The sequence below is a fragment of the Drosophila kikkawai genome, chromosome 3L (genome assembly GCF_030179895.1).
Source record: "Drosophila kikkawai strain 14028-0561.14 chromosome 3L, DkikHiC1v2, whole genome shotgun sequence".
In the NCBI taxonomy this organism is placed as follows: Eukaryota; Metazoa; Arthropoda; class Insecta; order Diptera; family Drosophilidae; genus Drosophila; species Drosophila kikkawai.
The window spans coordinates 14,368,417-14,492,733 of NC_091730.1; the positions used below are offsets into that span (position 1 = coordinate 14,368,417).

At 41.6% G+C, this 124,317-nt stretch overlaps 16 protein-coding genes and 4 non-coding genes across 30 annotated transcripts; 4 read left to right on the forward strand and 16 right to left on the reverse strand.

The window, feature by feature from the left end:
• The first annotated feature begins 34 nt into the window (after window positions 1-34).
• On the forward strand, window positions 35-1,256 carry LOC108075117 (oxaloacetate tautomerase FAHD2A, mitochondrial). The gene has a single exon (XM_017167400.3). It carries the CDS (start codon window positions 131-133, stop codon window positions 1,232-1,234), a length of 1,104 nt encoding a protein of 367 aa, XP_017022889.1. The 5' UTR covers window positions 35-130; the 3' UTR covers window positions 1,235-1,256.
• A 2,490-nt stretch (window positions 1,257-3,746) lies between these two features.
• LOC108075133 (translation machinery-associated protein 7 homolog) lies at window positions 3,747-4,378 on the reverse strand. The gene is made up of 2 exons (XM_017167416.3): window positions 4,003-4,378; window positions 3,747-3,946 (listed from the first exon to the last, which is right to left on the reverse strand). The coding sequence occupies exon 1, from the start codon at window positions 4,247-4,249 to the stop codon at window positions 4,055-4,057; it is 195 nt and encodes a 64-aa protein (XP_017022905.1). The 5' UTR covers window positions 4,250-4,378; the 3' UTR covers window positions 3,747-3,946; window positions 4,003-4,054.
• Window positions 4,379-27,525: 23,147 nt separating this feature from the next.
• On the reverse strand, window positions 27,526-28,427 carry LOC108074978 (uncharacterized). The gene is made up of 3 exons (XM_017167211.2): window positions 28,275-28,427; window positions 27,812-28,215; window positions 27,526-27,740 (listed from the first exon to the last, which is right to left on the reverse strand). Exons 1-3 carry the CDS (start codon window positions 28,425-28,427, stop codon window positions 27,560-27,562), a joined length of 738 nt encoding a protein of 245 aa, XP_017022700.1. The 3' UTR covers window positions 27,526-27,559.
• Window positions 28,428-28,801: 374 nt separating this feature from the next.
• On the reverse strand, window positions 28,802-29,690 carry LOC108075138 (uncharacterized). The gene is made up of 3 exons (XM_017167421.2): window positions 29,544-29,690; window positions 29,060-29,484; window positions 28,802-28,973 (listed from the first exon to the last, which is right to left on the reverse strand). The coding sequence occupies exons 1-3, from the start codon at window positions 29,688-29,690 to the stop codon at window positions 28,802-28,804; spliced, it is 744 nt and encodes a 247-aa protein (XP_017022910.1).
• Window positions 29,691-30,090: 400 nt separating this feature from the next.
• LOC108075146 (uncharacterized) lies at window positions 30,091-30,954 on the forward strand. Its single transcript, XM_017167427.2, has 4 exons — window positions 30,091-30,192; window positions 30,250-30,369; window positions 30,430-30,740; window positions 30,803-30,954. The coding sequence occupies exons 1-4, from the start codon at window positions 30,091-30,093 to the stop codon at window positions 30,948-30,950; spliced, it is 681 nt and encodes a 226-aa protein (XP_017022916.1). The 3' UTR covers window positions 30,951-30,954.
• Window positions 30,955-44,919: 13,965 nt separating this feature from the next.
• LOC108075309 (uncharacterized) lies at window positions 44,920-45,724 on the reverse strand. Its single transcript, XM_017167713.3, has 2 exons — window positions 45,548-45,724; window positions 44,920-45,487 (listed from the first exon to the last, which is right to left on the reverse strand). The coding sequence occupies exons 1-2, from the start codon at window positions 45,636-45,638 to the stop codon at window positions 45,270-45,272; spliced, it is 309 nt and encodes a 102-aa protein (XP_017023202.1). The 5' UTR covers window positions 45,639-45,724; the 3' UTR covers window positions 44,920-45,269.
• Window positions 45,725-46,099: 375 nt separating this feature from the next.
• On the reverse strand, window positions 46,100-47,974 carry Syx13 (syntaxin 13). 2 transcript variants are annotated; one of them, XM_017167712.2, is made up of 3 exons: window positions 47,840-47,974; window positions 46,780-47,521; window positions 46,100-46,518 (listed from the first exon to the last, which is right to left on the reverse strand). In XM_017167712.2, exons 2-3 carry the CDS (start codon window positions 47,483-47,485, stop codon window positions 46,340-46,342), a joined length of 885 nt encoding a protein of 294 aa, XP_017023201.1. In that variant the 5' UTR covers window positions 47,486-47,521; window positions 47,840-47,974; the 3' UTR covers window positions 46,100-46,339. The 2 variants fall into 2 exon arrangements, with proteins under 2 accessions (XP_017023201.1, XP_070141907.1); XM_070285806.1 differs by lacking the exon at window positions 47,840-47,974 and having other exon boundaries at window positions 46,780-47,802.
• A 1,132-nt stretch (window positions 47,975-49,106) lies between these two features.
• RpS4 (ribosomal protein S4) lies at window positions 49,107-51,265 on the reverse strand. Its single transcript, XM_017167715.3, has 6 exons — window positions 51,162-51,265; window positions 50,913-50,948; window positions 50,522-50,780; window positions 50,351-50,448; window positions 49,673-49,844; window positions 49,107-49,446 (listed from the first exon to the last, which is right to left on the reverse strand). Exons 2-6 carry the CDS (start codon window positions 50,913-50,915, stop codon window positions 49,193-49,195), a joined length of 786 nt encoding a protein of 261 aa, XP_017023204.1. The 5' UTR covers window positions 50,916-50,948; window positions 51,162-51,265; the 3' UTR covers window positions 49,107-49,192.
• Window positions 49,503-49,647, reverse strand: LOC121502303 (small nucleolar RNA psi28S-3327). The gene has a single exon (XR_005990927.1). It is a non-coding gene; the product is annotated as a small nucleolar RNA psi28S-3327 (small nucleolar RNA).
• Window positions 49,912-50,054, reverse strand: LOC121502301 (small nucleolar RNA psi28S-3327). Its single transcript, XR_005990925.1, has one exon. It is a non-coding gene; the product is annotated as a small nucleolar RNA psi28S-3327 (small nucleolar RNA).
• LOC121502302 (small nucleolar RNA psi28S-3327) lies at window positions 50,110-50,254 on the reverse strand. Its single transcript, XR_005990926.1, has one exon. It is a non-coding gene; the product is annotated as a small nucleolar RNA psi28S-3327 (small nucleolar RNA).
• A 465-nt stretch (window positions 51,266-51,730) lies between the features above and the next one.
• On the reverse strand, window positions 51,731-55,994 carry Srrm1 (Serine-arginine repetitive matrix 1). Of its 2 annotated transcripts, XM_017167629.3 has the most exons (4): window positions 55,573-55,994; window positions 54,138-55,405; window positions 53,441-54,069; window positions 51,731-53,374 (listed from the first exon to the last, which is right to left on the reverse strand). In XM_017167629.3, the coding sequence occupies exons 1-4, from the start codon at window positions 55,582-55,584 to the stop codon at window positions 52,305-52,307; spliced, it is 2,979 nt and encodes a 992-aa protein (XP_017023118.1). In that variant the 5' UTR covers window positions 55,585-55,994; the 3' UTR covers window positions 51,731-52,304. The 2 variants fall into 2 exon arrangements, with proteins under 2 accessions (XP_017023118.1, XP_070141268.1); XM_070285167.1 differs by lacking the exon at window positions 55,573-55,994 and having other exon boundaries at window positions 54,138-55,489.
• Window positions 55,995-56,482: 488 nt separating this feature from the next.
• Window positions 56,483-65,351, reverse strand: LOC108075106 (uncharacterized). Of its 2 annotated transcripts, none has more exons than XM_070285840.1 (5): window positions 58,067-58,095; window positions 57,568-57,761; window positions 57,319-57,476; window positions 57,036-57,219; window positions 56,483-56,968 (listed from the first exon to the last, which is right to left on the reverse strand). In XM_070285840.1, the coding sequence occupies exons 1-5, from the start codon at window positions 58,079-58,081 to the stop codon at window positions 56,785-56,787; spliced, it is 735 nt and encodes a 244-aa protein (XP_070141941.1). In that variant the 5' UTR covers window positions 58,082-58,095; the 3' UTR covers window positions 56,483-56,784. The 2 variants fall into 2 exon arrangements, with proteins under 2 accessions (XP_070141941.1, XP_017022877.1); XM_017167388.3 differs by lacking the exon at window positions 58,067-58,095 and adding an exon at window positions 63,901-65,351 and having other exon boundaries at window positions 56,485-56,968.
• A 1,253-nt stretch (window positions 65,352-66,604) lies between these two features.
• Window positions 66,605-70,046, forward strand: eIF2A (eukaryotic translation initiation factor 2A). Of its 3 annotated transcripts, none has more exons than XR_001770726.3 (5): window positions 66,605-66,881; window positions 66,998-67,139; window positions 67,326-68,490; window positions 68,553-69,103; window positions 69,163-69,199. XR_001770726.3 is itself a non-coding variant. In XM_070284874.1 (5 exons), the coding sequence occupies exons 2-5, from the start codon at window positions 67,100-67,102 to the stop codon at window positions 69,657-69,659; spliced, it is 1,977 nt and encodes a 658-aa protein (XP_070140975.1). In that variant the 5' UTR covers window positions 66,607-66,881; window positions 66,978-67,099; the 3' UTR covers window positions 69,660-70,046. The 3 variants fall into 3 exon arrangements, 2 of the variants coding, with proteins under 2 accessions (XP_070140975.1, XP_017023093.1); XM_070284874.1 differs by having other exon boundaries at window positions 66,607-66,881; window positions 66,978-67,139; window positions 68,553-68,827; window positions 69,163-70,046; XM_017167604.3 differs by having other exon boundaries at window positions 66,607-66,881; window positions 68,553-68,827; window positions 69,163-70,046.
• LOC108075248 (small integral membrane protein 8) lies at window positions 69,977-70,485 on the reverse strand. Its single transcript, XM_017167606.3, has 2 exons — window positions 70,290-70,485; window positions 69,977-70,233 (listed from the first exon to the last, which is right to left on the reverse strand). The coding sequence occupies exons 1-2, from the start codon at window positions 70,386-70,388 to the stop codon at window positions 70,075-70,077; spliced, it is 258 nt and encodes an 85-aa protein (XP_017023095.1). The 5' UTR covers window positions 70,389-70,485; the 3' UTR covers window positions 69,977-70,074.
• A 92-nt stretch (window positions 70,486-70,577) lies between these two features.
• On the reverse strand, window positions 70,578-72,284 carry LOC108075247 (uncharacterized). The gene is made up of 3 exons (XM_017167605.3): window positions 71,572-72,284; window positions 70,817-71,513; window positions 70,578-70,747 (listed from the first exon to the last, which is right to left on the reverse strand). Exons 1-3 carry the CDS (start codon window positions 72,126-72,128, stop codon window positions 70,625-70,627), a joined length of 1,377 nt encoding a protein of 458 aa, XP_017023094.1. The 5' UTR covers window positions 72,129-72,284; the 3' UTR covers window positions 70,578-70,624.
• Window positions 72,285-72,654: 370 nt separating this feature from the next.
• Nopp140 (nucleolar and coiled-body phosphoprotein 1) lies at window positions 72,655-76,465 on the forward strand. 3 transcript variants are annotated; one of them, XM_017167654.3, is made up of 4 exons: window positions 72,655-72,861; window positions 73,079-74,443; window positions 74,684-74,860; window positions 75,133-75,836. In XM_017167654.3, the coding sequence occupies exons 1-4, from the start codon at window positions 72,763-72,765 to the stop codon at window positions 75,589-75,591; spliced, it is 2,100 nt and encodes a 699-aa protein (XP_017023143.1). In that variant the 5' UTR covers window positions 72,655-72,762; the 3' UTR covers window positions 75,592-75,836. The 3 variants fall into 3 exon arrangements, with proteins under 3 accessions (XP_017023143.1, XP_017023142.1, XP_017023141.1); XM_017167653.3 differs by having other exon boundaries at window positions 72,658-72,861; window positions 75,701-76,465; XM_017167652.3 differs by lacking the exon at window positions 74,684-74,860 and having other exon boundaries at window positions 72,659-72,861.
• A 4,454-nt stretch (window positions 76,466-80,919) lies between these two features.
• Window positions 80,920-85,220, reverse strand: P5CDh1 (delta-1-Pyrroline-5-carboxylate dehydrogenase 1). Of its 4 annotated transcripts, none has more exons than XM_017167703.3 (8): window positions 85,064-85,220; window positions 83,423-83,601; window positions 82,873-83,346; window positions 82,643-82,814; window positions 82,383-82,570; window positions 82,109-82,331; window positions 81,677-82,044; window positions 80,920-81,619 (listed from the first exon to the last, which is right to left on the reverse strand). In XM_017167703.3, exons 2-8 carry the CDS (start codon window positions 83,485-83,487, stop codon window positions 81,385-81,387), a joined length of 1,725 nt encoding a protein of 574 aa, XP_017023192.1. In that variant the 5' UTR covers window positions 83,488-83,601; window positions 85,064-85,220; the 3' UTR covers window positions 80,920-81,384. The 4 variants fall into 4 exon arrangements, with proteins under 4 accessions (XP_017023192.1, XP_017023195.1, XP_017023193.1 ...); XM_017167706.3 differs by having other exon boundaries at window positions 83,423-83,597; window positions 85,064-85,185; XM_017167704.3 differs by lacking the exon at window positions 85,064-85,220 and adding an exon at window positions 83,830-83,957.
• Window positions 85,221-86,169: 949 nt separating this feature from the next.
• Window positions 86,170-86,747, reverse strand: LOC108075139 (keratin-associated protein 19-1). Its single transcript, XM_017167422.2, has 2 exons — window positions 86,432-86,747; window positions 86,170-86,345 (listed from the first exon to the last, which is right to left on the reverse strand). The coding sequence occupies exons 1-2, from the start codon at window positions 86,745-86,747 to the stop codon at window positions 86,275-86,277; spliced, it is 387 nt and encodes a 128-aa protein (XP_017022911.1). The 3' UTR covers window positions 86,170-86,274.
• Window positions 86,748-105,244: 18,497 nt separating this feature from the next.
• On the reverse strand, window positions 105,245-105,316 carry TRNAC-GCA (transfer RNA cysteine (anticodon GCA)). The gene has a single exon. It is a non-coding gene; the product is annotated as a tRNA-Cys (tRNA).
• Between the last annotated feature and the right edge of the window lie 19,001 nt (window positions 105,317-124,317).

The following is a 124,317-nucleotide window of genomic DNA, read 5'->3' on the forward strand; positions in this document are numbered from 1 at the left end:
CGTCTCTGCTTCCCTTTTTTTACAATCAGTTTTTAATCATTTTTTTTACACGTAAATATACCTCCCTCAATTTCTAAAATCAAGTTACACCCCCCTTTAATTAGGGACTCCCCCCGTGAAACACTTTTCAATGCAACTCCACAAGACTTGCCTGCTTGCAGCACAAAATTTAAGTAAGGTCAACCAGACGCCGCGGGGGATGAAGGCCTTCATGTCCATCCTTTGTAGCCGCGGCACCAAGTGGTGGTCCCCACTGATGGCGGATAAGGTGCAGCTAAGAAAACATCACCTGCCCCGTATCTTCCAAAGGATGAGGTCGAGCCAACTTCAAGCCACCCCCCAAACTCAAACTCCCGCGTACCGGGAGCAGCCCAAGTGCAGATTTATTCAGTACCGCCGCCCCAATGAGCATTCGAAGCGTCTGGGCATGGTCTCCGAGGATGGCAGCAAAATGGTAGAGCTGTCCAACGTCACCTGCGCCTCACCCAGCATGCTCGACTTCATTCGACAGCGGTACTGCATGAAGAGTCTCCTGCACAGCGTGCAGTACATGAAGGCCAGGGACGTGGATGCTGTGTGTCCAGAGCTGTTGCCGCCCCTTGAGGCGCCCGGGAAGATCGTAGGCGTGGACTGCAATTACAAGGATAACTGCGACGAGCAGAACATTCCGATACCGCGGGAGCCCGCCTTCTACGTGAAGTTTGCCACCTCGATCACGGGGGCATTGGACATCATCGCGCCACACTCTCCAGGCAAGAGGATCGACTATGGTTGCCAACTGGCCGTGGTCATGGGGAAGCGTTGCAGGCAGGTGTCGCCCAAGGAGGCGCTTAGTAACATCTTTGGCTACATGGTTGTCCAGGATATCGTGGCCCGTGACTGGAATTCCCTGCTTGGCGGTCGCAGTATGGACAACTTCCTGCCCCTCGGACCAGTCATCGTGCATCGCTGCCATGTCCCCGATGTAAACAATTTATGGATGAGGACGCTGGTCAATGGGGAGGAGCGCCAGTTTGGTCACACTAGCAATATGATATTCAAGGTAGACACTCTCATCCATCGCCTGTCCCACTATATGACCCTGTGTCCGGGCGACATCATACTCACGGGCACACCCGCTGGATCCGCTGCCTATTCGGACACGACCTCCTTCCTCCAGCCTGGCGACATGATTGAGACAGAAATTCAAAATTTAGGAAAAATGTACAATAAAATCATAGAAGCGTATAAGTAAAATTAATTTCAGAAAAAGGAAAGATTTTTATATATTCTTTATCTAAAATCCTATTCAAAAATACCCACTAATCATATTCCTTACAAATTCCATCATAACATATTCGACACCGAAATTCCTGTTGCCAATAAATTTACGTTGATGCCGAACCAGGCCAAGGAGGCACATAACCCAGCCAGAAGGAGGAGGCTTCTAATGCGCCTTTCAGGAGCGGGAGAATCATTTTGTAATATAATTTGTTTGGCTGGCACAGGAAAGGGGGAACCCGAGATTGGGGGCAGAGATGGCAGCGCTTTTATGAGACGACGCAGCAGCATAATCAACATTATCCTCGGAGAGTCACAAGCCGCAAACAAGGCGCCTACAAAGGGCGGGAACGCGGGACTTCCCGCTGCGAAAGCCACGCCGCATTATCATCTCATTGCACAGGACTTAATCCTGCGGCAAGTTATTAAAGCGTAACGCGTTTCGTCCTTGCTCCCAGCACCATCGCCAGCTCCTGGGATCCTGCGCTCCCTTTTTATTGTTCGCGCTGCGCTTAACTTGTTTCGCATTGAGCCAGAGCACAAGGGGGGGAAAGGAGATCGGGATTGGAACTGGGTTGGAAGGCGATGCCGCCTTAATGCTAAATGATCCAATATCCTGTTTCCTGCGTCGGCGGCAGCAGCAGCAGCAGCGTTAAAAGGTCCTTTGTGGCCTCCGCTCGCTATTATTTGCCCTGGCCAACTTAAAGATGTTTTCCCTCTGTGCCAACTTGTCCTTCTCCTTTCGCACAGGCTCTCCTGCTTCTCTCCTCCTCAATTATTTGCTCGGCGACGAGGAAGAAAAATCGTCGGCGAACATAATTTTGTATCTTTTCTTTGCGCACGGCAACTTAAATAGCAGAATGTAAAGTTTTTAATTATGCAACTCAACGCTGACGTTGTCGCATTGTATGCAAAGGACACTGGGAGAAATATTCAGGGAGTTTGATTAATAAATATAACAATTATAAGTGAGAAGAAAATATAGTTTAAGCCTTGGAAAATATTTTAAAGTAACACCTAAAGTAGCTTCAATAATAAAATAACAAAATTTACATATAAGAAATCCGAGACTCTGCTTAAAATATACTATCTTTTATAAAGCAAATTCTATCATAAAAATGTACCTCAACTTACGCCTTTATTTATTCATTTTATGTATAAATTTCCAAGTTTTTTTGAGTGTAGCTTCCTGTAACTCCCATCTTTCCCGTTAGCTAGCTAGCCAAAAAACTTAAAATACACATAATTAGCCATAGTACTGAGTTGCTGCCGCCTTTTTTTGGTAGTTTTATTTTCTGGCCGTTTGCTTAGCGACGAAATTTCGGCACTCCCAACCCTCCCCTCTTCTATTGTGCGGATTGTGTATCTTTCGGATATCTTTTGGGTTTAGTTTGCTTCCGCTCCAGTGCCAAAAACTAGGCCAGTTTCTTTCCAAAAGTTGATGTTTAGCTTGGCACAGAATTCAGCGTTGACAAAAGGCTGGGCTAATTAAATGAAAATATTAATTGCTGTAAAAATATATGATCTTTTTAAACAATAAAATATATACATATCATTTTTAAGGTGTCGTAAATGATATTCCAGCAATAAAAATTGTACAAAAATTGTATCAAACGTATTGCGTATTTTATTCCACTTCTCAGATGAAAGCCTTCTTGGCTAAGAGATGGGGACCAGGACACATAAAATGTAACATGTCGTAATATTCACCACAAGCAGCGCCAGAACCACGGCCAGGACCAGAAACCAACCAAAGTCAGGAACATGCCAGGGAACATGGCATTGAAAGCTGTTGCCAAACAAAATAAGGACCAGGAAGAGGCGGCCACAATGAACGCCAGAAAAAAAAAAGAAGTAACAATACTCCCCGCTCCTCTCTGGCACAGCATAATCTTTTTAACAATTTGTTTTTGGGAGCTGGCAGAAGGCGGTGGATATGACACATATCCCGGAGTAAAGTCAATGCCGAGATATGCTGAAATTTGTTTTGTTTCTCGGCTCCCCTTTGTTATACATAATCCTTGAGAGGTGTGACATTTGTGTGTATAAATTTCAACTTTGATCCGCCAGGGATAACCCTCGGGTGGCCAGAGCCAATTGCCAGGCACGAAATCTAAATAAACACTGTTGGAATGGGAAGAAGGAGACCCAAAGACCCAAATACCCAAGGAAAAATGTGGCCAAGAGAGCCAAGTCCTCGAGTTCCAGGGCTCCGACTCGGCACACACTTAAGTTGTCAAAATCAGCACAAAATTCCACCATGCCCGAGTGTGTGTGTGTGTGTTCAGATGTTTGTGTTTTTTTGTGGCAAAATGTTATTTTCCTTTCATTTAACTGTCATGTATTTTGCATACACCAAAGCCAGGCTCCTGTCGGTGCCAAATTGAATGCCCGAAAGAAATGCTGCCGCTTTGTTTGCTCCTCCGAATGCGTAGGTGTTGTGACATTTGACCGCCGCCGCTGCCGTCTGCTGAACATCAAAGGAATGTTCTCCTGTTTTTATTCGCCTTTTTTAGGGGACATTAATCACACCTTTTTGGGCATTCAACATGACACAATATGAAATTGAATTTTTGAAATGAACAAAGGGCCATGGTAAGTCCAGGAAAATATTAATTTGCAAAATGTCCCAGCCAGTGGTCATTTTGCCATTTCGTTTTTGACTTTGTAAAGATGAAAGTTGGGGCTAGAAAACATAAGATTTATTTTTTGCATTTGAGACAGAATTTAATTTGTAATTACTTATTTTTGTGAGATTTTTGTGGCAGCCTAAATCTTTCATTTTATTTTTAATTTACTTCTTGCCCGACTTCTTAATGCCACCGCCTACAAGAGGTCCTTTTTTGGAGGCATTCGCCTTGGCCGCATCTATTGCCTTCTGCTGCTCCTTTTGCTTCAGCTTGAAGGCCATATCATCTTCGTCCAGGTCCTTGGCATCCTTCTTGGGGGCTTTCAGAGGCTTTTTCTTACCGCCCTCCCGACTAGACATTTTTAATAGGCAATAATAACAATGAGTGACGGATTTTTGGGTCTTTAAAGAATATTTTTCAATTTTAAGAGAATTAAGAATTATGATATGTCAAGCTATGAGAATTCTGGTGACTTTTAGACATTGATTTCAAGTTTACTTTATCAACTAAATATAGAGGTGCCAATATATTTAAAAGAATATTATTATAATATTAAGGATTTAGGCAAATTTAAGTTTTAATTGAATGGAAAAGAAGCCTAATTTATTTATTTATGAAATGAAAAGAATACTTTAAATATTTAACTTAGCATTAGCATTATTTTTATCTATTGAAAATAACTTTCTCATCATATTTCCCATATCATTTCTTTGTGAAAAATTTATCAACTTGTATAATATTCAGCTTTTGCCTCTACAAACACACCTCTTTGACCCAGAAGTACTTTAAATTCCCAACTACAATATTTATTTAGAGTGTGACAGATCCCATCTTGATAGGGCTAACTTTTTGAAATGCCTAAATGATCTCTAATGGTTTTAAACACACGCAGTCTCCCTCTGTGACAGCCATTAAGCAAATAAAATAAAATTTCACATAGCGTGTGCCTTTTTTTCTAGCCCAAACCGAGAGTCCTGTGCTACTCTATGAAAATCCTCTAACGCCCGATAATTACGTTGAATATTTCCAACGATAATTGCTTGATTTGCACAGTGTGTGTTGATGTTTTCATAATGGATGCTTTCGGGGCATAAATTACGTTCCAAAAGGGGAAGGACTGCGACTCCCAGGCATGTGGTGAACAAATGTTGCATGCAGCCCCGGAGTCGAGAGGCAGATTGATAAAACTCTGGCATGGGATGGGATGCGGAGTCTGTTTCGGGGAGAATTAACACATTTGCGTTCGATCAGGATAATGACGACGACAAGGCGGCCGCCACAACCCTAAGTCGGGATCAGGAGCAGGAGCAGGATCAGGGTGGTTTCTCCCTTTCCCCTTTTTGGGAATTTCCTCGGGGTGTGTGCCAAACAGTGGCAGCTGCCGTTGCGCAGTTTTTCGGAAAACCCATTTAAACATTTTCCATTTCCACATTTTCCCTCAACGCATGCGTCAATCTTGATTTACGTTCTCGGCTGTGCAGTCTAATAATTTTCCACTCGCCATCGATGGTTATTATATCCTGGATAGTTTTCATTTTCAAGTGCATCAAGTATGCAATACATTGACCCTGTCAATTTTCAAGCATTTGCAATTATTTCATTGAAGGAATTTCCCGAAAACCGATCTCTATCTGTGACTTATGGGGGTGGACTGTCCTGCCATGTCAGCTGGACATCATTGGGCTCAATGAGCCAGCTCCATTTCGATTTGTCCAGCATTTCCTGTACATAAATTGGATCGGATCCGTCACATAATGTGTGCCAACGGGATTAGAGCCTTTATGGGTTGTAATAATCAAGGAAACTAATGGGCAGTCGGATCTTTGCTACTGCGGGAAAAATATATTGAAGGGAAAAGGAGGTATTTATGAATAGTTTAGAAGGAATAGTTGGAGTTTTAAATGTTTTGTTATATATAGAAACAGCAATTCCTTACAATATTGTAAATAAATAAAAATTCAAGAAACTTTTCAGCAAGAAATGCATTTATAAATATATTTAAAGTAAAAAAAAATTGTGTCATTTAATAGTATCAATAATAATTACTCTTAAATATTTAACTTGCAAACTTTAAATAACTAATTAAATACCCCCAATTCCCTGTATTTAATTCATAAAAACCCACAAAACCCTGTTGAAAGCAAATACTCGAAATAAAGTAGGAGCCATTGCAACCAGTTGAGTGCGACTAAGCCCTCTTAATCAGTAATTAGCTCCAGTCAACAAATCAAAGTAAAGCTCACCGAGTTATTTCAATTTTAATTGCCTTAACCCTTCAGCCAGAGAGCTGCGAGTGGAAAAAAAAAGGAGTATAACAATAGTGCTAAGACCTAAGCTTACTTAATGTGACCACTTTGAGCGGTGTCGACGGGCGCAGACATCGGGGATCTGGGGCGATCGGAGGAGTACTCAACCCGTAATCGGCTTAGGGCAATAAATTGTTCACGGCCCTCGTCTCCACGACAAAATGGCCAACAAAATGCAGCATTTTTGTCATCCTCTCCCTATATCCGCTTGCCTCCGATTTTGCTTTATTCTTATTTCTTTTTCACAATTTACCACAATGATTAATCACCGAAAAGGAGGCGTGCACATTCCCTTCCTCGCCGTCCGTGTGTTGGTAATATAATATTTGTCATAGTTCATAATTTAGATATTTTTTACGTACCCCGTGAGGGGTTGGCAACAAAAAAAAATAGTAACATTTTGCAGTCTGGTAAAAAACATCAACTACATATGCTGCACGCAGTTCAAGTGCAGTCGAGTGGGCTTCCGAGGGTGGCAAATATATATGTATATATAGTTGGTGGGTTGAGTTTGTTTGTACAGTTGAGGGGTGACCGGCATGATATGTCCCCGTGTGTATGTCTGCTCAGTATCACTATATCGATGTATCGGTCTGTTTTTTTGTTTGCTTTAGAGGGTGCAATGTTGCAGCACTGTGCAGGTCAGTGTTTGGTAGGTGTTTCCCGGCGAAATGTGGTTGCATTCAGCGCTCAGCGGTTAACCAGAAGGGTTGGGTTTTGTGCCAGTGCTAATGTCAGTGCCAACATCTGATGTAATCAGGAAAAGGGGACTTGAATAGCGGACATAAGGATAAGTAGTCCCGAGTTAAATGGAAGTCAAGATGGGCAGTATAAATAAGAGAAATGTAAACATTTGTTAGAGATTATCGCAGCTTTGATTTGATTATTTTTCAGTTTACACTTTGAATTTGTTAAGGGAATATTCAATTTTAAAAGGGACTTTTAATTCAGACATCAAATTTGCATTTAAACATAATAATAATCCTAATAAATAAATAATAAATATTTTATAATAAACATTTATAATTTTAAGTTCAGTTTTATTTCTGAGAATTAAGATAATGTTAAGATTTATAAATGTAATCTTTAATAATTTCCAAAGTCATTTCCCAAGACATCCCAGCAGCAAAGGTGATTTTCGCACCTGGAATTGGGGGGGAAATCGGAGAAGTCATCAAGGATGCAGGTTAGGTACGTTAACAAGCCACACACACAGCCAATTTCTGGGACAAAGGAGAAATTTGCTTTTGGCCAGGATAATAGGTGGATAATTTATTAGCCATCAGACCAGCACATCGAGTATCGGTGTGTGGATGTTGGATGACAACTGCAGAACTGCAGACCAGATTGCCCAGATAGTAGATGCAGGATCTCTCTCGTATGTGCGCAAGGATGCGGGCCGGGCATGGAATGGAATGGAATGGCTTATGTTGGGATGCACAAACAAACGGACAAAGGACGAGTGTTTAGGGTAAACACAAAGGCGACCATAATACAATCATAATTGCATTTTTACAACGGCCCGAGGAGAGAATGTGCCGGATTTTGTACACCCAACTTGGGTTATTGACAGTTCGCACCAAGGACATGCATTGAAAACACGCACGGTGGGCGAAATTAAATTTTTATCTAATACAAACTCGCAGCAGGCACCCGTCCCTTTTAGGTCCTTTATTATTATTATACTTTTTTTTTGCACTGCGATACGGGATTGGTGGCTCAAGGACATTCCAGGAAACGACACCACACACGCACGCCGTTAGTTTTCACACCAATTCCCGGAGGATGCCAATGTGTGTCCTTCGTTTGGAACATTAATTTGACTTATCCGGGGACAAGGACACGCACTCAGTTGGAAAGTGCAATTAATGCCAAACAATGGCGACTTTTGTCAGCTCTGGACACACACGCGAACGGGCCAAGGATACACAGACCATTAGCCGTCCAAGTCCAAGGACCTTGTGCATAATTAGCCGGCACTCCCGGCCCGAATGGGTTGTCCTCCGGATGTCCTTCGGAGTCAAGTCAAGGTCTAATTGCACAATGCACCGAGGACGCAGCAACCTTGAGTCATAATTGAGGTCCTGCGGGATAATGACTTGCTCGTGTTTATTCCTTTTGTTTTTTGGGCTCAACACGCGTCGCGCTTGCGCAGAATAGTATTCCAAAAGGCGAATTCCAGGCGTGCGCTGATAATAAAACCATTTTACGTGGGCCCCAAGGTCAACCGAAGGCCCTGACAGGTCCTTGAACATCCAATTGAGTCATAATGGGTTTTTCTCCCCTTAGGCTAAAAGCCTGCCGAGTTCTAGGATCCATTAAGAAGTATCTCTCAGATAAATATATCCATTGAGTGACTTTTGAAGGACATATCAGAATGAGATACATAGCCATTGCCACGGGTTTAAAGGGGAATTTTAATGGTAACAAGGATTGCCCACGTGCTATGGAAAGCGTTAAAAGTTTCCACGAAAATCATCAACACTTTATAGCTACGAGAAATGATTTTCATTGATATTTTACATTCTGAAAAGTGTTCACACGTTAAGTTTTAAGTGTCTTTTAAACCTTTAAATGTGTTATTACCTATAATATATGGTTTATTTTAATATTTTCCAAAACCTAAGGCTTCAAATTGATCAGGTATATTTTTAAGACTAAAGGTTTTAAATTTTGTAAATCGAAATTCTTGGAAATATGTCCTTAATTGCCTTGACTTTTTTGAATAACTGTAGTCGTGCTCCCCCTCAAAAAACTCCATCTTCCTCCTCAGTTTCTGCCCATATGAAGCTCTTCTGTCAATTACGAAGCCATCAGCCTTGTCCAAAGTCGTGAAATGCATCTTTGCTCTGTCCTCGCCGGCCGCCCACGGATCTCGAGGCTCGAACTTGAGCCGAGTGGTGCACTTATGTCAATGCAGCATTAAATAACTAAATCAAGCTCAAACACAGCTTCTCCTCGGTGGTATTGTGCCACCAAAGGAGTGGGTTCTGAGACGACAACGGGCCTTTCGGCGACAAACATCGGTGGCTGAGGCTGTGACGGTGATTGCGACGGCGACTGCGAGTTGCGGCTGCGGCGGTCCAAAGTGGATGCCAAATAACCATAATGGTGTTTATCCACAAGTTCATTTCGCTGTTTAAACATGCCTCCGAATTCAGCCCGGACACAATAAACAAGCCAACTGGATGCGATGCCATCGATGATGCCGCGGCGCCCCAAACATTTCGGTGTGTATTTTTTTATTCCATTTGCACTGAGAGACTCTGGACCTGGACCCTCTGGGGCATAGACATCGATGGCGATGTTTTTTATTGGAGATGGGTGCGTGAGACGGGTTTTATTTTAAACTAAATTTGACCTATTATATTTAATATATGATTATAACTGAAATAGGTTGGATATATTTAAAAGTCTTTAATTACCTTCTCTAAAACAAAAATTAAGCTTACAAAATTTCCGGAAAAAATATATTTCTTTATATATATACTATATTATAGAAATATATCTAAGCTAAGACTTTATATTCCCAATAAAACTATAATAATTCTCAATAACAGTACACAACACTGAAGTTTCAATCGTTAAAAACCCCCATCATGTTCGCATCTCTACTTTCAATGAATACGATGCCTTCGATGGCTTCGATGGATGGATGGCTGAATGGCTGGACGGCCCAAGGGGCTTGGATTGGACTCGACTCCACTCCACTCCATCTGATGCAACGCCAACTCCTATCCATGGCGAACGCGGTAGCCACTCACGAGCATCATCGAAGTGCATTGCGCTGTTATTTTAACGATTATGCTGATGAGCCGCGATGGCGACGCGGGCGATGATCCATCAGGGTTCTGGACATGGAAATGCAATTTGTGTAAGTTATGCCGATGCCCGGCGAACGCAACCCGATATGCGTACGATTAGCCAGCGATCCGCCAGATACAAAATGTTCGGCTATCGCAGATGCACAACCACTTGTCTCTTCGTCTGTCTGTCTGTCTGCCAGACTCCCGACGATCCCCGATGCTTTTGATTTATGATTTCAACAGCACCGAAATTAAAAGGCTTTCGGGTTTTAGTGTTTTTGACCTGCAGCAAATGTTGTCATCGGTAGAGATGACCAGGCCCATCTTGGCCAACCCATCATCAATTAATAAAACTCTTCTAGTTCTAAGTCCTCTCCCAGAAGACAGAACATCAATCAGCTTATCATATCACTCGGCCTGAGTAGACAGTTTAAATGTCAATTAGAAGGAAGGGCTAGTCCCGGCCTGGCATCATTAAATATAAATTATGAGGGTCTTGAACTGGTCGGCAGTGCTATAAGCCGGTAAGACGGTAGCTAGTTGGCCCAAAGGCCAAGACAATTCTCGGGTTAAGTCTCTGACAACGGGGAGAATCAATCAGAATTATCATAAGCAATCGGGTTGGGCTTACCTGCAGAGGAATCTGGTCTTTATGCACCATCGAAAGCCTATTTCCCACACGGGGGAAATTATCACAGAAATTGGTAATTAATGCTTGGGGAATTTATATTATAAAGTGGAAATTTAACGTAAAAAATATAACTTAAAAATATTTGTAGATGGTTCAATTCAATAAATGATCTTCGCTATAGTAAAATTGAATAAAACTTTGACCTGTACAATTTTTAAATTAACTTCATTTGACTTTTTCTCCCTCTGCACTCACATAACAAAATCCGTGAATTATCCTGCCATCGGAAAGCGGAATTTACTATTTGGCAATATTTTTGCTTTATGAGTGCATCAAGGATACACGCTATGCGAGCAGGAAGAAGGCAACCTTCGACTGAGTTGTGTTGACTCGGCGACAAATCGTTGCCAACTCGAGCGTCTCGGCCGGGCCAAAAGCAAATCAGAGCGGTGAAATCTCAACTGCATGAGGAGAAGACTGAGCGAAAAGGGCAGTGGCGGGCAATAGCATTTCATTGACGTTAATAAATGACCGGAAGGACATTGTATGGCATGCCATGGCGTGGCAATAAACAAACAAAAGCAAGAAAGGAACTCGGACCTCGGATCCCGGACCTGTCCTGGAGCCTGGCTCCTGGACCAGGTCCTGTTGCATTTTCAGCCAGCCGGAAGTTTACTGCAGCGTCTGGCACCCTTTTTCTCCGGCTGTTTGCTGTCCCTTCTTTTTGTTGCCTTTTGCCGCTGCAGAAAATTTCATTTCTTGGCGAATTTTTCACAGGATATTCAATGTTGCAGAGAGAGAGAGAGAAGGAAAAGCAGCTGCTTTCCAGGATGCTTGCTTAGGTGTGGGAACCAAAATCGCCTTTTCTTCGCTTGGCAAAAATCAATCGCAGTTAGTCGGAAGTACTTGCGCACTTTGCTCTCAGCATTTTACGCAATGATAAATTGCCCTCCTTGTTAGTGCTAGGATAACCAAGGAAAGGAAATGAAGAAGGACCAGGAAGGATCTGAAGGCAAGTGCGGTGTTTTTGGCATGGGAATTTGGCTCAAAAGGAGCTGCAGAAAATTAAATAAAATGTTTAAGGTCCAAGAATGGGGTTTTAAAGTATTTAGGGAAATTAGGGAATACATTTACCTCAGAAAATTTAATGGATTTTATGGCTAAAAAGAATATAATAGTAATTTATAAAGACTATACCACCTAAAAGAGTTTTTCGACAGTTTTTAAATGGAAAAACCATATTATACATAGCAAATTTAATTAGAATTTAAATGTTTTCAAAGCCAAAACTTAACTTAATCTTTTACTTATTAAGCCAAAATATATCCTCGATGCTATTACTATTTCCCAACCAGATATAGCCCCATAACTCGCTTACAATTATCCATTAAGACAATTTGTAAATCGTATAGCAAATTGTTGGCACAACCTACGCCACGCCAATCAAGTTTCAATCGGCCAGCAAGCGGAAGCTCCATAAATTCCGGCTGGTCCAATGTCAAGGCAGTTGACCATTGGAAGATCAGGAAGAGGATGAGCAGGCGGCGGGGACACCAGCACATCCTGTTAATGGCAACAAACTACGTAATAATAATTGTCAATTGCCAACACGTACGATGATTACACATGTTCCAAAACGGCCAGCTGCAGACGGCGGACGGCGGACTGCGGACTTCTGGCCGTTGGCTGCTGTAGGAGAAGCCATTTAACGTAATATGGGTAATATGTGAGACAGGCCCCTAAGTAGCCTTAAGGCAGGGGATAACACAGGGCATTACAGGACACAAGCGGATACGGATAGGGAGACACAGCGACCGAGACAGAGACACCGCTACCGATACCGAGCACAGGAGTTTCCTCTCCTGGGTAATCCCCAATTAAATTTTATTCTAAAGCAATTTGCCAAAATAGTTTTCCTTTTCGGCAGCAAGATAAGCAAACAGAGAGTAGCAGTAGGTTCCTTCCATTCAATATTTTTTCGCTCTTGGGTTATTGTATAACCAACACAAAAAAAATTGTCAGGGGCGCGCTGGCCATAAATAGCCTCGTAAACATGAGGATTAGCCTTTGTGCTGTTGAGTCCTGGCCAAAAGTGTCACTCACTCGAAAGACAAATATTGCCTTTGGCCCCGAAGGAAGCGGATATGTCGCAAGATTTGCCCATGCCCATGACAGCCCGATACAACAATGCATGGCATATCCTGGCTGTGTGGAATCCTTATGTGTCGCTCTGGCAATTGTATGCACGACATTGATGGTCCTTCTCCTTCGACTGAAATCCAATTGCACAGCTGCCACCGCCTTCTTCTCCTTCTCCCAGTAAATATGAAACAAATGCACAATTTCTGACTTCAGGTTCCCCCGGAGACATGGCTGCTGAAAAATTGTCGTGAAATTGGCCAACAATGAGCAACGAATGTCTGTCATTCTCCGACGATTCGAATTGTATTCCGATATATTCCGGTATCTATGTCGGAGAATGATTTTTATCACAGGTAGAGGTATCTTTGGTAGATTCCCATCCGGTGGCATTGTGTCACGGGTCTAATAGGCGCATCAAATGTTTTGCGGAAGACTTTTGTGGTCTAGGGAGAGGATGACACAGGAAGTTGGCCGAGACAAATCGCCAGGAAGCCCGGGAACTAGACCCCAAGGAATCGGCTAAGAATGGGTTGTCTTTTAGAAAAAGAAAATCAAAAGGTTCCGGGTTTGATTTATGGCCAAGCATAGCAGCTTCTGTTGCATTCTTGTCATTGGATTATCATTATATATATTTTTATAATACTCTGGCAATAACAAAATCTTACCTAAATTATTTATTTTGTTTTAATATTCCACAGATCTCAGTTAACATTTTCTATAATCTTTTTTAATCAAAACAAACCTACGATTTACCTTAAATCACCCAAACTCTTAAACTCGATGATGGCCTTGTTAATTATTTTTGATTTCATTAAACCTAGCTTACAAGTAACCACAATACTTAGGCCTTTACCCTCGAAGAAACCCTCTAATAGCACACAGTTAACAGCTAGGCAATCATCTTGATCATCTCCACTCATCAAAACGGGCAAAATGGTAACAATGAGTGGAAAAATCACTGCAATTATGCGGAACAATTTTCCAATGAGAGACCTGCCTTCTTACCACATATGAGAAACCTGTCTGAGAGTCATATTTTGCTTTAATTAATACATTCCCCTTGGCAAGACAAGGCCAAGACAATGCATCATGACGATGATGATGATGAGTAGGCGACAGGTAAGCGCAAGATCCAGATCCCCTCTACTCTGGCTACCTTTAAGGATAAGACACGCCTCGAAATCCCAAGTTGATGTCCGTTATTAAAAAAGAACTAAAAAAAAGTAGAGGTAAAACAGGTTTCAAAGCAGGTCCAGAGCACACGCAAGCGATTACAGAAATTATGGGGTCAGAGCCAGGACAATGCGTGAAGGCATTTCCTCCCGATCCCGATCCTTATCAAACCCTGACGTGTGCAGGTGCATTCCTCTGAATGGGAAAGTGTTTTTTCCTCCGCTCTCCCGCCTCTTCTTGATGTAATTAAAATTGCCAAAAAAAATAATAGAGCTCGATTCCAGCTCGGTAGCAAGCTGAAAAATATATAGTTCAAACCTTGAAGCTGATCGGTTGATAGCCAGGCTAAGGATTGCTGGACAATTGCCAAGTGGGATGCACTGGAAAAATATGGGGTTCTGTGGGAGTAATTGGTGGGGAAATAGTATTTATTTTCAAGTTTACTAAGAGTATTAATCTTGAAATAATTGAATATAATTCAGAAATAAAACGAATAATGGGAATAGATTTGAAATTGTGTCTATATATATACTCCACCTTCCACTCTTGGTCCAGAATCCAATTCAAAGTTTAAGTCCAAGTCCGAATCCCAGTCCAAGACACCGGCCATTCGGCTGATAACGCCATGAATAATGTGTCGGTGCATTACTGCATTTGTCTCTGCCAACAGCAGGCACTCGGCAGCAGCGGCAACGGCAACAGAATCAAAGTTTTGGCCTCTCTGGCTGCTGGCCAAGACACATGCGGGTCACTGGACCTGATATACCTACGACGGACTTTGTTTTGGGCTGCCTTGCCTTGCTTTTAATTAAAAGAAACTTTGGCTCAGATAAGGCCGCGTAGATAGGCCCCCAAAACCGAGGCTGAGTGCTATCGACATTCTTCTCTCGGGCGGCGGGGAATATTTAATAAGCGTTATCATTGAAATACGAGCAAGTCCCCCGATCGAAGAATACAGAAAAAAAAATCAAGTTTAATTTCCTGAGGCAGGAGAAGACATAATTAATGTGATTCTTGATAGTCCAAACAGGTTGTACTATCGCCCGCTAAACATGAGCTTTCCAAATTAAGTTTATGTCGATGGAAGAGGTAGCCCTAATATCCAAACAGTGAAAACATGTGCAGTTATAATTTCCCAGCTATTTATTTCGATATATAAATTTGGATCACTAGAAAGTCGGAGGAGTGTCAAGTGTGGGAGTTTGGCTATTAATTTGAAGATATTTTAGGGTTTTATGGAGGGAAATGAAGTTAAGGAAGTTTATTTTAAAGAATATATAACGCAGCCTTGCGAAATAATTATTTCTTGGTTTTTTATAAACGGTTTTTTGTATGTTATCCCTAACAAATTGTTACACCTCCACAAAAAACCCATTAGCCTTATTGAATTACTTCTAAAGGCCTGCTAATTACAACTTTCTTTTTTTCTACAGACAACGCCCCCAAAAAACCTTTGCGAAAATATAAAGAAAAACGTTAGAATAGAGTTTCACCTGCTGAGTACAAAGTGCAATTAAACTAATTGAAAGGCCCTGGCTGCATCTGAAAATTCAAATCACAAGAAACGCATCTTTCGGCAATCATTTTTGATGGATGATGATTCCTACAACGTCGTCGACGAACGGCTGCAATGTCAAAGGATATCCCAACGAGAGGCAGACTAATGCCTGCAAACATATATCAAAAAAACAAATATCGGCCGGTCGTCTGGGCTAACTGGGAGAGCCAGACAAAGGTATGGCCGGGCGAGCAGGCGAGGAAATCCAGGTGCATTTACAAATTTGACGCCGCCGGCTTTTCAGCTAAAACCAAAAACCAAGCCGAAGAATGGAAACAAAACACACACACACACACAGCACACAGGTCTCTGGACTCCCGGCAGAGAAGTGAAAAGAAGATGCACAATGCCAGATAAATGCCACGATGTGAGCGATGATGATGTTGGTCTGCGGCTGCGGTTCCATAATGCAGAATGCACCTTGCCAGAGAGCCCAGTCCAGAGAACCCAGTACCCAAAACCAGTCCAGGCCAGAGCCAGGCTAATGATTTCAAATGCTAATCGAGGCGGACGGACAGCAGAGAGTTTTATACCGGGCACGCGTTTTATACCTGCCTTGTACATGTATATCGAAAAGGTTGTCGAAGCCGCAAGATGTACCCTCTCAGATACCGATACAGTTGCCGGTTCGGTCGATTCCCTCGAAAGGATGCAGGTGGAAACTGATTTTCAAGAACACTGGAAAGAAAAGGGTCTTTTGTTTGTCTAAGGCGTGTGTGTGGTGTGGCTGCGAATTAAGGGCGCCTCTGGGCCTTACCATCATATATCGACTTCCCAAAGTCGAACCCCTATCAGAAATGGTTCGAACTTTGATGGCGAAAGGTAGATAAAAGTCAGGGGGTAGAAACCTACACATGTCCTGGAAGTGAACTCATATGAACTTTGTTTTAAAATTGGGAGGAAACATTACAGAAAGTATTTCTTAGGCTTAAATCACGGAAGACCAGGAAATATTTTGGCATATTTAAAATTCATTTACTTTATAAATATACAAAACCCCTAGTCCCTCTGACTTGACCTGAACTTTACCAGTTACTCATAGACAGTTTCCCAGAGCCCTTTTGGCCATTTTGATCGCTAATTGTCTCACACTCGAGGCTTTGGCTCAGCCTGCTGAAGTTGGCCTTTCAATTGCAGCTTTCTTTTGGCCATCTCGAATGTCGTTTGTGTGAATTTATGCATAAAATATGAATATGTCTCGGCGAAAAGTTTATTGAAAACGTGTCTCCGTCGCGGGTTTTTCCCTGCCACTGTTCCTGCTCCTGTTCCTCCTGAAGTCGCGTCGTCCTGCATGCGTTATAAATCACGCAAAGTTTCCCAGAAAGCGAACTTTACGCAGCACTAGCAGAAGTTTTATGTCATCAAGTTTGGCAGGCGGGGAGAATACTTTCCGCTTTCCACTTTCCACTTTAATTTTTTTTTTACTTTTTGGAGGCAAGGGAAGCGATCATAGTTCAATGAGCAAATTGCACGTTGATTTGTTAGACTTGAATGCTGGCGACGACTTCCTCCGGCGATATTTGCCTGAAAGAAAGTTCTCTCTTCCGAAGAGCCTTTGTGCCCTGTGATTAATGAGCTAAAACCACCGAAAAAGAACTGCAAAAAATTAAGTAAAATCCACCTTTAGCCAGAGCCAGAGCATAAAACGCAGCTCAGAAACTTTGAACTTTTCGCTCTTGGTTTTTGGGAGTTTTTTGCGGACCGCCGAAAGTTATTAAAATCAGTGAAGGAGAAAGACCTCGACGGCAGGGGGCACATCCTTGGACATATATAATTAAGCCCTCCTCGCAAGAAGTTCAATACCAAATCAAAGTTAATCGGCCTCGTCTGCACTCGAGTCGAAAGCCAGAAAGAAAAAGGTTCATGGCTTGCGTGACAAATGTCATTTGACTTTGGATTCCCCGCAAAATACCACCAAATCGAGTCTAAACTTTTGGATTTCGGTGCCCTAATGGGGGGCAGGGTATAATTTTCCAGCTCTCCAACACGCATCCCCCCGCCATTGCCGCCGAATAATCGACGGTGAGAAGTACACAGCCAACTGACAATTGTCGGTAATTATGGGTTGTGCACAAACAAGACGAAATAAACCAAATCAAATACCATTTCATGGCATTTAAATGTAATTGGAGTTGGATTCGCCGCACAAGAACAGTGATTAGCTGCTTGACTGCCTGTCTGAATGACTTGGCTTTGAAGAGAGAAGGAAAAAAATAATGCAGACCATTTAGACTGGCATGCAGAACAGTTAAGATATTGTCTAAGGTCTGTCATAATTCCAGGGGAATCCAAGGCCTCAGGGCTAAGACGGTTCTGTGGAAGAAGATGGCAAATTAGAGGTGATTTTATGTGGGCCTCACTTAGGGTAAGTTAATGAACATAATTAAATATAAAACAGTTATAGGAGCATTATTTTTCTTAAGGCTTTTTATAAATTTATAAAGCATTAGTCTAAGCACCAGAAAAAATTATTAAAATTAATTGCAGGGAGTTCCTGTAAAATTTATATATATAATTATATAAATATTATTATTATTGAATACCTATATATTGTATATAGCTTAGATAGGCATAGATACATTTTTCTAAACTCAATATGTAATCTTAGTTCTATCTAAAACTAAAAATCTTAAGTATTTTCCCTAAGATTTATTTTTCTGCCTTTTCTGGATCTCAAACAATAAATAAATGTGGTGTGACATTGAAATAAAGTTTGGAAACTTTAGCCTCAAACCTATGACTCATGATTTTAACCTTAAATAAATAACAAGATTTCTTCTAGTCCTTCCAAGAATATTCTTTAAAATCCCCTTGTAATCCAAGTATAAAAACCCCAAAGCTTCCTAGGAACCCAGCTTTCTTTCAGTAGACTTCCGATTAGATTTCAATTTAACGACTTTCCCCCACTCGCTCTTCAGAAAACCAATCTTTGGAGATCCAACAAATCAAATAAAAACCATTCAAAGTTTCGTATGAAACCCAAGCTGAGCCACAAATATTTTGATGGCCTGAAAGTGATCTTCGATTTTCCATAGCTCTTATCTATATGGGTTTTTCATCCGCTCCGAAAGCCGGAAACTATAGAGTGCACATTTGGAGGCAAGGTAACGTAATTTATGCGATTTTACGAAAGTAAACTCGAAGAATTCCGAGACAGAGTGGTGCCCCCCGCCTGCTTAGCATTTAAATGGTGGCCACATTTCCGCCTCCAGGGATCCGCCGAGTGCCAAAGAGTTGAACTTATTAACATTTAATTCGAAATCAAAGTAAGAATGACTTGGCCCCGGGCCAAACTCATTACGGATGCGTGTGCATTGCCTCAAGGAGAGTCCTGACCAGCTGGAATTTGAACTGGAGGCAAGAAGCCTTTGTCGGCCGGAGGTGACAAAAGTGTTGCCTTGCATTTGGCAGGTGACCAGGTAGCAGTTACCCGACTCCTTCATTAGCATTTCCAATGGATTTGGGGGCCTTTCGGTGCTCTTTCTTTCCTGCAGCTAATGAAATTTAAACAGCTCTGAGCCGGGGCTGAGCCCAAGTTTCTTCTACCAAGTTCAATAGGTCGTCTGAATGTCTGGGCCTGGGCTCCCGCTGATAGAATTCGTCTTTTTGGGTCTTATGCTAATGCCGCACGAGGGCCAACAAAGGAATTATTTAATTTACGCTCCGTAGCCGACTTCTCAGTCACTTTGCTTGATTCGCATTATAATTTACACGCATGTTAGGCGCTCGTCTTTTACCATTTTGTGGTTTTATTTTTCCTTCAACATAAACGACGACATAAATATGGTTCTTTGGTGGGGAACTCCTTTGTTTGTCCCCAACAAAGGGGGAAATTTGTTGGATGAGAAGTTGTGAAAAATTGTTATTGATTTTGGTAAGCTTTGTCTGAGTCCGAACTTTACGATCATCTTAGAAACTGAGAAACGTGCTTTAAGTAGCTTTAAAAATACTAACACCCCAAATGAAAGGGTTTTATTTAAGGAGTTAGAAATGTATTAAGACTTTTTTGAATTATTTTTAGAGGTTTTTAAAGCTAAAAAAATATAATATAATTCTTGAAGTCTGACCAATCAATTAAAAGTATTCCTTGATTTTCTAAATAAATTATAAGAAACCCTATTTCTATTTATTATTTTCTACATTTTCAAACTGTTTTAACTCTTCTTTTCCGTTCACTCTTATCATTAATGCCTTTGTTAAAACCCACAAAATGATCGTTTGAAATTTTCCCAGCTAAATATCTGCATTTCGCCCGAAATTTCATTTAAATGTTCAGCTGTTGGACTTCACACCGGGAACGGCAAACAAAAGTTGGCTTAAATGAGCTGGTTGGGGCTCCTCCGAGGACCTCCGGCTATCATCAGCTGCCTGATGTCGTCCTGTGACACATCAAAATAATCCTCGACAGCTTAATTATGTACGCTCCTCTATATCCCGGTGTGTGCCTGTGTGAGTGTGCCAAACAATAACCCACGAGCAAACACATCCTTTCTGCCATTATACCGTATATTCCACCGCTGAATTCCATTTTTTTGTGTCTGAACCCAACGGAATGAAAGGATTTATGCGCAAAATGCCACCCGCAAGTGGCCGGAACAGCCATTCAGTAACCAAAAAAAGAAAAAAAATAAAAGAATTCCCCGCCAGAGTGCTGGATATTATGAATTTTCACAACGCTCGGCTGAGTGGCTTAAACGTCCTGGTAATTATTTGCCGGCAGCGCCTGCTCCTCTCACATACACACATTCGAGTGGAGAACGACCCAAAAAAAAAAATGTTTTAAATGACAACAATTTTCACTGGCGGCCGCAACTTTTAATGAGAAAAATTACCGCGTAAAGAATGAGCCCAGACCAGCGACAAAAAGCAACAAAAAAAATATATAACAAAAAATGTAAATAATTCTTATCATTTTTGGACTGTCAAATATCACACCACGGCGGAGCCGCAAAGCAACCGCAGGCCCAAGGAACTAACACCTCGGCGCGCATCCTCTTATCTGGTAGAAACAAATTGTCGGGATCAGGACCAGGCCTAGCAGCATCCTTATCACAGGCGGGCCTCTTGCTTATAAATAAATATATTTAAGCCGGCAACATCTGCATACATCTTGTTTCATGTTTTGGAAACTGGATGTTCTACGTAGGTGTTGCTGGCAAATGTTTGCCGAAGATTTACGCCGCCGGGCGGAAGTTTTCCTTCCTTTTTGGAGTACACGCTAAACGCTCTTCCAGCTAATCCCAAGTGTGATAATTCTCGGTGTGTGACATTGACATTGTGGAGAGTGTGAGGAGAGATAAGTTTCCAGTAACATATGTCGGTAATGATTGCGCCCGAGCTGATGGATGTCGAGAGCTGAGGGAAGGCAACCCAAACCCAACCTCGGCAACGAGCTATGATAATGAGCTGGAGCAGTTGCCGCATCTCTAATGGAACTGGGTGTGTGGGTTACCTCACGTAATGCGACTTGATAGTTAAAGTTTCGTTCTGAGAGTCAAATTCCAGAGATTGCTGACTGAAACCTGCTCTGAATCAGCTATGAGCTCTGATATCCATGACAATCTGCTGGGATAAACGTCAAGGATGCGGAAAGGGAATAAGTTTCCATTTCAGAATCCTTGCTGATTTGCTTTGGCCTTAGGGAGTTGCTTAAAGCCTTTAAGAAAAATACATATATTTATCAGAAAATCTTGTTATTAATGATCAATAGAAATGGTTACTTTTCCAAAGCCAAAACGGAAGGAGTTAGCATATATATCTTTCCCAGGCCCAAATGCTAAAAAGACGTTAATAATCGACAAAGACCCATTATATCCTGATCCCATTCGTTATGCAGGCCTGGGAAGAAGCCTTCTCGATGGCGGCGTTATCACCTTTTAGGGACAAACAACCCAGGAGGTCCTGGGCCACAGGACTAGCCGGACTCGGGCTCGTTAAAATTTCATTCGTTTGCCCTTTCATTAGCGAAGCTGTGATAATTTTACCCCGAAGAAAGACGACGGCGAGTATCCATCCCAAAAGAATAGGAATCGGTGAACGGAAAAGAGTCGACGGCGGCGTATGGAACTGATCTCATCTGATCTGGTTTAAATATTACGGTGGCTGTCGGCAGTTCAAAGGACCCCGTCATCGGTCTGGGCGAGAGAGAGGCGCTGTCCTACAACACATTTTGATTAAGCATGAAGTCGTGTCTACGGGTCCATGCTTCTATGGTTCTCGGAGTCTATGGGACTATTTCCTTTGTTTTTTTCCGCATTAAAATTCTTAATTTATTTCAGTCAGCATCGGGCCCGATGATGAGCATCGGCTGAACTTGAGCAAACAGCACTCAAGTGCAGGCCGCGCATTAGGCACAGTCATTCCCACCGCCTCAGCCCTTCTTCAAATCTATCCATCGAAAACCATTCCCCGAATCATGCTCATACTGTCTGTTAGTCAAACTCCTTTTACACTGGGCAAAACATAATACAGAAAATGCTTTGGTAAAATATAAAGAATTGTAGAACATGGAAACATAAAATTAACCTTGTTTATTATATTTAAAAAGGTATTATTTGCTTTATTGTTTTAAAGTAGATTTTTTTTATGCAATGCATTTAAGCATAAACCTTTTTTATTTAAAAAGAAAAGTAAATTTCTATTTTAAAGGAAAACTACTTGGGAATTATAAGGCTTAAATAAGAATTCAAATAACCCCTTCCACGAATATGAAAAATCATTTAAAATGAACTTTAAACCTAAATAATCTCATTTTTATAAATTCCTTAATATCCATAGAAATTACTCTTTTTAAATCTATATCCCTTGAATTTTCTTCCAGTGCCCCAATAGCTCTATATTCTAAGAGTTGGGCGTAAACTGCGGCACATTCTCAGTTCAAAGGTGTGTGTGGGCCCGATGCGTGAAGTGGGCGTGGCGGCGCCCTCTTTGCAACTGCAGCACTTGATTGTGCAATAAAAATTGAGGGGCGGCAAGGGCATCGCGAATTGCTCGACTCCGAGAGAGAGACACAGCTGTGGGCCATTCGCCACGCTCTTCCACTTCGATTATTTATTTATGTTCATGTTCCTGTCGCGATGCGGTTTTTGGGAAGGTGCCAAGTCATCGAGGATCGCTCAATTTGCTAAGCATCTGAGGCCAGATGGCGCCACGGCCCAAGTTCCGCTCCTAATAAGACAATAACAGATTTCTTGTAAATTATGGCTGGCAGGGTGCTAGAGAGGGTGGAACAGACTGCATATGAAAAATGAGTTGTTAAGGTGGCAACACAACATAAGGTGCACGCAAGGGAAAGAGAAGGGGGTTCTTTTCCAAGAAAGTCTTTCGATTTAATTAAAAAGCACCCCGTATGCGAAGACTAAAGTAATATCAAAGGAAAGCACAGCCTGAATGCATAGCCATGAAAAGCTATAGACGGAAAAGCCCAGACAAATATTTGCCCTCGGCATGCACAGCGGGAAAGTCACATAATTCAGGTTTGAAACTTATTAAATATGAGAAATAATTAAAGGAATAAATTAAAAATCAATTTAAAAACTTAATATAAACCTAAAAATTAAATATAATTGACACATTTCATAAAATAAAATAAAATAAATAAGTTAAAATTTAATTTCCAAAGATTTGTTTAATTCTTCTCATCATCATCGCATTTTCCTATGGTTCTATAACTTTATCCTTTTCACTTAAACCTTACATACATCTAATCCCTTTTTCAACATAAATTCCCACTCATATTTTTCTCACAGTGCAGTAAAGTGCACAAGTGATGTATGTGGGGGCCACGGAGATGGAAAAGATGCGAAGCAAACTGAATGCCAATGACAAATTTATGTATAAACTTTAGCGCTAAAGTGCCACTAACTAACCTCTTCACACACACACTGAGACACACGCACACACCTGTCGCCCCTGGATAAAAGGTGAGTGCAATGGCACGGCGCTTTATGAAGGAAACCAAAGGATCTATGAATAGATGCACCTGAGTTAGAGGACGAGCGATGAGCACCCACAATAAGGACTCCCACGTTGATTACTATCAAAAGAGCGGCCTTCTGAAGGAGGGAGACCAGAGACTGGAAAAAGGGGTACCAAAATGGGATACAAAGGGGTCAAAAGGAGGTTACAAAAGGGGATCCATAAGGGAGTTCCAAAAGGGGTCCAAGAGGAGGTACAAATGGGGGGTCCAAAGGGTGGTCCAAAAGGTGCCATAAAAGGGGATCCTGCAAGTGGGTGCAAAGCCTCCTGACAATGTCAATGTGCTGCGGCTGCCGCGCAGCTTTTAATGATTTATTTGAGAAAATTTACACGTGAGCGCCGGAGAAAAAGGGGGCGTGGGGGCTGGGCGGGTCGGTGAAAACAAACACTAACACACAGACGCCGGCAAACAGAAGATGAATGGAAATGGGAGCCCGCATGGAAATGGAACTGGAACTGGAACAAGGCAGGGCCACGTCGAAACGGGGGAGTCGGAGTCCAAGAACATATGGCAGAAGGGGTGGGAAGGGCCATCCTGGTGAATTAAGTTGCCAGACCATGAAATGCTTTGGCACGTACGTAGCGCCAATTCCGCGAAGCTTTTTGCATAAACAAAAGACAGCGGCGTGGGCGCAGAAAAGGGGGGTTGAGGGTTGGAGAGTATTGGGCACAGGGCCAGGTGGGGTTCTTCCAGTTCTCGGCTCTGCCTTGCTATCTTCTCTCCTTCATCGCTCGTTCGCTTTTTGTGTGTGTTATTTCTGTTACAATTCGCGGTTATTTTTTTGTTCATATTTCTTTAACGATTTATCATGCGAAAATTGTCTGGGGCCAAAGCCAAGCTCACTTTGCATATGCCAAGCTGAAGCTATGCACAGTGGGACAAGACTTATCGATAAATGTTAAAATAAATGTAATAAAATTTTAACACTATCGTTGAAACAAGGATATACCAACGATAAAATATAATAATAATTTGTAAATAATATAAAAAGTGAATTATAGAAGTTTATTACTTAGGATGATGAATTCTTAACAGCTTAAAAAGTGATAAACTGTATACCTTAAGCTACGAACATTTTTTTTTTCTATTATAGATTTAAGGTTGATGTTAAATAAACTAAATATTTACTAAAATATATTTATTTTAAAAGCATAAAATCTCTAAATGTTTAATGTTTAAATTATTGTAGCTTCCTCTAAGCTAGTTAGTTTAAACTGCTACTAAGTATAATTAAATTAAACTACAGTTTATTATTAATATACTAATATTTTAAGAAGACAACTCCCATTTCTGTTCGCTATCAATTCCATCTCCAATAATATATGTTAATCTTAAACTCTTTACTCAATAAAATCTTGAATCGAAACCAAAAAACACACAGATTTCGCAGATTTAAATTGTATTTTCCGCATCCATTTATATTTTTGCGAATTTCCATATTGATGTTTTTCCACAACCGTGATTCAACCACCGTGCAAGCGTTTACTATTATTGTTTTACCACCTGCGGGTGTTTTTCTCTCCCAGTGCCGCCGCGCTCTCCTTTGGCACTACGTAAATTTAGTCACGTTGTTTAAATAATAAACTGCAGTTCACACACACGCCCCCACAGAAACACACACTCCACCCCGGGCGAAATTATGCAAAAGCTAAGAAAAGATATATCTGGGAGTCAGAATCAGAGACAATGGCCGGAGTTATGATGACAATGTGCATACGTCATGACGGCTGAGGTGAGGGAGTTACGGCAACGAAGGGCTCCCAACTCCCCAACCCACGGTTCGATTTGGTTTAGGGCGCCCGAAACCACCTGAAACTGATTCCCAGATACAACTCAATCAGGGAGCAGGTGGAGCAGGTGGAGCACTGGCCGGAATGGGAATAGAAATAAGCACAATTAATTATGGGTTATCGCTAAACAAATATCTCTGGGCCTTTTAATTAGCATGAAATATACGAATTCTCGGATAAGATCTATCTGTGTAATTTTATGGGCCAACTTGGGGAGTTTGGTAACCGTTAACGGTTGAACTCGGGTAGCGATATAGATCGAAAGTCGTTGTGAATTGAGCGATAAAGCCCTTAAAAACCCCAAGATGGGAAATTAATGGGTTGAAGTGGAGTTATGGCTTGAGTTAGAGCTAGTTAGTTAGGGTTCATCCTAAAGATGAGGTCGGAGAAATAATAAATTCATTATAAAATCTACGAAATTAAAGGCAATTTGATTTTATTTTGTAATTTATAATTAATAATATACAATTTTAAATATATATTATATATTTTAGAGAAAAACTCATTTAACAAACTGTATATTTAAAATTTAAATTTGTTTCATTTATCGATAACTTCCGATATTTGGTCGATATCTAGTTAAATCTATTTTTGACATATTAAAATGGTAAATTAATATTTTAAAATATTTTAAAATTTTATTTACATTACCATATAATATATATATAACATTTGATTGAATTCGATATTTTCTCGATATCTCCTATCGCTTTTATCTCTTCGATATACATCGCTAGTCCACCCCATTTTAGGGCAAAACTGACACAGCTGACATTTGCATACGCAACGGACTCCAGGTACGGAGCAGAACAATTTGTTACATTGTTTTTACCAACTTAGTTGTGGACCAAGACCAAGAATTATTACGCAGCATAAATTACGGAAGGAATGGGGGGCGAGTGCGACCCACTTACCCGGCCGCAGGCAACAAAAGGGTTACCAAAAATAGCAATCCCAGCCATATAAAGCGGGAGACAGAGTGCCAGCATCCTCGACCTCATCCACATCCTCCTTGTGGCACATAAGGCCATAAAATAGTTGTCGCTGGCTGCTGCCTGTTGGCTGCCGGCTCTCTGGCCTCGGATAAGCATCTGGCCCCCGCTCTTTGCAGTTGGCCTCTGATTACTTCGTTAAGTTGCATGTTCCTACAAATTGTTTCCAAAGAAAGGCAATGAAAACGAAAATATTTCCCCCATTTCAAATACAAAATACAGAAAAGAAAAAAGAAGCAGAGGGGGGCTCCATGGACCGTAAAGGGGTTAAAGGTAATCACAACAGAACACAACATGAAAATTGTGAAAGGTGCATCTCTCTCTTCTCTAGTTTATGCTTGGATCCCAGTGATCCCGATCTCTGGCCAGACGACTGCGCTGACTCCTGTCAAAATATATTCCAGCTCTTATCGGGGCTTTGTCATCGCAGACAAGTGCCTGTGTCTGGGAACTGGAGCTCTGGCCGGGGGAACTTCATTAGAGAAAGTCCCCCCAAAACATACTATCCCCGGAGAGATGAGACCCCGGACCCCTTGGCTACTAATTTTTAGTAGCTTTGTTTTGGTGTGTATATTTTGTCAAAGCTAATTAGTACGTTGAACCATTAACAATGCAGCTCCTCGCCAGTGATGAATATATGACTGAGCCCAAAACCCCAGGCGGAGTGTGAACTGCACATTTTCGTCTTCTTTCTTTCGGGTTTCCTCCAGTCATTATGACATTGGCATTAGCATAATACGCGTATTATGCGTATTAATTACAGCGCAGACATTTGCATTTAAACGCCTATTTGTTCCAGACCCAAGACGATCCCAAGACGGTGGTGGGTCCGAGTCCCGAATACCTCATAATACCCACACTCCCCGGTAGCCAAAGCTTGGGCTGTAATTATTGAATTAGAAGACAATAGAGCCTAAAGAGGCAGAAAGCGACAGAAGCCGCGAGATGCGTACGCTTTGATAGCCAAGAGAGACGAGGCAGGGAAAAGACCACCCGAGCGTGGAGGAATATCCAAAGATGATGATGAGCCCAGGACAGGAGAACAAAAAGAGTTATTATGTGGATATTTGCATAAATTTCACGCCCTTGCCGGTGAAATCAACCGGAGAGGAAGTGCCCTGGGCCACCGAGGTCGTTCTCTAAATTTAAACTGACATTCAAATTTGGGAAAATAAATAACACAATGTTCCATTATTTAACAAAACATAAGTATTTAAATTTAAACCTAAATATAAATATTATAAACCCAAAGTAAATATCAATATCACATATCTTTGTACACACTCAACAAATTTAACCCATCATGCTGAGAAATTCGCTGCCCAGATGATGTACATCGCTAAAGTGCTCCAGCAGGGACTTGGGACACCTTGGATACACCTGATTGCAATCGCTGCCAGCTGCTCCAAGTCGCTCGGCCTGCAGGTAATCGTTGTCCGAGTGCTCTGCCAGGGGATCCGCCGAACTGGAAGGTCTACAAAATTTAAAGAAGTGTGTTATAATCAACTCCTCGATATGGCAAGGATCCCACGATCGTAAACTCACGTAAGCAGGATGTGAAGGACTTCGCCCAGCAGGCCATTCCGATCGTCAAAGGGTGCGGCGGCACTCTCGCAGATGCTTTTCAGGACACAGACTCTACCATTGAGCTTCATGCGAATGGCCAGGGCGGTGAAGGCTTCGTACACCGACCAGCGATAGCTCCCTAGGGCTTGCAGATCCTCCTGCAGGATACTCGGATCCAGGCCCATCTGTTCCTCGGACTTCTGCAGGATCTTCTCAAAGATAGTGGCATTCTCGGGCAGTCGCCTGGCAGTGATTCCATGGACATCCTTGACTCTCAATTGCTTGGCGGAGTAAGGCAAGAAATAGTCAGCCTTCAAGACATAACCCGTGACCACATGTTCCACTTTGAGATCCTCCACGGGAATACCAAAGCCAGCAATCATCTGAAAAGGATTTGGCTTTATTCTCCTAAAATCTGAGCTTGGATTTATAATTTTCTCACCTGCAAACGTGTGGGATTGCCTCTGGGATAAATCAAGGGCAGCCATCGGGCTTTTCTCACTAAAATATCACTCTCACTGTGAATGCTTGAAGCCACCTTATACAAATTCATAAAACTAAATACCAAAATAAGTATTTTTATAAAGACACTCATGGTTTAGTCCTTGGAAAGTGCTTTAACTTCACAATAACTTCACAGCTCAAGAGCAGAATGATCACTAAATTAGCAAACTTCAATAAGATTTCACTTTAATAACGGACAACCGATCTAAACTGATGACTTTCTTCGATTAGAAAAAAACGAAAGTGTGATTAACTCCAGGCTATATAGCACACTTTAGTCACGATTGGAACTGGATCCAATATACCAGCCGACACTGTAAGCTTTCTGGCTCCACAATAACTTCACGTTCTCTCAATTAACACTCTTTCGAGGCAGACCGACTTTTGTTTGTTTCACCCGGCCCCGTTGCCACACAGAACACTGAGCGAAAGTTTTGGCTTAATGAATTCATTCGATTTATTGTCTCAAAACAAGACCTTGTCCAGGTTGTGATGCAGTTCGCTAAAGTGCTGGAGCAGACTGAGCCGGCACTCCTTGAAGACCCTATCGCAGCCAGCACCGGACTGACCCACCTTTTCCGCATAATAATACTCGTTATCCGAATGTGTCGATAGCTTGTCCACGGAGGAGGAGGGTCTGTGAAAAAATAAAAATGGAAAATATATATTTTCTAGCCTACCCTAAATCTTAAAATATTAAATCATAATTAAATTATTACTTACGTTAACAATATGTGCATAATATCCGCAAAAAGCCCATTGGCAAAGTGAAAGGGCTCCTCGGCCGCCTCGCAGATACTCTTTAGCACACAGATCCTTCCCTGGTAGCCCAGCCGATCCGCCAATCCCTCGAGTCCCTTGTATAGCGTCCAGCGATAGCTGCTTAGGACCTTGTTGGTCCTGGTCAGCAGCTTCCTGGTGTTCTTGCCCAGCTCATCCACGCCGACCAGAAAGTTCTCGAACATGGGTTTCCGCTGTCTTCTCGCTCCTGTGATACCTGGCGTGGCCACTTGGGTGAGGGGCAGAGCCGTGGGTGTCCTCAGTTCATCGGGAGTAGTGGGCAGCCAGTACTCCACCTTGAGGACATAACCAGTAGTCACCGCCTCGTAGTTGAGGTCCTCCATGGGAATACCAATGCCGCCAATGAACTGGAAGAGGAATCAAATTTGTTATGATTGAAATCGATGTGTATCCATTATCATCTTACCATGACACGAGTGGGCGAGGTGGTGGGATAAATCAGCCAGGGAATAGGCGCTCTTTTGCTCCTTTGATGCTTGGAAAGACTCCCTAAGGTGGCCATCACCTGGCAGAGCAGGCAACTGGCCAGTAGGACGGCTAAGCTTGACTTCATGTGTCTGTTTATAGAGCGAATATACCGAAGCGTGCTGATGCCAGCTCGTTCCCTGAGATACTAAACCACATTCTTGCTGTTCTTTTTTTCTGACACACGAATTTTCATTTTTGATTTCTCAATAAAAATGCCCAGATCAATCGTTCCCGGCGGCCAGAAGAAGACATCTACTTTCTCGCGCGAGAATGTTACACATTCTAGCAATTAGCACCTCCACTCCGCATGGAGACGGGGTCAAGTGGTAACCGTGTAAATCTTGCATATTCCGGTTTTCTTTTCTTGGCCACTTCTCACATATTCAGCGGAGTTGCTGCCAATTCCAACACCCATTAGAATAATGGCTGCTACAACCTGTTATTTTTGCAAAATGCATTTAGTTGCCGCAAATACTTTCTTCAAGATGGGTGCACTTAGTTGGGAGTTCCTCTGGGGATTGGTCTTGGTTTTAAGTTTGGAATTGGTTCAGTGCTTTCTGGTCTTTCCACGTCAGGGATCTTTTGGGGTAAGAAAATATCAAAGCATTCAAACCAAGTGGATTTCATTCTTCAGTTATTTTTAGTTGTTGGCTGCCGTGGCTGTTCCTTTGGATTTATCGCCCAAAACTGTGTACATGGCTTTCAATTTTGAGTCCAACTATGCACTGCCCTCCAATGATTCCTACAATCAGTGGATTGATAGGGTGAGTTACTAGGAAAGTCCTTTACAAAAAATATAAATAAAATGCAACTCCCTTTTTAAGTGGCAACTTTACGAACCCTTTATGGGCGTCCCGGGCAATGTAACCCCTATCAATGCCCGTCAACAAGCTAGCGAAGACTTGGTCACCCAGGAAGAAAACAAAGAAGAGGAAGGAGCCGAAGTAAGACGCCGCTCGGTGGGATCACCACCACCTTTCCGGCGACGCGACTTCTACCTTGGCATCATGAACTACCTGTCCCACTATGGGTTCAATGGCTCCGCCTGCCTGCTCCGCGTCATCTGCGAGGTCAGCGAGGCGCCTCTAGATGCCCACAATGGGCTGGTTGGCAGCCTCTTTCAGATTCTGTTCATGTGAGTGAGGAGGAGAGGCAAGAGAGCATTTCCTTTACTAATTATGATATCTTTTGCCGCAGGCCGACGACGAGTGCCGCGGAAGAGGAACTGCAGCACGTGGACGCGCTGTACGAGGCCACCGATGCGGGCACGCGTGGCCTGGGCTGCTCCGATTACGTGGCCAACTGCGGACACAGTGCCCTGGACCTGATAAGCGTGGTGCTCTGAATAATATCTGCCAAAAAAGATATAAGAAAATAAGACTTTAAATGAAATTAAATTTGGAGAGGTGGTGTTCATTAGGTAGAGGCTTTAAGTGAGGTTTTTTGATGGTTCTTAAACACTTCTTCGACTTAGAAATTTCTTAAAATAAAAAAATTTAATTACAAAATATAAAATCGATATGTCTCAATCACAATATTTATTCTTTTTAGATATAGCCTTCTTCTTTTGCGTTTTAAAATTGATTTAAAGGACTTAATCAATGTTTCTCCTGGAATTCCCGAGTCACCTCCTGCTGCGGCGTGAAATGTTTTAATTTCGCTTAAAGAGCTTAAGGACGACGACACAGTGTCGCGGCAACAAAGGAGATGAAGAGCTGCGGCCAAAAAACGTAGTCCTAAGCTGGCCGCAGGGATCTGGTTTTGGATTTTGGTTTGCTTAGGGGTTTTCAGCTGGGTTTACCTCACGTTTGGACATGTGTGATGTCTGCTTTATATTTTTTCCACTCTGTGTTCTTTCCCTTTGCTTTTTGTTGGCTCTCTGATCGCTTTTTCCGCTCCTTTTGTGAAGAATATATGTATGCTCCTGCTCCGTCTTTGTCCTTTGAGTGCGTTTTGCGGCCTGTCAACAATGCCCCAGAGGAGTCTCCTGTTCCGTTGTTCTTCGGTGTTTTTTTCTTTTTTATTTGTTTGTTTGCTATTTCTTTGATTCGATTTGCCGCCTTAAAGGACCCGGCCAGAGAGCCGAATGTTCCGGCAAATGGTGAGAGCGAATTACGCCTTCTTTGATTTTGCCAAACCATTGAAATCATAATTAGAAGACAAATTATTCCTCTTTTCTTCTCAAGATCCCCAGACAATGGCCAGGCATCGAAGCTGAAGTGCTTATGTACGCCACAGTTTGAGAAAGGTTCTCAAACAAAAATATATAAAAAAAACACACAGAGAAACTTGAGTATTAATAAGCTTAGAGGAAGGAGTTGGAGTTTGAGCACAACAACAAAAAAAGAAATGGGATCGGGGTTAATGCAATCTTGGAAATATAATTGCCGAAAAGGTCTTTAGTTTGTATAAATATAAAATTCTTGGATTGTCTATTATATTTTGTATGTAATTGATTTTGTTTTTGGTTTTTATTGTTCGTAAATAATAAGGTTGTGGTAAAATTTTAAAGAAAATATTTTAGGCTTACTTAAATATATAAAACTGTAAACTTTAAGTATGTATTAAAATCTCTTAAAGGAATACGATTTTTTGAAACAATACCCATCCATTCTTATCTCCTTTTCTCATAGTAAAATATCTCTAAAAGATCCTACCCATTCCTGAAAAACCCTCCATAACCTAGGCCACCTTTTCCCATGACTAAGAATAACATCCATCAACTCATATCCATATCTTGCTCCTTGACTATCTCCACCTTAGCTATATCTGCATTTCATATATCTCACAGACCACTTCATCTTCTCTTATATCTCAATTGTGGGATCATAAATGCAAACCATCAAATGTGATCCATCTCCTTGGGACGCCAGTTCATTTTTATGAGTTTTTCTGCAGCTCATTTCATCACTTCAACGTGGAGAGATGTCAGAGGATGTGTCCCCACTGATTTACGGCCCAGCTAGAGATGTCAGTTTATTTTCGTGTTTCTCTGTTTTTAAAACTTCGCATTGACATTCGGCTATATAACATATACATTTTAATGGGGTGCGGGCAGGTGTTAAGGAGGTTATCCACGCGATCCACGCTTCCTGTTGCGGTTAGCCTGGGGCTGTGCCTTGTCTCTCCCTCTGGAATTCATTTGCCTTTTGGGGGCTGATACGAATTGATTTGTAATTAGTTGCAGTTGCAGTCAACAATGTGATTATGCCGAAGTTTGAGAAAGGAGGAGCCTTCTGGGAGCACTGGGGGCGGAGTGCGATCTAGGGTTACACAGATGCGAGCAGACCGACCATGATCCCGAGAAGCGGATCCACTTGAGATCTTGAGGTTTAAGCATAAATTACACATTCTGAGTGGAGGAGCACGGGGTATTATCCTAGGAAATTGACAGCTCCCCTAAGTAGTCATCTATCCATGACATATGCGGAATGTCGACTCTCGGAGGGCGTTCTGGTGAGTTGTAAACGCATCTGTGGCCAGGGATTTGGTCCTGCCTTTGGGATACGGACAGGCGATCCCCGATCTCCATACCCACTCCCTTTCCCGTCGCCATGTGTCGGCAACTGTTCCGTATCCCATGGCCGTTGACAGTTCGGTGGTGTAAATCATTGTACGGCAACTGTCAACCGCTTTGAGGTTTCCATTTAATAAATTCAAGTACTTTGTGTGTGCGCACAGGCGGGTTATTAAATTAGAGTTTAATCCACTTCGGACACGCGTCTGCGAACATTAATTGAATTCATAAATGAGCAGTTTATATGATATTTATATATTAACTAATTACTGTTTCATTCGATTGTCGTTTCCCTGTGCAGCAATTTTTTTGTTCCATTTTTTGTTCCTTTTGGTTTCATCAACAATTGGATTAAATTCATAATGCAAAATGGCATTTAAAATGACGCTTTTAATAAAACCAAAGCGTGGTAAAGAAAAAAAATCATGGTAACGAAGTTGCAAAATTCCATTTGACTGGTTGGGGATTTTCGGTTTATTTTAATTAACTTAATGAAATGCATTTGGCGAGGTTTATAAATGTATATGCCGCAAGATTGTTAGTTCGGGTTAAGGGATTACGCAGGGGATTTGTTCATATTAAGTTTACTTAATATTGACTGAGACATTTTTAAATCATATAATAACAAATTAAAGGATTACCGGAAGTTCTACGTTGATTATCCGGCTCGAAAGACCAATATAAAAAAACATTTTCCAGCTTTCTTTTTTAAAAATACTAATTTACGTATAAAAAGAAATTAATTCACAAACAAAAACCAGAGATAATTATATAGAAATTGTAATAAACCTACGCCCAAATGATCTTTCGAGCATGGAATCTACCATTTTCTGGCTCTTATCAAACACCAATCTTAATGAAGAACTTCTTTGGATCTCTATCACAAGAAGTTCTCCCATGAATTTCCCGATTATATAGTTTCTAATGGCTGAACCTTGTCTGCCCACTAAAAACCATATCAAATTGTAAATGTAATAAAAACGGGAATCATTAACCAAGAAGCCGCAAGGTGTGGTGTTCCCACAACTTCTTCTTTATCGAGGCAAACATCAACACCTCAGCTCATCTAGGTTATCGGTCATATTCAGCGTCGGGTCATATGAATAATGTCAAATTATTTCATTGCACCAAGAACCCACCCTACCCGATGCATTTATATTTTGATCGATTGCCAGGAAGAAGGGAAACTAGTTTGACATTAATTGACTGCCAAATATGCACAAGCGCATGAAATTATGAAAAATCTTATTAAAGTCATCCCATCCTGGAACCCCCAAAGAAAAAAAAATCAACTCGGCCAAAAGTTCATAAATGCTAATGTGGCCCGGAGCCTGACGATGATTGATGGTCGCCACGGCGTAGTAAAAGTTCCGCAATGTGGGAAACCCCATTTCCCGCAGACTTGCGGCACCGGAAGACGGATCAATCCTTGGATGAAACTGTATACATTTCACCTTTGTGTGCTCCAGGTCGGTCCCCTTTTAAGCCAATTTAATCCCGAGCCGGCTTAGGGCATTACGATCTGGGATTAGGCCATGTTGCAGCATCTTTAACGTCGGCGCAGATTTTCTTGTTATATGCGTTGGCAAATATTTGTGAACGGGATTTGTTTGTAGGCGGTGTTCGCCTAATGATCTTTGCCAAAAAGGAAATCAGATTTTCCAGTTCCTGGGAAAGTAGGCGGCTCACCCAAATATCCTTTTGTCTGTCTAGTCCGCCATTCAGGCTCTTATCCAGCTGCATTTAGGTGTTTTTATTTGGCCAAAGGTCGGGCTTTTATTCTTTTCTCCCTGGACAGCCCAAAGCTAACAGGAACAGTGTTGGCTTTTTAGGGATAAATTTACATTTATTTTGTGAAAAAGAACTTCACTTAAAAGGTTAAAACTTACACAGAAATAAATGTAGAAAAATGAAACACATTATAAACACAAGTTTGAAATTGTTAAAGTTAAACTTTTGAAACAAAATAAATAAAAATAAATGAAGAGAAAAATCCAGAGCAGCTAGAATGACAGCTCTGGCGGCCAGGACCCTTTATTCCCCATCCCCCACATCCCTGGAACCCTTCATCCTTTTGACTCTCCATGTGTCTGCTTGGACTCCGCATCGCATAATTTTTCACTCGCTCGTTGTTTTGGTGCGTATATCCCTCGGCTGTCTGCTGCTTTTTTCCCCCCTTCATATTTTTTTCATGTGTTGATAAATTTGCTTAGATTATTATCCTGGATCCTGGCGTGGCGCTTGGAGCTCTGCTTTGCCGCTATCTCCCTGTCGTAATTAGTCTCGAGCTTGTTTGCCCAGCATTTACACAGAATACTTTACCAGGCGCCGCCGCCGCACGCACTCACGTACACGGACAGTGGTCGCTAGGACATGGCCTGGAGTCCTGGAGGCGGACAAACAAATGGGCTGGGCCTGGACTTACGTCTAGGCAAATTGCTGGAGGGGAATATGAATGAGTGAAATTCGTTTTTGCAGCACAAATACCTCATATTCTAATAGATAACCCGCCTTGGCGGCCCTAAATTGCGGGATATGTCAGGAAGAAAGCGCAGCTCTCTATCTATCTCCACTTCCCCCCCAAAAGTCAAACTGGCAACCTTTTAGCATAAATTTCTACACGGGCTCTGCGAGCACGACAGGAAGTCGTCGCCAAACGCCTCCGTCAACCGCAATTTCCATTAGCAGCTCAAGGCAAGGGAACTCCATTCACATGTGGAATATGTACACATATATAGAGTAGTATATGGATGACGGTCCCGGGGTACATTTGACATTTTAAGGAGCGCCAAGTGAGTTGCAGGTAGCTCAGGTGAGCTGCCAAAGGAAAAGGCCCCCAGACGACAGCCTCGCCCATGGAAATGTCAACTGTTTTTAGCACGCACAATTTGAGGGAAAGCCAAACAAACACGAAAAAAAATAAAATAAACGAAGCCGGGGAAAATCGCTCTCTACGGTAACATGAATATATAAACGATGGACTGACACTGCCTGGCTGGCAACCTGCTCCAATTCCAATTCCCCGGTCCCCGGTTCTCATCCCCACCTGTGGGCAGGGCTCGAATTACGCGAATGCAATGTTCAAATAGAAATTAAATGCCGGGGCAAACCGCATTTTAGACAAATGCCAAAAAGCGGGAACACACACTCCCGTATCGGCTTTCAGGACACGGGACCTTAGTCAGCATCCCTTGCCAGGAGCAGGAGCAGGTATCAGGACCGAATCAACCACAACATGTACACCTACTTCCTCCCTGACACCCGAGAAGTTTCGCCAAAACAAAAAATATACCACAATGCCAAGGAAGTTGCGGCCCAAAACAGGAATATTCGGAGAGGAAATGCGGCCAGATCGAACTGATAGATAGGAAGTAAGTGTAGTATGGTAAGTGCCCCTGGGTCTGGCGATGGTTTCATGATAAGTTCAAGCTGAAGATTCGAATACAAAGTGAAAATCGAAGGCACAAAGCGGCTAAACCGAAACGCCAAGTGGAGATTGATCTAAGCTCTCAAGAAAATCAACACTTTTGGCTAATACTCTTATCTCACAATCTAAAATGTATTAAAAGAAAATGTAATGAGGTTTAAAAAGCAAAAATAAAACAATGTATACTCTTATCTGACCTGATTTCTGAGTGAATCCCTTCCAGACCAACGATCTCTTCCGAGTATTGCCAATTCCCGTAAGGCGAAGAGCTCACAAATCAAACTCCGCTTGCGGTGGACACTGGACATTAATAACGCCTCAGTAGAGCGCCGACAATGGTCCTTGGGATGGGCTGCCATCGAAGGCTTTTCAATAAAAGTTGGCCCCGATTGGCGGCAGCCGACAAAGGGCCCCGATACCGAAACAATTGCCCAACAAAAGGTGGTCGAAATTACAGCGCACTTTCGATTGCAGCTCAGGCCAAAGCATTTCGCCAAACGGGGCCAAGAGTCGGTCGAACAATTAGTCCACGCCCCCGGAGAACTCTGGAGCTGTTCTTTACACCTGGTAATTGCTCCGCAAAAACTTCTTGTAATTTTTCTTTAACGAATCTCAAATGACTGGACCGACCTTTGTCCCTTTGTTGACCGCATCTCCGGCGGACTCCTGTGGTTCTGGTTTTCCAGCTGCCCCTGGCAAGTGTGAGAGGGATGCACCGTGGAAATCAGCTTGGCCCTATTAAAAGTGCAGCGACATTTATGGCCTTGATCTACACGCAGAGTTCTGGCTTTCTGATTGCCCCTGCAATTGGTCCTTGATGATTAATGTTCGGGTTCGCCTCCAACTGAAGAACTGAATGTTTTTCTGCAAAATTTCTTCAGTCCGAGCCAGCCAGAGCCTGTTTCTATTGAGGCATTGTCCTTGTGTAGGCGTTGGGCTCCTTTCTGATTCTTTGTCCTTGGGTCAGCACCTTTTCTTTGCACCTTTGAGGCGGCAAACTCTTTTTGGTATTTGGTAATTCTTTTACAATGACCCTCGGATGACTTTGGAATTGTTTGTTTGGCAGCAGCTGAAATTGGCTTGCCGGGATCCCCAAAAGAAAAGATCTGAAGACTTATTTTGATTGGACTATTCATGTGTCAAAGGTTCCTTTATAAGAAGGTTTTTTCTTCACACATTCTTTGAGAATATTCTTGATTCTTTGATATATGTTTTTATAACTCTAATGAAATTAGTTTTGAAATACTTAGGCAGAGAAAATATAACCTTTTCAAGCACTATTTTGAGTCTCAAGTCTTTAATATTTCTTTAAATTCATTTTTTAATATCCTATAAATATTAAAATAATTTCCAACATAAAAGAAAATAATCTAAGCACTTAACTATTCAATAAATAATGTATTTTGCAAGCTTTCTTTCATCTTGAAACATTTTAACATTTTTTACTTATGTATTTCCCACAGAAAATACACCCTATTTTCTCCTTATTAAACCCTAATCAAGACCGCTAAGTGTTTTCCTTACAACTTTCCTTTTTCTTAATGGATTTTCATGGATAATCCCTACCCCGAGCGGCATACACACATATTATATATTTGTTTTACAATATTGCACACTTTGTGGGTCAATGATGTCCCGGGCCCTGTAATAAGCAACTGTTTAAGCATTTACCCCCGAAAATCGTTGAAAAAGAGATTTAACATTTTGATGGATTTTCAATAAGCCCCATTTCAGCTGGGGAATCACTTTGGCCGTTGATGACATGCCTCATTATTCGCAGGGGATCCGCTTTCGCAAAGGGTCCAATTAGAGAGTACGGGGCTGGGTTTAAAATTGAATTTAAAATGCATCAGACTGTTTACCGTAATAATATCGACACATTTATGGGGATCTTCGCCCAGGTCGCCCAGCTTCACTCCTGTTGTTGCTGCTGACTCCCTCGGGGGCTCATCCGAAATGATCTTCGGTCCAGGTGCTACAGCTTAATGGGCTTTTGTCCTCTGATGACCAGGCCCGCGGCAGCTTCATCCTTTGTAGCTGTATCTGTAGCTGTAGCTGTAGCTGTGTTTGTATCTGTATCTGTCTTTGTATCTGTATCTTTTTCTCGCTTGCTGCATTTATGCCTCCTACTTTGCCAGCTGACTTAAATGCATTTTAAGCTGGCCGGATTTTATTTATTTTTTTTTTTTAACAGGGAGACAGATGTTTTTTTGGGAAATAATTAAATATTCAGCAGGCATTTAAATATTTTATGATATACGTAAAGCTTATTTTACGTTTCAGTTATAAAGAAATAAAGCCAAGCTCCTCAAGAATCCTTTATAAAGCACCTTTCTTTTTAACTCAGATACGGTTTAACCCTTTAATTAATAATGTCAATACAAACTTTGTAATATAAGATATAAACTTTGTTTTAAAAAATTAAAAAGAACAAATAAATATTGAATACCCTTTTCTCTAATTCACATTTATTTTTATTTAATTTGTATACTTATACATTATTTAATTTTTTTTATTAAAAATTCTGCAGCCTTTTCTTCCTTGTATCCTTGCATCTTTATCCTGCCTTCTGCCAACTTTAATAAATTTTAAACCTGTCGTGCTTTTTACTGGCTTCTTACAGAAAAAAAGAGGAACAGATGTTTCTGTTGGTTTGTGCTTTTTTTTCAGACGTTATGATTTTTTCTTTGGCATCCTCGGCTGCTGCCCTGAGTTAACTGATATTGTGGATGCTTTATTATTGTGTGCTGTACCTGCTGCAGTCGGTTCCTGCATCTGTTGTCCTGACAGCAGGACTCAGCCAGAGTCACCTCACCCGCACGCTGGGGAGGTAATCGATCTCATGTGGTTTATTTACATCCGTTATTGAAATTCACTTTTTCGCTCATGCTTTTGTTTTATGAATTGGCTTTGTGTACACCCGTGTATCCTTGCATCCCCGCCTCCCCGCCCTCCCGCACCAACGCATTGATGACAATTGCAGTTTCTGGCATGCAGCTGGGCGCATTTACATCCGCTTGTTGTTGCTGCTTTAACAACAGATTTTTTTCCGCCACTCTCTCTTCCTTTCTTCCTTTTTCCTTGGGCTTGTTTTCCAGGGCTTCATCGTTTTTTTTAAGGATAATATTCCTGTTTTATTTGCAGCAGGCGGAAGTGAAGTTCGTCCCGGGGGCTTTAATATTTCAGTTTGGCGAATAATGACCGGGCTCAATGATATGGGAAATGATAACTGAATGGCGGATTTGCTGTTGGGCTAGGTCGGTTTTGTATAAGCGGAGAGATTGGGTTAGGTCAATTTCAGTGAGATTGTATTATAATTCAATTGAAATTGTAGTTTGTTAGTGGTTAAGTTGAGTTTGGTGTATTTTTTATTAATTTGTTTTTTAAATTTAGTTCCTCCTTGCCGGAGTTTTGATTTTGAAAACTATTATGTAGCTGTAAAAATTATATAGATAAATGTAGACTTTAGTTACATCATTAAAATTTTTGATTTTGATAAAAAATTGAATTTTCAAAATTTTTAAATGAAGTATGCAGATTTATTAACTGTAGAAAATCTTGCACAGAACAGTTTTCCGATTTAAAATTAATGCTCTTTTGGCCGAGTTATGATATTTTTAATTTAAAAAAAATAAAGAAGTTTTTTAATATAAAAAATCAGATTTTATAACACAAAATAATATTTTTCTAAGTCAAGGAATCATTTCCGACCCCATAAACCATAGGTATATATTCTTGATCAGCATTAACATGCGAATCTTTCTAGACATGTCCGGAAGAAATCGATTTTTTTGCCATTTTTGCGAAATTTGATAAGGGGTTACATCATTAAAATTAGCAAAAATGGCCAAAAATTTTGATTTCTTAAAATTTTAAATTTGGTATGCAGTTTTTTTAAATTAATAAAAACTAACACAAAACTGCTTTCCGAATCGAAATTAATGCATTTTTGGCTTATTTATGATATATTTTAATCCTGCAAGGGTATACAAACTTTGGCTGGCCAAAGTTAGCTTTCTTTCTTGTTCTTATTTGTATTAACCGAATGCTTTTACCTTTATTTTATAGCTGAGTCTTGTCTAAAAACAGAATATAGCCCTAAAATACAACATTTTATTATGTTTTACTATGCCGGCTTTTTAGATTCGGTTCGTTAAGCAGGTCTTAGACTGTGTCAGCTTTATCTGAAATGTATTTCTTTTAATTATTTTAATGCAAAGTCATTCCTAGCATATTTATGACATACCTTCAAAATAAAAACTCTGAACATTTCCCCCTTAAGAACCATTTCAGATAGCCAAGGCTTACAGGGGTAATTCTGCCGAATTTTCAGTTATATTTACTAAGAAGTTCTCACAAAAGTCCCCCCTTTTGGATATGGAAATGTACGTCATTTGAGTCAGAAACCATTATGTAATCTTGGCGCGCTCATATGCTTTATGGAGCACATCGGCGAGGATATCAAATTGTATCTACAAGTCCAATTTAATTATAAGCCACGCAAGTGAGGCCCATCAAAGTTCCCCGATCCGTTGCAGGTGCAAATGCAGAACCTCCAGTGGATGACCAGTCGTCCCGGGCTCATTTTCGGTTCCACATTATTATTATCCACGCTCTCCTCGGAGCCGCGGATGTGTTGAGTCCGGTTTTGGGACCGGGAATGCCGCCGCTCTACAATTCATTTGCAAAGCGTATCCAAAAATGCTGATGGGATTATTATATGTTGTTGATCTGGAACTGGGGACTGAGGACTGAGGACTGGCGACTGCCACTGCCACTGCCTTTGCCACTGCGACGACTGCAGGTGGAATATCTCAATGCCCGGGCAGGTCTTTATCTTTTTAATGCTGTGGATTGCTTTGTGTTTTTCGGTTTCCTTTCCCTCCGCATTTCGGCTTAAAGCCTTAATTTATGTATTAAAAGTTAGAAATCCGTGTGGACAGGTGAATTTTCGTTGCCCTTCTCCACTCTCTTCCTTTAAAGGTATAATTTTCGTATAGGTATCGTGGCTCAAACATTGATCATTAACAGTGCAGGTGAATCGATCGGGGGAACTCAGGTTAATAGGTGGGGAATTTAGCAGAACGATAGAAGCGATATAGAAGATATAGCAATGGAGGAGAATCTGAATGAAATCACTTGCCGAAGCGAATCAGTTATGCTTAGCTATTAGTCGAGGATCTAGGGAGATTCTAAATATGAATTACTGAATTCTTAGAATTTTTCAAAGCTAAACAATTTTAAAATTTAAAAATGTGGGCTACATTTTTTATTGGTTTTGGTTTTTAATAACATTTTCTAACTTTTCTAATTTTGGTTTCAACACAATTTTGATTGATGTTTCCTACAGTCTGCTTTCCAAAAATTAATCCCCCTATGAAAGGTGTAAAAAAGAACCCCGAAAGCGGAAAACTTAATACCCAAAACATAGACAAAACCCTGCTCATTGTCATTCATCATATAAATCAGAATTCGCAGACAGAGCGGACAGGACATAGAATTCGAACCAGGAACCAAAGAAGCGTTCGATTGTATGCAAAAAAAACTGGAAAACAAAAAAGAAAATAATGAGAATGGTATTGGGATTGGGAGGCAGAATAAGAATGGAATCGAATGGCTTGGGTTTGGCATTGGGTTCGGTGTGTGGTGTGGAATGCCGCAGGTGGCCGCCAGCAGTGGTCCTCTTTCGCTCGCTTTTCAAGTGTTTGCCTTTGCAGTTGGACAAATTTACATGCTCGCCCCGCACACAATGAGACGGCGCAGCGGCTGGCCTGGACAGGTAAGCGAGGTAGCCATGCACATAGAAAAATAAGTACTAAATTAAATTTATAATAGTTATGAAAAGATATCAAAATATCTAAGGTTTGGATTTTAGGTCGCTAGTTCACACTTTTGAACTAATAATATTTAATTTATATAATTAAAAATAAGAGTATTTTTAATTATAATTTAAAAGACTTTAAATAATAATATATTTTCTGATAATTTACATAGAATATAATATACAAAAAAAATATATATTCAGGTTTAAATTACATTTTACTAGTAGCATTTAGTAACATTTACAGGAAGCAATTTTTATTTAATTTAAAATTTGTAAGAAATTGTTTTTATAAAATCTGGAATATATTTTTTTAGGCTTGACATTTTCTTAAATATTTTTTTTTCAAGTGCACAGACTGCTGCAGGCCTTATGCAGCAGCTACCTGGAATGTCCGGCAGTGGGACACACCATACATCGGTATTCAAATAGTTCGCCGACCGTCCAAAGGCAGCAGCCAGCAAATGCAAACGCAATGGCAAAGGCAGCGCAGCAAACACACAAACGCATCATTTAAATGATGGAAAATGCAAAAGGATGCTGGACCGTGTGATTTCCGCTCTGGACACGACCTTTTTATATCCTTTGTGTGTGAGAGTGCGTGAAAGGTGTCCGTCGCTCCTTTTGTTCGGAATATATTTTAATTAAATGGACTGAGTTAAGCTCCGTGGGCCTGGGTAATGGTCGGTTGGGATGGTCGGTTGGATGGATGAGTGGCTGGAATGGCAAATCAATCAATTCATGCCAAATGCGGTCAAAATGCAATGCTCAATTAAATAAGCCATACAATTAAAAAGCCCAAGAGGGGTCTCTTTGTAGTGGGAATAACACAGATTCCAGAGCAGGTTTAAACTGAAATGAGAAATGGTTGGGTTTTTTTCAAAAAGCATTTTGATTTGGCATCAATTTTCAAGTGTTTTCCACTGCAATCTGTTCTCTAATTGTAGAGTGCCTAACAGATTGACAGTTGATCAAGTGAAACGGCATGCTAAAAGCCCCCAAAAAAGCGTAGAAGGATTTAGAACAAAAAAAAAAGCGGAAATGATACTCTAAAATTCTAAAACAAGGCGGGTGCGGGACTAAAGTGTTTTAAATACTATATTTTCTTATAATTTTAATATATTTAAAAATCCAATACGAGATCATTTTTAATTTTGATATTAGTACTAAATAAAATATTTAATATTTTAGCTATTTGCATTTAAATAAAATATATATAGACCTGTAGTTAATATATAAAATTACAAGATGGCTTAGCCTATATTTTTATATATTTATTATTTTTACAACTTTGTTTACATTTACAAAATGTTATTAAATATTAAATAAACTCAGAAATGTCTGGTTTAATTATAAAACGATCTTTAAAGTGCGTCTAAAAGTATGCAATGAAATATTTCAAATGCTGAATTTGCCGGAAATGGCATTTCAAATATTTTATAGCATACTTAGAGCAGCATTTTAATTAATTTAAAATTATTACGTTTTTATTGTCACCTAATACAAGTATTGTCAACTAAGACAAGCTTGATAATAAAACTAAAACTCCCTCTCGATTTTAGGGTGTTTTTAAGAGTCCTCTTCGGTGCTAAAACTGCCAATCCATAAAGGTCTACCCCCGCACAATTGCAGGTTGAGTGCCAAAATGCATTTGCATGCTGAAAACACTTCAATTCTGGTGCTAAACTAAAAACGCAAAACGCTCGAAAAGCGACAAACGAGTGCACTCGGGACTTGGGCACGGATCCTGTGCCCACCACCTGTCGCCCTGCCGAGCGATGGGGAGGCTCATTTGCATGCGATTGAAAAGCGCGGCGGAATCAAAGTGCATGGAATGGATAAAAGAAAAAATAGGGAGAAAAACAACAGCAAGCAATTGGCCGTGGATTTTTGCCCGGCTGCATGTGAGTGAGTGCGGGATGCTGGCTAATTAAAAGCACATCAAAAGCGGGCAGAATTTGCATAGCAAACGAAACGAAACGTTGCGAAAATTAAATAGAAATTGTTAGTTGCACTTTTTCTTTATTTTTTATTACATTTCTTTTTTTCACTTCGTCAAAGCTGCCAATGCCAAAAAAGTTTGTCATGAATAGCTGTCGTTAGAGGAGCGGAACTGAGGAACTGTGGAACAGCGGAGCGGAGCAACTGCACCAGGAATCGTCCAATAAATGTCAGCGGAGCAAAGTTTGTTCGCCAACTATTTTTATAATTAAACAAACTGATTGTGATAAGTAGGAAAATGAATGCCAAAGTTATGCCAAGAGGGGGATACTAAAGGTCCGGCCATAAATTGGGCAAACGTCAAAGTTGCTGCGGGAGTGCTTGCTTGTTCAACAAGCCCTTGAGACAACGCAAGAGCAATTTTGTGAGCATTCAAAAAAGCTAATGGAAAGCCAAAAAAATACAAGGAAACTCAAGGATATTGGACTTTTTTCTAAAATTTAAAGAATATTTGGAGCCTTTGACGAACATATTGATGATTATTGTGTGGAATATGCGACAGAAAGCAACAAGAAAGCTTGGTAAATCCATGCATAAGAGTCGATATGTGCTATAGAACCTTTGATCTAGGTTGTCAATTATAATTTTATATTTTTAAACAAATTGTTTATAGTTTTAAAAGCAAAATTGGTTTAAAATGAATATTGTTCTTACAAATTTTATCCAATTTTGTAAGAAACAATACAAATTAAATCTGTTTAAAGTTAATATTGTACAAAATATTATTTAACTATTTAAAACAAGATGCTTGCTAAGAATTTCTATTAATTTTTAGACTAATGAAGGTCAAATTCCAACAAGGTCCTGCAATCTGCCTCCATAAATCCTCCTTTATACAATAAACATCTCTTTCAATTATCAACAGTGTATAAGAGTATATTTAAACCTAAAATGTAAACTATTCTACGGGTTTTGAGGTACTAGCCGCCGCTGCAGCCGCCGCCTGGGTGGCATGGTGCTTGGCCACCGCCTCCTGGGCCTTGCTCAGCTGGATGTAGCCCTCGTGGGCCCGGGAACGCAGCTCGCTCTCGACACTTTTGTTGACCGACTTGGAGATGACGGCCTTGATCTTCTGCGTTTCATTGAACTTGGCCTTCTTGGCCTGAATTGGAGCATCTAGTGAAAATAATTCAGATACAAAACAGAGTTCCACACAGCCAACTGGTTGCTACTCACTTGACCGGCGGGTAAAGGCAGCCTGCTTTTGCTTTTTCTGCTTCTGCATGGAGGCAGGCATCTTGGCCTTTTTGAATTTTCCCTGAGGCATTGTTAAAACGTAATTTTTTAAAAGAAAATAAAAGAAACAAATATTCAGCAGCACGTTGTTTTGGTTATCGGGTAGTGTGACCGTTGCTATCGATAGCCGGCCTATCGCTAAGAAGGCGCTGCCAACTTTTCCGATTGTTGCCACAGCTGCTTTTGGCGCACTTATTGAAGAATTCAAATTACTCATTTTTGTTCAGTTTATCTTTATTTTCGATTGCTGGCTCTCACTTAATGATAACTTGAATTATAATAATTATTTAACATATATTGGTTGCTTACTCGCTTGCTTTAAACTAAACACACAAAAAATTTCACATTCAATGCAAAACTTAAATTGTTCGCGGCAATCATCATTTGTTTTCAACAAGAAATCATTAATTAACATTTAAAAGCGCTGAATATTTTGTTGTTTATATGCAATTTAAGTGGGATTCTTTATCCTTATTTACGTATGTATATATATATATTTATGTGTATATATGTATATTTATAAATATTGTATTTCCGCCTTAGCTTTCCTCTACATTCTTGTTGTTCTTGCTCACATGGTGATTATTTTAAACAGAGTTTTTTTTCAACATTTCGAATCTTTCGTTTCTTATAAAAATCGGTTTACAAAAATGTATGTATGCCATGTGGGAGTGTGTGTGTGTTGTGTATGTTTTGCGTGTGAATAAATGAGTACAAAACAAAATAAAACAATTAACTGTTCAGTTTGGCAACAATAACGCCAGTTACAATTAAGCCTATTATCACAGCAATCACCAGGAGTATCAATATCTTGCGCCGGTAGCTCTGACGACTCCTGGCCGCCTTGGCCAACTCCGAGGTGCCATCCTCCACATTGGCGGCCGTCTGCTCAATACTGTTCTCGATGAAGTCTGTGAATTAATTAAGTTTGGGTTTAGTTTATGAGGGTTTTATTTTGAAATTAGCATTTTTTGGTAAATATTTAAGTCGCAAAAGTTACTCATTTCATAAATATGTCTTGGCAAATAGCTCTTATCAGCTTATCAGTCTTTAAGTTTGTTTACCAAATCTACACCTCGTCATCGATGTTCAAATATGTTTTATAAAATTCGGTTCAAGTTTATAATTTATAAAAAAAAAGAAGGCTTTTAAGTTACCCAAACTGGACTCACCCATCTGCTGACCCTGCTCGTGCACCATTCCACTCAGCCGCGTCATGATCTGGTTGACATCTATGATGTCAGACTCAATCTGCTCGACCTGGCGCCGGCGCTCGTCGAGCATATCGACCTCCTGCTGCAGTCCGGCCTGCTCCAGGCGCTGCTGCTGCAGCAGCTCGGCACGGGCCGTGGCCTCCACCTCGTGCTCGGCCAGATCCTGAGCCTGCTGCAGGGTCTGGCGCATCGCCGAGGAGATGCGCCGCTGCAGGTTCGAGTACTTCTCAACCACGCCATGAAACTCACGCGTCAGCTTCTCCAGCTGCAGCTTCTGCTGGCGATCTCCATGCCGGACCACGGCCTGCAGCCGCTGCAGATCCTGGCTGGTGGTCTGGACCCGGGCATTGGTCTTCGTGTTGATCGCATGCACCTTCTCGCGCAGCGCCGCGGTGTCGCGCGGCGTCCCGATCAGCTTGAGTTGCTTCTCCAGCTGCTTGGTGCTGCTTAGAACCGCGGTGATGTTGTGGCCAATGTCCTCGCTCAGCGACATGAACTCCGTGGGGCTGAAGCCGGATGAGCCGCCGGCTGCTGCGAAGCTCACCTCGGGCGTCGTTGTGGAAGCCGTATCCGCCGTTGAGCCATAGTCGCGATGCGGGCCACCACCTCCTCCTCCTCCGCCTCCTCCTCCTCCTCCGGCGGGGTTGTTCAAGGCCTGGGACATGATTGCTGCTCTCTGTGTGTGTGGTGGTGTGTGTGCCTGTGGGTTTAGTGGGGAGTTGGGGGCTTGAAAATGGGGCGACACCTAATACCGCGCACAAACAAACAAATCCCTACAAATGATTCACAAGCCAAGAGCTCGGCGCAGAGTGCTGGGCATTGTTTTTGTGCTCGACTTATCAACATATGATGCAGCTCTGTGTGCGTGTGCGCCTGTGTTGGTGTGTGTACAGTGGTGGCCCCTACTTGTTTCCCCCTCGCACACGATTCCGCCAGCAGGGGGGGACAGGGGACAGTTGGGGCACAACTCTTGTAGGGTTTCCGCCTGGCAGCGAACCTGGAACGACCTGGGACTTACTTCGAAGCGACTTCTTTTCCGCTGGAGCTCCAATGTCAGCGCACAAACAGTGTGACCACGGCGCGACCGTTACAGTATTACCATATGACTCGCGAAAATACGCCAAGTGAAAAGCGAACTGTGAATGTACCAGGGATGCCAACTGTTGGGAAGATACAGTGCGGGCCATAAGTATTGAACCTTAAATTAAAATTAATTAATTATTTAAATAAAATCGTAAAACTGCAGAGATATTTAAAGTTGGGCAGAATAGAGCTCGTCATTCATTTGGAAAATAAGAAGACAAAATTTATTTGTTTTTATAATACTTTTTTATAAATTTAAACCAAAGAATCCTAAATTAAATTATATAAAATAAATTAAATATATTGTTGAACAAAAAGCGTTTATTTTTTTAGAAATTTCCTATTTCAGGACTTGTAAATTGTTTCGGAAAATCAAAACCAACATTTTTTTGATTTTATTGTTTAAATTATTTTTAATATTAATTTGAACTTAAAAACCCCAAATTAAATTATGGAAAATAAATGAAGAATTATCCGTTCTTAAGGAGTTTTGCTAAAAAAATATATATATTACAAAAAAATGGTAATTTTTCTAAAAGAAATTTTGCTATTTGCCTTGGAAAATTTTAATTTTCAACAAAAAATGCAAGCGTAATGTATTATAAAATTTAAAAGACTGTTCTATAAAAAAAAATTGTTAGGTAGTGGAAATATCTACATTTTCAATATTGATAGATAGAGTGAATAAAATCTGATATATATGATTTAATAAATATATATTAAATAAATAATAAATTAATTAAATCAGTTCAGTGTCTCTTTGCATCCCTGGTAGATATGGCAAGCATATGACCCAAACAATGGGGGAACTTCGGTTAAGCGTGGTGGGAACAAAATATTTTAATTTATTTTAAATGATTATTAGTGATGAAAATCTTGTTCTTAACTCCTTTCTTCCTCCTAATAAAGCTCTCAGAAATTATCCTTTTGCAAAGTAAAATAAAAAATTAAATTACCGCAGTTTTTAAATTATAACCTAATACACAGAATATACACTTTCGTTCCCAAAGAATTAATATTCCGTACTCTCAAGTCATTTTTGGCGGGAAGTAAGCAAACAATTGATTATATTTTTTAACGCTTAAAACGAATGACTTTCATTCGTTGCCTTTTACTTAATTTGAAACTTGTTTCTTTAGCAATAAACGCAGGCTAAATAAATCATATACAAACAGCATTTTGTTAGATCCAAAGAAAACACATTTTCTACGTTCTTGGCTTGTAATTCCGTAGCTTAACGTACAGAGTTATGCTAAAAGGTAAAACTCCTTAAACTCCAGTCCTCTTCTTAGTGGGTCTTGGCGGCCAGACGCTTGTCGCGCTCCTCCGAGATGCTGAGCTTGACACCCTTGCCCTTGGGCAGGGAAATGTAGGGCTTGTTGCCCTTGCCAATGATGAACACGTTCGTCAAACGGGTGGCGAACACATGGCCCTGGGAATCCTTAATGTGCACAATGTCGAAGGATCCGGGGTGACGCTCGCGGTTGACAACGGTGCCGACACGTCCCAAATTCCTGCCTCCGGTGATCATGCAGAGGTTGCCTGTAGAGGAAAAAGCGTACGTTTAGTAAAATCAAAACAAGAAAATATTAGTTTGCGAGTGTAATTGCACGTAAAAGTTACTGCAACGGCTGTGGGATACCGAAGCAGAGACCGTCGTGACAAAAAATGCTTTTGGCTAAATGTATTTGAACCACGCAACTTGATTTGTTAACGTTTTGTGGTCTTCGAACCAGCCAAGAGGAGTTGCTATCAAACAAAATCTTACCGGAATCGAACTTGATGTAATCGGTGATCTTGCCAGAGGCAATATCGACCTGCACGGTGTCGTTGGCATGGATCAGGGGATCCGGGTAGCGGATGGTACGACCGTCGTGTGTGACCAGGAATGGAACACCCTTGGCGCCCAGCTGGGTCTTCTTGACCTTGCACAGCTTGTACTGCAAAAAGCGAGAAAAATAAATGCCAAAGTTAGTCACAATCGTTCAAAGGGGAAAACTCATTAAAAATTGTAATTGCACGTAAAAGTTACTGAAATGACTTTGGGTTGCCAAGTCAGAGACCGTCGTATCAAAAATTGCTTTGGGCTTCGATTTGAACCAATTAACGCATTGCAAAAGACGCAAATCGGTCTTCGACCAAGCCCGCACAAGAAGTTATATCTCACTATAGATGTTTATTACACTTGAATTTGCGTTTTTTGAATTTTGTAATTGCACGTAAAAGTTACTGAAATGACTGTGGAATATGCCAGACCAGAGACCGTCGTATCAAAAATTGCTTTGGGCTTCGTTTTGAACCAATTCACGCACTATTTGAAACACAAATCGGTCTTCGACAAAGCCCTTTTTCCCTTAAGTTCGATAGAAATAGTAAACTACAAAAACCCGGCACAATTTCATCTAAGAACCAACACAAACTGACTGAAGGTCCGGGTTAAACTCACCTTGGCTTCCTCGGCGGAGATGCGGTGGATGGTGAAGCGTCCCTTCACGTCGTAGACCAGACGGAAGAACTCACCGGTCTTCTCAAGGGTGATGACATCTACAAATCGGGCAAGAACAGAACTATAGTTTAACAAAAATCTCCATCAAACACTCCCCTGTGCACAACTCACCCATATAGCCAGCGGGGTAGGTGGGGTCGGTGCGGACCTTGCCGTCAACCTTGACCAGGCGCTGCATGACAATCTTGGTCACCTCGGCGCCGTTGAGGGCGTACTTGAGGCGATTCCTCAGGAAAATCAGCAGGGGCAGCGACTCACGCAGCTTGTGTGGGCCGGTCGAGGGGCGTGGGGCGAAGACGCCTCCCAGCTTGTCCAACATCCATGCCTTGGGCGCGGCTAAACGCTTCAAATGCTTCTTAGGGCCACGAGCCTGTAAGACAAATCGAAAGAGTTCAATTATCAGATTCCGGCGCCACAACAAATCCAAAGATTCTCCGGCGAAAAAGGCTCTCGTTCACCCGTTCCGCTGGAGACTCCTTTCTGATCATTAAACAAAACTCACCATGTTGTTTGATTCTCTATATTCAACGGGCGGTCACTGCAAAAAATAAGAACAATCGACTTTTTAGTTTGGTGTAAACATTCGGGCGACCCCACAAAAAGCGGCTTCAGTGACAGAAAATCCGTTGGCGCCGGGCTCCGCATACAAAAGCAGCCGTTTTTATAGGTCCCTCGGTTGCCCATTTCGAATGCCGGCTCACAATAACAAAGGCCGATGGCCGAAATATAAACGAATTAAAAATACACGTACCGTCCGTCTTGCAATACAAAAGGAAAAGGAAGTTGATGCTAGGGTTGTTGATAATATATCAATATATCGATATTTTTTGGTTCGTGAAAAATCGATATTGCGATAATTTTGTTTTGATATTTTTCCTTTTATATATGATACAGATTTTATAAAACAAGAAGAAACTCATCCAACTTGCCTTATTATATAGGGATTATTTTTTCTGAATGCCAGCTAATAAAATAAGTCCTAGCCAGTCAGAGGTGACAAGCTATCGATGGCACAAAAAATAGTGTTGATAAACACAAAAATTCGGAGCGCAAAACAAAAACACGACCGACGATTGATTGATCTATTGAAAATTTCAAATATATTGAAGTACGTAAACTTTCAGCATTAATCTGGGTATTCCTTTGACTTCTGAATTACTGAAAATATATGCAAGCTATGGCCTGAATCACAAAAAATATCGGCAGCTGAGATGTGTGCTATTCGTGAGTCAATCGATACTCCGATAGATTTTGGCATCACCTGGTCCCACCTAAAAATTTCGATTAACCGCTTGGGCACACCGATAAGACGACTGGCAGTTATTTTTTTTTTTTAATTTTACAATTGTTTACTTTTTATTTTCTCATTATTAGTTAATGCCCCTCAAACACACAATCAGCGTTTCAGGCATTATTAATTACAATCTGTAAAACCTACTTATAAATTAAACTGCGGCAACAATACAATTTGCCAAACGGATTTACGCTTGCCTATGTATGTGTCTGTGAAATTGATGCATTTAAAACCACTCTTGGGGCTAAATAGTTATAAATGGTTAATTGGTTTTCCCTTCATTATTCTTTGCTTTAGTTTTTGTACATAATACAAACTGTATTCATTCGCTCGCTAGTTTAGACGCTACGGTTTCTCGTTTAGGCGAAAGAACTTAATTTTATATGAAATACATTTTTAAGAATTACAATGTATGCAGTTAATGAATGTATAGTTTTTGCTTTAAATGTATAAATCTATTTTAATGGCTACGTACGTCTGTCTGTGTGTGAGTGTGGGGAGGGCGGGGGTGAGTGTGTGCGGCATGAGTGAATGTGTGTCTCCATGTCAATGAGTGGCGTAGAGAGGGCAGGGCCAATTTTCTCGCACTTAGTCTGTCGTTCAGTCCAGCTTTTTCATCGATTTGAGTGCCCGCTCCCGTAGCTGCTTCTCCAGGTCCTCATTAATGATCCCCGGCCCCGATCCGCCCGCTAGCAGTAGCGGCAGCTTGCCTGTGCCATTCCGTTTGGCGGTCGACTGCTGCTCCTCCTCGTCACTGCTGCCTGCGGAGCTGCTGTCCGCCCGCGATTTGCCGGCACTGCTCTTCCGCTTGTGCTTCTTATGCTTCTTGCTCTTCTTGCTGTGCTTCTTGTGTTTCTTATGCTTATGCTTTCGCCTTGAGGAGGCCTCGGAGTCGCTGTCGCTCGATTCCGCCGCCTTTTTGGCCTTCTTGCGCTTGCTCTTCTTTGCCACTGCCTCGTCTTCGGAGTCACTGTTGGCGTCTTCACCAGCCTCGTCTCTTCGCGGCTTCTTGTGGCTGCGTTTGCGTTGGCTGCTGCCCAAGGACTCATCCTCATCCCCGCTGGATGTAACAGCTCGCTTGGACTTCTTTTCCGATCGTCGCTTATCCTTCTCCTTTTCCTTCTCGCGCTCCTTTCCCTTAAGGACCGCTGCCGCTACTGCCGCCTCCTTCTCCTTTTCCTTCTGCATTTGCTGCTTCTTCTTCTTTTGGCGCTCATCGCCGCTGGAGTTATCCTCGTCATCGCTCTGATCACTGCTGCTGGAGCTGTCCGAGCTGCGTCGCGCCTTCTCCTTGGCTTTGCCTTTGACTGCAGTCTCGGCTGCTGCCGGCGGCGGTTGCTTTTTGCGGCGCGGCTGCTGCTGTTGCTGTTCATCGCTATCGCTGTCTGCGCTGCTGTCCGAGCTGCTGCTTTGGCTCTGGTCGCGGGATTTCTTTGGTGCCGCCTTGGCAGCGAGGCGCTCATGGGGCTTAAGGAACGGAGAAGGCGTGCGGGACAGGCTGGCGTAGCTGTTGCGCTTGGCGAGAGCCGGAGCTGGAGCTGGAGCCGGGGCAGGAGCCGGAGAAGGTTCCACCACAATGACTGCATCTGGCTTGGATTTACGCTGCTGCTCTTCGCGGCAGAGATCGATGGTGTTTAGCGCCGGCCCAGCGAACTCCACCGATGATCGTCCTAAACGGTTTAAGACTTGGTTAATTTCCAGATCGAAAGGAATCCCCTTTTCCCTGCTGCACTTACCCACGGGACTTTCACGCTTGCGGCTGGGTCGCGGACTGGAACGACTGCGGCTCCTCTGACGGCTATGGCTTCGACTGCGACTACGACTGCGGCTACGCCCCCGCCTCTCTGGCGGACTCGGACTGCGCTGTCGCTGCTGAGGCGGGCGACCACCTGCTCGCTCAACGGAGCTAGCCGATGAGGAGCGCCTTTGCCTGGCTGGCGGCGGATTATCCCAGCGATTCATATGCCCACCACCGCCCGGAGAACTGCGCCTCTCCCGGGAGTTGGGGCGGCGATCGCGCGAGTTTCGCCTCTGCTGGGGGGAGGAAAAGCGTCGTCCAGGACCCGAGGGTGGCGAGAACTGTTTGCGGAACTGCTGGTGACCCTGATGCATGGGGGACTGTCGGTGGTCGCGCTGGTTGAAACGGTTTTGCTGCGGCGACTGGCGTCTGTCGAAGCGTCCCATTCCGCCTCCTCCCCGGCCACCGCCAGGACTTTGCCTGGCCTGCCAATGGATGCGGCCACCACCTCGGAAATTGGGTGAGCCACCACGATGTTGCCACATCTGGCGATGCTGGCCGCCACGGCCACCGCGTCCACCACCCCTAAAGTTCATCATGGGCGAGCGGCGACGATTGTTGTTGAAGCTGAAAAGCGAGAGTTCCCCCAGAATTTGTCAATTAAAGGTAATTACGTGAATTATTATCCAACTCACCGTCTTGGGGAGCGCGAGTAGCGCATGGGTGATCGTGATAGTCGCCGGGATCGGGATCGACGGCGAGAATTGGAGCGCTGGAAACGGTTTCCACCATTATCCTGACGCATGGGGCTGCGGCCGCGCGGTGAAAAGCGCCTGCCGCCGCCGCCTCGTCGATTGCCTCCTCCAAATTGCCTGCCTCGATCGTTGCCGCGCTCCATGGAGCTGGCCGAGTCGCCGCGATTGTTGCGGTACTGCCGCTTGTTCTGCACACTGTTCTTGTTGCGCCGATGCTCAAACTGATCCTGATTGCGCTCTGGCGACAAGGAGATGCTGCTGGAGCGTCCTCGGCGTCGACTGCGACGCGAGGAGCTGCGTGAGCGGGAACGCTTGGCACTGCCCGAGCGAGAGCGGCTGCGCGGTGATCGGGATCGGGAACCAGATCGTGATCGCGACTTGGCCTTGCCCTTGGCAGACGGCAGCGCCGGCGACTTGTCCGTCGAGTGGCGGCCATTTACAGTCTTGGCGGGTGCGGGCTCCGTGGAGCCAGTCTTCTTCGCAGAGCCTCGCGATCCAGAGCGTGACCTCTGGCGGGAGTGGCGCGGCGAGCGTGAACGCGGCCTACGGCTGGAACGTCGCTCCCTGGAGGAAGGGCGGGCGGTCGGGGAGCCGCGCTTACGGATGCGTGCTGCCGCATTGGCCGCCGCCTCGCGGGCTGCACTGGGTACTGAACCGTTGTTAGCCGGCTTGGTGGAACGGGAGCGTGAGCGGGACTTTGACTTGCCGCCGTTGGGCGAGCGGTCCCGTTGCCTATCCCGGCGAGAGCTGGCACGCTGCGAGCGAGATCGTGAACGAGAGCGGGAACGGGAGCGAGAGCGATCCCTCTGCCGCTGCTCCTCCTCGCGCTTGAGTATCTCGTCCTTCTTCTGCTGTATAAACTCTGCGGGTATGCCCGAGTCGCTTTCCTGCGCGGAGAGCAGCAGTGCCCACAGCTCGCCCATAAACTGGCGGGCATTGCGACCGTTGAGGAAGCCAGTCATGTTGATCTGCATCTTCTTGGGGCACGGGTACTTCTCCTCCTCCAGCTGGTTGTAGACGAACTCCACCACAACATCGTCCTCAATGTGCAGGATGTCGGTGATCTTCTTGCTGATCCACGGCCGCAGTACGTCCAACTTCACCTTGGACATGTCCACCCGTTTATTTAGACAGTCGCCAAACTTCATCTGCTTCATCAGCTTCTTCTCCTTATCGCTGAACCTGGTGTCCTGCTGCTGGTTGGTGCCCTGTCGAGGATACATCAAATCGAAATTGGAAATGGTAAAGAAAACAAAAAATAAAATTGGAAAAATTGAAATCGAAGTGTAAAATGAACGGAAAGGCAACGACGAGGGTGGGGAAAAAAGCATTTATCGATTGCTGTGGACTGGGGCGGCGGGGGGCACGCGCTTACCGTGAACATCATCTTGGATGCGTTTCGCTGAGTCTCTATCGGGAGGGGATTTCGGTGCACTGCCGCCAAATCGTGTCCCCTCTAGGCCAGGCACATTTGTTTGCTCCTTCGATGGGGGAAAAATTCAATAAAAATATATGTAACCCGGCACCACGCAAGTCAATTGTCTACACGCACACACACACGCACAGCGTCTTTTCGCCACAGCCAGGGGCCGTGTGTATGTGTGAGGGCCGGAGATGCTCTGCGTTCTCGCGGCGAATTATGTAGCTGCGGATCGCTAGTAACGCACTCTCGGTGACGGGTGCTTAATCAGTTACACCTGTCGCGGTCATAAAAGTCTTTTCCGTCACTTATCGCTTTGCACTTTTTCCTCGCAAAATAAAAAATAGATTCGTGAAAACGGTCTGCAGACAGTGTGACCAGTGCGGCCGTTGAAAATATACCGAAACTAAGAACCGCGCACTGAATATACTAAAGATCTTAACCGGCAGTTAAATAAATCGAAATAATACCAAAACGAGAAATAATAACGGTTTTTATATTTAAATTTATTATTAAACTGGGCTAAAAATAAATGAAAACAATTACAAGTGCTCTATGGAAGCTTAAATAGCCTTAAGTAAAAAAAAAATGATTGAGAAATCAGATAAGATAAGTAGAATATTTCATATTAAATATTTTGGCATAATAGTGTTCTTTTTTAATTTTAGTTTTTGTCATTTAATTGAATGATTAAGAAATATCATGAATATAATTAAACATTAAATATATATATCCCAAAAATAAAACAATTACATTAACATTTCGAAACGAATGTTTTTATTTTGCATTTTCGAATGCCGTAATTAAGGGTTCTAATAAATACACACTACAAATGCACAAAGGCATTAATTCAATTTTGTTTAAATTTAGACTTAACATTAGGATTTGATTATTTTTCGAGCAAAATTCCATTTCAATTTTATACAGCTGAGAGGGGGGGATGAAAGGAGGAGAAAATGAGAAGATGGGGAAAACATTAAATAACATTGCAAAATTGATTTCGCTACAAAAAATAATTCCTCGTTTAAGTACACATTAATTTAGCCAGCCAGCCCAGCTCAGCTCCGCTCCGCTACGACCCAAAACTCGCTCAGTTCTTTTGGTTGCTGTTGTTGTTGTTGTTCCTGGTGGGGTGGATGGGGGTGTTTTTGTTGACCCCGCCCCCGCCTACGGTATCATGTTGGGCTCCTGGGCAGCGCCCGTCGAGTATTTTGGCTTGCACACACATCCGCTCTCCACCAGCACATAGTCCTGGCCAGTCAGAGTCACCGGGCCAAGGGGAATGACCAGGAACAAGTAAGGCACGTAGGTTTGCGTACACTCTCCCCGGACCACGTCGCACTCAGAGGACCTGGCAGAATAATAATTTAATAAAATAAATAAATACTATTAAGTTTTTCGATTTTCCATCTACTTACTCGCACACTTCAAAGACCACCTGCTGGAGAAGATCGGGGAACTTCTGGACTATGGTCACCGGCTGGCCGGAGGTGAGACTAACACCATACATGGGCGCCGTGGTGTTGTAGCGCGTTTTGCACAGTCGCGCCGGTGTCTCGCTCTTGCACTGCTGCTCCGGCGAGGCGTTCTTCAGCGATCGACCTGTGATCATATCACCCAATGATTAGCCAATCAATCAATCAATCAGCCAGTCAGTCAGTTAGCTATGTGGTGGAGGTGTGGACCAATTGGCTTACTTACCGTAGCGACTGCTTCCGACGGCCTCGTTATTCACCTCGTCGTAGGCCCGCAGCAGAGCACTGGTGGTTATGGCGGGGTCCAGCGTGCTGGGCAATTTGCTCTGGCGGCCACGTCGCGAGTTTCCGTTCCAGTTGGAGAAGGTGCGCGCCACGGCCGCGCTGGAAAGAGGAGATCCCAATTAGGGGGTTATGGTTATATACGTTAGAAAAGAAAGTTGGCTGACCGCCACCGATTGATTGACTCACTCACCTTGGATACGGCGCATTGTTGGGTCCCAGGCAGTCGGGCGAGTCCGTGAGCGCATCGCCGGACAGGTACTTCAGGCCACGCCCACCGGCACACCGGCTGAGGGGCGCGTCGTCATCGGTGCTGCTGTAACTCGGCCACAGTGCCGCGTTTGCGCAGGTGAGTGCGATGCTGATGACGCAGAGAGCCGTTAGGTGCTGCAACGATGAGATACGGATGCGGATATGGGTTACGAAACGGTCTGACTGAGATGGAGGCAATGGGATAATTCTATACAAGCTTTAATAGGGTAATTGGGGATATATTAATAAGCTATATTTTGTCAAATACTGATTACTTGGTCAAAAACTATGGGAAAATTGGATAAACTTGGGTCATATTGACACTATCCCTCTTTAGAAATGTGTTATTTTAATTAAATTCGTTTAAACTGGTACACAAAACAATACTTTCTCTGATTTGAAGAATAAATTAATATTAACATTCTTTAAATTTGTATTACTTTGTTCTCATTCATAAAATTTGAAAGTGATTTTACACTGTTTTAGAATCAGAAGAAATCAAATTTTGGAGTTCCATTAATAATAAGTCCCTGTTAACTTCTAGGAATTAATTAAATTTAATCAAGGATACTTTAATTAATTGCAGTTTAAAACCCCGGGTTTTGGGCCCGTGCGAATAACAGTAACTGATCTCTGGAAATGCTGCGTCACGCATTATGGCCAACTGGACTTGGCCAAAATCTCGTCTAGACCGCTGTTCCGTAAGTGTTGTAACGTGTTTTATGGCCTGTCGTTGAACCGCCTGACCCTGACCATGGCCCGGCTACAAGTACTAGAATGTCTAGCCAGGGGGACTTCTCTCCAGAGTTCTGGGAAAACGCACAAAAGTACGCCAATGACCAGTTACAAGGGCCTATCCCACAGACCTGAAGCCCATTCCGGGCCCCGCCAATGAAAAGTTTCTATTTTCACATACTTGACCCGCTTAGCCCCGAAATCCATAAACAAATTAATTAAGCTCATAAATAACAATCTCGTGAGCCATCATCCATCGTACGTGAAAGTAAAAACAAAGAAGAAATCCAGACTTGCCGAGAGCCGAGAAGAAATGTTAATACATACAACAATTTTTTTTCATTTTTTCAACGGCATGCAAAGCTGACTTCTAATATGGTCTGAACTTTTTATTGCCTCTTCTTGCGGTTTTTTATTTATCCGCGCGCGCGCGTTCATGTATTTTCTTTCACTTTCTCTGTGCAGATTTGGCTGCTGATCAAGTGCCAGAGCCGAGCCGAAAAACCAGTTTCGATTGAATTAAAATTGCAGCACAAAATTTGCTTTTGGCATTTATTTACCCTCTCAAAGTTGGCTTTCTGCTGAGAAAATCGCTGCACGTACATACGGACGACATGCGAAACGATAATCGTAGCGTTTCTGGCAGCCTTTGTGTCCGATTCCGAGGACTGTTAATGGCGGAATACCGTAAATATTTCTTAATTGATATAAATATTTTTGTTTTGTTTGCCAGTCAAGTCTATTTTTTTCCTCCAACTTTCTTTTAGTTAGGCATTTGACAAAAACGAAATGATTCAAGAGAGTGTGGGGCCCCGTAATGGTCATTGCGTGTGGTTTGGTGGGAAAAACGAAAGCGAAATTCTATTATTTAATTCTTTTCACATTCATTACACGGCTTTAATGATCGCAGAGAAGCGGGAAAAGGGGCGCTTGCACACGTGCAGACTGCCCCCCGCGTGAGTCTGGCGGTGCAGCGATGGACACGACACTCTCACCACCGAGTTCCGACAGTTCGTAACTGCCTTTTGTCAAATTCTGTGGCTCATTAAACGCGCTTTTCTTGGCATTGTGTGTCGTTTCGTTGGTCCGACTTTCCGTTTTTATGACTCTTCAGCAATTTCGTTTAATAAATGCTCTTCGTCGTCGTCGTCGTTCCCTCTTAATTCGACATTAAAAGACAGGTACGGGACCCCTGGGACCCGGAGAAGCCATTGCCATTTGAACCTGTCACCAGAAAGAGAGACGTATTTTTACCTGGTAATTGCCATCTTGATTGGGTCTCTCTCTTGGCACCTAATGAGGCGACTTTCTTAGGTCCGCGAGGGTTCATTGTTGGCGCGGACATGACTGTACCAAATCACCAACGATAGCCGCCAGAGAAATGCAAATAGTATCTGTACATAATTGGGCATTATTGCTTTGCTTTTGAAATCAGCAAATCACGCATTAATCAAAAACCCATTGACGAACCGTTGACAATTTCAAACAGCTCCCGTCATTAGGCTTACATAACAACAACAACAAGGCGCACCAAATGTTTTTGCCTTTTTGCTTTGCCAGCGAAAGAGCAAAAGAGAGGGCGCAACAAAGCCAGGCTAGAAAGAACCAAAGTGAGAGATATACACAAACAACAACAAGAACGGCAAAAAGAGACAAAGCGACGAGCAAAACTGTCAAGAGCAGCGGCTTCGTTCGTGTATCAGGTGCCGTTATAACGAGGTTAACGACCCACATCGCCATCTCCCTCTAGCGCTTCGATCTCCAACTCTCGGCTTAAAGCTCGCATAAACAAACATTGGCGCTTAATAACAAATGAAATTAAATTCTAACACATTGGAACAGCAAACAGATCAGGCGGGCTGCACGAGTGAAAATTGGTTTCGGGAAAGCATGGCAATGTCGACAGATTATTGACAGCTTACAAATAGCCACAGGTGACGTTGCCCGAGACTGTGACTTTGACTGTGACAGTGAGACAGCGGCTGCGACTGCGACTGCGACCGTTGCACGCAATGGGGGCTTGGAGAACTGGAACTGGTTTATTGATAAGCGTAGCCCATAGCTGGGGGCCATGTGGTGCCATCTCTGTCTCGCCTTCTGTCTCCGGCGAGTTCCACATTCTCAATGGATGTCAGTGATAATGCATTGTGATTGAAACGAATTGAGAATTGAGAGAGAATTGTGCTCGCTTGACTGACACAATTTCCCAAAGGCTTTTGTCCGTCGATTGTGGAGCAGTTGGTCAGGAAAAGCCAGCTAGCCAGCCAGTCGAGTCCGATGAAAAGCAAAGGCCAATTGTCTTGGAGCTGCTGTCAACATGGCGAGAGCCACAAATAGAATATGTTCCGAAATAGACCTTGGAGCTCGAAAAAATAAAGATTAATCATTCAACTCTAATCACTGATTGACAGTTTATGAAAAAAGACTAATATATGTGATTTAAAGATTTATAAAAATAATAATGATTTCGACGAAAGAAGTCATATTCTTGAAGATGGGATTTCAATAATTGAACTTTGCTCTTAAATTGACCATAGATTCCCAAAAAACTCTGGAATCAAATTTTGGGAAGGATATAGAAGGTTACGATCATCTAAAACAATTAAATGTCAAATTCTACTACTTGCCTTATAAAAGGTCTTTTGTGATTTGGATTACTCTTATATTTTTTCAAAAGGGGTGTCTAAATTAAAGGAACATTTTAAATCCAGATATGAATTTAAAGTTTATTCTAATTCCAGAAACCAGTAATTTCAATTATTTCAACCTATAATCGCTATATACGTTTAACGATCAATAATATCGATACGGGGAACCAAAACCAACGGTTCGTATGTGCAACGCAACTGTGCAAATGTTTTTTCTTGCCGGTTCTCAGCACCGTTGCGCATTAGACCGTTGTTTTTTGTTAGAGTTTTTTAATTTTTTTTCGTTCCGCGACAGACAACAAAGCTCGATGCCGTGATAACCCCGAAGCGACAAAACTTTCAATGGTTTTTTCTCCAGAAGAAGCAGCAGCCTTAACGGCCACTATGCAGATCACGTTTTCCCAGACCACAGAGGGGAATGGGGAGCAAGGTGAGGCAGAGAGAGCGAGACAAGTGCATGGACTCTGACTTCTTTAGCCGCCCGTTTCACTCCCCCGCACAGTGACGTATGAAGATTTTTCAACAAAGGGGGGTTCTCCAAAGATACTATTTGCTTAAGGGATTTTCAAGGTCTCAAAAGGAACACAACCAAGGAATTTCTAAGCTTAAGGTATTTGTATAACTTGTACTAGAATATCTTGTTTTAAAATTTCTCATGAGGGCATAGGTAACGCCCCATAACTCGCCTACGCCACTGCCCCCGCAGGTTGACGACAGCGGCGCTTTCATTTTTGGACTGTGACTGCGACTGCCCATTGTCCAGATGGTGGGATCCAAATCCGAGGAATCCGTGGAAACGGGGCTATGAAAACCCTTTTGGCTGCCGCACTGACCGCCACTAGAATCGAGGTATTTTAATGACAATAGAGAGCTGAACTGAGGGGGGGGACGTGCCAGATCCGAATTGCCTGCAGCAACACTTTTACTCATTACGCTCTCGTTTTTGATGCTTTGGATCTGAGCAGAAGTTTCACTGCATAATTCGCATCATTATCATTTACTGGATGGTCAGGTAGGCACATCACAGGTACTGTTACCTTTTGGCGCTACATTAAAGCTGGCAATTAACACAGATTTATGACAATATTCTCGAGTGTTGCCTGCCAATCAGAATGCGAATGAAGAGATGTCCGGGAATCTTTGACCCAGAACGCCGTTGTGGTTAACAGTTTATAATTCCGCTTTTGCAAATAGTTTACGCACCTTGGTGTTGTTGTTGTTGTTGTTAGTTTTCCTCAAGGTTTCTTTGAGGTTCGTCGGCCAACAACAAGAACGGGAGAAGTTGAGACGCTTGAATGAGAATGAGAATCTTCTTCTACCTGTAAACCAGAAATCGGAGAGACGGAGACGGCAAGCAACCCATAAAAATCAAAGTATGAATATATTTAGCCTACTTTTTATAAAATTTTTATTTCGCTTTTGCCAACGACACGGCTCAGCTTGGCATTCGAGCATTTAGGCGACGCTTTAAGAATCCACTTTGATTCATCGCCTGCACTGAGAGAAATTCTGTGTATTGAATTGTATTTAATTTTGAAGAAAGGTCAAGCCATAATTAATATAAAAATATTAATAATTATAAGTATTATATTAATTAAAACATCTTAAGAGAAATACAACTTGAAACATTTTCGAATAGAATTTAAAACTTTATTTTTTTGTTAAGAAAAGTATGCTATTCGTAAAGTATATATAAAGATTCCTAAATTGTTTTTATTGTTTTAATAATTTTTAGTCCCAATTTTTTTCTGTGTTTTCCGGCTAGCAAACAAATCGATCAAATTTCTTAAAAATTGCTGAGGACCGAATGAATCGTATTGGGGCAAGAAATCAACAATTCAATTCAAGGGAAATCGTTGATGAAGCTTTTAGGCGTGGGCGTGATTTTGCTTTCTACCGACTTTGTTAGCCTCTTGATTAGCATTTTGGTGGTTTTTAAGTCGGTCAAGTTCACTAAAAAGAGCAGGTAGATTTTAGGGTTCTCAGACGTGAAGATCTACAAAGGTATTTCTACTATTTCTTAGCTTTGAAGAGAGCTTAAACCCTGCTACTTTATGGTTCTCTCTCTCTGCGTGGAATTTAGGGGCATGCAACCTTTGGCTTTTAAAGTCAAGTAATTCCCGCAGGAATGCAGCTGGGCTCTGCTGTTCCACCAATCGCTGGGTCGAATCTCCTGGCCATATATCACTGGCAACAACGGACCAGCACTCTTTCCTGTTGCCAATTCCTAGAGTGCCAGCCAGGGCCTAGACGTGAGCCGACTGACAAACATTTAGCCACGAGTATGTGTGGTGTGGATACACACACGTATTTGGGAAACACGCAGCCTAGTAAAAGTTATTTGGCCAAAGCAAATTCATTATAAATTCTTCAAGACCAGGCAAAAAGAAAGTCCCAAGAAAGGTGCTAATTCATGCCATCGGTCGATCGAGCGGACCGGAGAAATGGGTCGAGGTGGGCGACGGAGATGGAGTCAGAGACGGAGCCCAGCTCCGATCCGTTCCGAACCTAACCGAACCCAGAACCCAACCCATGCCATTCCACGCCAGGCCAGGCACTTAGTGGACCACCACCGAAGGTGTTGCCTGCCTGCTGTGGGCTGCAATGTGTGTGCATATATATCGCCGCACATATAGCCACATATAATATGTGTTCTTTATGCCATACTGGTTTCCGAAAGGAAGAGACGAGACAAGAACAATGCCAAGTTCAGCAAAATACAACAAAAAAAAGAGCGTATAAGACGACGTGTAAAAAGGTGCCGAGGTGCGAGGAGAGAGAAGTGTAAGAGATCTTGCAGCTGCCTCTCCATCACCATCTCCATCCTCCTTGTGGGCGCTCCGGCAACGGCTTTGGTGTCTTTATTTTTTGTGCTTATTGGGGTCACTTACTTTGACAGAACTTCTACTTAAGCACCGGTATTCCATTTTGTAGCAGTGTGTGTTGATGGTCGATGGTTTCTTGTTGGGTTATTGGCTGTACTTGGGGCGTACTGGGTACTTGGGTACTTGGTACTGAAGCACTCGAGGCACTCTCGTTCTTATATCGTTTCTGGGGTCCGAATTGGCTTTTCACTTCACACTTCACGACCGATGATGGATTTAAAGCTAGGCACACGGGTAGTATCGTATCCACTGGAAGAGCCCTCTGATCTCTGTGATCCGTGATCTCTGGCAATGGCAATGGTAACGCGAACCGACCAACTCGAGCGCTCAACCTGAACTGACGGAGCAGGTAAGGTTTACCATTCCTTAAGCACTTGGTGCTGCCTCGTCTGCGCATGCGTCGCCGCTTCTGCCTCTGCCTCTGCTACTGCTACTGCTACACTGCCACTGCTGAGATCTTCGGGCACATCGTCGCACTCGTAACCTGTTGCTGTCGTGTCGCCAAGTGTTGCCGCTGCAGATCGGGCCTGGGACCTCCTCCCGCTGGTATTGTGGGTGCCGCCGATCTGGATACATGTGCAGGCAGCAGCAGGACAGGAAAACGAACTTACGAACCACATATAGTCGAGCAGTACCGCAAGGATTATCGCCAGCAGGAAATTCATTCTAATTTAGAGCTCGCTTTGACAAGTGCTGAAAAGTTTAGAGATTCCAGGTGTAGAATTAATCGACCGTTAGATGCGTGAAGAGGGGAAATCTCATTATAAATGGTTTTATTTTAGTTGATAAATTTCAAATGCAAACGCATGATTCAAGTTCAGGGTATGCTATGGTAAGAACACTTCAAAAATAGCAAAGCTTTTAATAAAGGCATACAACAAATATGTAAGTTAATTCAGTCCTTCCTCCATATCAACCACTGCAGTCAGGGCGTGGGGTGGTGCTAAAGATGTCGTTGACATTATTATGCTTTGTTTTGGTGGTTGTGGTCGCTGTTGTTGTGGTTGTTGTTCATCCTCGGGCTCGGGTTCTGGAGGCATCAAATGAACGGCACGCAAAAGCATCACCAAGCAGCCACAGCAAATGCAGGCAATACAGCAGACACAACAGCAAACTAATATGATTGGCACAAGGATGAACCAAAGCATTTGCTGTGCCACAGCCATTTTTGTGCTGGAGGTTTATAGAGTAAAGCCTTTTTAGTAGGAGTCGTCGTTTTTACAGCTGAAGCAGCAGTAATATCCAATGCAGCAGAGAAGTGCTATTAGCACCGCCAGGAGGGCAAGCAAGATGGCAAAGGTTGGTCCAGGACCGATCTTGCTGAAGAGATCGGAGGGAGTCTCGAGATCACTGGATGTCATATCCGTACATTGTTATATGTATTTAGTAAGTGTATAAGTAATAAGGGTATATATTGTAGAAACAAATATGTTTGTTAAGGAACCCATAACAAAAAGGCACATCTGATCATAAAAATTTGAAACTAAACCTAGCTATTTCTCATTTATCAAGTATAAATATCTTGTATTAGCTAAAAATAACCAAAATTACCATTACCAAACTCCAAATTGGAAAATTTTATGGGAAAATATGAATCTTTTACCGTTAGTGGTTTCACCTTCAAACGAATCTGAAAGCATTGCAAACTGACTTATCTACTTGCATGGCGGCTTGTTAATTGGTTATCGATTAATAACATTACATAATTGAATATTCTGTAGATGCTACGCTTGGCTCCTCTCCCATTTTGCTCTTCTCTGTCTGTCTGACAATTAAAAGGCGCTTTTCATTTTCTTTTGGGAAAGTTACCGAGCTATATTAGTTACAATTCGCTTTGGTTATTATCGAAAAATGAAGAAAACGCCGAAAGGCCACAAAACAAAACTTTCATAGTGGTTGTAACTTTTCCCCTCGTGACATTTCAAGTCAATTGTCGAGTGGCGGCGCGACGTGCAGAAAAAGTGTTTGCCGTCGGGTGTAAATAAATAAAATAAAATAAAATTAACGGTAACAATTGAAACAAACGCAGCGGCGGACCAGCTCGAAGCCAAGTGACACGACACGCATGCGCAGTGTCAGCGCAACGCAGCTTTTCAGCGAAAGTGACTGAACGAGTTCCAATTGTCCCAACGCCTTTATCAGAGCCTAACAATTAACTGGCGTAATAGTGGCAAAAAAAAAAAAAATACAGTACAAAAATGAAAAGCCCGCAGAAGTTACTGGCCTCAGGCTTGTCGTCGACAAAAGACCACATTTCTTTTCTAATGGTTTGTAATAATTACTAATGCGTCTAGACACTATTTATAACCAAATGGGATAATATGAGAATAACTATCTTAACTCCTGTAAGAAAAGCTCTAGCAAAAACCAAGATTTCATCAGGAAAATATTGAAAAATAACATTTAAATATCCCAGGAAAAACCAAATGAGAATTGGTTCGATAACAAGCCGAAATTTATTAACAATGCGAATGAAGAAAATATATAAGTAATTCTTAATCTCTAACTTGGAAAGTAGTATTTTAAATATATAAATAACTTAATAAAATTGTATTGAAATCTTTTCAATTAAAAGCCTAGTTTAAACTGTAAAGTTACCAATAACTTAACGAATTAAAAAGATAATAAATCAATTTGTTAAGTAAAAAATCGATAATCAACCTGTCTTTGGATGGGGCCCTTCTGACGTTCTGATGTCTGAACCCTGAAATTGTCAGTACTAAAATGTTTTTAAATTCACGTAGAGCAGAAATTTTGTTGCAGTTCTAAATACGTTTGGTTTGGTTCGGTTGATTGTTAAACGTGTCGTTGTCGCGCCAATGCATATTGACCATCGCCCATTGACACACCGAGTGCGCGGCAACCCTGTCCCTACCATACATATCTGTTAACCAACACTGAACGTCTGCAGCAGAACACGGCAGACAGCAACAATTGCCATATAACAGCATCAATTGACAGCGTGGGAGTCTGCAAGAGCTGCAATAGTGAGTAATTTAAATATTATGGCTGTAGATTATAAACAAAATCCACAATATTCAAATATTAAATGTTAACCCTTGAGTTATCGATGGTATCGATAGTAAAATCGATGTGCTTGCAGCTCTAAACAACAACAATTGACATTTAACAACAACAATACCGACGGCCAACGTGAGCGTGTGCGTTCCCCTGGGTGTGTGCGTGCGTGTGAGATTGGAAGACAATGGCTGCAGCTGCGGATCTGGTTGTTCCTACCCTTGCCAGTGAGTATTATCCTTGGGATTCATCTCCAAATTGACGCCAAAAGGCAGCCCTGACTCCGGGCCATCGAAGGCGGCCGCCTCCGCCGCGGGGAACGGCGGGAAAGGCTAAAAGTCGAACGACCTCGTGTTCGTTCTCCATCGGCCGCTCGTGCTAACCTCTCCCCTCTCTATTCCTTCTGTCCACAGTTCGCTCTAGCGTGGCCGTGGAGTTGTGGTCGTCGGCGGGCTCCAAGCAGCCGTACGAGCACAAGGCCCACTTGCCGCGCGAGGAGACGAAGAGCTCCCGCTCGATCTGCTTCAGCCCCGACGGCCGGTACTTTGCGTACTCCAACGGTCAGGCGGTCAAGGTGCTCGAGGCGAGCAGGGATAGCGCTGCCAGCTGGCCAGTGGTTGCCACGCTGCCCCGGCCGAAGGCCTTCTACCTCAACTTCTCGCCACGTGGCCGATATCTGTGCACCTGGGAGAACTATACCATCACCAAGGACCGGCCGGAGGGATCGCCCAATCTGTTAGTCTACGAGGTTGCCACCGGCGAAGAAGTCTTTGCCGTAGTACAGAAGAACCAGACTGACTGGCAGCCGTCATGGTCATCGGACGAGTCCATCTTTGCCCTGGTTGTTGGCGGCGAGGCGCTGTTCTACGATCTGGGAGAGGGAGCAGAGAAGGGATTCGCAGGCACCTCGCGTAAAATCGGTGGCAGTCGCGGCGGTATGCTTTCACTGGGACCCGGCAGCTGTCCACCCTTTCTGGCCTTCTACACCCCGGGCGCCAAGGGTGCTCCGTCCATGTGCAAGCTGTACAAATACCCGGCTCTGGGCCAGAACCAGACGGTTGCGTGCAAGAGCTTCTTCCAGGCCGACCGAGTCGAGATGCTGTGGAACAAGCGGGGAAGCGGTCTTCTGCTGCTGACCAGCACGGAGGTGGATAAGAGCGGAGCCTCCTATTACGGCAACCAGGCGGTGCATTTTATGGCCACCAAGGGCGACACTTGCTCCGTGCCCCTCTCCAAGGAGGGCCCGGTGCATTGTGTCAAGTGGAGTCCCAAGGCAAATGAGTTTGTGGTCGTCTACGGGTTCATGCCCTCCAAGGCGGCCCTCTACAATCTCAAGTGCGATGTGGTCTTCGATTTCGGCGAGGGACCGCGCAACTGCGCCTACTTCAATCCGTTTGGCACTCTCATAGTCCTGGCCGGCTTTGGTAATCTTCCAGGAGCCGTCGAGGTTTGGGATGTGGCCAAACGCGAGAAGTTGGCGAATCTCAAGTGCGCCGACACCACGGTCTTTGAGTGGCATCCCAATGGCGAGTGGTTCATCACTGCCACCACGGCGCCCAGACTACGGATCAGTAATGGGTGAGTAAACGTCTTGCAACAAATTAATTGAGAATGTAATGTCAAACTTTGTTTTTATTTAGATTCAAAGTTTATCACTACTCTGGAGCTCTTCTTCACGAGACCATGTGGCCGCAGGGCCAGGAGCTGTTGGGCATCGAGTGGCAGCAATTCCCAGACAAGACCTTTAGCGAGCCAAAGATCACCAAGGCCAAGCACGAGGGCATCAAGTCCAGCCAACCAGAGGCCAGCAAGAAGGCCTACACACCGCCCCATCTGCGGCTGCTGAAGGAGGGAAAGAATCCGGAACAGTATCTGCCCCAACCGAGCGTTCCCGGACTGGCTCCATCAGCAGCAGGTAATACTCCGCGGCAATTTTGGCACAGGCAATACGATCTGGACAATCCAATCATGCGACGTGGCGAGCAGGGCCAGGTTCAAGTCCAGGTGGTGGCCGGCGGACGTGAGGGTCAGCCGGCGACGGGGACCTCAAACAATCGTCCCTTTCGGCGCTATCGGCCCTACCAGCATAGACGCTACTAGGTTCCACAGCTAATCAGCCATTCCTCTTCACTCCTTGCTCACACTTTCCGTATTAGCCATGCCAATTAGGATTAGGGATTGACGCGCGGTCGTAAGTAGGCTCGGCCATGTGTTTGCTAATTGCTGTTTGCATTTCTCCTCCGCCTGCAGGTGGTGCCAACAATAAAAGGAACAACAAGAACAAGCCCCGGGGCCCCAAAAAGGATGTCGTCAATGTGGTGAATGGCGGTGATGCGGACTCTACACCTGCAGAGGTAGCGCCAGCAGGTGCTGCTGTGCCGCCAGGTGGTGGTGTCCAGCAAACGCCGCCAGTAACAGTGCCAGAGGCTGGGGAGGAGCAGCAACAGCAGCAGCAGCGTAAGCATCAGTCGCAGCACAACACTCCCCGACCGAGATACCAGCCCCAGGAGAACGCGGCTGATCAGCCACGAAACCAGGGCCAACAGTATCCCCAGGGACAGGCTAATGGCCAGAATATCAGCGAGAAGGAACGAAAGATTCGCAGCGTTGCCAAGAAGCTGTCGGACATCAAGAAGCTGAAGCTGCGCCGCAACCAGGGCGAGAACCTGGAGCTGAACCAACTAAACAAGATTAAGATGGAAGCACGGTACCTGGACGAGCTCAAGGCTCTCAAGTTGTCTGCCTAGGGGGGACGGGAGACACAATGTTAACCAAAAGCATAGCGATAACGAAGACGACTACGACGAAGATGACGATGGCGATGGCGGCGAAGAGAAGAGAGCGAGAGAGGAGAGTAATTCCTCTTGTAATTGTGATACACACCACCTCTTCTCTGCTCCACTCTACAACTTCACCACCTCTGTCCCCGTCCCCTTTTCTGCTGTCTTACGCTCATTTTTTGCGGTGCCCAAATTTGCCGCAAAACAAACATGGTTCTAGTTAAAAACATTTTTCTACTATTTGTGATTTCTTTACATACATTTTGGCAAAAACAAACAACATCTTCCCAAACAAACAACAAATTTATGTACCAAATTGTGCTACCAAGTAAATAAAAGGTGTTTCCAAAAAGAGGTCTCTTTCAGTCTCTTGTCTAGATGGCTAGCTCTCCCAGTTGGACTTCTTTTTGATGAATTCTTCGCGTCCGTCGTCCTTGACGGCCACATAGTAGCCCAGGCTTTCGTACTTGTACCTCATGTAGGCGATGTAGCCAAAGACTCCGGTAATGGCAGTCAGTCCCAGGCCCATGATGATGGCGTTCTGTGAAAGGCAAGGTATAGAAATTGTATCTCAACATCTCTGGTTAAAAATCTTACCGGCTTTGCGTACAACTCAAAGTTGATTAGACGGAACACTCCGGTGGAGCGCATGGAGCGGATGCCATCGCCCGGCTTCTGATCCTTTCCCTCACTCATTATGATTTTTAAGAATATTTAAATAAGATCCTGCTCCTCAAGAGATTGCACAATTCACTTGTAAATAAAAACATGTGTGAGGAAGAAGAATGGAGCATTGGGAGGTAGTGTGACCGTAAGTGCGGAAAATACCGCGGTTTTAAAAAATTTTAATATACGACTAAAAAAGTATGTGGTTTTAGTTCAACATTATTTTAAATAATAAATATATTTCTATGTATTCTCTTTTTACATATTCAGGGACAGTCAAATTCAAACTGATAGCCGCGATCCACAAAACTAAGACCCCGCTCCGAGTCGATGGGAAAGTCGGCTGTGAACACAATATAATCCCGATAGTCCGGCGAGCTTTTGAGATTCTAATAAATGAAAAAAAATATAAAGATTAGCCACAATAAGTAACCCCCAATAATCCATGTCATAGTTACCGCTTTCTCCACAAAATCCTCAAATCCACTGAGTTCGTAGTACAGCAGGAGGGGTGGTGATCGCCCAAAGCCAGGCTTATGCTTGTGGGGCTCTCGCTGTTTAAGGACACTCAATGCGCGGGTCAGGAATTTGGGGGTTAGCTCGCGGCAGTAGGACACGTCCAGGTGTTCCAGGCGCGGACACAGCTCCACAAACTTGAGCAATATGTCGTCGCTCAGGTCGTTCCAATTTCGCAGGCACAGTAGCCGCAGGTCTGTCATGCAGGTGTAGCGCTCCAGATAGTCGGCCGGATGGGTCCAACTGCAGATGGCCAGCCGCTGTAGCCGTCGATGCGTCCAAATGGGCAATTTTTCATCCCAGCCGGGCTCTAAAGGCATATAGTAGCCGTCCACGGCGAAACCCAAAATGTTCTCTGCCTTGCGCTCCATTATCTCGTAAAACTCACTGACCTCGCGGATCTTGTGGTCATAGCTATCGGGACTGACCAGTGGCGGGATGTGCCATTCGTTGTCCAGCAGAACCACCAGTTGCCTCAGAGCGGGCAGCTCCAGGACAGCCGGCAGAACGGGCTTTAGCGTGGCGAGGTTCAGCTTAAGAACGGTTAGGTTCCTGAGACTTGGCACACAGTTGGTCAGCTGCAGTTTGCTTATCACGTCGTAGGTTCGTATGTCCAGTACCCGGAGGTCGTGTAGCTTGCTGTGAAACAAACCGAAGAGTGAGTGCCACACATCTGAAGGAACCAAACTCTACTTACTGGCACACTTCCTCCAGATACTCTTGCTGCAGCTCGTAGGCCTTGTGCCAATCCTCATACAGATGCAGCTCCTGCAGGTGCTGGAACTGGGACAAGTATCGGCCGTCAATGGGAGTGGTTAGACGCAGTTTGCGCAGTCCCGGCAGCAGACCGGCTAGCTTGCGAATGCTCCGATTCGACGGATAGCAGTCCACGTCCTCGGGATCGTAGTAGAAACTGGCCACCGCGGGCAGCTCTGAAATGTGCATCTCGTCCAGATCCTTGAGCAGGGCGCACAAGCAGCTGCTAACGCACATCTCCTTGATGTGCGGCCGCATCTGGGAGAGGAAATATATGAGATCCTCGTAGTTGGGCAGCAGCTCCCGCCACTTGTCCAGGTCTAGCTGCTCGTAGGCGCGACTGGTACGCCATTTGGACTGGCAGATGTGCTGGAAGCGTTGGCAGGTTCTCGCGAAGGCCACCTCGGACGGCAGGTCCTGGAGTCGATCGAAAATCTCCTCCAGACAATCGTCATTGAGGCCAAGAATCCCAGTAAATGGCTCTGTAGCCATGGCCATATGGAATCACTGATCTTATGCGGATCCGAAGGGTCTGTAGGTCCAATGAAACATGCGAATTAACACCGACTTGGAGGTATTTTTCTATTTTGCGTTGCGTTGTTCAATTGAATAACAAACAAAAATACATTGCTCTGAGGCAGTGTGACCGCATGTGTTCTGTCCAAAAACACGAAAAATATATTTGAAAATAAAAATAAATGAAAAAACAAATAATTAATAACTATTAACATTTTATAATTGTAAATAAGCTGTTTTACTAATTTGTTTTTATTGAGTTGTTGTTAAATTTACAATAATAATAATTATAAAAAATAATATTAGTAAAAAGTTTAAAACGGAATTCGTGATGGTGTTTAATTTAGTGGTATTAAATTTATCTTGTGTTTTTCTAATTAAAATGCTTACCAAAATAAGAAATAAATTATTTTTAGGGAGTGTCTACTGTATGACTAGTGTTGCACAATGACGACATGTGCGGCAGGCTTGCCAGACCGCCCCGCTGATTAAAAGGGGCTGCCAGAGTTTTGAAAAAGACAAAACACGTGTGTGTGCGCATTCTTTTTGGTGTGAAACGAGCGTGCGGCTAGAACTTTATTGCGGACCGAAAATATAGAGAATCAGAGAAACAAACATGACGGAGGAAGTAAAATTGACCCATGGAGTCGTCCTGCAGCACCTGCTGTCCGTGGACAAGAACCTGGCCAAGGTCTATCAGCAAAAGACGAAAGCGGTAAGTTCGCCTGCAAAGCGGCAGCAAGTGCAACGGATTTGGATGCACCCAAAGCTAGCAATTGTGTGGGTGCCCACATCGGCAGGGCAGGCAGTTACAGTAAGATGGATTTCTCTCTGGAAAAGTCCTCCAGTGGCAGTCTCCCCTCCCGCTTAGGCCCGCCCCCGACCACGTGTTGTTCACTAACCACACAACTTGTGCGTCTTTTTATCCGCAGCCCACTCTTGGCAAGAACGCGCCTGTGGTAGTCGAGCTCATCAAGTTCTTCCAGGCAAACAGCCCCGTAAAATTCCCGGCCATCAAGGCGGCCGCGGCAGGCAGCAGCAGTGATGACAGCGACTCGGACTCCGATGCAGCTCCAGCGCCCGCTAAGAAGCCGGCAGCGGCTCCAGTGACAAATGGCAAGGCCGCCAAGGCGGCTGCCTCCTCCAGCAGCGAGGACAGCAGCTCTGAGGAGGAACAGAAGAAGCCAGTGGCCAAGGCCACCCCAGCTAAGGCAGCACCCGCCAAGAAGGCCGACTCCTCGAGCGAGGACAGCTCCTCGGAAGATGAGGCACCAAAGAAGGCAGCGCCAGTCAAGGCTGCACCCGCCAAGGCTACACCGGCCAAGAAGGCCGCCGCCTCTTCAAGCGAGGATAGTGACAGTTCTGAGGAGGAGAAGAAACCTGTGGCAAAGGCCACCCCGGCTAAGGCAGCTCCTGCCAAGAAGGCAGAGTCCAGCAGCGAAGACAGCAGCTCAGAGGAGGAGGCAAAGCCCGCCGCCAAGGCTCCGGTCAAGGCAGCGGCGGCCAAGAAGGCCAAATCTTCAAGCGAGGACAGTGATTCCGATGAGGAGCCAGCCGCCAAGAAGGCTGCACCTGCTAAGCCTGCCGCTAAAAAGGCAGCCTCTTCCAGCAGCGAAGACAGCGACTCTGAGGATGAGAAGCCTGCAGCAAAGGCCCCAGTTAAGCCGGCTGCAGCCAAGAAGGCAGCCTCTTCCAGTGAGGACAGTTCTTCCGAAGATGAGGCACCCAAGAAGGCGGCCGCTCCAGCAAAGGCTGCTCCAGCCAAGAAGGCCGATACATCCAGCGAGGAGAGCGACTCAGATGAAGAGGAAGCTCCCAAGAAGCCAGCTGCCAAGGCTGCTCCGGCCAAGGCTACTCCTGCTAAGAAGGCGGAGTCCGAGGACTCCTCCGACGACAGCGACAGTTCGGAAGATGAAAAGCCCAAGGCCAAGGCTGCTGCTGCCACCAAAGCTCCGGCTAAGCCTGCCGCCTCGAGCAGCGAGGACTCCAGTGACGATGAAGCGCCAGCTGCTGTAAAGCCAGCAGTCAAGAAGACCGCGGCACCTGCCAAAAAGGATGATACCTCCTCGGAAGAGGACTCCTCGGAGGATGAGGCCCCAGCGGCCAAGAAGCCAGTGCCAGCAAAAAAGAAGGCCGAGAGCAGCAGCGACAGCAGCGAGTCTGAAGAAGAGCCCGGCGAGGCCAAGCCCCAGCCAGTGGCCAATGGTGGTCAAAAGCGCAAGTTCAGTGGCGGCGATGCCGATGAGGCCACTCCTAATAAGAAGTATAATAACTTTGTGAAGTCAGGAGAGCAACAGGTGAGTTGGGGGATCATAATTTATAAAATTACTGAAAATATTTTAGGAAAACTAAATTTTTTAACGTGAAAATTCCTAGTTAAAAATATCATTATTACCAATGTTTATAGTTGGAAACATTAGTTGGTCAGTTGATCATCCTGATAAATGTTTTCTTTGTCTGATTCCAATCAAAACCCGTAACTTTTGTCACCCAGTCCGTGTCCAAAACAGTTGATAATAATCGCTTGCCATTCGCAGAAGAATGACTTTACATCGACGCCCAACAATAACCACCACAATAACAGTTGGAATAACAAACAGTTGAACGGCAGCAATGGGGGTGGAAGTGGCCGGAGACGGTCTCCCTTCCGGCGGGTTCGCACCGAAGAGGTGCTGGTGGATTCACGTGTCCAGGACATGTCCTTTGAGGCCAAGGTGAGTGCCGCAAATGCATTTGAGTCGCGCGTGCCTTTGGGTGTGTGTGTGTTTGGTTTGTTTTGTTTTGTCGAGGAGCAGGCCGCGGGGATTCGAGGTGCTGAGTAGCGGAGGGGGCTGACACACAAATTAGCAACAGATGCGCACGCCGCTTGAAGAAAACTCAAATCATTTGTGGCACTTTCCTTACCCATTTTGAAATTGCATTTACAAAAAAAAATCTTTGCTAATTTGTGGTTTGCCCTCTTTGGCATTCTCTACTCCCCTTTCAGGACGGCGGCTTCAAGAAGCACAACAATGGACGTGGAGGCCGTGGAGGCTCCGGGTTCGCCGGTCGTCCGGATCGCAGCAACTGGGAGAGCAACAAGCAGAACGGCGGCGAGGATGGCGGCGATGGTGGCGGCTTCAAGAAGATTGGTGATCGCCGATCCTTTGGAGGCTTTGACAACAAAGACGGCGGCGGACGTGGTGGGCGCGGAGGCGGTGGCCGTGGAGGCGGTTTCGGTGGTCGCGGAGGCGGCGGTGGTTTCGGCGGACGTGGAGGAGGCGGTGGACGCGGTGGTGGCGGTGGACGCGGAGGCGGCGGCTTCGGTGGTGGCCGTGGAGGCGGTGGTGGTTTTGGAGGTCGCGGCGGCGGTGGCCGTGGAGGCGGACGTGGCGGTGGCTTTGGCAATAAATCATTCGACTCGTCGGCGCCAAAGCCTAACAAGAAGATCACCTTCGACAATTAGAGTTTAGTTTAGTTAGCAACACACACACACACACGCATAAGCACACACCACCCTAGATGCAGTTACGTTATGGAATTAACCTGTTTATATTATTTGTAAACCACCATAGAAAAACGCCGCCGGCTCTTGGGGCGAGCGAGCCAACAAGGACCTGAAACATACGCGCGGCAAATCCTTCAAGCACGAGAAGACCAAGAAGAAGCGCGGCAGCTACCGAGGTGGCCAAATTGACGTCGGGGTCAATTCTATAAAATTTGACTAGATTTATAAAAAAACATAAACGCAACCTATGGATTAATCAATTATGTAACAAATACGTTTAGTCAGTAAGCCAAGAAGCGGAGTAAGATAAGTTTCTTATATGCAATCGCTTTGCCCACTTGAAAAATTGTTTCCAACTTAACAAGGTCCTATAATTTTAGAATCGTGAACTGGCGGTCAATAAAAACCGCGACCAAGCTAATCAGCCATCTTATTTCTCTCTTTTTAAATGGGCTTCAATCATAATAATATTGTGGTTTCAAACTTTTGTTTTCTACGATTCGTTTTTGATGAAGATTTTCTTAATTTTTCAATACATCTTTTTTAGATTTCCTTCTATTGTATTTTATATATTTTCTTGAAAAAGATTTACTGAAAGATCGAGTCAGTTTCAATAGCGATTTGTTAGAAGCAAAAGTTGAATTATATCCATTATACATAAGTTTTATGGATATAATTTAAATAATATTCCATTATTTTATTATTGATAGCCCCTTATTTTGGATTCCGAGTCATAAGAACTTCAATAAGTACAAGTTGATACTATCATTTGTCAAAACAAACATAGTTTAACTTAAGAAAATATAGAAATACATGTATTTTCATAATTAAATGGGTATTTCTTTAGGAAATGGATGGGGAAAACATAAAAATAAGCTTTGATTTAATCTGCTTAGCTTATTAGGAAATAAATATACGGAGAGTCTTCAATCAACGCTCGCATATTTATATCGTTTCTAAGCGCATTTACGAACATTTTGCGATATTTTATTTCGAAGAATAAATAATAATCTTGTCTTTGGCAGGTCTATTGTTTTGAAATTTAAATATTTATTTATCTGAATTTGATGCTTACGGTATATGTGTATGTAACTAGGTTTCCATTTATATATCTTCATGATCTTTCACATTTAGTAATCGAAATGTATTGTCAAGTGTTTGCTTCCACATACATACATACGTATGTCGGCGAGTTGGTTGCTAAGTGCAAATTTGGAAAGCTTGTTGCTATGGCAACAGAGTTATTCGGCATGCTCAGGTATTGGTAGCCCTGTAGGTGTCGCTGGCGCGCAGGCGCAATGACAGTTGAGTCGGTAACAGGAGTGTTACTGAGTGAGGTCTGTTCGTCTGTCGCAACAATAGGAGAGAATGAGAGAGACAGCTTGAGATTGTCTAGGAATGACATCTGAGTGAAAAGTAAGAAAAGGTGAAAGGGCCACAGGAAAAGTGGCGTGATGACAGATTCGATTTGACTGCGCAGGCGAACAGAACTCGCTGGCTCGACTACGGTTAAATTAAATAACGGATATCTCCGACATCAGAAGTGGGATTCACCATAGCCTCGCGGGCATTCTGATAAAGTGATTTTCGGTCGATACTAAATTCAGTGGCGCATCGAAGGCTTGCGCAGCCGCGTGGTGCGAGACACCGGAGTCGTGATAGGCAGTCAAATGCACTGGTCGCGTGTTGAGCCGGACGGTTGCAAGTGTCATCAGTGTCGGCCAGAAAATTTGGGGAAGAATGGAAGACAACAACAACAGCACACTGGCGGAACTGCGGCTGAAGTGCGGAGAGCTGGAGTGACGCACTTCAGGCGTGAGAACGGTGGTCACATTGCATCTGTGTGCACGAGATGGGTATCAGCGGCTGCGAGCGGCAGCGGCAGCTGCATGTAGAAGCGAGTTGATTTGTGTGATTCAACAGTGACAGTATCGGGTGAGCCCTTTCCAATTATTCTTTGATTTGGGAGCTAAATTGGCTAAAATATGGGAATAGAGATGTGTTTGATTGCAGTGTTGTTTGCCCATCTGCCTTCCCATTGGCGAGCCCTGTGCTACGATAGGTTGTGCTTAGACTATCGGAAGCAATATTCGAAAATGGTTTCGGACAGTGGCCTTTGCCGCTTATGTCAGACCCTGTGAAGGAAAAATGTTTCTGTTGAAAAATAATTAATTAAAATTACGAGTTGCCGTCTGTTTGGTCTGCCGTGCCGTTTGGTTTGAAGAGTGCATCTTCTACCTTCATCATGCAATTGTTAAGGCGTTTGGAATTTATCATGATTATTTGCGATAGTTTACATAGATGACGTGTTAATCATGGCAAACTCGGAAGAAAAGGCTTTCCGAAGGCTGAAGGTTGTATTAAATGTGTTGACTGTACCAGGGTTGCCATTTAACGTTACCAAATGTGGGTTTCTTGAACCTACTACGCAGTATCTGAGCTATGAGGTGTGCGGTGGAGAAATCAAACCCAATTCCTAGAAAATCCTTACGTTAAAGGTCCGTCCTTTTAATCGGTGCAATTAAGAGACCGTCGTAAGACCATTTATTGAATTGGTGCCTTGTTTTCAAAAACGTGTGCCTCGATTTTCTCAGATCATGAGACAGATTCTTCGGCTTCAAGTATCTTTAAGTGAAATGACGATATTCAGAAATTGGAACGAACGTTTTTAATATTATTACAAATGAGCCTGTAATCGTTATTTGTTGGTTCGAAACATCTGATCAAATTTGAAACAGATATAAGCTCTTGTGGATATGGTCCAATGCTAATACACCTAATTAATGGAGACCCTTATGTTGGTGGATATATTGGTAGAACTATGTGTCTTGTGGAGTCCAAGTAGCCTTTGTATGAATTGGAAATATTGGTTGGCGTGCAATTATTCTGACATTTTTGGCATTGTTTGCTCAGATGAGAGTTTGTAGTCTATACTTATTGCAGATGTAATCATTTCTAAACAAAAAAAAAATTAACTGAAGTGCATCATAGAGTAGAGGAAGAGAAAGCGCAAGGCAATTGTGGAATTCTTTTTGTGTCCAGAATTCACATGACTGATTTAACTCCGATAAATAAAAATAAATTGACAGAAAAACGTCTGAACTTAGAATGGAAATCTCAAATGACCGACTGATCAACTTCAGGATTTATTGGTATAGTTTATAAACAACTACAAATAATTGAAATTAACTTGAGTTACGAAGAGGGATTTTAAAGAATACAGAGAGGTGTGAGGCAATGTTATCTGCCAGTAGTGTCCCTTAAATTTTGTTGGATAGTTATTAATCAAGGTTATAAATCCGTTATGTGTTTGGGTTGGAAAAAATAGACTCAGCAATATTTATCAGAATTGTTGGAAATGACTAAGTTTAAAGATTGTTGAAAATTGTATCATGTGTAAAGTTGTAAAGTAGTCATCTGGCTGGATACCAGGACCGCAGAGGTGATGGGAAGATGCTCTTGGCGGGGTGCAACTTGCGGCGAACTGCACAGTTAGTAGTGCAACCAATGCAAGCCCTTAAGAGATGCCAATCGGACCCACCCTTTGGGCTTGATACCACCACATGACACAGAGAAAAGTATAAAGAAAGAGAAATTTAAAGCTACGTTATGCTGGTTCGGAAAAGCACTAGTTTTGATAAGGCAAGATTAATTTAAAATGAAAAATGAAAATGGAAAATATGTTAAGAATGAGAGAGAAAGGAGAAAGAAATGAAGATGAAAAATGAAAATGAAGATCGGCACCAAACAGAGTTTATAGAAAAGCTTGATGGTGGCTGATATGTTTTGAGATATCTGTCAAGTAAGCGAACTTTTATAAGTATGCGCATGAGTTTTTGAGGGCATAGCCAAATAGACAAAATAAGCAATGACGTTGATTGATTAAAGATTAAAGTTGATTAAAGATTTAGACGACTCAAGTGGAGATGCGTCTGATTCCCATGTGGGGAATGATGATATGGATGGCACGGTTGATGCCTTGGAATCCCAAGAGGGGATATAATGACCGCACCATAACAGAAGGAATTGTTATGGCGGGGGTCAGTGGAGACCGCACCAAAACAGAAGGAATTGTTATGGCGGGGGTCAGTGGAGCCCGCACCATAACAGAAGGAATTGTTATGGCGGGGGTCAGTATGTGGGTGTAAAAGGAAATACACCAGTTGATAAAGCTATGTAATTAGAGAAGTCTGAATTGTAAATTGTGATTAAAATGAAGATGTAATTTGTTATGTTATCATGAAACCAAGATGCTTATTTTGTCTAAATTCCTCAATACTTATGTTTAGAAAATTAATGAAATGTTTGTTGACAATAAAATGTAACGAGTACCGAAATTTTAGAATACTGTGATTTAAAGTTAACACACGAGGACGTGTGATTTGTCAGGAAGGCCGTGTCGGATCACATGAAACGGGGCCTACTTTATTCCTATGGTCAGAATATGTGAAGCGGAGCCTTTTGAAATACGAAAAGAGCTTGTACTCTATGGTTTCGAAAGGTTATCCTGCCAAACTAACATTTGAAGACACTAGAAGTGTAAGCGAGAGATCGCCGACTGAGGCACTCGTTGGTGGAATCATTTATAAGGCTGTGAGGGTCCAGAGAGACCGTGACGCAAGAGGTGCGTGTGAGCGTTGCAAAGTGTGCAGCAAGAGCCTGTATAAATTGATGAAGAGATGTTGAGTAAGAGTTGTGGTACGAGCAGAGAAAGAAGATACAGATTTGGTACGAGAAGAGAATGAAGTGGCGAGAAGAAATAAAAGTAAAGCTTATTTGACATGAATAAAACAGATAAAATGAAATGTTAAGTTGAGACCAAAGAGAGAAAAAAGAGAGAATGATAAATGACAGTTATGTTTAGAGCTATTAGAAGACACGTCACGCGAGGACGCGTGAATTGTCAGGATGGCCGTGTCGGCGAGTTGGTTGCTAAGTGCAAATTTGGAAAGCTTGTTGCTATGGCAACAGAGTTATTCGGCATGCTCAGGTATTGGTAGCCCTGTAGGTGTCGCTGGCGCGCAGGCGCAATGACAGTTGAGTCGGTAACAGGAGTGTTACTGAGTGAGGTCTGTTCGTCTGTCGCAACAATAGGAGAGAATGAGAGAGACAGCTTGAGATTGTCTAGGAATGACATCTGAGTGAAAAGTAAGAAAAGGTGAAAGGGCCACAGGAAAAGTGGCGTGATGACAGATTCGATTTGACTGCGCAGGCGAACAGAACTCGCTGGCTCGACTACGGTTAAATTAAATAACGGATATCTCCGACACGTACATACATAAAGTATTATGTGTATACATATATCTTTATATTTTACAACAACAAAATACAAATAATAACATCGAGGTTGGTGACTTTAAAACAAAAGACGGGCCATGTAATTATAAATCATATAATTAATAATAATCACATTTGTGTATAAATGTATGTAAATAATAGTTTACATAGTATTCGTTTTCTATATGTATTCAGAGTTGCGTTGTGTGTGGGTTCGAGAGATAATATCAGCATATCAATTTACAACGATTTCGAGGCTTTCTCGTGGGTTGGTAATTTCCGAGATTCTTAGTTGAAGGTGTTACGCGGTGAGGAGGGCTTATTGGGGGGGGGGGGTGCTTTTGTTTAAAAATAGTTCAACAAAATACATTTATATATATAGTTATATATGTAGTTAGTAGTTATATGAGATTCCTGTCGGTTTTTAGCTTCTTCTCCCTATACTGCCTCTCCCACTGTCCCTCCTCCGGCAGCTTATTCGCTCATGTACGGATAGTTGACATCGCGCAGCGGCACAAACGTCTCCTTGATGGACTGCGGTGATGTCCAGCGGAGTATATAATGAGGTCCACCGGCCTTGTCGTTGGTACCGGACATCCTTCCGCCGCCGAATGGCTGCTGGCCCACCACAGATCCAGTGGACTTGTCGTTGATATAAAAGTTGCCAGCGGCCATTTTGAACTCTTGGAGGGCGCACTTAACCCATTCCCTAAAAATAAATAATAAATTAATATATTTTATAAAGAAATCGATTAGGAAACCCTACTCATCCTGGCCGAATACTGCTCCGGTTAAAGCAAACTTTGTTGAGGTGTGCACCAGCTTCATGGTGTCAAACAGATCTGCCTCCTTGTACACATAGATCGTTAGCACGGGGCCAAAGATCTCCTCGGTCATGATTCGGTCCTTGGGATCCTTGCTAACCACAATCGTGGGATCCACAAAGTAGCCCTTGCTGTCCGAGTAGGTGCCGCCGGCAATTATCTCCAGATTCGGTGACTTTTTGGCATGCTCAATGTAGCCGGTAATGCGTTTAAATGCTTTGTCATCGATCACAGCTGATGTGAAGCTGCTAAAGTCTTGAACGTCGCCGATTTTCAGCTTCTGTGCCTCGGACAGCAGGCCGGCCTTGATCTGTGGGTGAGGGTTTAGCAAAGGTTAGCACTGCGTAAACATCACAATCAGTGACACCATTCACCTTTGGCCATAGCGACTCCGGCACATACATGCGCGAGCAGGCGGAACACTTCTGCCCGCAATACTCAAAGGCCGAGCGTATCGTTGATGTGACCACCGACTCAACGTCGGCGGACTTGTGCACAAAGTGGAAGTTCTTGCCGCCACACTCGCCAATCAAGCGCGGAAAGTTGACGTAGTTGTCAATGTTGTTGCCCACCTGCTTCCACAGTCGATTGAAGGTTCTGTGGGAACGGGGTTGGGATCAGAAAATCAATAGACCGACAATTACTTACGGCACCGAGCCGGTGAAATTGATGCCCGCCAGGTGGGGGCTGGCGGTAATGGTGTCACCGAACACGGGCCCATCGGCAGGCACAAAGTTAACGACGCCATCGGGCACACCCGCTTCGCGCATAATTTTAAAAATAACCCAGTTGGAGAGCATGGCCGTGTCCGATGGCTTCCACAGGACACCGTTACCCTTGGCAAAGGAAAGGAAAAAGTAAGTTGATTGGAAATTTAAGGACTAACTGAAAGGCTGGTTTTTCTTTACCATCAGAGCTGGCGTGTAGGACAAGTTGCCGCCGATGGCCGTAAAGTTAAATGGACTGACAGCGGCGATGAAGCCGTCAATGCCACGATATCGCATGGAGTTCTTTGTGACCTTAATGTTCTCGCTGATGGGCTGATATTTGGCGCATTCCTTCAGAAAGTAGGCATTCATTCTGCAAGATTAAGAATATTAATAAATATATATAAAGCAAGTCTGTGGCTTAAACTCACCTTATAAAGTCAATCAACTCCGCTGCCGAATCGATTTCCGCTTGGATAGCCGTCTTAGACTGACCCAGCATGGTGGCCGCATTCAATTCCTGGCGATATGTGGTCGCCATTAGATCGGCCGCCCTCTCCCAAATCTTCAAGCGATCCGCAAGCGGCACTTGATCCCACATGGGCTGCGTCTTTACGGCAGTCTTAATGGCCTTCTCTACAAGCTTCTTATCCGCATAGTAGAATCTGGCCAGCTTGTGCTGATGATCGTGTGGCATGACCTGATAACGCACCTCCGATGTTGTGTACTCCTTGCCGCCGATCACAATGGGAATTTCTGCGCATTCCGAGGCCGTCTTCTTGAGAGCCTGCACCAAGTCCTTGCGCTCTGTTGAATCCTTGCGATAGGTCAGAATCGGTTCATTAACAATGGGGAAATCCTTCAGTTTCAGATCAGGCAAAACTGAGCCCAGGCTGCGAGTGGAGCTGTGAAAATGTTAAATTTATTAAATGAATAAAAGTATTATTAGTCATGGAAAGGCTCATCTTGGCCTTTACTTACTTCTTCAACACGCCCAGCTGCAGGCTGGCGCATATGAGGGATGAATTATGCAGCATTCGCAACATCTTGTGGGGATTTGAGGGCCTGTCTCCTTCGCTGCCGGATTATATAAGGTGCCTTGTGTCTCACTCTCTGGATTCCTCGACTTCAATGGCACGTTCCACCTAGAACTCAGCTATCTGGGCGATAAGCCAGCAAGGTAGACACAGCGACAGCGCGGGGCGAAACGAAATATAAAACATTTGATTAGTTCTTATTTATCAGCGACCTTGGCAATTCGTTGGGGGTCCGCGGCTAGTCGCGTGATTCCGATTTTGATAAGCGGCCAAACGTGAAGCCACCGCCACACACGCCCCCTGCTGAACGCTGATAAGACAACACACACTGCCTCGCGTAATATTACCAACTTTTTCTACTTTCGGGCACTGCGATCTGATATATTCTGAACTTTGGGAGCAAAAAGGTTGTGCAAGTTTACTTGTTTTTATCGATATCCAAGTTCCCTCCTCGCTCACCAACACACGCTCACGTGCACGTTTGTATGTATGTATGTATGTGAATTTGACAAGCATCAGCTGTTTGTGTCTACGTACGCGCACAGTGGAATGAAAGCACGGGTGTGTTGTTAAAAATTATTAAACTTTGGACTTGCTAAAATATATATGTTCTAGTGAATTTGGAAAAAAAATTTCGGAAAAATTGTATAATATAGTAAAAGTTTTAAAAATATTTTTCAGTTGTTATTATTATTAAGTCAATTTAAAAAATATATAAAATCTAGTTAAAAGACTTTTATGTCCTTTTTAATAATATTAAATGTACAAATATATACTTTTAAAATCGATTTACTTTGAAATCCGAGTTTTTAATTTACCGAAAACCTTGAAAACGCTTGTAGCAAATAATTTGATCGCACTTAAAGCCAAGAAACCGGGCCAATGAACTCTTTGATTCTTTTAATGGCTTTTTAATGTTCTTTTTAATATCTTTTATCCACTGTACGCTGGCTACGGAAATTTCCCATTGTCGAAAGTAGAAGGGGGATGTGTAGGGGACTTGACAAGAGCTAGTAGTTCTTGTTGTTTTTTAACTGACGCTGCCTTGATTTATGAAATTAAGCGTCGTGAACAAAGGCCGGCGCGAAGGGGGATGCAAGAGCGGTGCAAAACACCCCACGGTGCGCGCGAGCGGGAAAGAGAGATGTCGAGAGTGAGGGAGAAGTCTAGCAAAAATGTGGAGCAAGCACTTTTTTCTCTGCATTGTTCGTCAAGTGCTTAATATTAAACTTCACTGATTGATTTTTACCAGAGAAACGTATGTCACAAGTGGCTTTTTTTGAGGGCAAGTAATAAAATTCATTAAATTTGCTACTCAGTTGCAGATACACACACACACACACACACAGCACGGCGCACACACAGGCGCATTAGAATGCAGCCAGTTCACTTGGTTTTAGCTTGTTTTGCTGCCGATTTTTGTTGTTGTTGCTGCTGGCCATGTAGCTGTTGTCCCCAATTACGCAATGCAATGTTTTTGTGTCCTCTCTCGGCCTTCCCCCATTTCGCTTTCAATTTATCCCATTTTCGACCTTTAATTTGATTTCTTTTTTGATGGTGTTCGCTTTTATTTTTTTTCGCTTACTTTTGTTAGTTTCAGCGACGGCGGGCGGCGGATTTTGGGGAGAGCAGCGCGACGTCCGTGTTTTTGTTGCGATTTCTGTGTTTTGAGACTGGTCGAAATAATTTTGACTATTGGCCCAACGGCCGATAACGATAGGTTTTATGTCTGGGGCTCAGATATACTAATATACACTTTTTAACCTTTGAAATTCACCACGCATTTACCATTTCAACCACTGTATTGTTAATTGGGCCTTATTATTATTTTCAAGTTAATAAAACGCAACATTTACTTAAAAATCACTGTAGCGAACAGGCGGGTTGCACCGATATCCGATATAAAGTCAGGGTGACCAGACCAATGGAAAAGCTGTTTACAAAACAATAAACAAGTCCGGCAACTCGGCGTAGCTATTTTTTTTATTGATGGTAGCTTTTTTTATCGATGGTTTTCATATACAACGTACAAGAAAACCATCGTGGAAAACAAACGATTAATTTTATTAAATATCGTTATATATATCGATAAATATCGCGCTTTAGAGGTGGAAAACATCGTTTTTTTTTTAATTTGTTGTTGGAAACATATACATTTTATTTAACAATAAAAATGTTAAACTTGACTAAATATAATTATAATTAATGATTTATACAGCAACATTTTCGGTGTATTTTCTAGAAAGTGTCATCTTGTACGTTGACTAGACTAGATAAACAATAACGATGTATGAATATGTATGAATATTTGCGCAATTAAATGAATTTGTGAAATCAAAATGGACCAACTCTTTAGGCCAGACGCGAGTTTAACAGTCTAATAATTCAGTGGCTTAGTAAGTCACAATAATTTTCTGAAATTACCTATGTATTTAAATTTAAATATATAAGAAACTTTATTAAAGCACAAGACAAGAGACACCATTATCATATTTTCTTTCAAGAAGAACACATGAAAACAATACTTTTTAATAGTTTTTTTCTTTTTAATTATTTACAAATTCAAGTACATTTTTTTAAGCATCATTTAATGTAAACATATCTAACATATCTACCTAATGTTTTTAGAAATATAATATGATATGAACACTTGTTAAGACCCTGATGAAATACTTTGTGTATTTATTACAGGTAAAACACTAAACATAGTAGGAGAAAGACTTAACTAATATTTACAGCTAAACTAGGCTAGGGTGCTTGGAGCACATCACTGATCTCTGGTCACTGGACACTGTATCAGCCGTAGTATCCGCCGTTGCCCGCACTGGCCGTGGCAAATCCTCCGCTGCTGCTGGCGTAGGCCGTGCCTAGAGGAGGAAACAGGTCCAGAACACTTGTAGATTATGCGGGTGAAGGAATTGGGGCTGTGTTTAGGAATTCACGGAATACTTACTCATGCCGTTGCCCCCGTAGGGATATCCGCCAAACGAGGGATACCCATACTGCCCGTATCCGCCGTACATCGAGTACGGGTTGTAGCCGTAGCTGGGGTACGTCGAGTAGTATGGATATCCGCCATAGCCGTAGGGGTATCCTCCGTACGCGCCGTTGCCATAAATGTTTCCGTACGCAGAGCCCGCTCCGGCTCCCGCCCCCACACCACCGCCGTAATAGGGATATCCGTAGTACTGGCACTCGGAGGAGTGTAAAAACATGGCCAGCAGGATCAGAGTTAACCAGAGGCAACTGCTAGTCTGTTTCGCCGACATGGTTTCGCTGTGTGTAATCCTCGAACGTTGACTGAATGCCAAAACTCCCGGCATTAACTGTTTTTATATGGAGCTGCAGGCCAGCGAACGTTGGCGATTTATAAAGCATAAAACGCTTTTTTAATGGAGCTTAATCGGCCGCCCATCAGTGGCCGCTCGGTTTGTTCGTTCGTGCATGACCCAAGCGGCGTATACGCAATTTTTCGGCGAATCGAAAATCCCGAATGTATTTAAACAAAACAAAACAAAACATAAACAAAACTATTTATGCCCTTATGGGCTAATCGGCTCAGATTACTCATCCCCCAGATTCTGATAGCCGTTTTGCTTTCAATTTGAATTAGTTAGGCGCTTTTTTCGTTAGGGGTTCACCTTTTATTTTGGCGTAAACACAGTCATTAGTCTTACAAAAAAACAATTGGTTCATGGTGGGCTTAGTCATGTGCGTTCCCAGCTGCGGCCGGTGGTTTCCACTCTTTGAGGTTCATTGCCTCGTGGTCAATGCTCATCAATGCCCTTCGGATGAGGTCAACCATAATGGCACGGATATGATTATACCACCAGGTATTGGATTTTCCACAGCGATTAGCTTGGCTGCTGGCCGAGAGTTCATTGTGAAGGACTCTCGATGCCGAATTTTCACCAGCGATGCATGACGCTGGCGGAAATATTTGGCGAATCTACTAATCTCAGAGGGGTGGAGTCTGGCTTTTCCCTTGTTACCTCACGTTTGGGACATTTACAAATTTTAAGGCCCTATTTTGGGGAAATATTTTCATGTCCCCACAAAAGTAGAAAGCGATTACACATAGAAAAATTTTAAAAGAGGAGATTTTGTAAGGTATTCCCTACTGTAAGCCATTTGAAATCACATAAAAATCAGTTAAAAAGTATGCAATAAAATAAAATGAATCGTTTTTAAAGTGCGAAAGATTAAATGTTTACATATTTAAAACTTTAGTGTGCTAGAAACACTTTGTAAACAGTTAAAAAAATTTTAAAATATTTTGTTGCCTTATTTTCGACTCATTTACAATTGATTTAAAAACCGCAGAAAATTTCGTAACCCCTCCTAATATAAAAGTACAAAGATTTCTAATCACAAAAAACAATACTAAATATTATAATAAATTCTGAATATAAATACCATTTTTAAATATTTAAAGACTTGAAATCACTATTGATGTTTCAGAAGTGATCTAGACTATTTTTACAGTGCATGCTTCTGCATTTGTGCCCGAAAAGTATACACAATTTCATTCATAAATGTTTTAGAACCTTTTCCCTGTACTGTACTCACACACATGTAGGTGTGTTTCATTACACTGGCCAACAATGGCGACTGTCGCACAATTGTGCCAAAGTTCCTGCCGCTGGATTCTCATGCAGCTGACGTTTGTTTTCCGTCCGCTGGCGTTCTCTCTTACCCCTTGTTTGGGGTTCTCTCTCTCTGTTTTTCTCTCTTTGTTTGCCGCATTACTTCAGGTTGTCCAGGTGTGTTTTTGTGCCGCGTAGGTGTTGCATTGTTGTTGCACCCCCCTTGAGTGAGTTTTTCGCCAGCTATATTTGGCGCATGCTCAAACCAGGAAGTGCACGGATTTGCAAGGCACCCTGTTTGAGTTTGAGTGGGATCTTAAGACTCGCAATCGGCCTTGCAGTTTGTTTTTGAATCGCTTTCAAACTTATTTAATTTATTTCATAGTTTATGTGAGTTTTTATATTTTTATTGTAATTTCTTTTAGGATTGTTAGTATGGATGGAGTTAAGGCAAACAGAATTGGGTCGAAACTTTTGAAATTTAATAAAAATGCCTTAAGGGGGTTTCCTGAATTAGGAGGCAAAAAAAATCGATTTTTTTTTTTATTGCTTAAATCGATAGATAAACTATTTAAGAATATACCACAAAAATTTCAGAAGCCAATTCGAAGTATTTTCGAAGATACAGAGATGAAAGCAAAGGAGCGCTGGGTAGGTTTGCAGGCGCTTGGCGAACTTTGAGGCCCGTTTTCTCACTTTTAATTTTTACGATTCTTTCGAATTGGCGGGAAAGATAACAAAAAAACTTATTGACCGATTGAAACGAATAAAGGCTTATTCTCTTTAGAATTGAATTCTCTTCTATTTGAACTAAAACGGTTGTTGAAAACCGCTTTTTATATTTTTTACAGCATGTTAAAGTCAATATTTCATTTTTCGGGATAAAATATTGACTTTAACATGCTGTAAAAAATATAAAAAGCGGTTTTCAACAACCGTTTTAGTTCAAATAGAAGAGAATTCAATTCTAAAGAGAATAAGCCTTTATTCGTTTCAATCGGTCAATAAGTTTTTTTGTTATCTTTCCCGCCAATTCGAAAGAATCGTAAAAATTAAAAGTGAGAAAACGGGCCTCAAAGTTCGCCAAGCGCCTGCAAACCTACCCGGCGCTCCTTTGCTTTCATCTCTGTATCTTCGAAAATACTTCGAATTGGCTTCTGAAATTTTTGTGGTATATTCTTAGATAGTTTATCTATCGATTTAAGCAATAAAAAAAAAATCGATTTTTTTTGCCTCCTAATTCAGGAAACCCCCTTAAAGTAATGGTTTCATTAGTTTTAGTTTCTCTCTACAAAAATGTATAAAAATCTTTAATAATTGTTGAAAATATATATGGAATATTTACTTACATACATACATATGTATGGAAATCTACTCAAACGCTTTAATTCGTCACAACAAGCTAAATTACTTATTCAGTTCTCACAATTAGCTTACAAAGCGTAACAAATATAAATAGTTTACAATGACAAATAAGGCCGTCGGATAGATTAGTTAATAAAGAATTAAATTTTTATACAGATGCTTGTTGTTTATCAATGACAAATTTTTATTATAACTATATATTATTTTTTCTACATTATGTAAATGATACCATTGTGTAAAGTATTATTGTATAATTATAAAATATATTATATTATATTACTTAGGAAAAGTCAGGCACTTTAAAGTAAAATGTTTTCTCTAAATATTATATATGTACATATATGTACTTTAAGGAAATTATTACAAAATATGTTATAAAAGTAGGGCTCCATAAATGAAAGACAATTTTCCTGGATAAATTACGTCAAAGGTAAAAAGAAAACATCCTTAAAGACCCCCCCATAATAGTATTCATTTGAGGAAATTCCATCAAAGTTAAATACGTATCCATTTACTTGCAAGACCTGAATCAATCGCAAGGCGAAAGGGTCCATTTCCCCAGGCCCCAATCCAAGCACTTAATTTTCTCGACCCCAAACGAGCAATTTTCATATTAAAAAGTTTGCCTATACCTATATAGCCAAAGAACGGCTCTCCTTTCCACCCATCATAGCCTTAGATAAAAAATGAAAGCTATCCCTCAGAAAACTTGGACAAACTTTCTTTCCTTCTTTCACTTCGAGGGCTCTCGCGGCTCTCATTTACTTTTTGCATTATTTTTGGGACAGTGAAATGCTAATTGTTTGTCTAAAAGGGAAACGGAGAACGGATGGGGAAAGGGCCATCAATTTTTCAGCATTTTTACATGTAATTAATTAAAAATTTGATGCTGCAGCAGCAACTTTTGTTTGCTGTCAAAATTACGGCAGGAGCAAAAAGCTAATTAAAACTTACGATTTCGCAACGAGGAGATCGTCCCAACGAGAAACTAACTCACTCAGTCACAAACTCACTCAAGAAACTCACTCAGGTGGAATGCAGCAATGCAATTGCAAATGTTACGCATACGCAACGTGAGCCCGAGCGAGATGCCGGATGTCGGGCCGTCCTGCTTTCGCTCAGTCGCCTGCTCTCTCAGAGAGAAAGCTGAGAAAGAGTGGCTAACAAAATAAGGAAAAGAAAAAATCAATTAAAATGCACTCGACTGCACTCCGTCACTCATTTTTTTCGGGTTTTAGCTAAAATTTGTAAGAAATTTTTGAACGAAAAATAAGCAAGCCAAAATGCTCATCCTCTCTTTCCCCATCTCTTTCTCTTTCTGCGTGTGTATGTGTGTGTGTGTGGGAGGGAATATTTGAATTCAGTTATTTGTGCAATTTTCCTCAGTCAAGTTGTGTGTGTTTGTGCGCGTTTTGGCATCCATCAATCCATCAAAGGGTAATGCAGATAACCAGGAATTACGCAAAAATCGACAATCCTTCCCTTGCCGCGCACTGCGATTGCAATTTGCGAGCGTTAACAGCGGATCAAGTGCATTATCCAAAACGCCGCCAACCGCAATAAACATCCCATCCTTCAGTGTGCAGGGGAGTGAGAGAGACCGAATCAGCAGGAGTGAGAGCGAACGAGTAAGAGATAAAGAGAGAAGGGGAAATAACAGTTTCAACAGCTAATAACATTTGCTCTACGTGCGTATGTGTGTGTGTGTTAGGCCGCGCGCACACTACGAGCAGAAAGCGGAGCTGACGGCTGAGAGCTTATCCGCGGAAAGCTTATCAGCGATCGGAGCTTTTTGCAGCCGCGCACACTGCGAGCTGAAGCTGATGTTGATTTGTAATTGTTTTTCAAGCAATACGTTTAAAAAAAAACATATTTTAATTCTTTAATATTTTTAAAATATCGTTGTTAATGCGATGACATATTTATTTAGATCATCATGACATTTAAATTTTCGAAATCGGACCACCCAGTTCTCCAGAATATGGTTGACAAAGTACGTTTTTTTAGTGTACTTTGGCACCCTATATCTCGGAAAGTTGACAATATTTTTATTTTAATAAATATTAAAAAAATTCTTCATACTTTTCTATATAACTGGACAGAAATTTAAATTTCTGTTACTTAAGCGCTAATTAGGGCAATTTTTTAAAGAATAGTCTAAAAAATCAGCTCGCGTCAGCTGCTAACAAAATCAAACATGTTTGGTTGATCAAACAGAGCGGAGCGGAGCTGACCTTATCAGCTTTCAGCTCCGCTCTCAGTGTGCGCGCTCTCATACAAGTAGTGTGTTTGTTTCAGAGAGCTGATAAGCCGTCAGCCGTCAGCTCCGCTTTCAGCTCGTAGTGTGCGCGCGGCCTTAGTGACTGTACTTTTTGGCGCCCAAAAACATTCTCGCGAAACAACAACAATTACAAACAAACAGCAAGCAACAACGAAAACAACAAGCAAACAAAGGGCAAAACATTGAAACTAATTAACAACATTTTACCAAAGCGAAATTTAATGTAAACTCTGCGCCACGAAATTGACAGGTGAGTTCGTTGCTCGTACTGGTCTCCGAATACATCAAAAACATTTATTTATAAAGTATTATTGGGAAATTCGAGGAGTTTTTTTTTTGACACAAAAGCTGATTTATATTTATATTGTTAATGAATGTCTGATGAATGTTTAATATTAGATATATTTCCTATTAAAGTTATATATTATGGTAGGTTGATAGTACATTAATTTTCGGAATTCATGGAATCTGATCCTGGGAAATATAAAGCATATTCTTAAAGCTAACATTAATATGCTTTTATTATCAACTATTTACTTTATAAGCATTATTTTCATTTATTTATTTAGTACCTGTCTTGGCCAAGGATATGATTGCTATAGTAGCTTTATAAAATAAAAGAGTGTCGCCGAAAAGTATGCAACGCTTTGTACTATGATCATAAGGGTTAATTATGTGGTCGAGGCATCTACATAAGCATTATGCAGAGTACAACTTATTGAGGAATTCTCTTCCTCTGACAACGTACAGCTAAGGCACGGTTTCCTTCCCATCTCGTCATGTAATATTCAGTTCAGAGTCTCAACATGATATTACAAAGAAATTCTTGATGCTTAAATTGCTTTAACTGGCTTTGACTTAATTTCAAGAGGGACGAAAAAATGCAGTGCTTTATACCCACTTTCCTAAGAGGTAATTAGTTGCAGTTTTATGCTTGACTGCACTACGGATATTTCATCGACTCGTGGCTATTACCCAGCCATTCCCGACCAACTCCCTTCATCAATATGCTGTAAGAGGTCCCTTCTGGCTTCACCCATTTTACTGCTGGCTTGGCTATCCTTCTCACGGGACCCGAGTGATTCTGAAGCACTCTACTTTAAAATAATTCACCGAGCAAATCCCATAAAAATTTCAACAACTTTGGCTATTTTGTTGCGACGTCATAATGCATTTTGGTTCGGTTTGGATCGGGGCAAGACAATGGCCCAGACACAAGGACACCGGCGACACAAAGGATCTGCGGAGTGGCATGAGGACTAATTAAAACTCCGCTAGACGTCATAATTGGATGGGGGCGGTGGCGATGGTAGCGGTGGTGAAAGGATCTGAAACAGGACCAGGACTACAAGTACATTAACTAGACTGCAAAGACTATGAAGAGCTTCGTTGCTCTCCTCCCCGTTTTTCCTCCTGTGATGGAGAAATTTTCACTTAATAGCCATGGACCAAAAAATCCAGAAAACAGTGAAAACAGGGGGGGTGGGGTGGTCGTTGTGCAGAAACTAGGGGGAGAAGAAAGCGAATGGCAAGCACAAAGCAACATTCCGCACATTTGCACAGTGCAAAAGCAGCAACAAAATGGTGAAAAGAGAAAACTACGAAAGGCAGCCAGAGCAAGAAAAAAGACTGTACGTAATTATATTTATATATATATATATATATATATATTTTCACCGTGCACAGTAATGAAAGGCCTCGGGCATAAGTTTTAAATAAATATTTGTCCCTCTGTATGAGTGCATGTAATTCAACAAAAACAACTGCAAACACAAACAAAAATGTGCACGAAATGATAGAAGAAGCGGACGGAAAGCCAAAGAAATGGGGGCTGATACAAGGGGTGGCCACTTCGAAGTGGACAGAAACTACTGCATATCAAAATGACGAGAGCCCAACAAAAATACAAGTCGCACCAAAAAAGTTTAAGAGTTGTTAATACTCTAAGAGAACTAACTAAAAATGGGGACGGAATGCTAAACTAAACATTTTTTACAAGTAGTTTAGGATAAGAATTCGTTATTGATTTTAAAACAATTCAAAATATGTTTTAAAGTTTGCTGTAATTTATCAATTACCTCAGTAAAATTGATATATGTGCATCGTGTTTTTCTTAATTTTTTTGTAACTCCTTCATGTGACATTTTTAAATTTATTTTATTTATATAGATAGTAGATGTACAAAATCAATCAGCTTAGAAAATATTTAATAATTCATTGTTTTTTATTATGATAATAATTTAAAAGTATTCTTCATAGAAAATTGATATATGTGCAAAAATGAGTTATTGACAAAAATAGGATTATATACATTTGTAATATTCCTTAAATGTGTTTTTAATATGAAATAGTTTCTCCTTTTTGGTGCTCCAATAATTTCAACTGCCTCGGCTATGAATTAACCAAGTTTTGGAGGACGGTTATATCAATTTTTGCCCATTCCTTTACTATTGCCTCCTTTAAGTCCTTTAGGCTCTCAAATTGCCTCCCACCTCCGAAAACTTTATGTGAGAGGATGCCCCAAAGATCCTCAATCGGATTTAAGTCCGGACTTATAGCTGGCCACTGCGTCAAGGAAATTTTTGTTTGGATTCCAGAAACCGTGAATGTGTATGGGAGCGTTATCCTGTTGAAAAACAATATTCTCGGGATGGAACTCTTCCGAAAGGGGTGCCAACTCACTTTCCAAGAGATCCGAGCATAATTGCGCATTCATTAGAACGGGCACAAAGCATATGGGAGATTTACCAAAGAAGTTAAAAACAGCCCAAGCCATTAGAGATCCACCACCGTGGTTGCGTCTGTGGCAAGTTAGCTGGGGATGCCTAGGGTCTCGCCAATATTTTTGATTTACATCAGGCCCGTCTAAATTCAACTTTTTTTCATCACTAAAGATGAGATTACGAAATTAGCTGTCCCAAAATTAATATTTTTCATATAGTCAAGTCGAGCCATTTTATGGCGTCGCAAAAGCTTAGGTTTCAGCACGTTTGCTTCAAATCTGAGGTTCAAGTCCCTTCTGCAGACTTGTTGCACCCTTTGCCTAGTTATTGGCAACTTCAATTCTTTTTTAATTTGGGCGTAACTCATACTTTTTACAGTTGCCAAGCTCTAATGTGGCGCTTAGTCCTGCCATCAACCTTAGAAACTGCACCTTTGCGGTCGTTCTGAGCTTAATTTTGCGATGACTTTAGGAAATTTGTTATTGTATTCCGTTGCCTATTAATTGTTGTAGCAATAACACTCACTTTGACGCCATATTCGGCCATAGTTTTGCTCTAATCTGCTCTTCATCCGTTAATTCGGTTCTCCGTGGGATTTTAATCATGTAGTATCGTTTTTTTAACCCAGCTCTTTTAAAAATAGCCCAATATAAAATATAATTAATTTTTAGTGAATAAAATCACAAATTTAATCACTTTGTTCCATTAGAATATGACCGGGTCGCCCTCCAAACGTAAATGAAGCATATTGCACATTTATCAACTTTCTATTAAAAGCAGTTCTTCGTGTTCTTTTTTACGCTAATGGTACTACAAATTGGGAGCTAATAAAAACCCAATGTATGCAGCAATATTAGCATATATAAGGGAAAAATGGTGTGTACTTAAAAAAAAACTATCGCTATTAAAACGACAGTTATATAGAAAACAAAATTTGCACATATATCAATTTTACTGAGGTATATTTTTAAGGAATTTACTATATTTGAAGAACAGCATTTGGTTTTAATAAAACCCACCAGGATTTAGGAATACAAAAGACTTGCTGAAAACTTGTGGTAATCCCCTTTCGTGTTATTGTTTTCTAAGAAAACCTTAATTAGATATAACTATGCTATTTTAAAAAGAAATATTTAGTTTTTCTATGTTGCGTATTAGTAATTTTATACTATTCCTGTAGCAAAATATTTGGTTTTAGGCAATTCAAAATATCTAGAGCTTCTCTTTCTAACAATCCCATTATAGGCAGCTTTGCCTAAGTTGTTTTAATTCTTCCATAATAATTATAATATACCGCTTTCAAGAACATAAATCTTGTAACTAAAACAAACCCCTTTGGCTCAAATTACAATTTTAAATGAGATTTACACCGAACCAAGTTTGTGACAAGCCTGAAATCTTACATCATGTTTTACTAATTTTTCCACCCTTTAAAACTAAATACCATGTGGCCCGCTCATTTGTAGGGTATAATTATGAGGGGCGGCACATGATGAGGCTGCCCTGCGGGGGGGCGGCACGTTAGCAGGGGCAGGGACAGGGGCAGGGGCATGGGGTGGTGGCTAAAGGGGTCGCGGGGCTAGGTAAACATGGAGAACACAACAGCGGCAAGAAAACTGGCTGACTGACTGAGCCTCGTCCGCTCTTTCTTTGCCTCTCTCTCTCTCTCTGTTGACTTACTAAAAGGAGGCATAACTAGAGGGGGCGGCAATAACTAGGCGGAGGCGGAGGTGAGCGACGAGCAGCGTTTGCGGGTGAACAGGCACTATTAAAGTCTTAACGACAGCAACATAGAAACACTGTAAGAAATCTAGAAGAATCAAAGCGATATAAAGAAAAATATTATATTTTCCCTTAAAAACTATTTTAAGTCAGAAGTTTGCAACGCGTTGCAACGCAGAGAAGGTTCCAACCCTATAAAGTATATAATATAACTTCTGAAATATAGAATTTTTTGTTTCTAGTAAAAAAAGTAAAAGGTAACATTAGAAAGTATACAACTTTTCTAATTTAATTTAATATATATAATTTTTATAGAAACCAATATTTAAATTAAGCTGAATCCGTTTATGAAACACTAAAGAAAATGGTCCTTAATTTTTCTTTCTGTGTGGCAAGCAAAGGAACCGAAAGTAGGTTGAGGCAGCCACCGTTAGGCGCCGCGCCGCCATGTTTAGAATATGCACACAAAGCGTAAGGCCAACAAAAGGGGTAAGACACAGAAGGAGATCGTGAATGAGAATGAGGTGGGGAAAGTCGGGGAACAGGCGTTAGGGGGTGGGCCGTGGGGGGATGCATTGAGAGAAAGAGCCTGCTCAGAAGGCTTGTTGCTCTGTTAGACAGTGTAACAAAAGATTTGCTTAGCTTTCATGTAAAGCGTAAAATACAAACAATTATGCAGTTGGTAGGCGGAAGGCCACCCAACCTCCACCTTTTAACCCGGGTGTATTTTTTTTTGCACTGAAACAAAACCCATTTTATTATACTACTAAATTTCTCAGAAATATTTCAGTAATATTGATATCAGAAAAACCCGTAATTTATTGATTTATTTTTATCCAAAATTCTTTACATATTAATCAAATAAAAAATATTTGTTTTACTAAGTGCATTTTTAAGGTCACCCAATATTTTGAGTGGAATATGTGCCGCCCTCAACATTTCCTATTTAGTAGGCCGTCAAGCCACTTGAGTCCGAGACTTTGCTACTTGAAATTTTGGACAAAGCTGCGATGTCCTATCCTCCTTTTCCACTTCCTTCTACCCACTCGGCATATCCTGCCCCGTTTCTGGGCAAAGTGTAACGCTGTCTGACTTGAGGACACCGGAGGAGCAGGCGGTGGCGGAGGTGGAGGTGGAGGTGGAGGCCTACAAAATATGACAAATTACAAAATAATTGTGCGCACAGTCAAAATGTTGCCCTCGTTTGTTGCTGCTCCTGTTTGGTTGTTGTCCTTCTTTTGCATTCTCTTTTTTCTCTATTTCTCTCTCTGCTCCTCTTTTGCCTTAACCCCTGACCTGCCTCGTCGTCATAGTCGGCATACCTTGCAATATTAATGAACTCTTTTACATCGTCTGTCATTTCCATAGCATTCGGTGGCAGTGTAAACCGCAGTAGGCGTCCCACACCGACTCTTACTTCTCCTCCTCCTCCGGATGCGCTCCGGAGCCGAGAGTCCCCATGTCTACCCCTTTCCAATACTCAGTTGGCTCCTATTTGCATGGCTTTGCGGCGTAGGTCGGCCTTATAGAGCCGACTTCGACGGAGGCCCGACAAAGTGCTGTATTTACTTTGGGGGCAGGCCTAACGAAAAAGTCATAGGGTTATGCGGGGTTTATATAATAATTAAAAATTTGGAAAAAATATTTAGACAAGATAAGATGAATAAGGAATATGATAATATTGATTTAAACTTGTTTAAATAGTTTTTAAAAACTGATTAAATTGTATTTTACTTTAAAAACACAAGGATATCATGAAAATATTAATATCAATTTAGTATTTAATTTAATAAGAACTTCTATTACCCTCCTAGACACCCAAACTAAATTTTTGTAAATAAAAAAGATCATTATCTTTATTTTAATTTTCAAAATCGCGACGCATAAACATGCACTTTTTCATGCCATTATTGACTACCATCCATGGGGGTAAAGCTTATGCGCTGGCTGCCCTCAACTATTCACCCACAACTGTCCCCCAAAAACCTTCTGGCTACCATTTTTCCCCCCTTCAGTTTTCCATTCCCAGAGCCTCCCACTGGCCACCCACCCCTTTGGGAAGCAGGAGCAGGAACATCCGTGGTGCTCCCAAATGAACGCGTTCACAGTGTTTAAAGTTTGTTACTCGAAATGCATTTTATATGGCCCGTTAGCCGTTACAGTTGTGTTTGCATTGGCCCGCGGGTATTCATTAAAGTTGAGGGATCGGACTGGCGGCAGGGACCAAGGCTGGGATCGGGAGCAGCACGTGGCTGTGGCTGTGCACGTATAGCCGACTTTAAGCTGACAATATTCCGGACGGAAGACAGGCCGACAGACAGACGGATGGATGAAGAGAAGTTCGGTGTGGCATAGGCATGCCAGTGCACGCGGGAAAAAATGTCACGTAAATTAAAGGATATTAAAGTGAACTTGAACAAAATTACTTTAAATAATTAACCTTATAAAAATGTTATTTACAATTGATATGAATTTATATTTATTTATTTATATACCTATACATTTTTGATTTTGGAGGAAACTTACAGAAAGAAATTGTCCCAGTCAAGCAGCAGGCTAATATTTATATCTTTTTCGGGAGGGAATGCCATAATTCTTCATTAGAATTTGAATTTAGCACTCAACACCAGCTTTTATATATATCCTGTTGGGAATTATAACTTTCAATTGGCCCTAAAAATTCCATTTTAATATTAGTAAAAGTATTTATAAAGGGAAAGCTAGTTTTAAATTTAAAAATGTCTTCTTTTAAGTTAGATTTACATAGTTTAATATCATTTTTATCACATCATATCAAGTACACATTTTTTCTGAGTGTGTGAACATGGCAAGTTAGTTGGGCGTCTGACAAAAAACTAAAAAGGAAATTAAAGGAAAATGTTGCGTCGCTCTCCTGGTTTGAGTAATGGAAGTTTTGTCGGTTCAGGCTGTGGGTGTGAGATTGGGACTTGTGACTGGGACTAGAAATGTGACTGGGACTGAGACTGAGGCCTCAGACTGGGGCGACGAATGGATAGACAGTTCAGACGTTCGGAGTTGGCTTATTACATGGCCCAACTCCTCTGCGTGTGAGTGTGTGCTGGCCAAAAACTTATTAGACAGTCGGAAATTGAATATTGTTCCTGCAAAATTGTTAAATGTTTGTGCTGGTCTCCTCTCTGTCATGTTGATGTTTCCTGTTTCGGCTCTTGATTCCTGCTTAGAACAGATCCTTTGTACTCTGTGTGTGTGTGAATGTGAGTGTTCTCCTCCCATTTCACCCATCCAATCTGACTTTCAAATTGTTTTGTCATGCCTCTTGTTCTGGGGGCCAAGTAATTAGAGCAATGTTTGAATGTGCAGCCAAACTTTGCACTCGATGCTATGTTGATAAAGTTCATTCCTATCTCTGGGTAATGTGTGAAAAGTGCCAGGATTAGCACACACACACACACTTAGACAGGATGAGGGCGAATAAGAATGCAAGGAATCAGACATATGAGGACGAGGATAAGCCGGATCAAGCTATGGATCAGGATATGTAAGGGAAATACTTTTTCCTAATTTTGGCTGCTTCATTATGGCAGTAAAGGACTTTTCGGGCTTATCTCTAGACACAACTAGGCTAAGCGGGGCTTATGATTAAGTAGTGTCAGAAGGGCCTCAAGTACTTAGGGAAAAGCGAAAGCGTTTTAGATTAAATGTGGGCTTACTTAGCTCATTGATAATAGGTACTTTATCGAGAGGTTTACAAAACGTACTAGAATTTTTAAAGAACTTTAACATATAACGAAACTTATGTTAAATATTTGTAGTTAATTAATTCATCAACATTTTATTGCATACTTTTAGACACTTGTATTGGAGATTTCGAATATCTTTTTAATATATCTTTTTTCGATATATTAAAGGTATCCGAAAATACTTTGGTTTTTTAATCTTTTGCAATTTTTCCCATATTTTTTGAGTCACTCTGCTTGTTAATTCCTATAACTCCCTGGGTTGGCATGACACATAAGCCCCAGCCATCGGTGAATATAAACACACTCGAAAGCCGCGACAGTCACTTCATTGGTTACATTCTGGCCCTGATAAGCTCATTAGCGTAATGCAAGTAACAATGTTGTCATTTCGCTTCGCCTGCATGACGACCGAGGCGCTGCTGAGCGGGGAATATGTAAGCACAGTTGTGAGCGGAATAATAGGACTAGAAAATAGATAAAAATCTTAAAATAGGGATATTTTGTGGTAATTTTAAATTTAAATTAAAGAATAATTGAAATAAGGTTTTTAAAACTCTAGGTCTAAGGTCTTAATATATAAAATATCTTTTATGTGAATATGAAAATGTAAATTTGACAGAAATTAATTTGTAACTAGTCTTAAAATTTAATAAAATAGTAAATTAAAATAATAAAATAGTAACTAAAACTATTTTATTACCCTGTAAAAGACCAGAAATAATCACTAAGACAAATCCATCTTTTGTGTTTCTGTTCCAAACACAACTGTATATTGCGTATACGCGGCGTGTGCACTGCTGTGAGAGGTCTGGGAAATAGGGAAGTGGACTGGGACTTTAAGGAAACTGCTGCTTAAATTGTAAGTAAACAATAGAAACCAAAGTTTGCCCGCCAGTAGGGGTGGTGGGGAGTTTGCAGCTTCGGCACACTCACCTGGAGCTTATTAAAGCCCTTCCGCTGTAGACGCGCTCTCAAAGCGATTTTTGTTGGCCGCCCATCTCCCTTCTCCTTTTGCGGAGATCCGAAGCTATACGACTATATATCCATCTATCTTTCTTCTTGTCTGTGTCTCTGTCTTAATGCCCCTTGAGTGCTTCGCTTGGCTGGGCTTAAACTCTTTGCTGGCATTTCAACGCTGCAGCAGTTTGCAATTTCACCCCCAGCCACCTTCAATCCGGCCACTTGCCCCATGCAACTTTGCCACTTTGCATTCGTTTCGCCCACACACCCGAAAAAAAAAAAAAAAAACAAAAGCAAGAAAAAAAACTCTACTCAAAATTGAACTTCAATCTTCTCTTTTTCGTGCAACAGCAGCAGCAGCACAAAAACACAAACGCATGTAAATTGGCCAATTTCGTGTAGCCGCCTCCCTTAGTCCAGACACGCCTCAGCGCCCCCTTTTTTTTTGCCACCCCCTAAGCAGTTACTTTTGCTTGGCATCCGAGGAGAACACTGAGAAAATTTTAGGGGTTTTATTTGGACTTAAGGGGGGTTATTCTAAGAGACCTTGATTTAGATAAAATATTTATTTTAAAATATAATATAAAATATAATAAATGATATGGTATTTTGAAATACTAGTTTAATACTGTGCACTTAAAAATAAAATACATTTTTCATTAAGAGTTTTCTTATTTAGTTATCTTTAAGAAATCTTAAATATTTTTTCTTTTGTTTAAAAATAAAAATTAAAGGTTTTATAACAATTTCTTCTCTCTGCATCTCCTTTTACTTCTGCAGAAGCAGCGTAAAAATTGCACAAAAATCCTTTTCTTTTCGTTTTCGTTTTCTTTTGATTTGTAACTGGCGCACTTTTGTTGATTTCTCTCGGCCTCTGTCTCTGGTCTTGCCTCTGCCTGATGCTCCTCCTTCACAGCTTCAGCGCCCCTTGCATTTTATTTGTTATTTGCTTGACAGCCGCTGAGCCCGAGCTTCTATCTCTGCGTGTTTCTCTCCCAGGAAGTGCATTTTGCCAAAAAAAAGGAATAGTTTGGAATATGAAAATTGGCAATTGGAAAGCTGTTACATTTTTTTTTTAGACATACCAGCCGGAATGGGAATTGAAAAAGTTTATTAGCATTCCTAAGCTGACATTCTTGATGCTTGCGGCTAACAATTTGCTTTGCTGTGAATTATTAGGAGCCTAGTTTAAAGGGAAAAATAAACAGAATAGCAGAAGGAACATGGATTTTTAGTTAAATATTAATAAAAAGCAAAAACAAAGGTGAATTAGAAAGCGTAAGAAGATGAAATGAGTAATAATAGAAATATAAATGATTAGCTTTCAAGGTGGATAGATTAGTAGATAGTTTGCACCTTTAGTTTTTTATTTCTTTAGATTTTAATTTACCCTTTTATATACTCCCTAATTGGTTAGAGCTTTATACGTTTTAATTTCAGATTAAAGCTCGTTTAAGAAAATATGTTAAATGCATTTTTAATTCAAAGAATTTACTTCCAAGAGTTTTCACATGAAAGAGTGAAAACCGCCAGGCATATCCTTAATAGTATTTCCGCGAACTCATGATGGTACCATTCCCTTCGATACTTGTGTTTGTCTACTTGGAAGAACTCTTCGATATAATGACAGCTCTATCACTTAGGGAAACCAAATCGATTTCGATGCGCATTGCAATTACAAATCGCCTCGCATCTTGAGCCGTAATGAAAAGTTGCGGTTATCCCTTCTGTTTTCTATTTTCTCTTTCCAGTTTCCAGTGTCCCGTGTTCAGTTCTTAGTTTTGTGTTTTCCATTTTGTGTTTCAAAGCAGACCGCAACCAATGCGAAGCGTGGTGCGGCTAAAGTTTTAATGAAGCTGCCGCCGCTTCACCTGGAGTCACCTGGAACCGTTTTGTCGGTCGACGAAAGCCATCAATCGGGGAAATGGCGGCGGCGCTACTTGCAGCACTCCAATCCAAAGCTGTGGCAAATGCCTTTCCCGGCCTTTGCCGACGCTAATTAAATTAGAATGCCAAAGCTCTCGCCAAATATACCCAAATTTATTTCTGTATATAGAAAGCTGGCTGTTAAATTATGAGCCAGCTACTTGCTGCGGTCAACCGAAGTTTGACGAAGGCTTCGACTTCGTTTCGTCCTGGCTTTGGGCGGATGGTGTTGCTGATATTACTTTTCATTAATTATTTGCACCCTCGGCTCTGGCCCCGCCGACCCGACATAATATTTATTTAAAATTTTAATGAGGCGGTGCGAGTGAGTGGTCCCAGGAAAACAGTTTCCCCTCTTGCGGCTCCCAGCTTCTAGCTTCCAGCTCCTTCATTGCGGTTGCCTTGACAAATCTTGGCTAAGAAGGTGGAGGAGTGAGGCAGACTGGCAGCATATTTGTGCGGTTTCTCCAGGCCACAATAAATTCACAAATACACAGATAGAAAGCACATGAAGAAAAATATTTTAAATAAATTAGAAAATTAATATTGAGAAAGAAAATGATCCTTAACCTTTTCATGTGATGTTTATAAAGAAAAAGCCAAAATTATATCCCTCTTGAAGTATTTATCTTTAAACTTATATATTTTTATAAAGAAAAAATATGTATTATTCTTAATAAAATAAATATAATACATTTAAAAGAGAAATTATGCATTCATTTCCTTCTGTGTACGACAGAGTCAGTTACAGATAAGGATGCGGAGGCGGATGCGAATGCTTGAGTGCAAACATCGTTGCATACTTTTCGGTGCACTTGGACAAGGACACGGCACATGATTGATGTGACCGACAATGCCACTCGAGAAGCGACGGGAGCAAGGATACAAGGGGGGACGGCCAACATGCTCTTTACATGGCCATTAGATATATCATACGTATCTGTATGTTAGGTACAACTGGCCAGGAAATAACATTTCAAGCTGATTCTGTCTTCCACAGCCTTTTCTAAGGGGATTTGTGTGCGTAATATATCTAAACTGATTTCAGTTTGATGCTTGGCAGGGAATATAGTATTCTCTGCAGTATAAATAGCTGAGATATTGCAGTTTATGGCTTAAGGGTTTGGATGAGAAAGGATTTAAAGGAGGGAAACTAAAGTATTTTTAAATGATGGAATTTTTTCAAGAGAAGGGAAATTGTATAATAGAAATAATTAAGCTTTAAAGGCTGCTGGTTAATTATATTATAAACTATATAATCTTCTCCCTTAAACATTCTTTATCTTTTTTACCAAACTATTTTTATATTTACTTCTTATAATTTTTCTATTTCCATACCTAAATAAATCACCCATCTACCTTTCAATATGTCTAGAAAATAAAATAATTAGCAAATCATGCAATTTTCCACTTGTTTTTTTCCACCTGCCGAAACGTTGAAAAACTTTTCTCTTATTGGCTTGTCATGTTGCCACAGCCCAATTAGTGGATTTTTTCAGATTTTCATATTTTTGCAGATTCTGTAACTTCTGGCTATTTGTATAGTTTTTTGCTGAACGCGTTGCTTTCAATTAATTTAACAATAATTTTGTGTGCCCTAACAGAGAAAATCAAAAATAATTACACAAATAATTTTATTTGTTGTTGCCTGCAATTTCGCATATTTTTGCGTAGCCATGTAAATGGCAAAGGAAAATTGCTGAGAAAAGAAAGAAAACAAGCGAAAAAAAAATAGGAAAAATAAAAGCAGAGAAATCCTAGCTATAAATAAACGACGTCAGCGAACGGCGACAACGATGGCACTCCTAAGTGCCCCCCTCTTACTCCCCTCAATTCCATCTCTCCCCTTGGGCCGCCCATGAGCGGCACGGAGAACGGGGAAGCGGAAGGGATCAGCGGTCGGAGCGGACTGAGATTCTCCGCTCTATGCCAAATGCAGTGGCCTCAGTGCCACAATAACACTCGAGAGTCGTCGTCACAGGGCTGGGGGCAACAACTGGCGTCTTCAAGCCTCCCTCCGACGCCACCTCAGCACAGTGGGTAGGGTGAGCTTAGGAATTGGGAAATAAGGATAAGGATGTGGAATAATAATAAAATAAGTAAGAAATAGCCTCTGGTGAAGTGAAAACCTTCAGGCAACATGGCGTATACGTAATGTCTTAATCAGTTTCTTTTCTTTTTAAAACTATTTTACTTAATTTTTTATAATTTATATTTTTACAATGCCACTGTGCCATCTCGTCCTGTCTTCGAGTGGCTCTGTCGGTGGAAAATGTTTATGCAACTCGGTCCAAGCGAAGTGGTTTATGATGCCACGGCAATGGCAACATTTTAAGCTTCATTGGGCACCGAGTGGAATAGTTGTGGAGAACGTGAAGACGGTTCGTAGGAAAAGACTCGAGAGGAGATGCCACCAGAAGGATCCTCTAGTTGGCAGACAAGAAAAATAATAACGAGTATCTCTAAATTAAAAATGTAAATAGGGGGCACCCGGATTTGAACCAGGGACCTCTCGATCTGCAGTCGAATGCTCTGCCCCTGAGCTATGCCCCCGACTTAAATAAAAACTATACTTTTAGAAAGTTTAATAGCTATTTTAAACTTTATTTTATTAATTTAAAGATTGGGTTTCTCAACCAAATAGTGCAATGTAGTTTTCTAAGACCTACATAGTCAACATTCTTTGAAAATAAACAATATTAAATTAAGAAATTCCTAATCAAATTTAAAATAAAGTGTTTTCATACTTTTTTTAGATATATTTTTGCAAAATATTATAAATAAACTATAATTATTATAATTATTAATAAACTGTGTAACACATAATAGGATTTCGGCCCCTGATCTATTCTTTTAACTGAGAAATTGGATTTAATTTTGTAAATAATTCAAGACCATTATTTATTCTTAAAATATTTAATGAATATAAAATAAACAAAGATAATCTGATAGAATATCGTATCTAATTTAATTAGATTTTTTCTAAGACTCTGCTTAAAATAAAATATATACTAAAAACAATTATAAAGATAATTGCCCTGGGATTTCTTGGCATTCTTTCATATTTTTATACCCTTGCAGGGTATTATAATTTCAGTCAGAAGTTTGCAACGCAGTGAAGGAGACGTTTCCGACCCTATAAAGTATATATATTCTTGATCAGCATCAACAGCCGAGTCGATCTAGCCATGTCCGTCTGTCCGTCTGTCCGTCTGTCCATCTGTCCGTCTGTCCGTCTGTCCGTCTGTCCGTCTGTCTGTTTCTACGCAAACTAGTCCCTCAGTTTTAAAGCTATCTGAATGAAACTTTGCATAGAGTCTTCTATATACTCTCACTGCTATATATGTCGGAACGGGCCGGATCGGACGACTATATCATATAGCTCCCATACAAATGTTCGATAAATTTTTAGAAAAAAAATTATAACTTGGCTGTTTTTCAATATTTTTGCATCATTTTTGAGATATAGCCATTTTATATTATTACAGAATTTTGGTAAACATTTTATGAAAATCGGACGACTATATCTTATAGCTGCCATAGGAACGATCGGAAAAAGAATAGGAAAAAAATTATAACTTCGTTGTTTTTCAACATATTCTTATCTTATATAAGCTTCTTTTATTATTTCAGAATTTTGGTAAAATTTTTATGAAAATCGGACAACTATATCATATAGCTGTCATATAAACGATCTGTAAATGTGAAGAAAATGTAAAGCTGGGAATGTACAACTGTAACTGTCAAACTGTAAACATAATAAGTATAAGTAAAATGTAATGAAACTCTGTTTTGTGAGTGTTTTCAGCATTTAAATTTATAATATTAACATCAAAACCAATCTGCAAGGGTATACAAACTTCGGTGTGCCGAAGTTAGCTTCCTTTCTTGTTTCAAATACATTTGATTTGCTCTATTATTAAACCAAAAACCCAAGTAAAAAAAGTTAAAATAAACAAAAGTAATTAAAATATCATGTCACTCTTTTATTATATAAACTTTAATGGTTTCTTAAGTGCAATTGGATTAGTTATTGCTTGTCTTTTTTTTATAACCACAATTCCTAGAGTGCCTAAGAAATTTTCCCCATTTTCCCACTTTTATTGAGAATGCAGCCCTTGTGGATCTGGCTCTCTGTTGTGTCGGTATCCAAGCAGCATATACATACATATGTGTAAGTTGTCTATATATTATGTACTAAATCTGTCGTTTTCCTTCAATATGTCAACGTTGGCGAGGTACAGGCCCCCACTACTCCGGGTCTGGGTCTGTTCTGTTCTGTTCTGGTTGCGTTGTCGTCGTCGTTGCTGAAATTTAATTAATGTGAAAATTTGCACAGACTCGGGCTATTTATAAGTTGTTGTAAGTGCTCGCCATGGCATAGCCGACGACCCCTTCCATTTTACCCGCCCCTGCTGCCTCGTAATGCCACGGAGCCTCCGGTAAATGCCATGTGGAAATTGAAAATTGAAAATTCTCCCTGGAGAGCTGAAAGCTAAACTTGATGTTCCGCAGGCAAGAGGGGGGAATATTTTTTGTGGGGTTTTTGACTAATTTAAATATGCAAAATGTTGCATTGATTGATTTTCGCTTTTGTTTGCAGAAGCTTGCCCTCATTTCGTGATGCATTGGGGGGCTGCAGGGGGTGGAAAATGGCGAGTGGTAGGGTATGGAAAATGGAAAATGGGGCGTGTGTCAGTGGCACAATCAAACACTTCAAAGTGAGCCTGGGAAAGCCTCTGAACTCTGTGTCACTGCCAGGCTGCGCTCCTCTCGACACATTTTCGATGATGGAGCTGGCCTCCCTTTGCTGCTGCTGATGATTTCCAGGTGTGTTCAAGGTGTTTCAGGTGTATCAGGAGAGGGGGACAGGGGTGAGTTGCCACAATTCCTAAGAGCTTCGAAGTGTAATTGAATTTTGATTTAAAGTCCTTTGATATATCAGCAACAAAGTGAAGGCTCCGCCAACTCACTTACTACACGCCAACGCCAGAGATCAGAGCCTGGACCAACTTTGGGGGTCAGTGCCATTCCATTTTGATGGCCCAGCAGCCAAAATTAATCGATAAGCTACCCCCAGTCCTAAAATTCGGAAAATACGATATACCAAAATACGGAAAATCCCCAGAAAACACACATACAACATCCGAAACCAATAAAAATTCGTTGCAAGCAAAATGGATTGTGTGTGTGTGTGTGTGTGCGGGTGAAGTTGAAAAGTTGTTGCAATAATTGATTTGTTGCAGATGTTTTGGGGCTTTGCCGGTTTTGTCTGTATTTGCCAGGCATTTGCCAAATGGAATTCTTCTCCCAAAATCCCTCCATTTCTCCCCTTTGTCTTTGCCTTTGTCCCTGCCGGCTGCTCCTGGCTGAATTATTGCTATTCTTCAGTAATTACTTAGATTAAATGGCAAGCAATGCCTGTGGGTACTGTGCTGTGTGGGTCGTGGAGATTGCACATTTAATTATAATTAAATAGTTAGCAATCATTGAAATTGAAAATATCCATTTGCGAGTATGTATGTTTGTACCTTGAGTTTGTCAATCACAAAAGTGTTAATTTGGTAAAGGTTTCGGTTTCATTTTAGTTTATTTTGGGTGGAGTTTATAAGTAAACTAAGCAATTGGCTTAGGGTTAATATTTATATTGGATATGTTATGGTATCAAGAAAATGGAATTGAGTTCATAAATCAAAAGGAACTTGCAATCCTTTAAAAATGTGTGTAAAAGTATTCACTTTAAATGTTCAAAATCCAAATTCATTGTAAATTTGCTTAGTTTTCAATGTTGTTTTTGAGAATTTAAATATACTGGGGCTAAAAAAAATCACTAGAGATTAGAAATCTTTAAAAAGTGTATCCAAAAGTATGAAGAAAAATGTTTAAAGTACCAAATTTACCCTAAAAATTCTTTAGATATCAATGCTTTAGATTTTTAAGATTTCTGCAGCTCCTCGGATATATTTTATTAATTTTTTTCTGGCTAAGAAATTAATTTGAACTAGGAATTACCCTAAAGGTCCTCCATAGACCCTTGAACAGCATCCTTAAAAGGAGTTCTAACCCCAAACCGAACTCATTACGGGCTCATTAAAGCTGAACGCTCTAATTTTAATAAATTACTTGAATTTCCACCAACAAACCGAAACCCTTGAGAGTTGAGGGGCATTTTCTAATTGACATGCACCAGAACTGTGGCAACTCTGGCGGAAAATATTTTTGTAATTCAAAGCGGGGCGACAGGAGGCAAGAGAAACGAGACGAGAAACCAATCCCGAAGCCAGCAAACGCTTTGCCTTCTGCGGTGTCCCAGCCACCAAGGCCTCACCCCGTTTTTTGGTGATGCCTTTCTGGTCTGCCATTCCCTGTTCCCGGCTCCTGGTTCCCTTTTCCTGGTTCCCTATTCCTGCTAATAGGTCCGCCAAGCTTCGGGAATTCCACGCCCTCCTGCGGCTACGCCGAAATGTGTTTTTCGAAAAAGAGAGCCGAAAAAAATAAACGTGAAAATGAAAATAACGCAGGGAAAACCCCCAAAAAGCAGTGCACAGTTATTTTAATTAGAAACGAAGTAATTTGCATATTAAGCAGGAGATAAAATGTGGGAAGATGGCAGAGAATATTTAGATGGGGAAAAAGGGGAAAGAGGTATAAAAACAAGGGGGGGATAGATGCATGAGGAATTCATGTGAAATTGAGAAATTCATAATTTAATTGCAAAGAAGTCAGAGTCTCAATCAAGACTCAATTATTTCTATATTATTAGCTTAAATGTTCAATTTAATAGTGACCGAAATTCCGGAGATATTTGTGAATTTATTGTGATTTTAATTGGAAAGTTCATATGTCCTCAAATGGTTGTGCAATTTAGGCAGTTTAAGTAGCTTTATTTGGTAATGCGATAACTTTAAATACCTTTTGTTATTCTATGATATTTTCTCGCTTATATAATGGTCTTTAAGGCGGCCAGAAAATGGCAGAGAAAGCCCTGCCTTAAGCCCAGGAATTAGGGGGATGCCTTAGATTAAAATTGACACTTAACTGCGATAATCGTCAAAAAGCTTTTTAGCCGTCGGCCAACTAAAGCGAGCCACCGGCAGGCAGAAAGCCGATGACGAGGGACGAAGGACACAGGACATGCGAGGCAATCAGTCAATCACTCAGTCGTCCAGTCACTCATTCGTTCACTCTCGCAGTTAGTCAGACAGTCGTCAGTCCGTCACTCCGTCAGTTAGCCAGTCAAACGGGGACAAATCTGAAAGTCAGGAGTCGGCCTTAAATGCCCCCAAAAAGCTTCAAGTGTGCCTGTGCCTTTGTCCTGCTGTTTATCCTTGTTTAGGATGAACAACAACAACAACATCATAAAACATCAAAGTGTCCCAACCAAGGAAAATTCAATTTCAATTCCGTTTTATGCGCCAAAGGACATGCAAACTAAAACTGATTTCGAATGCAGCTCCTCAAACGGTAATCAAAACTCACCTGGATACTGGAAGGCATAAAGGAAGGAAGCAAGGAAGGCAGGACAACGCGGGCTATAAAATTTGAAGAAACCTGATGGCATGTAAACGGAGAAGTTAGCCCGAGCCAAGATGGGGACACTTCATCCTAAAGTGATTGGTTGGTGACCAACTTTAAGCAGGAATTCTGTTAGAGAGGCAAGAAAGCGATATCCCAGGAATTTATCGATGAGACTAAGAGAGATAAAAGTAAGACAAGCAGAGGGAAGTCGTGTGTCCTTTGACACTGAACGTCTTTTAAAGTCTTTAAAATGCAATTTAAACATTTAAATTAAATTAATATTTGCTAATGACAAGAAAATATGCATCCCCTAAATGCTTGGAGTTAATATAAAATAGTAAATATAATTTTAGGTTGAAAATAAAATAATGTTTACTCAAATTATAAACTTATATTTATATATTTCAAATATAAACTTATTTTTAAAATTATTTCACAGGTTTTTAATTTAACCACAGAAACTAATTTTTTGTAGTGTTTCCATCTTAATAAATAAACAACGTTTCCTCGTTCAATGTTTGCTGGGCCTTCCCCCTAAATATCCTGTCACTTTTTCATGATTTTTAATTGACCACTTGGGCAAGGCTAAATTTCCTTTACCTTCAGCCTTCCCAGGAATCTGACAAACTGTTTACAGAAAAGTGTCACAGCAAATCCCGGTCAAACAGACGCCCCGCGAGGTCGGGAGACGCCCGCCCATGCATCGTAAAAAACCAACGAAATTTCCACATCATCATTATCAAAACACAACCGTGAAAATTATCTGCTAAAGTGAAGCGGCCTGCGGGAACGGAATGGAGAGCAGCAGGACCTGTCCAAGTTCCAACAATGCCTCCTCCTCGTTCTCCTCCTTTGCCACTAAAGTGCTGGCCCAAAAGCATTTAGAGGCAAAACTCTGCGACGCGTCAAATGCCTCACGGGCAACTTTGTTGGTAGTTCTCGTTGCCGTTGCTCGCTTTTCCCAGCTTTTCCGCTTTCCCGGAGGTGGTGGCACCGGCATGGCCTGCCTCCTTGCCATTCGCCATTCTTCGTGTTGGTTGTAACACGGCAAATAAAAATTGAAAGCAAATGAGACAGCAGAGGCAGACATGGACACGCTGTCGTCCGCTCCATCCAGGAAACCAGCCGGGACGTACACTGGGAGAAAAAGTGTCTACAACACAGGAACACAAAATTAAACTTTGTGAAATTTCCACGAACCATTTCAAGTTTTCCATGATATTTGGGTGCTCCTGAGTAAAAGTCCCATACAAAATTATTTTCCATCACCTACAGGTTCCGCGGTATACCTAAGAATACAAAAAACCTATGTTTGCCGACATTTTGAATTACGTGGCCTATATAATTGGACTTACCTTTATTATTATTGGTAGGACCTACTCTCAATACATCACGGCACTACTAAAAAATAATCCCAATCGTGAACCATTGCCCATGTCTTTGGAATTCGACGCCAAAGTTGAAACTCCCAAAATTTTCAACATTTCTGTGATGAAAAAACAATTCTGAGAATTAAATCTTATATGGAACTAATTTTAAATATTCATTGAATCAATTGTTCATTGTATTCTTTAATTTCGGTTTAAAGCGTTTTCATGAGGACATTTTATTGGATTTATTAAACGAATAAAACAGCCATTTTGGATTTATTATCTACTCCTATTTGCTGTCAAATTTCAAATAAGTCAAGGCAACCTATAAAATAGTAGCAGATATGTTTCTTTTTATATATAATATACATTTTTTCTTTTTGACTAAACTTAAATATGTAAGGATTATGGCTGGCTACTAAGCTGTCTTAAAAATGTTATGTTCGGAAGACCTTTTTATTTAATATAAAACTAAATTTATATTATATATAAAAAGAAACATATCTGCTACTATTTTATAGGTTGCCTTGACTTATTTGAAATTTGCCAGCAAATAGGAGTAGATAATAAATCCAAAATGGCTGTTTTATTCGTTTAATAAATCCAATAAAATGTCCTCATGAAAACGCTTTAAACCGAAATTAAAGAATACAATGAACAATAGATTCAATGAATATTTAAAATTAGTTCCATATAAGATTTAATTCTCAGAATTGTTTTTTCATCACAGAAATGTTGAAAATTTTGGGAGTTTCAACTTTGGCGTCGAATTCCAAAGACATGGGCAATGGTTCACGATTGGGACTATTTTTTAGTAGTGCCGTGATGTTTTGAGAGTAGGTCCTACCAAAAATAATAAAGGTAAGTCCAATTATATAGGCCACGTAATTCAAAATGTCGGCAAACATAGGTTTTTTGTATTTTTAGGTATACCGCGGAACCTGTAGGTGATGGAAAATAATTTTGTATGGGACTTTTACTCAGGAGCACCCAAATATCATGGAAAACTTGAAATGGTTCGTGGAAATTTTTGGCTGTGTACCTGTGCAATTAACAGTAAATAAGTTAATGTTTTTTATACAAGAAGCGGGCAGGAAAGTAAATTCCAAATGATATTTAGACTGCATTATTTTAAATCTTTATAAAAAGATTAAAATGGGAATTCATTTTGTAAAATTTTCTTTTTCTAAATTCTCGCAGTGTGTCTCACTTTTACGCCCGTGTCCTGTGTGTGTGTCCTGTGCCTTGACAGCTTGCTCTAAAAACGTTGAGTGTCTTACGGGGGTTGGAGGCATGTTCCTCTACTCGCCCCCAACCGAGTTCCTAGGTAATGCGTGACAGAAACACCCCCGTCCTTTCCTTCCTCCCCATTTTGCGAATTCAAATTTGATGGCGGCTGTGGCTTTCTTCCCCAGATACCCACCCTTCCCCTTCACTCCGGATGTGTGGCAACAGCCGTGGAGCCCTGTCTATGCCGTCCTTTATGCCCCGACATCCCCTCGCCAACACTACCTGTCGCTATCCTGATCCTGACTCAGGCTGAAAGTTTAAGCGAATTAAATTATTTGCTTTTTAGATTTCAATATTTCCGCAGCTGAGATTCCCAGTCAATATCCCATGGACGAGGGGGGGCTGTTTGCCTGCCTGCCGAGGGTGTGGAGGGTGTGGAGGCGTGACTGGTCTAAATTGGGTTTTTATGATGTGTCTGTAATCATAAAAAGCTTTGGGGCAAGTACTAAACATTTGTTGAATGTGCATTGAAACCCATTGTTGGAAAGCGTTTCTTTTTTTCTTTCGGCAGATATTTTATATAATCTGCAAAAGAGACTTATGGCATGAAAATTCACCTTTTCCGGGGATTAAAGTAGGGGAAATATATTTTAAAAAATTAAGAGGGATTTATGTAAGCAAGGGAGTGAATATAAAGAAGGTTTTTTGCTAAGATTGATAGATAAAAAATATTAGAGATTTATATTTAATCTGAAATTAAAGGTATTCAGAGGTGAAAAAAAGTAATTTTTCATTAACTTATGTATTTAATATATTTTTAAAATTATATAAACTAAATTATGGTCAAATTTAAAATATTTATTAGTACATAAAATATATTTTTGTAATTTAAGATCTTCTGAGTATAAAATATTCAATTTAAATATTTAATTTCTAAGTCATTTTGATTTTATTTACTTAAACAGATTATAAATATATTTAAAAAATTTTTAAAAATGTACATATTTTATGTTTAAGTTCCTACTTTTATTTTTTTTAATTGTGTAAAAGGTAGAAAATGCTGGCTAAGAATTAAAAACAATTTCTTATAATTAAATTTTACAAAGAATCATTATTTTTGCGAACATGACCTGCCTAAGGTTATTTTTATTTTAACCCCTGATTTTCTTGGGTTAAAAAATTGCATACATGCCTGCAATTGTTATCCTTCTGCCTGTATCCTTCGTGACAAATTACCCCTTAATATTTCACATGGTTTCGCATTCAGCCATCAAAGTTTAAGTTTCGCCCCCTGTTTGCCCTTTTTCCGCCTGCCCAGCCAAGCCATTCTCAAATGATTTCCTAGCACGCTTTTGGGCTGAGCTTTGACGGCCAGAAACCAGAAAAAAATGGGAGAAAAAATAGGGGAAAAAAAGAAATAAAACCAAAAAGAAACACAAGAAACTGTGTTCCGCCCAGTTGAGTTTCGGTAGTGGGCTCCCTTTTTTCGGGTAATCACAATCATTAAAATAAATAATATACAAACAAGGACGGGCTACGTGCCACCGCCGACGCGGCTTCCTTCTATTTTCCAGGCCTGCCTTTTGCCATTTAAATTTCAACTCTAATTCAATTTTGCCGGCCGCTGAGTTGGCCTTTTTGCGCATTTTCCATCTAGGCCGGTTGGATAGAAACGCAAAAAAAAAATGGGGAAATATCAAAATAAAGAAGAATTATATCGAGTTGAGAGGGGAAACCTTAAGCTTGATTATTATGAAGCCACTGAAAGTTAATTTTTTTTCAGAGCCGTAGAATTATTGCAGACCAAAAGGAGCCGGCCAAGGGATCCGGGCCAAAGTTTCCAGGGAGGAGTAAACTATTCAAGCGTGCACTCATTTACCATTTACTCATTTACCCCGCCCGAGTTGCTCGTGCTTCTGCTTTTCTGCTTCTGCTTGCGTTTGTGCTTCCACTGGCTTTGCTGTTTGCTGGAGTGAGCCAGTCCATTGCATGCTTCAATGGTCGCGCAAAACATGCCATCATCATCAAAGGGAAATTAACCTAAGCGGCCACGAAGCCGGCCTGACCCGGCTGCTGTTCAGCTTGTTTTAGCCAGGCCCCCACACTCGCTTTGGCCGAGTCGGATTCCGATTGCAATTCTGATACCGATTCCGTGTCCGGTTCTGGCTGGGAAATCTGAATGTGACTCTGACTCGGCGAAGACCACAGGCAAAGCCCCTCCTGCGGGCTCCACATAATGCACTTGGAACTCAAATCTAGCAGAAATCAGGAAAATAAAGCTGAAAATGAGACTTAATAAATAAAGTATCGGGAAATTATTAAAGAGAAAGTAATCTGTAATATATCAATAGTCATTCCTTAATTTTATTTATATTTATTATATTTTCTATTCAAGCTTTTTAAATCATTTAAATTATTTTACTTTATTTTTATTCAGATTGCATCCCTTTTAACATTTGAAGTTAAGCAATTCCTTCTTATTTTTACAAGTGTAACCAAGGTGTTCGAGTCAGCAAATGGCTGTGAAAAATCTCCTTTTTCCTTGCCTCCTCCTTGCCGGCCACAATAGTTTGTCCAAAGCTACAGGATGCAGGCGTGGCCATGGGATTGGTTAAGTCATGGATCGCCGTTGATTCGGTGCTAATTGTGGGGCTGCTTCTGTTTGGCTTGGCCGCCGCTAATTGAACTCTCCAGTGCTCCTTACGGGCACCCCTGAAAGGTGCTTATTGAGTCGGTCTTTCTGTCGGTGAGGATGATGGCCACAGAGGTTGGGATTATTGCTTGGAACTGATGCTCGATTGACTGCGTTTCTTGCAGGCTTTGGCTGGGCAAAGGAAAAGGAAAAGGGATGTGATATTGGGAAAATGGTTCTATAAATGGAAAATATGTTAGAAGTATAGTGAGCTTTAATTGCCTTTAACGCCTTTAGAATATTTATCTCTATTTGAAATCAATTACAACCTATAACTTCATGTTTTCAAGCTTATAAAAAAAAAAATTAAAATATAATCGCTTTTTCAGGCATTAAAAAAGAAATTTTTCCTCAAAAATGATTAGTAAACACGCAGAAAAAAATCCCTAAACAAGGACATATATCTGATTATAAATAAATATATTTTATGCTCAAGCCAAACCTTAAGATCATATTTAAACTCTGTCTAGTTGTCAGCATTTTCTTGTAACTATTTAGTCGTAAACAGAATTTCCTGTATGACAGCAATGATTCATTAATTTGAATAAGTAATTTGGGCATCCTTTGCCGAAGGTTTTCCTCCGCTTATCGACATACATTTTCACCACAAAGCAGGAGGGGGTTTGGGGGTACATTTCGGTCGCTAATTACCCGCGGGGCAGCCCAGCCCCTTAACCCCAAGGCCCCCATAATGCCCCGCCGCGTTTGAGTGTCCAAAAGTGTGTCTGTGTGTGGGTGCGGCTGCTCTGGGCGCAAAGGCGGGACTTTGGTTTGGCTTCGCGGTTGACACTGTTTAGCGAGCGGATGCGGGAGCTGGTTAAATGAAGCAAGTGCACACAGGAACAGGAAGTGCGGGATCCGGGGGAGGATTTTGGGGTAGGAGGAACCACGGATCTGGGTGACACGAGCTGAGCCTTATTAAAGGATTTCGTACTTAACGCTGGGCTGAGCACTCGCAAGGTGAGCGCACGACCATATTGATAAAAATAGTCATTAAAAGAAGGGTTGTTCCAACCCATAACCCCCCTACAGCCTTTGTGCGCTTTATAAATACATTTTAATTTAGCTTTGTGCAGTGAAACATATTTAAATTAAGGAGCAACGGCTTGTAAAATGCATCCCCACCTTCGGCTCATACAGACGCTCGTCGTCGTCGTATGTGCCGGGGTTTTTCCCACATTTCCCAATACGGTTTTGTCATCGTCCAATGGGCAACGCCTCCTGCCTCCGGACTGGACTGAACTGGACTGGACTGGACTTATTTGCGCCGCCAAGCGTGCTCAATTGTAAGGCTCGATGTTGGTCCTGGCTCTGTCCGGCCAGTGTCCTTCGGTGTGCTGTCCCGCTGTCCCGTTGTCCAGCAGCCTGTCATCCGTTCGATAAAATTAAAACGTCTGCTCATGTGCACAGGACCTCCGCTGGCAGGTCCAAAGTTTGCTCCTTTTGTTTATCGACTTGGTAAATGTCCTGCTGCCATGTCCTTTGCTCCGCAACCCGTTAACTCATTTGGCTCATTCAAGGAGTAAGTATCTGACCTCATCTCCATATGGTTCTTGGGTCTATAGGGATGACAGACATAACAGCAATTTTAATAATAATAAAAAAGTATTTAATAATTACTTTATTGTGAGAAATTAATTGAAAAGCTGTTGTAAATTCCTAATCATTTTTTATTTTTAAATCACAGAAATATAAATATAAAAATCTAGTTTTACCTCACCAATCCTTACCGTAAATGTTTATTATTGTCTTTAAAAGCCAGCGTAAAACCAATTCGAGTTGATGTTAAATATTTGCATCTTCCTTGTATTCCCTTTGTAATTTGCCTGACCATCCTTGTCGCCGTGGTCCCCATCGTCATCATCATCATCATCGGATGCACACAGCTGCTGAATTTACAAGCCATTTTTTATGACAACAATTTTGCCAACTCTTCACTTCACTTATTTATCGATAATTGGAAATTGCTGCCACAGAGAGTCAGCGGCAACAACAATAACAGCGAAAGGGCAAAGCTTTGACCATTTGCATATGACATTCATTGACCACATTATCCGATAGCCCCTGGTTCTGGTTTTACTGTTCTTCTCCAGCTGTGGATGTGGGAGCTGTTCCAGTGCACAGGTACAAAAACAAGAGTGAATTCTGAAGGTGCAAGTAGTTTAAAATATGATTCAAATATTTTTGAAAATTAGTTAAATCAAAATTGGTTTAAACTAAGACAAAGAAGTTAACCAAAGTAAGAAATTTAAATGATAAATAAACCAATGTTATTTTTTCTTTGTTAACAAATCTTATACAAATATATATAGAACCAAAAGAGTTTAAGTATAAAGTCTATATATTATTTAAAACATTACAAATAGTTTCTTCTAGAAAAAAGATCTGAAAGTTCAATAAAATCCTTATAATATAAAAGCAATATTTTAGTTTATTTTAGTTATATTTTAATTAAAATGAAATTTTTTTGACAGTGTGTTATTGATACACTGATTCATTGGCCCGACAAAGCCCAACTGAAAATGTCATTATGTCCCAAGGAAGGTCGGTGGCAACAATTCCTCACAGCTGACTTTTATTTCGACCCGTTTGAAACAATAAACTTTGCTCTTCCGTCCCATGCCTTTACCATTGCCTGTCGGGCTTTTTCTCCTGCTGCTGCTGCTGGTGATGCTGCACTCTGCCGATAAGCATTGATTCTCCCCACGTGCCCCACGGAGTCATCGGAGCCCCCGCCTGGGATCTGCGATCCCATGGAGCACCCTGCCATTAGCTGGCATTGCGACATTGTGTTGCATCGACGGGCGAGCTAATGAGTTGCTAATTAGACCATGTGTGTGCTTAAAACTGGCTTTAAATGACAATGTGTCGCCGGGATGGTCGTTTTAAGTTGCAATTAGATGACGGCCATTCTTGTGTTGTTCCGTGATGAGTCATTGGATGACTGGAAAGAGTGTGGGCCTCATTGAGGCTTTAATGATTAATAATCTAATGATTCTATCAGGGGTAGTGAAAATAATTTGCTGTAATTAAAGCAACAGATAATAAAATAATTCAACTTTCTCAACAGAAATGCATCTCTATAAAATCCTTTGTGAGTTGTGTATAAAACTTAAATATGAAAATGCCTTTCAATTAATCCCCTCATTATCTTGAAAAATTTCTCATAACAGTTATAAATAGGTTAAGAGCCATCCAGCAATTATTTGGATTTATCTCGAGTCCTTAAAAGGTCACCAGGTTATGAAAGCCATGGACGTCATTGGCTTTGGTTTTGATGACCACTCAATGGCAGCGCCCAAGTCAAGCTTGATTTCCCCTGAAGAGTACACATTATGCCACCTTTAATCCCACCCACTCCCTTTAAGGTCTTCTTCAACTTTCACTCGCTCAATGGCATTTAAAGCCTTTTTTCTGTAGCAGCAGCAGCAACAGCAGTGCAATTCCCTGGAGATTTTTATGTGCATAATCGTAATCATAATCATAATCCTTTCAGATCGTGTAATTAAAATGTGTGCATATAATGCTTTCAATTATAAATCCGAGAGTGAAGCAAGAAGAGGGATGGAGAAGGTTGAAGATTTAGCTGGGTTTATACCTTGTATGATATCGTGATCTTATAAAATGTTGTATACTAAATTAAATTAATTCACATTATGGGGAAAAAGTAACTATCAATATTACCAAACTACACTATTTTCTCTTAGTATTTTCCCATAAAATTGTATAAATTCATGAACACTTTGATCCTCATAGTTTGAGGCATAAACACATTTATAGAAAGAGATAGAGAGAATAGCAATAGGGAATGTAATTTACATGCTCACATATCCTTTCTCTTATTCTCCCTCTCCATTTGACGCTCTCTGTCTCTCCCTCACTTGCTCTCACTCTCACCCTGTCTCTCTCTTTCTATCAACCATAGATGAAGATAAATTGAAATTTCATTAAGAAAGTTATGTTAGAAAGAGATGCCAGCTCATCTTCCTTTCTCTCTCTCCCACCCACTCTCTGCCATCACTTCAAAATTGAAATGTGTAATGGCTGACTGGCATGCATGTATATTGGTGCGTCCGTGTGTGTGTGTGTTTTTGTGTCTATACGTGTGTAGGCGCACTTCAGCGACTTAATTGTGTCGCGTTAACGTCAAACACATGCAACAAACATGAGCAAACAAATGCTTCCGATGCGAGTGTGTGTGTGTCTGTGTTGACAGATTCAAACCACCCAACAAAAAACCAACCCAACGCCCACTGCCACCCCTGCTCATAACATACAAAGCCACTCTTTTATTTTATGCAAGAAACACACGGTGAAAAAAAGCAGCACACATACAAGCGCTCACTCGAGCGGCAAAACATATCCGCACATATCCGTTGTACCGCCTCCCAGCCCACCTCCAGGAATCTTTGTTTCCACACAGCCCCAGCAGCCAGGAGGCAGGAGCTGGGAGCTGGGAACTGGGAGCTGGGAGCTAGGAGCCAGGATCCAGCAGCTAGCAGGCAGAGCAGCCAACAGCCCATTGCCACCTGTCATAAATTTGCATGCGCGCAAAGGTTGAGCCCCATATAACACACATATTTCCAGTGCCAGGACAATAACGAGGCGTAGCCGAAATACCCTTTGACTATTTTTTAGAGATGAAAATGTATATACTTGTTAGTGGTAATGCTTTATATTACAAAGTTTTAGTTGCTTTAAACCAGAAACTCTACAATTTCTTTTGATAACCTGTTAACCTGTTAAAAAGGTTAGAAACTCTTAGAAGCCAGCTTAATCGTTGTATTTTACATATTTTTTTAATACTGACAGATCTCAAAGCCGGAATATTATTAAAATAATAATAAATCTTAAAGGAAATCCTTCAAAGAAGATATAGACATTGCTCCTTAAATTATTATAATAGAATTATAATACAAATAAAATAATATATAATATAATATATATTTATATACATATAATATCATAGAATATCTATTACAAGAATTTTGTTTGGTAAGAGATCTCAAAGTAAAGCTGTTTCTATATAAAAAACCCCACCAGCTTTGAACCTTTAAGATTATGCTACTAAATATCCTTAGAAATATAGACATTCAAAACATATACCACAATTTTCACAACCTTATTAGCTGAATATACCCAATAGCACAAATGCCTATTCACACCATCAATTTCCTTTAGCCAATAAAAATGTAAGCTCACAAGGATATAGGAATAGAGACAGGGACAGGAGCATCCTTGCTCCAATAATACCAAAAATCTGCGGGGGCAAAGAGGATTTTTCTAAGCTGAAAACTCAGAACACTTTCTGCTGCTTCATCGCATCGCCTGGCAAAGGGACTGAGCGAACCCGAGTAGCCTCATCTGGTTAAGGCAGTGACTGGAACATTTCGGATAGGCAGCGGCACTACATATCGCATAAAAGCAGCTGTTCCGTTTTGCGACCGAGTGGGGAAGGTGGGAGGCGGAGGCAGACGAGGGCTTATGCATAATAGACATATGTGTGTGAATGGCTGGAAAATCCATTTTCATAACCGACTCCGGGACTCACGACTCAGCCCGGGACTTGAGCGGCGATTATGACCGGGCTAAAAATACCGCGGGCACATGGAAATTTCAAGCAGCCCACTGGCCACCACCAGGCATTGTCCGGGCCAAATTGGATTTTCATTGGGAATTCGAAGGAGACAGAAAAAGTGAAAGAAGTGGTGACCATGGTGGCTCTTCTCTCTCTCTGTCTTGGCCGGATACTTTGCTCTCGTGGCCGGCAGCTGATAAGTTTTAAGCCTTCGAGTGCTTCGAGTGCTAATCAAACGATGACCGGGCAGGGCAATCAATTTGGTGGCGAGCTCACTTTTAATGAAGCCACCTCGTTCATTCTAGGGATGTTTATCGAAAATGCAATATTAATATCGAAAGTATCGAAAATAGAATACCAAAATATTAATAAGCAAAAAACTTATTCATAAGCTTTAACAACTTTCATTAATTTGTAGAAAATATCCGATAACATTTATCATTGTTCATTGTTCGCTTTTATCCATAAAATATAAGTAAATCAATAAAATCGATAAATCAATCAATCGTATCGAATTTCACCCACATTATCGAAGCAATTTCGATATATCGACATGTAGTAGCCATCGCTAGGCTCAGCCTGTTGCTCATCAACGAGTGGATGGGTGGTTTTGGTTTAAGGACAAGTGAAAAAGTGAAAGGCAGGACGATAAAGCGGCCAGCACTGGATTCAATCCACCTTCCGCTTCCTTTTTCCCTTGTCCCGGCTGTTGTGGCCAGTTGACAGTTTCATTAGTTGGTTTACATGGCCAGAAAGGAGAGGGGGAGGATCGTCCGGGCACTGTTTGCACTGTCCAGGATATTGGCTGGCATACTCTGTGGATGTGGATGTGGTTGTGGGTGTCCAAGTATGCACAACCATGTGGGTGCCTCGTTGTCACTGTGGTTCTGTTGTCCTGTCTTGTTGTGGCACACACAAGCAGAAACATTCGCACCGGAAGTCGACTGATAAGTTTAGTTGGCATGTCTCCGCCGCATCCTTGTCGCTTCTTCCCCCGGGTGTCTCAAGATTAACCAGCTGAAAGGTTTCATAAGTTGATTTAAATCTTAACTTCTTCACTGGGACTGCCACTGCCGTCCTCCCTTTTGAGTTGGTTCAATAAACTTTTATCGCTCAAGTTTTCAGCACAATGATGGCTGTTTGACACAGACAGGAGCTGTAAATAAGTAATTCAAAATGTAGATATATAGGGAATTTAAATTACATTTTAATTACAATTTGGGTTTATAAAATTGTTGGGAAACTTATAACTTTAGTCTGCGTAAATTCAATTAAAAGACCTTTTGATTGACTAAAAGCATGAATTTCTGGTCCAAACTTATTTTAAAAAGGGGATTTTCTTTATAAAAAATAAGAGTATAATCAAGTGAAGAAATATTTATGAGTTTTATTCAACATTAAGACAAGATAAGGTAGGCTTAACAATGTGTTTCTAAAATTAGAAATACAACAGAAAACCATACGATTAAGTGACTTTTAGAAATCCAATTTTTTTCCTCTAAATCGTATGCTATATTCTATTATTTAATTTATTTTGTGACATATTTTATGCGTAATATTTTACGCACCCTGATGTTCACCTGGACACCTGTCCCTCTGCCTAACCTAATCTGTTCCGCTGTCAAGACAAACCAACGCTGCCACTCGACGCTTAACCCTTTGAGCACATATTCAAAATCGGCGTCATTCCAAATGGTCCAATCCGATTCTTACACAATCGAACACGTCTAACGCACAACAGACAAATATTTTCATTTCGTTTTGTTCGTGAGCGTTCGCTCCGGTGACCCATAAAAAACGGACGGTGGCCAGGAACAAGGGAATCCGTAAACGGTAAATGGAAAACAAAAAAAACAAAAACCAACAACAAAAACGAAAAGCCAAAGTGGAAACGAGCCAGCACAAGAGCAGTGCACGTACAGGTCGGCATCCATCTGTTGACCAAGAAGGTAGCCATGCAAAATTGAACAGGCCCTTGGCTGTCAGTGTCAGGCACAGCAACCTGAAATGCAGTGAGAAAAATTAGGAAGATTGATAGAAAACCTACAAATTTTAAATAAATAATTTGGAATGTCTAAAAGTAGGGATCAAAATCATCAAAATTAGTTTAGGGATGTCTGAAAAATTATCTTGATTTTGAACTTTCTTAAGAATTGTGTTTAGAAGTTTGCTTACAAAGAGTAAAATGTGAAGAAAAATATTTTATTGCATATTTCTGGGCCAATTTTCTGGAGATTTTAAAATGAAGCTTTTTTAGCTCGTTTATGCATATTTCATGGTATATTTTTAATGAAGAAAGGACACTCGCTCAATAGAAAGTAACGCCCATCTAAAATTATTAATTAAATTCCTCTTTTCTCACAGTTACAAAGTGCAAAGTCATTATACAACACTTTGGTACACTGTGCTACACAAAATACGAATAGGTACGCCAACGCCAAAGGTAACGCCATCGCCAGCATCCAATTGTTCGCTCCTCGCCACTCCCCCCTGCTCCCTCTGCATATGCATGAGATGGGGCAAACACGCGATATGTAGTCCTGTCCTGTTTGGGTCCTCGGTCTCCGGTCTCCCAGGGACGGATCTTCTCCCTGCTCCCCTTGCTCCCGTTTTCCAGTTGTTTTTTTCCTCCAGGAGGCGGTGCCCATACGTGTCCTTTGGTCATCATCGAGCTGAGTTTGGCATATGTGTATGTGTAGGTGTGTTTGCTTGTGCCTATAAAAGTGAACGGAAGTTAATACGTTTACCGTTTGATGCGCTACCTGGAATGCTATGAGATATCCGTTTCCTAGGATAATTTTTAGAAAATTGTAATTTTAGTTTTAATATCTAATAACTTGTGTGGAAACTGTGTTTACTAAAATATCCTTAAATCGGTTTTGCTTTTAGGAAAACAAAGTAAAACTTGTAATATATTATAGCATACTTTTAGGTAGCATTTAAAAAGATTTTAAAACCTTTGTTATTTTTTTTGGGGCTTATATGTAAATATTTCTAAAATATGTAGCTTAGGTTTTTTTTAATATTATTTTTGGCAAGCAATTCAAATGTTTTTAAAAACAGCGCTTAAAAGTATCCTACACAATGGTTTACCTAAAGTTTTGAATTGTATAATCCTTGAAAGGTTAACCCATTGGTATTCAATTGATTTTTTGTTTGCACACCT

Excerpts from the sequence above, each read along its gene's own strand:
- LOC108075117 (XM_017167400.3), top strand. The coding sequence starts at position 131 with ATGCAACTCCACAAGACTTGCCTGCTTGCAGCACAAAATTTAAGTAAG.
- LOC108075133 (XM_017167416.3), bottom strand. The coding sequence starts at position 4,249 with ATGTCTAGTCGGGAGGGCGGTAAGAAAAAGCCTCTGAAAGCCCCCAAG.
- LOC108074978 (XM_017167211.2), bottom strand. The coding sequence starts at position 28,427 with ATGAGTGTCTTTATAAAAATACTTATTTTGGTATTTAGTTTTATGAAT. Across the intron at positions 28,216-28,274 it reads GCAATCCCACACGTTTGCAG|ATGATTGCTGGCTTTGGTAT; the intron begins GTGAGAAAATTA and ends AATCCTTTTCAG. Across the intron at positions 27,741-27,811 it reads GTCCTTCACATCCTGCTTAC|ACCTTCCAGTTCGGCGGATC; the intron begins GTGAGTTTACGA and ends TAAATTTTGTAG.
- LOC108075138 (XM_017167421.2), bottom strand. The coding sequence starts at position 29,690 with ATGAAGTCAAGCTTAGCCGTCCTACTGGCCAGTTGCCTGCTCTGCCAG. Across the intron at positions 29,485-29,543 it reads CCTCGCCCACTCGTGTCATG|TTCATTGGCGGCATTGGTAT; the intron begins GTAAGATGATAA and ends TTCCTCTTCCAG. Across the intron at positions 28,974-29,059 it reads ATTATGCACATATTGTTAAC|ACCCTCCTCCTCCGTGGACA; the intron begins GTAAGTAATAAT and ends ATTTTTTCACAG.
- LOC108075146 (XM_017167427.2), top strand. The coding sequence starts at position 30,091 with ATGGGTGCACTTAGTTGGGAGTTCCTCTGGGGATTGGTCTTGGTTTTA. Across the intron at positions 30,193-30,249 it reads CACGTCAGGGATCTTTTGGG|TTGTTGGCTGCCGTGGCTGT; the intron begins GTAAGAAAATAT and ends AGTTATTTTTAG. Across the intron at positions 30,370-30,429 it reads ACAATCAGTGGATTGATAGG|TGGCAACTTTACGAACCCTT; the intron begins GTGAGTTACTAG and ends TCCCTTTTTAAG.
- LOC108075309 (XM_017167713.3), bottom strand. The coding sequence starts at position 45,638 with ATGCCTCAGGGAAAATTCAAAAAGGCCAAGATGCCTGCCTCCATGCAG. Across the intron at positions 45,488-45,547 it reads TGCCTTTACCCGCCGGTCAA|ATGCTCCAATTCAGGCCAAG; the intron begins GTGAGTAGCAAC and ends TATTTTCACTAG.
- Syx13 (XM_017167712.2), bottom strand. The coding sequence starts at position 47,485 with ATGTCCCAGGCCTTGAACAACCCCGCCGGAGGAGGAGGAGGAGGCGGA. Across the intron at positions 46,519-46,779 it reads CGAGCAGGGTCAGCAGATGG|ACTTCATCGAGAACAGTATT; the intron begins GTGAGTCCAGTT and ends ATTAATTCACAG.
- RpS4 (XM_017167715.3), bottom strand. Across the intron at positions 50,449-50,521 it reads CTACCCCGCTGGCTATATGG|ATGTCATCACCCTTGAGAAG; the intron begins GTGAGTTGTGCA and ends CCCGATTTGTAG. Across the intron at positions 49,845-50,350 it reads TCTCCGCCGAGGAAGCCAAG|TACAAGCTGTGCAAGGTCAA; the intron begins GTGAGTTTAACC and ends CGCTTTTTGCAG.
- Srrm1 (XM_070285167.1), bottom strand. The coding sequence starts at position 55,420 with ATGTATCCTCGACAGGGCACCAACCAGCAGCAGGACACCAGGTTCAGC. Across the intron at positions 54,070-54,137 it reads TACTCGCGCTCCCCAAGACG|CTTCAACAACAATCGTCGCC; the intron begins GTGAGTTGGATA and ends CTCGCTTTTCAG. Across the intron at positions 53,375-53,440 it reads CAAGCGTGAAAGTCCCGTGG|GACGATCATCGGTGGAGTTC; the intron begins GTAAGTGCAGCA and ends TAAACCGTTTAG.
- LOC108075106 (XM_017167388.3), bottom strand. The coding sequence starts at position 63,936 with ATGGAATACCGGTGCTTAAGTAGAAGTTCTGTCAAA. Across the intron at positions 57,762-63,900 it reads TAAGTAGAAGTTCTGTCAAA|CACCTAACGGCTCTCTGCGT; the intron begins GTAAGTGACCCC and ends TCATCGTTGCAG. Across the intron at positions 57,220-57,318 it reads CGTCGGAAGCAGTCGCTACG|GTCGATCGCTGAAGAACGCC; the intron begins GTAAGTAAGCCA and ends ATATGATCACAG.
- eIF2A (XM_070284874.1), top strand. The coding sequence starts at position 67,100 with ATGGCTGCAGCTGCGGATCTGGTTGTTCCTACCCTTGCCA. Across the intron at positions 67,140-67,325 it reads GGTTGTTCCTACCCTTGCCA|TTCGCTCTAGCGTGGCCGTG; the intron begins GTGAGTATTATC and ends TTCTGTCCACAG. Across the intron at positions 68,828-69,162 it reads ACTGGCTCCATCAGCAGCAG|GTGGTGCCAACAATAAAAGG; the intron begins GTAATACTCCGC and ends CTCCGCCTGCAG.
- LOC108075248 (XM_017167606.3), bottom strand. The coding sequence starts at position 70,388 with ATGAGTGAGGGAAAGGATCAGAAGCCGGGCGATGGCATCCGCTCCATG. Across the intron at positions 70,234-70,289 it reads TTGAGTTGTACGCAAAGCCG|AACGCCATCATCATGGGCCT; the intron begins GTAAGATTTTTA and ends TGCCTTTCACAG.
- LOC108075247 (XM_017167605.3), bottom strand. The coding sequence starts at position 72,128 with ATGGCCATGGCTACAGAGCCATTTACTGGGATTCTTGGCCTCAATGAC. Across the intron at positions 71,514-71,571 it reads TATCTGGAGGAAGTGTGCCA|CAAGCTACACGACCTCCGGG; the intron begins GTAAGTAGAGTT and ends TTTGTTTCACAG. Across the intron at positions 70,748-70,816 it reads AGGATTTTGTGGAGAAAGCG|AATCTCAAAAGCTCGCCGGA; the intron begins GTAACTATGACA and ends TTCATTTATTAG.
- Nopp140 (XM_017167654.3), top strand. The coding sequence starts at position 72,763 with ATGACGGAGGAAGTAAAATTGACCCATGGAGTCGTCCTGCAGCACCTG. Across the intron at positions 72,862-73,078 it reads ATCAGCAAAAGACGAAAGCG|CCCACTCTTGGCAAGAACGC; the intron begins GTAAGTTCGCCT and ends TTTTATCCGCAG. Across the intron at positions 74,444-74,683 it reads TGAAGTCAGGAGAGCAACAG|AAGAATGACTTTACATCGAC; the intron begins GTGAGTTGGGGG and ends TGCCATTCGCAG.
- P5CDh1 (XM_017167703.3), bottom strand. The coding sequence starts at position 83,487 with ATGTTGCGAATGCTGCATAATTCATCCCTCATATGCGCCAGCCTGCAG. Across the intron at positions 83,347-83,422 it reads CAGCTGGGCGTGTTGAAGAA|CTCCACTCGCAGCCTGGGCT; the intron begins GTAAGTAAAGGC and ends ACATTTTCACAG. Across the intron at positions 82,045-82,108 it reads CGGAGTCGCTATGGCCAAAG|ATCAAGGCCGGCCTGCTGTC; the intron begins GTGAATGGTGTC and ends CCTCACCCACAG.
- LOC108075139 (XM_017167422.2), bottom strand. The coding sequence starts at position 86,747 with ATGTCGGCGAAACAGACTAGCAGTTGCCTCTGGTTAACTCTGATCCTG. Across the intron at positions 86,346-86,431 it reads CTACGGGGGCAACGGCATGA|GCACGGCCTACGCCAGCAGC; the intron begins GTAAGTATTCCG and ends TTCCTCCTCTAG.